Source organism: Lepisosteus oculatus, chromosome 24, assembly GCF_040954835.1.
Source record: "Lepisosteus oculatus isolate fLepOcu1 chromosome 24, fLepOcu1.hap2, whole genome shotgun sequence".
NCBI lineage: Eukaryota > Metazoa > Chordata > Actinopteri > Semionotiformes > Lepisosteidae > Lepisosteus > Lepisosteus oculatus.
The window spans coordinates 11,810,964-11,955,142 of NC_090719.1; the positions used below are offsets into that span (position 1 = coordinate 11,810,964).

General features: G+C 39.3%; 2 protein-coding genes across 7 annotated transcripts; both read right to left on the bottom strand.

The window, feature by feature from the left end:
* Nucleotides 1-14,568: 14,568 nt before the first annotated feature.
* Nucleotides 14,569-35,263, bottom strand: LOC107079872 (uncharacterized). Of its 5 annotated transcripts, none has more exons than XM_015367080.2 (10): nt 35,127-35,263; nt 32,832-33,018; nt 32,544-32,594; nt 31,761-31,844; nt 29,076-29,147; nt 20,408-20,557; nt 19,741-19,854; nt 19,053-19,121; nt 18,338-18,400; nt 14,569-15,746 (listed from the first exon to the last, which is right to left on the bottom strand). In XM_015367080.2, exons 2-9 carry the CDS (start codon nt 32,842-32,844, stop codon nt 18,339-18,341), a joined length of 615 nt encoding a protein of 204 aa, XP_015222566.2. In that variant the 5' UTR covers nt 32,845-33,018; nt 35,127-35,263; the 3' UTR covers nt 14,569-15,746; nt 18,338. The 5 variants fall into 5 exon arrangements, with proteins under 5 accessions (XP_015222566.2, XP_015222565.2, XP_015222574.2 ...); XM_015367079.2 differs by having other exon boundaries at nt 32,832-33,021; XM_015367088.2 differs by having other exon boundaries at nt 19,741-19,851; nt 32,832-33,021; nt 35,127-35,261.
* A 1,523-nt stretch (nt 35,264-36,786) lies between these two features.
* znf618 (zinc finger protein 618) lies at nt 36,787-102,469 on the bottom strand. 2 transcript variants are annotated; one of them, XM_015367161.2, is made up of 13 exons: nt 101,906-102,469; nt 67,105-67,357; nt 65,906-65,983; nt 64,444-64,500; nt 63,025-63,114; nt 59,419-59,499; nt 57,973-58,062; nt 54,009-54,101; nt 52,970-53,047; nt 50,165-50,209; nt 48,482-48,559; nt 47,810-47,917; nt 36,787-46,882 (listed from the first exon to the last, which is right to left on the bottom strand). In XM_015367161.2, the coding sequence occupies exons 2-13, from the start codon at nt 67,334-67,336 to the stop codon at nt 45,384-45,386; spliced, it is 2,529 nt and encodes an 842-aa protein (XP_015222647.1). In that variant the 5' UTR covers nt 67,337-67,357; nt 101,906-102,469; the 3' UTR covers nt 36,787-45,383. The 2 variants fall into 2 exon arrangements, with proteins under 2 accessions (XP_015222647.1, XP_015222648.1); XM_015367162.2 differs by lacking the exon at nt 54,009-54,101.
* Between the last annotated feature and the right edge of the window lie 41,710 nt (nt 102,470-144,179).

Genomic DNA, 144,179 nt, shown 5'->3' on the forward strand with positions numbered 1-144,179 from the left:
TCTTGATAGCCAATGATTTTGTACAGAAAAACTGGAATTAAGGCGCCAGTAAACAGCCATCCAAAATATGTGGGTGAGATCAGACAAAGTAAGATTTCACAGGATGTCAGATCACCACAGAGACTGCCTGAAAAAATAAGCAGATAAAGTCCTCTTTTTGGCGTCTTGCATCTTTGTTCTGTTTCTGCCTCTGTGACCCTAGGTCAACCCTGTTTTTTCAAATCACAGCCTGAAAGTGCTTAGCCAAACCACATGATAGCAGGTCATAACCCGGGTAGGGTCCAATCCAGGTAGGATGAGAATCACACCAATGTGAAAAGAGTTTACCAGGGTCCTTAAGGACTTGCTGTCTAATGTGAGGTAGAAAATATTTTTTAAAAAGTTAGCAAGATTATTGTGGCAGAACACAGCAATAATTGCAAATCAAAACAGTCTTGCCACACAGGGTGACCTAACAGAATTGTCAAATAAGAAAATACTTTCAGCCTTAAGAACGTGATGTTCGTGTGTTTCAGAAGCAGCAGACTTGCTCGTTTTCAGGTTTTTCACTGCTCTAAAATGTGAAAGGTCAAACTGTAGATTACACATGTGGAAGTGGTTATGCTAAAAAAAATGTATGTGTAGCGAAAATCCAATTTTACTAATGTTTTAGGGCTTATTTTGTCAAATACATATTTTTTTCTGAAAAATGATGACAAAAAGAAATCCACACAGGCTGGGTCCAGCAAAATAGGAAAGGCCTGCAAAGCAATTGTAACATAGAGGTTCACTTTTAGTTCATTTAACCAGATCCTGCAATTATCTACCTTTTCCACGCGTTTCCTAGATTTCACATATTCTGATACAGTTCAAACACCCTTGCTCATAAAGAAAGCTTTATAACCCTTAGCTTATAACCTCTCCTCTCAGGTAACAAAATCTCTAAAACAACTTGCTTCAAAAACAAGTTACCCAATGGTGAACTCTAAGGGAAACAGTGCAGTGTTTGTTTTTTTGGAAAAACAGGAGTGTAACATATGCGCGGGGGAACCAAAGACACAAAAATATACACAAATTAATAATAAACCAACCTTGGAAACTTCTTTACTGCCGTGACCTAGCTCCTACGACAAGAACAAACGGGGAAAATTAACTTTTTTTTTTCCCAGTCTTGCAAATAAAAACCTGAAAAGGACTGTGCTAATGTATCCAGTAAAATAAATAAAATGCAACATTTACTCAAACAAAATTTTCACTATGATGATGAGTTGGAAATGATATCAAACTGCTTAAATTCCCCGTCTTTCAGAATGTGATAATTCTGGTAAACAGATGAATGAGAGTGATATCATGGGGAAGTATAGGAATGAAAGCAAATATTTTGCTTAAACTTAAATTCACCACCTTAGGTGTCAGTCTGCAGCTGCCTCCTTTAAAATTCAATACAGTATAGAAACAAATTCAGAGAAAATACAACTCCAAACAGATGGAAAAGAAGGCAGGCCCTCCTACTGTTTTTTATCCCTTTTTTATCCAACAGCTGCCCCTTGGAAAAAGATATTGAACCTCAAGGCCTGTAGGAGTGCACATGGGTGCCATTTTGCATTTCATTCACTGATCTACAACACACATTCAGACATCCAAAAAGTCACACTAGTCGCCATACTGCTGCAATCTGTGAATGCCAAACCTACTAAAGTATCTGATCGTGCTCTAACTGCCACACACTGCAGAGGTGGGGAATCTTGGTCACAATCAGATTCGCAACATCACAGAATTTAGTCTGCACTCCTACTGAGCCACCTGGACCAGAAATAAAGGACACATATATAAAATCCTGGCATTCATAACATATTCGGCCATAACCAATGTCCAGCAGTGGTATTTGTTTCTCAAATTGGTCAGTTTGTGATTCACAGAGGATAGCTTCTGTTGTCTGGGTGCTACAGTAAATACAGTATCACTAACATCAGTAATGACCAAAACTGCTGCTCTTCCCATAGTTACTGTATGTCACTGCAGCCTCTGCACCAACCTGCTGATATGTGACAAATATTTATCCAGTATTTAACAAACAGGAGTCTGCTCTTCTCGTTCACCAGCTCACATTATTCCATTAACATAGCACAACAACACTCTGCTGCTCATGGACGATGCCAAGTCTAAACCATGAAAGCCAGCTGCCTAGTTAAAACAAACTATCCCTTTTTTTTGTCTCTTTAAGCTAAATTCAGTACTGTAATACCATGGTGCCAGTTTGTCTACCACAACCTACGGCTTGGATATGTGAAAGTGGATCATAAAAACAGTATTAAGTTAAAATAAATATTTGTTGTTGAAGACACACACAAGTTGCCGCGTCTTATTCCAATTAATTTTATTTTTGCACATTACACTGAATTTCAAAGGTTTATTGCATTTGAAAAGTTAGCAACAATGCTAAATACTGTGCCACTGTTCTGACCTTTGGGTTACTTTGGGTTAGTTAATACGTTAATAATCTCTGCAAGTCTGAAGCTGTCTATGCCCTAATAAGACCTAGAAAACCTGCTAGGCCTTGGCCCTACAGCCCACGGTTAGATGTAGATGTACTGTACTTCTATATCAAATGACAGGAAAAGACAGTCAGTGAAGATAAGCAGCTCAGGTTAGAATCACAAAATATTACTCACGTTCACCATAGCGGAAATTCTTCCAAATTCTGGATAATAACTGAAGGCTATCTTGCGCCACTTTCAGAAAAATCTGTTCGTTCTACATTTTAAAACAACAATTTTAAAACCTCTTCACACTGTGTATGTCTTGGTCATCTTTTTTTAACTTCTCTGATCTACAGAACTGCATACAGTGAAACTGTTGTAATCCACACAATATGTTGGGTGATACACAATGTTTCAAAACATTTTCAAAAAAACAAAAGTCAGGAAAAGTCTTGGATCTGATCATGTCAGTGGGCAGGTACTGAGGTCTACTCAGTACTATATTTCATTACGTTTTCTGAATCAGCAAAAAGTAACCATAATTTGGAAACAGGCAACAGTCAAACCAGTTGCAAAACACAAAATACTAAATGATTACCGACCAGAGCTATTGACCTCTTTAGGCATGAAATCACTTGAGAAAAACGTTAAAAGGCATGTTCTCCACCAGGTAGAGCACCTACTGTATCCCAGGAAATGCACCTACAGGGCTAAAAGAGGAGTCAAAGATACTATCCTCACATTACTGAATCTTTTATATTCACATCTAGAAGTTCCCAAGACACACATCAGGCTTTTATTTATAGGTTTCTCATCAGCTTTTAGCATCACTCAACCACACTTGCTAGTGGAGAGATTTTTACCAATGCTAATCTAGGCTTTAATATTATAGGTGGGGCATTTGACTTCTTGACCAACAGATCACAAAGTGTGAAGGCAAAGGGTCTTATATCAGAGCAGCTTTGTTCTTCTGTTGAGTCTTCTAAGAGCTGTGTACTGTTCTCCATCCTATACATTCTTCATACAGGTAGCTGTAGAAGCCCTTTTGATGACAGACACATTATTAAGTTTTCTGACTACTCTAACACGGCCAGGCTCCTCCAAGACAAAGACACAGATCATGGGCCTGTAGTGGATTATTTTGTTGATTGGCGTAAGAACGTCTTCCTTCAACTTAATCTGTCAAAAACCAAAGGCATTTTCATTGATTACACAAAGCAACCACTAGCTGTAACACCAACAGTCATCGAGGAGCAAGAAATGTTACGGATACCCTGGCACTATTGCAGCTTACAAACTAACCTTACACGAAAACACACATGCCAATAGAAGAGCCAATAGTGATTGTTCTTCCTAAGAATGCTCTGTTTTTTTAACGTGTGGACTAACATAATGACTTTATACCACAGAACCTTTATTTAATCTGTCATGCACTGCGGTAGCCTGGTTTGGTAACCTTAATACCAGCAATAAAAACAGACTGAGCAGGATTGTGAAGGTAGCCAGCAAAATTATTGGTGCACAACAGCTACAGCTTTCAGACATCTACGTCAAACAAATAGTGTGGAAGGCCAATATAATCACTGACTGTCATGACCACCCCTCGCAGAGTAAAACTGAGCTCCTTCCATCTGGGCATCAATGTAAACTGCCTAGATGCAAATGCAACAGAACTAAGTTGGAGTATCTTTTTTTTCCCCATGCTTATTTTAGACAACTGTCTGTATATTTGACTTTTTAATATATTTAATTCCTTGTCATACATGCATGTCTCTTATTTGTTAATGGGTTCATTTTTATGAAATGAATTGTGTATTGAGTTTTGTCTTTTACCTGCCTAGAATGCAAATTTTCCATAACAGACAATAAAAGTAAGATTGAGTAACAAAGAACTTTAGGCACTAAGAGAACACAATATCTCTGAATCTAGAATGTCACAGGCCAGAACAGACACCTTATAATTTGACAGATTTCTCTGTAATGGACAGCAGCACTTAATAAAACTGCATTTGCACATTTACAAATCATTCAAAACAACACAGGCTACAAAAACATGACTGAAACTGACAGGTACAGAATATATTCCTTCATAGGGCAGACATTTGACAAGGTCTTATAAACCGAATGCAATGCAAACAACCTGTTGCATCCCAGTATAATGGAGCCATCAGTCATTTAAAAGGGTTAAGAGCAGTGGATATCTTTAGCCGTGAGACATGTCAGCTGCAAAGATTTTCCACAATCGGAGCCAGTGCCATAAAACAATTAAAATCTCCTGAAGAAGGACATGATTAACTGAATAAAAAATGAAGATTGATGGCAGGAGAGGTTACATTTCTAACAGCTTGATTAAATCAAATGCCTTGGTTTGCAAAATTTTCCGAGGTCTCCGTTTGCTAAACCAAACCTTTGACCGAACAACTCTTTTGGTAATCAAAACTATGGCAAATTCATTCCAACACTGAAACATCTAAGTTACTTTAAAGGTTCTTTAAACTGACCTTAAGGCTGTCACTTTTTAGAAAATGAAAACAGCTCATTGAAGTAAGCTATTAAGGTTAAATAAAGTAATTTCCACTTTCCAGTAAGAGTAAATGTCAGACGACCTTGGTATTATAAGGACTACAAACCTACTCCTTGAGAGCACTACTCTGGTATTTTCTTTAGTGTTGAGTCAACTCTAAGATTTCCAACCTTGGTCCAGGGCATTTAAACAGTGGGTGTGTTTGTTCCTCCTGCATAGTCAATTAAACAATTTGAGCCAATAACAGACCTAACAGTAGGTTTAATCTGAACCTTTGATTATCAGTTCCTAAACATGTCAGAGATTACCTTTTAACTATTACAGTATGTTTACTGTAAGAAGAAACTTACATCTCCAGCCTATGATAGAAAAAAGATTGAAACCAAGCTTGTTGCTTCAACTAAGGTTTTATTTAAGTAAAGACCTCAGCTACAATGAAAACCAGGAGGTGTATGTGTGTCCAGAAGCAGGATTGGGAAGACCTGCGCTAACTCTTCTTAAGAATGTTGTTTGCTTAACTGAGCAATCCAATCACTTATTTTACATTTACATGTGCAACCAATCTGAAGAAACAGGTCTTTTAAAGTGACCTGGAAAATTCTTTAGACTGGGGCTCTGCAGAAACCAGGACTGGAAATCAATGACATAGAAAATCATGAACTGCATGTTTATCCAAAGCTACTTCCAGGGGGTCACATCACTTGACAGTGAACAGGACTCTGTAGTCAGAATTGGCAAGGCGCAGCAAGGGTACAGATGGGATTAGCCAGTCAAAGATCCTTAAACTTCAGCAACTCACCTCTGGCAACTCGCTAACATCTGCAAGCTTGCAGTAATGTCAGAGACTTATCCAGTCAGGTGTCGTGGAGCTTGAGGCATAGATTTAGGTCTAGATATCAAATTCTCTCAAGTAACTGCTGTTAAAGTCAAATCTAAGATCAATTAAAGTGCTAGGCTTGAGCTGAGCCATCATGAAATATCTGAGCACTTGAAAATTTTTAAAACCTTCTTGTTTTACTGATTGGTGTCCCTCCATTAAGTACTGTGTCTGAGTTCAGTGATGAGGAAGTTTCAATACAATGTGTCCCGTGGCTCTTCCATTGTTGCAATTAAATCTGTACAGTATGTTCTCTTTAGAAACGTCAATTAAACAATTGAATTAAAAGGTCAATTTCACAACCAAAGGTCAATTAGTATATGTTCTTAAAATGGTATGTTTTACACAAGCCAAGGCCAAATCTACCTGTACATATACACACATAAAGATTTGTCCTAAGAACATTAAGCCGCATTTATCAATTAAAATTTAAAACATCAGCACAAAGTAAACAAAAGCAAGAAGTAAACAAGAGATTTTTATTTTCTTAAAAATCTTTCATTGCCCTGAGAGTCAAAGGAGTTTTCTTCGCAAGTTCTTTCTAAATAAGTTGAGAATTACCAATTATCTAAACAAGCAGTTCTTAACATTTTCTGAGCTGTTTTCAAGAAAGTACTCTAAGAAAACCCAGTTTAAACACACAAAGTATTTTAGCTCTTCAGCATCAGCGTGCACTATCTGATATTCTCGGACAGATGATTTTGTTTCAATGTTTTTGCTGCTGAGCCTTGAGAAATCGAAAGCCGGCCACTGTTGGCTTCTCCTCAGTATCCAACACAGATTGTATTGATTTAAGTTATGTTATGCACAGCAAATACATAAGTTGTCTACAGATCTTCAGATCAAGATCCAAAATTCCTGAGCTTATGATACAGTACATGTTACAGATAGAAATAAGAACAGTTCCAAACGGGAACAGGCCATTGAACTCATGCAGTTTATTTGCTTGTAGTAGCTAACTAATCTCGATCTCATCCAGCCATTTCAGGGAAGCTGCCAGGAACCACGGCAGTGTCACTTCTTCCATACTCCTACCACCCTTTGTGTAAATAAGTGCATCCTGTATTAGTTTGAAAGCATTTGTGAAGTGGCTCTGTGACAACACAGAACAATCCCCGTGAGTCGGATTCCAATTTCGTTGTCAAACGTCTTTCTGTCTTTGGCTGTTTGTCCAAAGAGAAAAAAAAAACCTGGCACTGCCTCCTATTTTCACATATGCTACTTTGTTAAAACAAAGGGCAATAATTTCACCCCCATTAAAGATTAGCGATAAAACATTTAAAAGCAGGCTACTTCATACTGCTGATCTCCAGCCAGGAGTTGTTCCACTTCTCAGGACACGAATTAGAGTTGTATGGGGCACAGAAAGAAAAATCATTCAGTGAACTTCAGTGCCACCTTCTGGAAAAAAGCTATTAATGAGAAATCTGCAGCTAAGTGTATATCTCGATACAGTTAAGACTTGTTTATTAAAAGGTGGACTGTTCAAGACCTCTGGTACAGTATTTGGTTCATACTATGACTTATGTTGTCTTTTCAGAATCATAAATAAGAATATGCTAATTTTTACATAAAATACTGGCATGTCAGTGCCTATGAGTGTGGCCTTGTACTCATTTTGATCGGGTCTTATTTTTGTATGAAAGGGGATTTATTTATCATATAAAATGGAGGCATTTATGGATAGATTTCCTATAGAATTTTAAATTATTGCAGCTGTGTTGACACAAGATTTCTGTAAACTGAAAATGAAAAGTAAAGTGTAAAGCAAGCGTTATTAGAAGGCCCACATATGAACAATTTAGAACAACTCAGAAGTAAAACATTGATGTTTTATTTTGATCTATTATTATGAATCATGTACAATATAAACATGTAAAATCAAGACCAATAATTCATTTTTTCATACAAACAGTTCTAGTCTCATTGTGTACAATGGAGTAACTTTCAAAAGCAGTCTTTAATATATTTTCTTTAATTATAATTCACTTTATCTTTACCAGTTGTGCCATCCAAAAGGCCCCACTCATAGCTCAGTGCATTCTGAATTTTAAAAGAAATTCTTCTACCTGTGAGATGATATGCCATTTAAGGGTGGCACATTTTAAATGTTGAAGATTTTAAATACAGATAGTACATACAGTCCTGTAGTAATCCATATATCTAGAGAATTATTCTAAAGTCTGTTGGACAGGTTAGATACATTTCCTTTGTATATGTGATGCATAAGGACTCAGAAACTGTATTTGAAGAACCAGATTTTTGTAGGATCTCTGTAAACATATGATGAATCACAAGAATGTCAGCACTTTGAAACAGCCGTCTACTCTCCATTCAACCAAAGAGGTACAGTATGAACTGTGACAAACGATCATCTGTTAACAAGAGAGTTCCAGAAACAGCTGCTTGAAAAAAAATGGCTTGGAACCACCACTGTTGTTGTGTGGTTTACAATTTTTAAAATGTAGATGAAAATAAATCTGGAGTGATTGAAAGGCTGCCTTTACAGTTCAAGTTGAATTATACTTAAACACCAACTTACAGCACATCAGAAGGATGCAAGCTATTCTTGTGCTATTTCAATGTTTCGGTAAAACCAATAATAAAGCTCTTATACTTTCTTACAGGGGATAAACACTCAACATAAAACTAAAAATAAAATAGTTGCTTTCCCATAAATGTTTAACTGCATTTCTATTTTTTGTTTCTAAATTATGCACCTTATACATGGGTTGTTAAGTGTTTTGAAAAAGGTCAGCAAAGGAACTATCAGCCAACTCACAACTGGCAGCCCACTGAAGCTCACCAGGTGTGTGCCCAGTCAATACCTGGATGGGAGACCTCCTGGGAAAAACTAAGGTTGCTGCTGGAAGAGGTGTTAGTGGGGCCAGCAGGGGGCACGCAGCCTGCGGTCCATGTGGGTCCTAATGCCCCAGTATAGTGATGGGGACACTATAATGTAAACAGGCACCGTCCTTCATATGAGACGTAAAACCGAGGTTTGGAGTCTCTGTGGTCATTAAAAATCCCAGGGCATTTCACAAAAAGAGCAGGGGTGTAACCTCGGCGTGCTGGCCAAATTTCTCAGCCCACTGAAGCTCAGCAGGTGTATGCCCAGTCAATACCTGGATGGGAGACCTCCTGGGAAAAACCAGCGTTGCTGCTGAAAGAGGTATTAGAGGGACCAGTAATGAACACTCACCCTGCGGTCCGTGTGGGTCCTAATGCCCCAGTATATTAACGGGGACACTATACTGTCAAATGGTGCCGTCATCTGGACGTGTCGTAAAACGTAAAACATGTCTGCGGTCATGAAAAATCCCAGATTGTTTCTTGGAAAGAGTAGGGCATCCTGGCCAAAACTCCCATTGGCCTTTACCCCATCGATGAACTGGTTTAATCACTGTTCTGCTCCCCACTGACAGCTGGTGTGTGGGGAGCATTCAGGCGCACTATGGCTGCTTTTGCATCATCCAGGTGGGGCTGCACACTGGTGGAGGTGGAGGGGTCCCCATTACCTGTAAAGCGCTTTGAGTGGAGTGTCCAGAAAAGCTCTATATAAGTGTAAGAAATTATTATTAATTCTTTTTAACCATTTAATCCAAATTGAAAACCGTATGGACTCTTTCATTCATAACCTTGTGACCAGTCCAAGCAAAGGCCATTCTTTCAAATAAATTAAATTCATACTGGCTTTCACAGTGCTGGCTGATGTCTGAACATATTTTGATGAACTATTGTGCTCAAAAGCTTCCAGAGCTACCAACAGGTGTGTTATGATGACCAAACTGTTTCATGTGAAGAGGATATTTTTCTAGTTACTTAGGTCCAAGATGGATAGGGTCAGTTACTAAACATTTGGCTCCAAGGTAAATAAATATGTGGTAAAGGGCTCCAGAATGAAATCTCACAAAATTAACCACACAGACCCCAATTTTAACGCAGACTTGCAATACCACCCTGAATAACACTAACACCTGTTTTTCCTCAGCAGCAAAAATCCAGCAAATCTGGCCTTGAGATTCATGATTAAGAGCCTTAAGAAAATATATTGCTTGCTGTTTCTTTCATATGCACCTGGTTACTTATTAGGAAGTAAACCGAATATGGGGTCACCTAGAGACAGGATGTCCTAACAAAAACATAGAAAGTCTATTACTTCCTGTTTTAAACCAGGAATTCATCATAACGTGCTTGAAGACACCCAAATCTCTAGCATTTGTTTCTTTGAGAGCCTTTGATCTTGAGCTCACTTTATTGCTATTAAATCTTCCAAGACAGGCTAAGGCTTTGATCTTTCACTTTCTGGCACTGTAGTTTTATTAACAGAGAAAAAGTCTTGCTCCAGTGTAGGTAGGTTAATAGCAAAGGCAGTTGTCCTTACCCTAATAAAGGTTAAAATGAAAATGAGGTAAAAGGAATTAAAGTTTTCTAGGACAAATACTGTATGTACAGTAACAAGAACCTAATGTAGATATTTCTAAACATGATTTCCACTAAGACTGGTTGTTCATAAATGCACATATAGCAAGAGAATCATTCTGTATGAGATGTTTTCCGTTAAATAATATATTTGGCTGATTTTCTGTGTAAAACAAATTTTATTTGTGTCCATTTATTCAGCAGGGTATTTTATTGAAGCAGTCTGAGTGACATATCTTTTTCAAGGGTACAAAAATCAGTGTGTTATGACACTGGTACTCAAACACACCCCACCATATTTGCAACATTACCAGCATGTCACTTTAGTTCTTAGTATTTGAGAGGTTGGTCCTTGTCTTTCTTGATCTCCCAAAGGATCCTAGATCTAATGGTGAGCCCTTCATTCTTGAAAGTTTTTATTCTCTTGGTTCTTGTAACGCAAGTCTCTACAGCTTCCCATAAACTCTTCGCTGTGCATCTTCATTTATCACTAGATTATTTAAATACACTCCATGCTGCCCTGCATCTCCTACTCTTCCATAATCTGTCACTTAGATCAACAGGGACCCAATCTCTCCATGGCAGCCCTTTGCACTATTCACTAAAATTGTCACTTTAACTCAAGGAGACACTAGTGTGCTGAGCATGGTTAAACTCTTAACACTTTTCAGACTTCACTATTTGCTGTTTGCGAGAGTTACCACTCACAAATAAAAACGTTGACCCCCTCACCCTGTCCCAACAGCAGCCAGTTTGATGTTTTCCTTCCTATCACACATTCAAAGACAGCCTGCCTGTCTAACTTCTGATGTTGAAAACAATCAAGGCTCAATCTGCGTCATATAGCCTCTGTTCTCTCTCATGTACTGTACAAGAAGAGCACTGCCTAGCTCCATCATACCCCAACACCTCCTTCCCATTAGTTCAATTGACACTACTGACTCAATGCTTTACAAATGTGACCCCAATCCTCAGAGTATAGCTTTCATCCACCTTCTCCAGTCGAGCTGGACTCTAGACACAGGCTGGTGCCTATTTCTCCTGGAAACTCTCATAAGCCCCACGATTAGAAGAGAAATGTGGCCAATTCCACACAGAGCATATCACACCATGTTCTTCCCATCTTGTGGAATTTCACTCTCTGAGTGCTAATTACTGGTTCAGTCAGGTGGGACAACTCATTTCGATGAGCAGTATGCCATCCAGACATTACTCCACATTTCTGTAGTTAGAAGCTTTATGTAACAGTGCTCTGTGGACTAACTCTTTACACTTCCAAGGAGTGACTTTTTGGGTCCAGTTTCTTGTACAACTGTAAAATCATATATATTATTTAGCACAACATGCAGCCATACTCTGCAATTTATTCTTTATTCATTGCTGATATACTATTTATTGTTCATCGTTAATGCCATACTTCACTCATCCACTATGCTGACGTAATGACAAAATCACCCAACTAAAGTAAGACTGATGAGGCCACACACAAACAAGGGACTATTTAATGTTGCACTGTAAACAAAAACAGTGTATACAGTGTTTTTACGTAAAGTAAATGTAAAAATTGTAAAAATCAATTCAGTTGTATGTTTTTAACACAGCACTATATTTATATTTAAAGATTGTACAGAAATAATATGTGCTCATGCAACACTGTAAATAGATTTTGAGGATACCGTAAAATTTGAACACTACCCTTCCTTACAACAACAAAAAATTAACCTCTCGATTAATTCTTTATTAAGAACGGTGTGCACCCTCATCGATCAGTGCTTTTAGATACAAAGACAGAAGCTGATGATCCAATTCTTGCTTCCTAAACCTCTTGCTCATCTTCACCTCAGTCCAAAAAACCCCACAAAAGTTTAGAAAACCCAACAATAAAACAACATCCAGTGCACTGCTTAACCCCAGCTTTAACAAGCCACACCACTACAACACAAGGCAAACAAATGTCACGATGACATTAACACAAACATTACTTCGTTATAGTAATATAATTCATTCTTTATCAAGGAAGGAACAAATGAACAAAGTACGTAGTAGGATAAGCCATTTGTCTAAGAAAGAGTGAAAAGAAAAAAGAGGTACAAATGACAGACTGACCGATCTTAGTCTCTGACCTTCAGACATTCGCTATTTCTCCCCAGTCATCTTGAAGCACTCAGGTACTTTGTTTGTGATTAAGCTCATGAGTTCATGCAGCTGACCTATACCATTCGGGGAACTGGAATGCCATAGTGATTGCGACCACCCAAATGTTTACAATTTTGGCCAGCCGTGCATATTCTTATAAAATTCACAAGCCACCAATTTACATTTGGCATTCATTTTGCCCACCTATTATAGTATTGTAACAAGAGGTTCAGGTCTTTTTTTTTTTCCTGCTGCGGTCAAACTGTACAGTATATCCCATAGTAAGTGAAGATCGCAGTTTGCCACACCAAGCAGACTAAGCCCCTAAGGTATAAAACTATTCAAAGAGCTCAAATACAGTAAGCTTTCTTTTCCAAAGGATCTGTATCATTCAATTTTTCATCTGCCCTCTTGCTTTGGTGACACTCCAATGAACTATTGCGCTTTTTTGCATTTTCCCTTTCATATTTCTCACCCTGTTGCCTTAGTCATACCTTGCATGCCTTCAGCACTGGGTATTTTCTGGAAGCCGTTAGGGAACAAAATTGAACTCCTTTAGACAGGTCCTTCTTCTCTGGCATTTCAAAAAAGCTATTCAATGCAATTCATTGTTTAACATCCATTTTATCTTTAGGTTCACTAGGCCATTCTGAGGCTTCTGAAAGATGAGACTATTAAGTCAAAATATATTTTAATACTTCCTGTGGTATAATCGTATATATGCACATTTTAAACTATGACTACTGAGATCTATCCATGTCATAGTTTGCGTGGCAATTAAGAAACTGCAGGGAACTCATCGATGAGTACTACGTTGACTGAGCAGGAGTCGTGCACAAATAGCTACAGTAAGACTGTTTTTCTTTGTTTTACCGGTCACAGAAACTCAACACTGTAGTGATGTCTTCCCAAGCCACTTGGAAAATGGACCTGAAGAGGGTCAAGTTAAAATATGAACATTTTTCAGCATCCAATGGGAAACGTTGCAACTTTTAAAAGGCTCCACTCTTGAGTGGGATCTGAAAATAAGGATAAAGAAGGCAGACGGGCTTAATTTTAAAGAAATTATTTGAAAAAGAGCTGTATGAATATCTCAAGCCTAGTATGCTATTGTGGCTCTAGATAAAAGGACCAACAGAAAATGTGCCTTTTGCAATCATATACATTATGAAAAGGTTTTATTTTAACCCACAAGACCATATTACTAATGTGGTTTACCAAACTCCCCTAAAGATAGTGAATATAATCCCCTTTTCAGGAATATTTTGGTAGTACTTCATGAAAAACATACTATTTTATAAGTCTCTTACATCATCTTATAACAAAACACTTGTGTGTTTGTCACGGCAGTGGGGTTGTGCAACACAGACTAGTTTCGCAATGCATTATGCCCAGTTACCAAAGCAGTTTGTTATGCAAGTCTGACTGAACTCTATTATTGCACTTTCAGGGCCTCTAGAAAATGATCACGGCACCTGAACACTACACTCTTAAATAATGCTATTTCACTTAAGATTTAGGTCATGCTTCATGTTCCATCCTGTCTGACCTTGCCAGTGCCTCCTAACACCCCGTTCTACAGCCTTTCAAAAGTGCACAGTCCACTGTATTAGAGAACACAACTCAAAATAGCGAGTGTCTCTGCGGCTAAGGATCTGCGCCTGTGGCTGGAAGGTTGGTGGTTCATATCCCGCGGCTTGCAGAGGAATCCAACTCCGTTGGGCCCCTGAGCAAGGCCCTTAACCCCAACTGCTCCAGGGGCACCGTATAAATGGCTGACCCTGCACTCTGACCCCAAGCTTCTCTCCCTGTGTGTCTCATGGAGAGCAAGCTAGGGTAGGCAAAAACACAAATTCCTAATACAAGAAATGGTATATAGCCAATAAAGTGATCTCTCTCTACAGTCCCACTACCGAGACTGCTTCAGGGAGGCTTTATACTGTATGCTAGTATTTGTCAGTCCAGGGAAATAAACCAGAGGAATCCTATAGTATGGTCCCAGAACCCAACAATAAGTGGGAGCTTTCAAAAATGCTACAAGAAAACAGAAAAGAAACTACAAACTCCATTAAAGCAGAATGTACAGCAGCTAGTACCAAGTACCGAAGTAGTGAAAAAGTCTTCTACCTTCCAGATACTGTAACTCCATATGAGAACAAGTTTTTTTTTTATTGTGCATGAGTAAAAAAAAAGTGAATTCAGTAAATATCAAATACAAATAGATGATTAGGCAATGAAACTTTAATTGAATACAAGCCCCAACACTTACTGTACCTTACTAAAACTATGCTGCGCCCAACAAAAATAAATTTCCTACTCAATTACCAAGTAGTCCAATATATATTGTGTCCATTACGTCCTTAAAATGATATGATTTGTATCAAAAGGCAATGTTCCGAAAACATACTATATAAACAACCTCAAAAGAAAAGAAAAGGCAACATTTATCTAACCTGCGGAACATGACAACTGTGATCCTTGAAATATTTCTTACAAACTGGAAATTTTCTTCCATTTACATGACTAATGCACGAAACAAAACACAGTGAACTTTACCACACACGTCTCTCATGCCACTCCATAGGCTCTGTCCTAGCTCTAGCTAGGCGGAAATGTGATGTGCACACTCAATATCAAACGGATGTCGTCTTCCTCTTCACTCTGCATTTGGAGGAGGTTTTGACTTTTTTCTTCACATCACATAGTTTGGAAGTTGACTTTCGTTATTCAAAATGTGGGTAACAGTTCACATGCAAGTTTCATAAAAAGAAAATTCGTAAAAAGACGGATGGGTGTATTACATAAATCCAATAAAAGCGAGATTATAAAATGCATTTAAAACTGGATCATTTTTGGAATGTAACGTCAGTCTTTCCTGACCATATCAAGTCAGTGATTAAGACTATTTTCATTATACAGTTTTAAATTTTATTTAAACTGGACTGTGAACAATCAAACATGAATTCCTAAATGCTTACATTTGCAATCATTCTCAAAAACACATTTACAGTACTGTATGTCACTATTAAAACCAAACCACCTCTTAAATTTCACCGAGGTACCTCACTGAAACATTACTGAAGCAACATGCTTCACTCTGCCGTTGACAAAAAAGCACAACTGAAGTAAAAATCTTAAAAAGTTCAAATCCAGCACAAGAAGCCTTCATTTCTTATTTATTACACAAGGCAAAGGGGCGTTCTATGTGCTTTACATTAAAAAGCCAAGTGCTTCCGCAAAAGCCAAAATGGATCAAGATGAGGAGGGAGTCCAAATTGTTGACTGACTGACTTGCATTCCCAAGTGACGACTAGTGGTAAAAAAAATACTGTAGGGGGAGAAAAACAAAGCAGACATGAAAATAATAATAATAATTTAAGGAAGGTTATTAACAGTCTGGGTTCATGATGCTTTGGACAGTTGAATCACTAGAACACTGCATGCTTATCTACGACAAAAAAAATTGCTCCTTTTATGTCTGAAATGCTCCACTGAATGTTTTTTTCACAAAACAATGTAATTCAAAAGTTCCACCTTAAGATACAACGCACAAATCAAAGAGTACAAATTTTCAATCAAACGTCTTCCTATTGTTACTGTTTTGGGGGGGATGCTGCCTTCTTTCTCATTTAAGGAAGATCTTCTAAGAACCCACTCTGGTTCACGACACGGCCGGCAGGAATCTGGAGAGGCAGGAGTCTGGAGAGGGGGTGAAACTAATGAAACCTACTTTTCAGGTCTTCATCCAGGCTTGGAAGAGCACTTTCGTGCAAATAACGGACAACAGTTCATATTATCGTATAGGTCGGATGGCCCAACATGATGATGTCCCATTATGAAAACTGTATTCTCACATACCGTAAGTCCTCACAATAAATGCAGCTCAAATGATCGCAGCCCGAGGTTCTATTTATATACATATATTAACACATAAGTATTAATATTTATTTATAGCTAAATAACTTTTCATCATGGGTCAAGTAATCAATGAAGTGTCAAGCCTGGATTCCCATATGTTTTCCCTGTGAAAATCGGAGCAAGAATCATTTCAGTTCAAGAAGTCTATTTTGCATGTATACGACGCGTGCCTTCCACTCCTATCACATGCCCCCTGTAGCCAATGCAGCCATCTGCACTGGCAGTGTGTGTAATGTGTCAGCACTGTAGCAATGTGGAAGGCTCCGCATGAAGTGGAGCATCAGCATACATCGTCCTGCGGTGCAGATATTGGCCAGCAGCTAATATCACCCTGTAGCTCACAACTGGCAACCCACTGAACCTCAGCAGGTATGAGCCTGGTCAGTACCTGGATGGGAGACCTCCTGGGAAAAACTAAGGCTGCTGCTGGAAGAGGTGTTAGTGGGGCCAGTAGGTGGAGCTCACCTTGTGGTCTCTGTGGGTCCTAATGTCCCAGTATAGTGACGGGGACCTACACTGTAAAAAGGTGCCGTCCTTCGGATGAGATAAAACTGAGGTCCCGGCTCTCTGTGGTCATTAAAAATCCCAGAAAGTTTCTTGAAAAGAGTAGGTGTGTTACCCATTGGCCTTTACCAATCATGGCCTCCTAATAATCCCCATCTATGAACTGGCTTCATCACTCAGTTCACCTCCCCACTGAGAACTGGTGTGTGGTGAGTGTAATGGCGCACTCTGGCTGCTGCTGTATCATCCAGGTGGGGCTGCACATTGGTGGTGGTGGAGGGGAGTCCCCATTACCTGTGAAGCGCTTTCAGTGGAGTGTCCAGAAAAGCACTATATAAGTGAAAGGAATTATTATTTTTTATTAAACCATTTCATGAGCCACGTTCCAACGACTCACTAACTGCCTACAGAGGTGCTGGAGAGATTAACAGCCACTGGACTCCACGTGCTTTCATTCAGCATCCTGCGGTGAAGTGGGTGACCAGGTGATGAGGTTATGGGTCAAGTCACTGTATGTTCAAGAATCATTTCACAGATGAAACACTTGCTTATTGTTGAAGTGGAGAAATACAATAAGCCCCATGACCCCCAGCCACCCTTCATACAGCAGAATCACAAACAAAATCTGCTCCGAATACTCTTGATGGTCTTCGTCAAGAGTAAGAGGCCCTAAATCAGCAGATCTTACATCAAGAGCTGGAATCTAAGAGGGATTCTTACAAGCGAGCACAGACAGAAGCTTTGAGTCTATGGCATAAACTTTGCTCGCAAAAAAAAGCAGGCGTCAGTATTTACCCTGCTTATTCTTACTCTGGAAGATGAGCGCGTATTAGTAACTTAAGTCTGCATTAAGACATCTGATGACCAAAAGACCTCCATTTGCTAGATAGGTGCAGAAGACACTAAGTTACCACCAACATCGACTCTGCGAAGAATCACTATCAACAGTCTACTCCCCCCCAAATTGTTCTCTGTCCTGTTCTGACTGCATGGCAATTTCATTATACTGAACAGTACATAGTTATAAATGGCATACCTCAGAACACATAAGCGTATATAAAACATGAAATTAATTGTCTGTTATTAGCTATCTGCTGAACCTGTGACACTACTGTGGTTAGTCTGTTTCTTTATTTTAAAGAGTACCACATTAACATTAACAGACTTTGTCTACACTTCCAAAGAGCGGACTGTTGTTGTAGATTAGTTTTTGATGGATATTGTTTAAAGGAATGGACAGAGGTGTGAACAAATGTGGCCCTTGTATTTTCTGTAAATGCCATTATGACAAATACAACTTGTCTCTGTGCAATGCTATGGCAACTACTGTGGAACATCTTAAGAAACCTTTAAGCAAGGCATTATCCAATCTCTATTGCTGTGTTCTTATTTAATTTGAGATGTGGAAGCCACCTTACAGATCCACTTATTTCATTGGCCAATATACATTACACAATGTATTTTGTCTAATGGATTTTCAGCCAGCGGATGCAATACCTTAGAGCTCTTTGTCTCCTGTGCTTTCAGAACACAGATCTGCCAGCTCTTTCTCTTCTGCTTCTGTAATATAGGAAGAGAACAAACATTTCAGATGGGGTTTAAAAGAATAAACCCCAACAATGCTCACATTTTCACCACAACTGTTGTTCTCCCACCCCAGCAATGCTAGGAGCACTGAGACATGTTAAAACTACAACTAAGAACATAAGTGAAGCCATTACTATGTGTATGGGGCTTCAAAAGGATTCTCAAAACTACTGTGAGTGTGACTCCCTGTCATTAACTTGTCACTACTGTTTCTAAATTACACTTCCAACACTCACAATATTGCAGCAGTTACATTGACTACAGAATGTGCTTTTTAGCCTTCAGCAATTCAGCTGAAAATAGAGTTGAGAGTTATAAAGATTGTGCCGCATACATTATAAACATCAGGAGCTTGTACAGCTCTCAGCAATAATGCTAATAACTAATCTTAGATATACTCTACTTGAAGGAGTTTTATTGCCATAAACCACAGCAGTGCAAAATATAAATACACTCATACATTGCTTGTTATATACTGTAGTGTTCTGGCTTAGATTACTTTGTAACAGACCTCTGGCTAACTTTCTATGTATAATTTGGTCTCCATTTTTCATTAACACTGCATATTTGTATTTGATAGGGCAGGGATTTTTGGGTATTCATTGGTGAAATATTCTTTACATACCTAACATCCGCAAGAACTCCGCCTGGGATATGGCTAGAGACCATACTTTCGTTATCTTAATCATGCCATCTGAAAAGAGACAACCTGTCACTATTTAGGTAGACTGTTAATACAGATAGGTTAAGGGATTTAGAAAGAAATAAAATACATGTGTATCCAAGCAATGCCCCAGTACAAAGTATGTTCTAGGACAGTGGTTTTCACCCTGTGTTGTGGATACCGTGCTTATACAGGTCTGTGCACAATGGTAAATGGCTCTAGTTATGAAATTGTGTTTTTCCCATCCATACCAAACAACTCTCTCTTTTCCACAGCCATATTCCCCTTCTACCAAAAGCTGTCACAACTTCTCATTTAATCATCAATTTAAATAATGTAGACAGCATAATCTTTCAAAATGGTTAATGACGGATTAAACCCATTTGCAATGACATAAGGAACCCACCCCAACACTTGTATGCAAGTTATTTGTGGTTTGAAATGATGCTTCGGATACAAAAGGTTAAAAACTACTCTGCTAGGATACGGCAAACTTTTTTGTTGACTTGTGAATCTTGAACAAAATGTTGAGGTTTGGAATGAGGAAAAGCTTACAAAAGCTCAGTAAGAAAGGAAAGTGCAAAAGGAAAAGGAAAAAAAAAAGCCACTCAAGAGTCTTCCAAAATTCGGAAACGCAGTTCTCACTCACCAGACTCGATGGGCTCAGGGTTCTCATCACCATCAGTGTAAGAGGTATAAACTAGGCTGTTGCTACAACTTGCAGCTGCTTCAATCTCCACCTCTTTCATCTGTACATTTTCTGCTGAGGATGTTTTAATGTTAGTGATGCAGCATTCTGTATGCGGTTTTTAACAGTGTGAGGAATTTAACAAGTACCCCTTGAAAGACCTTACAACACATTTTATAATATTATAAGATATTTTTTTTTACATCGGATGGATCGAACGTTAATGGTAACAGGTCCCTGTAAGACTTTTCAAACCCCTCTTTGCCCAGTAACTATCCCTAGTGCAATAAATTGGAGGAGCGGCCAATACAGGGCTAAGCACAGCTTACTTTGAATTAGGAGTCAAAAGGAAAACAGGAATTCAAAAACGGATGTACCTTCGATTGGGAACCTTTGTTACCAAGTACAAACTGCAAGCGAAACGTTTTTAGAGTAACTGCTTGTATAAAATGGAATATGAGAATCTCTCCTGAACAAATTGTTAATTACATTATCACACTAGACTTCCAAACAGCCAGTACAAAAGATTCAATAATGAAAACGATGTTGATGAAAATGTACTTTTTACCCCAGAGATCCCAAAGTGCTTTCCATTCAGGGTGGGCTTTTATTTTAGACCAACACCCACCTGTGTGATGTGTGATGGCAAGGCCAGATGTGGGCATTTCAGATGATCCACTGGCACGTTCGTGATAATTAATCTTGCTGGGCTTGACGGTGTTTCTATATTCTTTCTTGCTTTCTCTGGACAGCTTAGCACACGGCTGGCTCTTGAGACCTTGGACAGGAAATAAACAGAAAAGGGATATTTCTAGTAAAATTAAAGCAACAAAAAGGAGGAGATGAGGTCATGAGGAGACACGCGAGGTAGCATCCACAGGTCTAGTGCTTTGCCTTAAGGCAGTCTTTTTTCTGCAGGGTATACTAATTAAAGCAAAAATGAAATTGTAATAGTCTTTCGATTTCTTGTATCCTCCATGCAGGCTTGTTTGATATTGTGGGCACTACTATTCTTTATTAAAATCTACCGGAATGAGAAAAAAACAAACAAACAGGGAAACATTCATGGGGCTCACGAGCAGCTCAATCAGTAATGGTGCTTGCTTGGAGAGAGGATTGAAACCTGCAGTCTGGACAATATCTGCCATATACAGTAAAAGACAACACAACACAGCAAATAGATGAAGTTTCTAGAATCTAACAAGAGGTTCTCCACCTCCAAACTGCATGTGTACTCTGCATGGTTGACTGAAATTATTTTTTTCATTGAAAGCTTTAACAAAGACAGTCCGTTGTGCTGCGTATCTGCCATGTCAAGGCTTGGTAGGCATTTAATTCCTCAAATGTGTCATTTATTTCATAGACTTACTTCATGACTCTCAACTCACTATTATAGTTAAAGACCGTTCTCAGGTGCTGATGAGAGAGAGCCTAATTTCTTAAACTTGTAGATCCTTCAGTGATGTTTTCAGCTCTTTTAACATCGCCATATTCTCATTTTCCAAATTTATTACAGCTCCAGTGTCAACTCCACTGATTCCAGAGCTTAAGAGTGGATAATGACTGAACTACAGCTTAGGTGCCCCAAAGGTCACCTAGTCAAGAAAAAGCTCCAGACTCCAGAGGTGAGGTAATGCACCTACCTCGCATGCCAGAAGTCAAAACCATGGAGCAGACTGCTGTCCTTCCTGTATTACATGTCTAAATTGTCTACATGACTTAGCATCCAGCCTAACCTTGCCTCCTCACCACACTGTATGTCAATATCACAGTCTCCAGCAGCTTTGTTGCCTCCACCCCTGTTATAAAAAACAGCTGGGGCTCAAAGGAACCAGCTGGGTTTATTTAACCCAGGTCGGCACCCCACCTGCTAAATAGTTCTACGTGGGGGTAAACATAAACCCATAAAAGGCAGCAAAAACAGCTGCATCAAGCAATTTAAATTACTTCTTACGTGTTCTGGGACTCAAAGAGTGTGTACATTTCCTAACACTTCTCTCAGTTCAGGTTTGCAAGACGCAGCTTATAACACGAAAGCCTCCCTCATACCGTAGGTAAAGAAAACTACAGATTTTAATGGCAATTTGGTACAAACACCCTGAAGTCCAAATCTTTCTTAGCTTGATTATTCACTAATGTTGTCGGTGTTTTAGGGCTTGATTTGGATTAGCCCACTTTCTTTACGATTCAGGCACACTCTGCTGATGCCCCCCTAAAAACAAATCTTAAATGTACCATCTTTGCAATGCATACTGTTTGCATCACAATGAGAACCAGTAGGAAGACGAAGCAGAAGAAGAAGAATTGCTGGACACTCCAATCTAAGCACTTTACAGGTAATGGGGACTCCCCTCCACCACCATGGCGAGATGCGACGGCAGCCAGAGTGCACCAGTACTCTCCCCACACACCAGCTCTCAGCGGGGAGGAGAACAGAGTGATGAAAGCAGTTCATACTGTAGATGGGGATTATTAGGAGGCCATGATTGGTAAAGGCCAATGGGAAATTTGGCTAGGATGCCGGAGTGACACCCCTACTCTTTTTGAGAAACGTCCTGGGATTCAGGATTTTATTTTACACCCCTATTCTTTTCGAAAAACACACAAGGATTTTTAATGACCACAGAGAGTCAGGACCTCAGTTTTATCTCATCCGAAGGACTTCACCTGTTTACAGTGTAGGTCCCCGTCACTATACTGGGACATGAGGACCCGCAGAGACCACAAAGTGAGCTCCACCTACTGGCCCCACTAACACCTCTTCCAGCAGCATTCTTAGTTTTTCCCAGGAGGTCTCCCATCCAGGTATTGACCAGGCTCATACCTGGTGAGCTTCAGTGGGTTGTCAGTTGTGAGTTACAGGGTGATATGGCTGCTGGTCAAATAATAATGGAATTTTACTACCATTCCATACTACCCAAAGCCTTAAACTACTGTACCTGTTGCCAACAAATAGTTCTAAACAAATGCCTATAGATGATTTCTGATGCATATTACCTTCAATATGATGGGTAAGAGCATCAATAAGCCAGCTGGTTTCGGCCTGACAAAAAACAAAAACAATTTGTCCAAGAAATATTTAACAAAACACAAACTCCATTGCCATGACCCCTCACATCGGCTTCAGAAAGGGATGCCCTAAACATGTTTCTTAATTAAAGCAGTGGAAAGGCGTGCGCACCTGCAAAATGTGCCTTTTTACAGGATATCTGAACGTTTTTGCCAGAAAACAAAAATCAACAAGCACTTGAGAAATCTCTCCCTAACCCAAAACAATCTGTAACTTCCTAATGGGAGAAATCTGTTGAACTGTCAGAATATGATCCATGAGTACAGAACTGGAAAAGAGTGTGTGTGAGCAAGCTCCTTCAAGTGCAATGTCCATATCTGTTGCGCTCTCAAGACCAGCGGTCATGACGGTTCTCCATGTAGTCTGTGGGCTGATGCACAGAATGAAAGTTGGAACAGAAAAAAAACAGTTTATACCTTTTGTTTCACACATGAATAGTATTTTACTTTCACTATTTAATGCAAAAATTAGTTAAGGTAAAAATCAAGTAAATGTATAACCCTGGTTAAATTTTCAAATAAGACTTTGTTTTTACCATCTGGATTAAGCCATTCCAGCTCAGCTGCTGCACTGTTAGAGCAAAGCCAGTTAGTAAACATGCTGTAGGTGAGTGCAGTGTGGTTCACATGGCCTCTAGAGAGTTAAACATACACTCAAAACCCCTCAGCTGGGCCTTTATGAGTGAGAGCACACACCAGCAATATGCTCCATTCAACAACTGAAGAATGTCTTCTATCCATTTTCTGACTGCTTCATCCCATCCAGGGTCAAGGGGGAACTAGAGTCTGATCTTAGCAAGCTGCAGGTGCAAGGGAGGATACACCCTGGATGGGACGCCAGTCCACTGCAGGGTAGACAAACACAGACACTTACATCAGGGCTAATTTTGACATAAGCCAATTAAACTACCCTGTACGTCTTCAGACTAAGCAAGAAAATCGTAGCACCTGGTGGAAACCCACACACACATGGGGAGAAAATACACGCAGTTTGCACCCTAGGTTTGGAATTGAACCCAGGGCCCAATTAACCACTGTGCCACTATGCTGTCCCACCAAATAACTTTTTTTCATTCTCAAACAGTTAGCCGCATCCTGAAGGTCATTTCCACATTTACAAACTGTACCTCTAACACACCAGACGTTATATTTCTAACTTATGTGGGAACAATTCAGGTATATGCCAAGTAAGTCCTACCCTTTCACATAATTTTCTAACAGCAGGCACAATGGAGAGGCTCCACTTTGTTCTAGTAAAGAATAAAACATTGTTTTATTTAAAAACAATGTTAATGTTTCCTGCACTGGGGTAAAAAAAACATTTAAGGTACTCAGCTTTTATAGTGAGTGGGACTGCATCATTATAAAATAGCAGTTAATTTTGAACAGTGTGATGGTTTTGTACTGTAAGTCTCGGTTTTGAAATTGAGCATAAGTGTTCTAAATTTCTTTTTCTACTGAGGTCGTTTAATACGGATGGAGAGGGGTCTTTAGGTGCGTCTGCTCATTCCTGACGCTAATCAAGAACCACTCTCCTTGGTTTAAGTTAATGTTATGTCTGTGGGAAGAACCTCCTATTTATGTGTCATTTCACTATTACATTAACATGCTGTACACTTTTCTGCAAAGCATCCTGCATGCATAATGGGGACCAGTTAATGCATGTATATTTCAGCCTTCAATAACGTGTTACGGTTACTGGCAATATAGAAACATAATGGAAGGGCAGACTGGATATGATGTGGACATGATTTCTATCTGCTCAATTAACCAGTTGAGGGAGCACTCCCTTTGAAACACCATGTAGTTGACTGTGAACACCCAGATCTGTTCCCCGTTTCCTGCATACCTCCTCGACTGATACATTCTTTTTTCATTTTTAATTTCACATTTTTGAAACTGACTAACACCTCCCAGGATATTCTAGTTTGAACCTCTTTAGAGGAAAACAACAAGCAGAAGCTAATATGGCTCATTGGCTGAAATCCAGTACTGCGACACAAGATATACAATCTAAAAGCTGGCAAGGTACAAAACAGAGGTGACAATACAAATAAAGCTATTAGTGAACTACAAGGTGAATAATTGAACACGTTTCTTATATTGAAGCTGAAGTTCAGTTCACTGCTTTCTTAATTACAGACATAAGCATAGCAAAAAAAAATGTTTAGTTAAATTAAAGCACAAAACAATTATCTAATTCAAAGCTATAACAACAACCAAAAAACGAGAATGAAACAGAAGAAAGTACAACACTAAGCTATGGTGTGCGTACCTTGATCTTGGAAACTCGAGTTTTATAACTCTTTTGGTCAAATAAAAGACAGACGGGTATCAAATTGTGAAGTTTTCAAATTGCACCTACAAGGCCTTCATGACAAATTGGGATAATATTTGCCAGCACTAAGCAGGGGCTACAAATAAATTAGTAATCCATCTGCAAACCAGGCCCTCACCGATCAGATCAGTACGTGCATCAAAAGAGAATAATGGGCCGCTGAATTTCAGTAAGAACAGAGACTCACGGACTGTGGGCAGTGCGGTGGCTCTGTGGCTAAGGACTGCGGTTAGAAGGTTGCCGGTTTCAATCCCACGGCCAGCAGAGACATCCTACTCTGTTGGGGCCCTGGGCCCTTAACCCCAACTCCTCCAGGGGCGCCGTATAAATGGCTGACCCTGCGCTCTGACCCCAGGCTTCTCTCCCTGTCTGTGTGTCTCACGGAGAGCAAGCTGGGGTCTGCCAAAAGACAAATTCCTAATACGAGAAATTGTATATGGCCAATAAAGTGATCTAATCTTGTCCTTTGCTCACTGACAGCTCTGAGGTTCCTACTGGCCTTTCCAACAACATACACACTTTCCCAATGAGAGAAACTGGCTGGATGTGGAGCACAATCTGAGACACAGTAGCTAGACATCCTTTCACTGGTCTCTCAGCAAAAGCAGCACAATTCTTTATTGGGAAAATGGCTGGAGCAGTTTTGGACTTATATGAAAGCGAGATAAAATCTGTCACTCCTAAAAAGAGTACAGGCTCATAATTTTAACTTTTGATGGAGAAACAAGTGATATCCGCATGAAACTATAAGAGCACAAAAAGTACTCTTCAAAAGCAAACCCAAACCAGAAAATTTTAAAGATACAAATGATTTGCATTCAAATTCAATTAAAATGTAAGGACCCCGAGATACCAAAGTGTAACATGATGTTAGTGACGCACTAACAGCTTTATACACCCATTCCCTGACTTACGGTTGAGTGTTGAAGAGATAATTAATTACCTTTTAACAAATCTATAAATGCTGCACTGTGTATTTCATTACCCTATGCTGTACAGTTTGGTACTTAATGTACAGTGAACAATTAAATCCCGTGGGCACTTTCCTGACAGGATGACAATACGGGTTACTCACTTTTCTAGAGAGAAAAGCAGGAGATGTAGACGTTGCCATCCACGCATGACAACAAAACAAGACTGAAGTGTAAAATAAAGCTCTGGTGTTTGCTGCTGGTAAACACATTACATTAAATCCCTGCTTTTCATCCATGGAAGAAACTCACTACTTTCTCTTTACCTAAGTAAACTTTCTGTAATTCGAAAACCTCATTATGGGACCTACAGTATGCCCATAATGTCTCCCATAACCTAGAGAGAGGGTTACACAGAAGTGCTGAAACACTAGAGTTTCTTCAGACAGGTTCCCCTGTATCCAGGAAGGCACCTGGAGTGAAAACAACTGAAGATTCAAGGCTGACCAGAGTGCTGTTCGGAATTTAAAGGAAGCAAATGAACAAGTAGTTAACCCAGTTTCACTTGACAGTTCTGATACTGAGCACTACAACAAGAGTGTGGAATCTAATTCATTTTAAAGTATAACATTTTTAAAAAAATATGAATTTTCCAAGTTTAATGGAAAAATGTCACCACTACTAAAACACTACGTATCCCTATCAAATGAACAAAAACATAACTCTGCATAGTGTCATTGTGGTAAGAATTGTTTTAGCATCAGTGTGGCCCCTGCTGGCTCACCACTACTTCTCCTGTTGACCTCTGAAATTTGGGCAGACACTGATTCCTCCTGTGTGCTCCTTTTGGAACATCCTAAAGACAGAGAAATCAGCTCTGTAGTGGATAAACTTAAAAGCTTGGGTTTCCTGTAAGTGACTGAATGACAGGATGACGCATATCTATCATTTAACAGAAATACTGTCTTCAGCGCTATTCAGCGTATTTGGAGGAGAACTGACTGTGAAATCTTCAAAATTCTGTTTATGTCATTATGAACTAACAACAGGCCTGTTCAGAAGTACACAGGTTTCAGTTATTGAACTTGACAAGGTTAAAGAAACTACACATGCAGGAATGAAGATGACAACAAAATTCAATCATTAAGAAAAAAAAATAACACCAAGAGCAAAACTGCCCTGGATGAAATATTTATAGCTTTTAAGTTTCATGTGTGTGCCTTTTGGGATATCTATTCTGGTGAGGATACTACACAATCAGGCAGTTAACATCTCTGCCTGATACTGAAGCTCATGCCACAGACCCCCTTTAATTTTTTGCCTCCCCCCTGCTCTTTATTGGCGAGTTTTCCTTTTCTGTGGGGTCTAGGATGTCAACAGAAAGTAATAAACTAGGCCTATTCCCCATTTCCTTTCCAAGCAACAGTCCTCTACTATTTATGGATTTCAGTTACAGGCTTGTTACAGGCCATTACTGTTTGGAACAGGGATATGAAAGTTGGGTGAGGCCATTTCCTGGAATAATGTTTAGGATAATACAAATTCGGCCTCAAAAAAGAAAAACATTTCCTCGACAGTGAATCTGACCCCTTTTAGACGTAATATTATGAAGACACTTTCATGCCCCCTGTTTGAACTCTCTCCAAGGGGCACTGTGGGCACATAGTTACTCTTTTTGAGTGTGTCCAGAGGTTATGGAAACAGTTTGACAATATTCACGTTTAGTACTCTTGCCAGAAAATGACTCACAAGGGCCTCTAACAGGGGCAGAAACAGGTCTGGCTGGCAGGTCTCATTGTAGCTAAAGATGGTGTTACTTGGTTTCAAGGCTGGGTCCTGACCTGTTCCGATAGCAAGCAGATGGAACCTTTGACTGCTAGAATCCATGGTGCCAGCAAGGAGGACAGTCAGAGGCCTGTAGTGCTGCTGAGGTCAGTGCTTTGTTGGAGGCAGCTCCGTTGTATTTGACAGTACTAGCAGCCATATCATCCGGCAACTCACAACTGGCAGCCCACCGAAGCTACACAGGTGTGAGCCTGGTCAGTACCTGGATGGGAGACCTCCTGGGAAAAACTAAGGTTGCTGCTGGAAGAGGTGACGGGGACACTATACTGTAAAAAGGCGCTACCTTCAGATGAGACGTAAAACCGAGGTCCTGACTCTATGGTCATTAAACTGTTCACTCTGTTCTCCTCCCCACTGAGATCTGATGTGTGGTGAGAGTTCTGGCACACTATGGCTGCCGTCGCATCATCCAGGTGGGGCTGCAAACTGGTGGTGGGCGAGGGGATCCCCATGACCTGTAAAGCACTTTGAGTGGAGTGTCCAGAAAATATCGCTATATAAGTGTAAGGAATTATTATTTTTATTTTAGGTAACCAGAGGTAAGAAACTGGAGAGCAGTACCACAGAGAGGGGATGATGTGGAATGGGGGAATATATCTTCTGTGTGCAAAATATAAATTTAGACAATTGTACAGTATGTGGAGTCTGTTGCCAAACAAGACCTAATGTTTTGTTTTTTTCTAGGCTTGTGTTCGATTTGTTCGGAGCCAATAAGACCAAAAGAAAAAACTTTCACAACCTGAATTATATATTGGCTTGTAAAGGAACCAAATTTTTTTCATTTCATGCTGCAGCAACAATATAATTTCATAATTATGAAAGATTACATCAAGATGTGGCAGCCACAAAACTCGATGGAGGATTTTTTTTCTACTTTGAGCTACAAAAGTGGAATTGCATAAAACTTGACCCGATTCTATAAAATTTAACTTCTGCCCTAGTTTATCCATATTATGACCTAGTTACCGGTTAGTGTCACTGAGTCAAAGCCTCACCATACTTTGGGTTTGTGATACTGTTATGTTTGCAGGTGTGAATTTACTGCCTTTAGAACACCACTGCATTCTTCTGGTTTAGATTAGGTGAAAAAATATCCTAAGGACCTTTACTTATAAACAGAGAAAAAGTCTCACCTCGCTTTCCACTTTTCACCACTGGAATTCTGGCAGGTGTTGACTGTGCTCCTGGCTTGTCTGATGCGCTTCCTAAAGACAAACACGTTAATTGTCTACAGCATGAATAAGAATGTGGGATACAGAAAAAAGTTTCAAATATACATTTCCATGCTGTCCTCATCTGTGCCACCAAGTTCTCAACAGCAGCCTCAAGTATTTAGAGCAGAATGGGTTGGGAAGACATTGAATCGGGAACAATATTAACAACCTGTTTAAACCCATGAAGACTTCTCTAAGTCCACCACTAAATACACCAACACTAAAAAAAAAATGCAAATGCTGTAAAAAAAAATAATCCTTTTGAATAAGTTACCTTTGGATCTTTAAGGTTTACATGGATGCTGGTGGGTGAAGATCTATTTAATATTTGGTTTTCTCAAGTTGTGTTCTAGAACTTCAGCATGGTAGGAATTCTATACCTTAGTGCCTGCTTTGAAAACCCTCTAGGTACCACAATAGATTCCAGATTATTTTAAAAAATAAATATTAATGTTTAAGCACACAATGAACATAACGTGATTAGCAGTAGACTCCTAGTCTCTAGGCCTTGAGACTAGAGCAACCTTTATTAAGTACCACACATACTGTAGACACAAACAGCAAAAAGGTGTTTTCACACTGTAAACATCAAATGTGCTTCACACGACACCCATCCCATTGCTGTACTAAACATGATTTGTAATACACGGAGTAATATTCGTTATATTTACAGTAGTGTTATCACACTGCATTGGACAGATCTGGTCAATACATGGATAGGAGATCTCCAGGGAAAACCAGGTTGTGGTTGTAAATGGTTTTGGTGGACACAGTTCAGATGTTACCACTGGGGGGAAGAGTTGGCATGCAATCTGGGTTATTATTAGAATATTTACAATAATAATTGCTGTACAATAGGCCTGAGGGAAGGCCAGAAAGAGATTGTTTTCCTCCTATAGGCACTACCTGCCAATAGGTGGCACTGTAGTCCAAACGAAATCTTCACTATGAGGACGGAACATGGTGCATAACTCAGAAAAGCAAGAAAATTCAATTCCCAGATAAAACACCAAAGGGCAAATGGAAATTTCAATGTAATGTGATAAGTATATATACTGCAATGCAATAAACATTAGCACCCCAGGCACAAACACTGCATAGATACTACTGTAGCACTGCATATACAGGAGTCTACTTACAAAAATGACTACATTTTGTACAAAATTAAGATAAAAAACTGCCCAGTAATTAAAGCTTTGGCATTTCATTCAGAATAAAAGTGCACTGTCCTCCTCTGTCATTCAAAAATGCTATTAAAAAAACAGCATTTTAAGCAATTAGCTTATTTGCGGCACAATCCGGTCATCACATAGTGCTGGGCTTCCTCTGCGCCCATACTGTTTTAATGCACACCATACACATCAATGCTTCATTTAGGAAAAAACACTGGTACAGAAAAAAGCTTTTTATTAAACCTTTGATTCGAAACAGGACTCCGATGTGGAAACAGATGTGGCTTAGTGCGTCTGTGCAAGTGTACAGTATGTACATTCAGATGTTCTGAAAGATATACATGTAAATGAAAGTATCTTTGTATTGCTCTCATGGAAGTTTCCGTACAAAAGTACACTGGCTGGGCACCAAGCCTGCTGTGCTCACGGGACTATCCAGAGCAGTGCTGGGGATGTTTAGTGGCAGAATTACCTGAAAGAACTGTGACTGTGGTGCCTGTTTTCTGCACAATACTGTGCTTCTAAAATATATCAAGTAGTTCTTACAATGTGACCAGAACACCATGCAGATACGAAAGGTTCAAAGCTTGTTCCAAGCTCGAAGATCAAGATCTAACCCTTTCAGGTCCTGTAAAAAAAACAAACATTAAAACAATCCTTTTTTAGAGGGCCGGCAATCACAAGCACCAAGATCAATTTGAAGAATATATGCGTGAAGGCATACAGTATTTTGCCACTCTCCTGTATTAATCTCCCATCCATTTCAAACCACTTCATCCAATTCAGCAATGCGAGGGAGACAGAGCCTATACCAGCAAGCAACAAGTGCAGAGCAGGGCACATAGTGTTTATTCAATCTATTTTACTGCTTCAAGTGTGATCCTATCCCACTTGAACAAAACCTGAGAAGGAAAAGGTCTGACCTAATTTAAAAGGGAAGACTGTCTTAGTATGGGACAAGCAACATGCTTTGGACTGAGTCTGCTTACAGCACATCTGCAGAGACAAAGAACAAAGGCAAACTTTGATGTAGGCGTGAAGCTGCTTTTGTCTTCACTGGTGCAAATGGATGAGAAAGGACAGCTTTGCTCTCTCTAATCTCTCCGCAATTAGAATGAGCAAACATAAAGCAGAAAGCGGCACAATTAATCAAACAACATATAATTGACTACTTAATTCTTTTCTTTCTTCATCATCGCAAACAATAAACGTGTTATTTTGTGAATAGAAAAGTAGAACGTAAACTTGGATTAAACCGAAAACTGGGTCCACAGACTATGACAAATACCAGCAATGCCACTTCAATAATGACTTCCTGTTTGTTACAATGCAATGACAATGCAACCAGCAAATATTGGATTTATATACAGGTGTCTCACGTTTTGACGGAATTCAGACCACGTAAAAAAGTGAAAGTGGGAAAAAACAGAACCTCTTATTTTATGCTCTTCTTGGTGCTTCACGTAACTTCTGAGATACTTGTAAGATTTTCCACAGATGTCACAGGTGAACGTAGCTGAAACAGACAATAAAGCAGTTTGTTTGAACAGCTACCATGACTTATATTTTTAAACGTTTGATTTAAGCAGATATATCAGTTGCCAGATTCTCTTCATTTATATTATTTCATTACAAATCCTTTTTTTCCTCAACCATGGAGACCTACAGTATTCATATAACCAGAATGTTTTCTGGAGCAAATGGATTGAGATACCTTTCTCAACGGTAGAATAAAAGCACAACATTCAGAATTTGGGCCCATTTCCCTCTGGTCTACAGACAAAAGCCCTATACACTACTTCACACCACTGCCTCTCCTAGTCTCCCAGAAACAATTGTGTATGAAAGCACTCTCAGTGATCAGTTTTGCTTCATTAATTGATTTACTTATGCAAAATATCTTAAAAGTCCACAAACACTATCAATAAACAACACCTTAAACAGGATTTGTATAATCTTTTATGGTTGTAGTTAAATTTCATAGCATAAAAGTGTCACCACATTAACTTGCCAACCTACAATTAGGAAAAAAAACAATCATATATGAATTTTTTTCAGAAACACCAGTTATACGGTATACTGTAGCATTTGATGGCAGAACCATAAGCATGCATTCAAATTCCTGTTTCTACTGTACATCACTGAGCCCTTAGAATTCTCTTTGTAGTTAAAAAAAAAATGAATTACATTGTAAAAAAGTAAAAAATGGACATACCTTTGCTTTTCGACCCTTTCTTAGGTGTTTCACTCACGGTGCCTGGCTCTTCTGAAAAACACAAGACAGAACAGGAATTAATTTCGGGAACCGCAGAACCAGTAAAACTTACAAACGGTTTTGTCATCTCGCAAGTTCAGCGCCTCTGCACTCAAACCGCTTACTGCTTTCACGTGTGACTTCCTCATAAAACCTTTAGTGTGGCATTTCTCCCTTTTCCAGATCAAGAGTGGGAAGAACGAGACGTATCGTTAACCTGTAAAGCCTCTGTTTGAGAATCCGCATTACCTATGGGGTCCATTCTCCGCCTCCCGAGACACAGTCCGTCCTCCCACAACAAGAAGGGCAGTATGGTCAGGTGGAGAGTAGTGTTGGGGTGCAGGCCTGAGCAGCACACGTCTAGGGAGGGGGTTCACTTCCTTGGGTGCGAGAGAATCTGGTGAGCTCCCATCCAGACTGGACCTGATTCGCCCACCTGCTGCAGAACACAATGTAATATACGCAGGATTCTTGAGAAGAGATCGCTACATTTTACATTTAGTTATCTGTCTGGTGCTTTTATCCAAAGTGACTTGCATTTCAACTCACTTACTTGATTACATGTTATTCATGTTATGTTATTACATGTTACTGTTATTGCTATTGTGTAACTGTCTATTGTCTTATCTTCTGTCCTGTTTATATACTGCACCTGAGTGACTAATGAGAAACACTTTTCATTGTACTTATGCACCTGTGTAAGTTTAATGACGATAAAGTTGAATTTAATTGAAACTCATTTTGGGGGGGGTTGAAGTATCTTTCTCAAGTTTACGACAACAGTCTCTTTAGCTGGGATTTCAACCTAAAACCCTATAGTCACAAATACTGAACTCTAACCACTGAGCTACCGTACATTGCAGTCCTTTACACATCCAGTGAAGACCATAAATATTAAGAGGCTAAAGGGAAATTTGTCATTTTTGCTGTGTACTGATGAAATCTGTATTTCAGATCAAAAGATGAAGAGGCAAAAGCATTAGAACTTTTGTTTTCGAGTTTTATTTTCCATCCATATTTAGCCACAATGTTATTCGTCGTGCTCCATCCTTCATTTGGGACAAATGGCTGACAGGTGTTTCTAATTGCTTAGATGTTCAACGTTGCATTAACTGTGAAAACAGCTGAGAATGTAGAGCCATGGTTCCAACCTTTGGAGTTCACTTTTTTCGTGTCGTTTTAGGGATTATTAGGGAATAATCCTGTTGAAAACTACAATTGCCGTGTAAAGCGCCTTGGAGGAAAAAAAAATCAATATCGTGTTTTAAAGAGATATCACTGCATTGTAGCTTAAAGACGATTGCTTTTCTCAAACGCACCACGAAAAACAAGCTGTATCTATCACTGCTCGACGTGTCTACCTTAACTGCTTCACAATGAAAAAAACAACACTTACACAATGAATGAGTAGGCAACTCCTTTATAGCAGCAAGGGTGAATTTTCACAACGATTCCGCTACGTTGTGAAACGACACAGTTGTGATTATTGTACTACTACAATGCAAATGCGTGCAAAGTAACGGTTTCTCCTCCTTTCAGATTATACTTTTCTAGGGATACATCTGACTGTTCGAGTTATCATTAACTTAAACTGTAGACTGCTGCTGCAGCTTCACGTTACAAAATAACTTAGAATCGTTATGCTATCTACGGTACTTTGTTGGGGTCGGGTCTAAAACAATCTCTCTCACCTAACCCAGCTGCCTGCAGAAGTAAGAAGTCATCAGGTCTTGTAGTGGCTTTTCCAGCTTGTCGTTTAGCTGCGCTTTTAAACGCTTCTGACCCAGGAATACTCAAGTATTTAAAGGAGTTGCAGAACGTTTTTTTGTCGGGGTTTTTTTTTTTTCAAAATCTGAAAGATGGCACCTAAAGGGTTCCCCAAGACGTACTTTCAAGCTTTGGTTTAGACAGAGCAGTTTGTGTCTTCTGGAGACAAGAGACGGGAGACTTGAGCAACTTCGCGTTTCTAGAACCTTCAGCCAGAGACAACAGCGACCCATTGATGAAGAGTCCCATCGGCAGTGATACGTTATCTCCTTAAGATGCAATCGTCTTCACAGCAGCAAAGCTGTTATCTCGTTAAAACAAACTTTTTAACCATACAGTAAATCACGCATAATGCTGAACCTAAGAGAACATTCATGTACTTGAATTATATTATGGTCCAAAACCCTGAAGCACGTAAAGTCATATGCGAACTTTTAATACGCGAACTCTTACCGCTGTTGCACTCGCATTTCACTGAAAAACGGACATTACATCTGTGAGGTGAGCATGCAATATTATCATAGTATTTGCTACCGCTGCCCGGAGAGATGAAATTATCTTTATTTAATATGTTTGAAACGCTATGCACTAGCTGGGTCCAGGCTTGCCCTCAAAACACACGCGTCAAACAAATGAGCACACCTTCATGAGCGCTGTATGGCGTGCAACGTAAACTTGCTGTCCGACGCAGGTAAGCTGATTATTTATACAAAAGGTATAACATAGTACAACGATATTACATAAAACAAAAACAACCGGGGATGAATACAATCTTACCCGTTACGGCCGCGAACCTGCAACACGCGAAAAGTCGCACCGGACGCTCACGGTCACTACGCGTCAGCACAGCTGTGCGCGAAAGAGCGCAGGCGCAGTGGACCGAATGGCACCCACCTGCAGGACGGCCTGAGCTTTGGAAATGAAAAATCGTCCACCGGGAATATTTCTTTACACCTTTTTCCTGAAGAACTGAGACAAGGGTTTCAGTAGTTTCCCTGCCCTGTGAATGAAACTTGCTCATCGGCCTCTTGAAATAAAAGCATTAAAGGTTTCTTAATGGTAGTTCCTTTAGGACATTTCAAGCGACGGGGGATGCCAATACATGTGTTGGTGAACTTCTACTGCTGCACCATCGAGAGCATCCTCACCAATGGGATCACGGTGTGGTACGGCAACACCTCTTCGCGAGAAAGAAAGGCACTGCAGAGAATGGTCAATATGGCCCAGAAGATCATCAGGTGCGGTCTCAACGAGATTAAACAGCTCTATGAGGACCGCTGCCGTGGTAGAATTCTGGCCATCAAAGAGGACAGTCACCACCCCGGGCATGAGCTCTTCACCCCACTGCCCTCAGGCAAGAGATATAAGAGCATACGGATACTTACCACTAGATTCTTCAATAGCTTCTATCCACAAGCAGTGAGACTGGCGAACACATTAAGCCATCCTCCTCGGACCACACCTACACCATCACCATCTACCTCTTTATGATTTCTTATCTATTGCACATCTCCAGTCATTGTTTACACGTCTGTATTGTTTACATTCAAACTGTCTACATGTTTACTTGCACATTGTCTATTGTTTGTTTGTATATTGTCTTGATGCACTGTTTGCACTTTGTCTTGTTTTTTACACTTGTTTTACAATTGAGAGACTTTCTGTAAGTAAGAATTCCATTGTACCAGTACCGGTTACATATGGCAATAAAGTTCAAGTTCAAGTTCGACATCTGCAACACAACAATCTGGGTTTTCACATCTGCAACAAGTGGAAACACAGACGTACCAAGAATAACCATCATGTAGGAGTTCGATATGTAAGGGATTCTTTTTCATTCCACACAAGGTGTCTCTTATATACTGTAGGAGATACAGAACAAGGCTTGACCTTATTTTTTTATTTTTAGGTGTTACAGTGGTTGGCGTTGCTGCCTCATATCATTGGGGCCCTGGGTTCAGTTTCTGAGGTGCTGTCTGTGTGGAGTTTGTTCTCTCCATGTTTGTGTGGGTTTCCTCCAGCTGCTCCAGAATTCTCCCACAGTCCAAAGATACTACACTTGATCTTAGCCAAAAGGCAGAGAAGCGTCCCACAGTCCTAAGATATACTGGTAGGTTCATTTCAGGGAAAATAGCCCCCTGTATCTATGCACATGTCTGTGTGTGCCCTGTGATGGACTGGTGTCAGAATGGGCATTGAAGACTAGTGCTGAATATCTACAGCTATGTATGGCAGGTGTAGGGGTGTTCTTGGGATTATCACACTCCAGTGAATCTACTCTGTGCAAGGGGACTATAAGTGTGCTTTGATGGACAGGTCCTTCCACATTATTTACATACTCGTCTACAAAACAGAAAGCAATGAGAAAAAACATGGGGCATCGTTACTTCCTTGACACAAGGTAAAGGACAAAACACAAAGCATAAAGACAAAGCAGTCATTGTTCAGCTAGTTTATTAACACAGCACATACTACATTAGATAATATTTCTTTAATACGTCGTACAGCGCTGTGAACTCCAAACATTCAGAAACATGAATCGAATGCTATCGTCAGCAATTTATAAAAATAGTGTCGCTAAAAAAGTATAAATTAAAACTACTAATCATTAAGAAATATTAAATACATAAAACTTATGAGGAATAAGAAAAATATCTGTCAGGACCAGTAGAAAATACGGCCCTAGAAAGTGTATAGTTTGTTGCTAGATGAAGACTTTCTAAAGGTATTCAGAGATTGCTTTGTATTGTCTAAGTCTAACACAAAAGGAGGCAAAAGAAACATGGAGCAATATTAGTAAGTCATAAATAAAATGGATGCAAACAGGAATATACACTTTTTCCAAATAGGAAAGACTTATGAAAACTGTAACTGAGATGGCAACAGGAGATTAAGATCTTGATTCACTACATATATACAAAGTATTACACTGTTTAACACACAGACCTCCCCTGACACACACCCAAACAAAAACAAAAAAATAAAACCAACAAAATAACTATTTGGCTTGTTTTTAGCTATATTAAATTGTGTCTTCTACAAAGAACTTAAAGCCACAGGAAATTTAAAACTTTTATTTCCATTTCATATATGATGCTCTATAACAGTGTCTACCTTGCACTTATTTTTAAATCTAAACTTTTAAAATCATTTTAAAAAGAGGTACAGTACAGAACAAGACTGCTCAGAGAAATCAAGTCTTCCTGATTTCGACAACAGTAGCTCCCTCTGGTGGAGTAAAACAGCAGTTCAGTTTCTATGTACATGCCACAGCCTTCTTACCCATCCAAGGAAAAATAAAAAAGATCCTAACAGTGTAGTCTTAATGTTCAGCTTCAATTGTAAGATAAACTGCATGCATCTTTATACAAGCACTAGCAATTTTAAATGTCTGCTACCAGACTGAAAATAGCAGCTCCAAAAGCTTTGCCTAGACTATGCTTCAAAGTGGTTATTGTTATCAGCATCTTTCTTCACAGCTGCCAAGGCTACATCTGAAGAATGAACACAGCAGGTAGAGGGAATGATTAATTGTACTTGGCTTCAATGAGATCCTGAGCTCTTACAGTAAAATGGCACAGCCTTCGGTTTGAATAAACACCCATACCTTAAAGGAGAGTACACCAACACAGATAGGCAAATAAATTAAAAATAATAAGGTATATTGAGTTTGAAATTGATTTCAAATGAATCCTGTACAAAACAGATCATTGCTTAAATATTTTTGCACTTGTGTGATAAAAACATCCTTCTGCACACCAGTATCATGCTTCTAAAGCAGCACATCAGCTTCCAGATGGTATTGGTTATTGAGGTGTAAAAGCACCACCGACAGTCACTGTAGAAAAGTGATAAGAAACTGTGGAGAACCAAAGACTAAGTGTGAAACAAATACAGGACAAACAGAATATAATAGTTTCTGAAGGCCTAAATAGAAGCTGATACTGACACAAATACATAGTCTTTCCAAAATGGTGTGGCAAATGCACATTAAAGAACACACATGGGTCAAGACTGGGAAGAACACCTTTCCATTCTGAGAAATCTGCCCTACCCTGGCAAAATATAGGTGAGGTTAATGCAGAGCAGTATTCAAATACTGGAAAAGACCAGCATGAGGAATTTTTTGGACCACAGGAATGAGGAAGACTCCAGAGTACTAGGTTAATCAGGATAGTCTGCAGGGAGTGCACAACAATAGCCTGCACAAGTTCATTGAGGTTTATTGTGCACAATGTTCAGCCCAAAGAAGTGTTCTGTCACCACAATCAATAGCCATTCTTTCCTAATTCATATCAATCCTGTCCTGTGTATAAACACACGCTTTGTGCTATGCCAGTTGGGAATGTAGTTTGGTTTCTAATACAAAACTTGTCAGAACTTGCCAAAAGCCAAAACTTGTCTGAGACTTAAGTGAAAAGCAATAATAGTTTGCACTTGGAAGCAGGACCACATGACTAACATGACCAGAATGTACTGGGTTCACCAGTGTAGTTTGAGACACTTCAGGATCTTAAAATTGCCCTTAAATTAAAAGAAACGAATTTTTAAAACCAGCATTACACTGTTTTCCAAGACTAATATTAACTAGTTTATGCCCATTAAATTAAATTTAAATTGAGCACTACCCCTGCCATCAATCAGACTGAACAGCTGAGAGGTGTTTTTGTTCACAAGGACAAATGGGATTCTTAACAAAAATCTAAGTATGTTATTATAATGTTCAAAATACTAAATTGCAATATATTTAGAATGTGACTGGGAAAACAATGCAAAATAATCTTCAGGAAATGGTTAAGTACTAAACTACTATTTCACTTAGATGGACACTAAGAAAGAAATCAGAAACATGTCTCAGGCAGTGGAAGGACAAAGCTCTGAATTAAACAGTGTCAGTGCAGAAAAGGCAAAGGTGTTTTGGTTACTAGAGGCACCCAGGATTAATAAATCATCAGGGCTCAATGGTACGGTATCAATTGCACTCAAGGAATCGAAATGTTAACAAGAAGTCATTAACAGAAGTCTGGAAACAACCTGCTAAAACAGGGTAGGATCCAAGGACTGAAGAATTGCTCATGTACTACCCATTCATTAGAAGGGTGACAGAACTAAACCAAGTAATTATACACCCATAATACAGGCCAATTATAGATTTTTATGACATAAAGAGTCATGGTAATTATTAGAACTAAATCAGACAATCACTTATTCAGAAATCAGATACTCAAGCATAGTCAGCATGGATTTAGAAACGGTCTTGCATAACCATCGTGTTTGAGATCCTTGAACAAGGAACTAGAGTAACAGATATACACTACATAGAGCATCTGATCTGGTATATTTAGTTTTTCGAATGCTTTTGTTCATAGTTCACCATAACAGATGATTTCCGTGTGTTCAGATTGAATGACAGAAAGTACAGAAAAGGAGTAAATGCTCATATCTGGGTGACGGAATCAGTGGGACCACTCCTCTTCAAAACTCATACCAACGATCTGGATTGTTCTGCAAGCTGGTAGATGCCACCACAGTAGCAGGGTTTGAAAAATAAGATGAGATTCAGAAATATTTAGATCCAATTAAGGACTGGGCAAACAGCTGGTTGTTGATTTTAACTGCAGGGTTTTACATACAAGTAGAACAAACAAATTGTAAACACAAAATGGGAAGCTGGAGAGGCTACTTATGATAAAGGCTTAGGTGTTTATGCTGAAACATCATTTGCATCTTCATGACAATGTGGAAAGAATTAAAAGATAATGTTAGAACACATAGTTAAGGTCCTATGATTTAAAGGGTTGTTATGTTAAAGTAGGATAATGCCCTAACAAGGCCTCATGTAGAACATTGTGTACAATTTTGGTCATTATGTTGCAGAATATATAAGTCTCCTCAGAATCAATCCAGAGAAGAGAAACCAGATCCATTCTGAGGTTTAAGGGAATGTCCTACACTGAGCACGGAACATTGCAAGGTTTTAAGAAACTTATTCAAAATGCTCAAGGGCACTGACAAAATGAACACAGCATACTTCTTCAAGACAAACTGTGAAACACAAACCCTAGGACAATAAGTGGAGACTAAATGGAAGTGCATTTAAAACAGAAAGCAGGCACTTCTTTATACAAATGGTTATAAAAGTGTGGAACGTGCTATCTAAACATGCTGCTGAAGCCAATATCCTGGCTTCTTTCCAGAAACAGCTGAATGGAACCTTGGATCAATTAGCAATATCAAATGGGTTTGATTGGTCAAAGGAACACTTCACCTGTGTAACGTTTCTCATTTTATCATAAACATCAGTATATAGTATTTATGAACGTTTTTCATATTTTTCTGCAGTAGAGAATATGGCAAAGGTGTAATGCTTAATTGAAAAGTAATTATACTTTAGGCAATTAAAAAACACTCATCCAGTCTCAAAGTGTTCCAGTGAAGCAGGAGTCACTTGGAAACTCCAGATTTCTGAAGCTGTAAGCAGTATTGAACATAGTAATGCAAATCACAATCACATATTTGTGCAGAAGTAGCAGTGTTCTTTAACTTTTAACTGCTAAAAAAATAGTGAAGTGAAGTTTAGTCTTACAGATATTTCCTCATATTACCATTCTTAGGAAAATGTCTATTCCTGCTTCCAGAGAAACTCGGTGCTTTAAAGAAAGAACAACATGGCTCAAACCACACATCTAGCTCAGTGTAAATTCAGTTATATTCTGTATCTGCTACTCAAAAACAATCACAACCAAAAAGATATCCTTGAGTATAAACTCTCTTTTTGCTCAATCTGCAGTTGAAAACATGCAAAATGATAACAGGTCTCTGGCTACAACCTTAAATAAATTATTAGTTTAAAATAAAATAAATTAAGGTGGATGCTTGTCAACTTTGTATACACGACGAGTGAATGCTACAACAAAGGCTACACTTACCCTTTAAGAATCCCCTTTTAATAAGTTTATCACCACCTCTTTTGGAACAAAACAGTTTGAGGAGCTACAGCAGCACAGACCGAATCATCAGCAGTACAGAATTCTCTATCCATTTACCATTTAATTATAATTATACCATTTAAGTATCTAAGTGCAGTTAAAGGATACACCCTCTTCATTTTCTAGGAAGTCTGCTCTGCAAAATGAAACTATCATTTGGTATCAACCAAACTTGTTCTACAGAAGAAGCAAATAACAGAGATGTGCACATGATCCCACACAAAGGCATGAAGAAACATACCCACATAGAATGGGCCTTCCTTTCAGCAATCTGACAAATTAGTGAAAAAAACTCCAGTGAGTATAGAATGTAAGATTAAAGATATCTGCACAAAAAATGGAAACACCAATTGTAAAGTCAGTTAATAAGGGGTTTGGCCACCACATGCAGACAGTGTGGCAACGATTCTACCAGTGTCTTGAATTCTACAGAATTCCAGGATCGCGGCACATCAACAAGAGATGTTCCAGAATATCCTATTAATCTAATTAATCTGGTGACCGGAAAGGTCTTGGTATGTGGATTACGCCAGTCAAACCTCTTGGTGACCACATGTTTCCTATGGATGTTGACATTGCCATCCTGGAGGATACCCTGCGGGAAGGCAAGAAATGAGGCAACAAAGGGTGAACTCGGTACCAGTAAGTAGTGATTCACATTGACTTTGCCTTCTGAAGGAATGAGTGCACCCAAACAATGCCAGGACAATGCAACCCACACCATTACAGACCCACCAGAACCCTTCCATTGGAGCCGAGCACAGAGGGCCAAAGTTTGTTGTCCGTTTGTCAAGAACATGATGAAGGGGGATTTATCATAACACTTCTTCACTACTCAGTAGTCCACGGGCTGTGTGCTTTGTACCATTGGGACTCACAAATGTGCCCCGCTGGTGTGATAGGCATTTTGTGCCACGGAACTGTGGTATCCCTTTGTGGAGTTGTCAGATGGACATTGTTGTTGAAGCTTGCCGCCTGCTGCATCCCCGGCCTGAAGTTTGCACCCAGTTAAGGAGCTGCTCATCCGTTTTGCATTGCATTTAGAACTAATGCACAGATGTCACAGTCCTGGACAGTGTGCTTCCTTCCAAAGTTGCCCTTTGCTGATGACGCTTTTCCCTTGGAGATCCATGCCGACATCACCTCAGACACTATTGTTCATGAAACATCAGCAATCCGAGATTTCCTGGTTCCTAAAATCTCCTACCAAATATACCCCAACTATCAGCCTCTTTACTGAGATGTCCTCTTGCAACCACAATTATTGACAAGCAAGTTAGCTCAGTATTTTTATACATGACCCTTTGCATACTGGGCTGTTATCTGCTTAAGTAACACATGGGTGACACCTACTGGCTGCCCTTGTTTTCAATATACTTAGTTTTCTTCATTTATCTAGGTGTTTCCATTTTTTGTCAACTGCAGTATCTGTACATCATGGTGATGGCCATCTTATGTTCAATGAAGGTCCAGATGGTTCCTCCTAGATTTCGGCTGTAGAGTGTTTTTTTTTTTTGCCTTCAACCTAGAATCTTAAAGCTGTCACTACTCCTGACATTGAGCAGGAGCTACAGTATATTCACAGCTCTGTCATGTCTGTTTCGCCAGTCAACGAGGTTAGAATGTACTAGGCAGTGTAACTGAGGTCATGCTGAAATTATTCTGAAAGTATTTGCCTCCTACTATAAAAATAAGCACTTTGTTTATTGTACAATTTTTTAATAACAGCTATAAAATAAAAAACATCTCTGGTGGCTACTGTACCTGCTGTACAGTATGTGTGTTAATTAAGACTAACAAGAAAACGTTTTTTTTTTACGTTGTATTGTAATGTATTTTGCAATTAATTACTTGGGAGCTAAAAAAAATCTGTACAGCGTCATTTCTTCATATCCAATTAAAAAAAAAAGAAAATTACTGTGTTAAATATACCAACAGTCTTAAGGTCAAACACAGAAATCTCTCCTTAGCAGCAGGCTTGGATATGAGTACTGAAGCAACAGGGAAGAGGGGAGAGACCTCTTAAAATTGTGGAAGAATAAACAATAGTGGCTCTGGAGTCAATGTGGAAAAGGGGAGAAACACGGGAAAAGTTGGGATAAATGAAAAAAAGTTTAGTACAATAAAACAAAACTACATGAAGCAAGGAATACTAGGAACGCAGTTAAAAACTTGCTTGCTCTAACCCTTGCTCTAAAGGAAATCAACATGCAACATTCTCTAGCAATGTATATTTCTTGTTCAATGTTAAATATACAGTACAGTATATCTGCAGGGTGACTTCATTTCTGCTTCAGTAAAATCCACTCCAGAGGACGTCAGTGAAAAAGCTTCAAGGTGCAAATCTAGCAAAAGTCAACATTTACAGAAAAGAGACGCAACATAAATATTGTCTTGTTCACTTACACAGTGAGCTAAACAGTTCAAAAGTCTCAGCTAAAATTAATTATGAATTAATTATTATTATTATTATGTCTAATCACAACTGAAGAGATACAAAGGATGACATTCTGTTTTTCCCAATTTTTTTCAACTAATGTCAGGGGAACTGCTCAATCAAGGAAGACTTTAAATCTTTAGAAGTACAAAATAAGTAAAAGTAGTTCAGGTGGGTAGCTGCGTCAGCATGTGTAGGCTGCAAAGGTGTATTCCATGCTGAAAAGAGAAGAAAGAAAACACAAAGTTTTCACACAGGCTCCACAGCCGAAACGTTGTTTTCCTTCTTCTCCATTCATCATGGAATACACCTATTACTTGTTCCCTCATAAGTAAAAGTAGCCTGTCCTAAATTTAGAAGCGGGATACACAGTTTGAAAATGCAGTCATTTTAAAAATAAAGATTTGGAACTCTAAAATCCTAACTTGTCAAATAGCTTGTTCATGGGTGACTCTGACAAAAAAAAGAGCTATTTAAACAGAAAGAAAGCACAATGGCACACAAGTATACGACCCCATCTTGAGAAGACGAAAAGGATAAAACATTCTTCTGAAAACAGACCCTCTTTTGAAGACAGGTGCTGTCAGGGCCCATAGAGAAACCACACATGTTTTGGCTCTATACAGTAGCAAAAAATTATAGGACATGAGATCCTGTAACAAGGTATTCTCATACTGGGCTTCTGAGCACTGGGCAGGTTTTAGGGCATGGAGTGTAGTCACATTTGAGGAGCACGTGTCTCCTACAGTACTTTCCATATATTGCCTGCTTGTCATTTTCATTTGGGCATTCTCCTGACAGAACATCTTAGAAATGCAGGTACATCAGGAGAGCTGTATAAAGGAAGAACAATCAACTCTATAACAAGAGTCAGCATTTACAGAAAAGTGTATTTCCAAGTAGAAACTATTCCCATTAAGTTTTCTTAAAACAAAAAGCTCATAAAATGCACTAGATATCTGAAGAGCTAAAAGATTGGAATAAGAGCAAAAGAGCCCCTCTATTGTTGATAAGGTGAATTTTACACTGTTGGGCAAAAGACAAAGCCCACGACAAAGATGAATTCACTGGAAGTGACTGGAAATGCAGAATTATATCAAGGAATTTCAAAGCCATTTGACCATAAATCAATAACAGAAACTAAAAAAAAATAACATTAAAGACATTCTGGAGATGAGCAGTGAAGTGCTTCCTAGTGTTTTAAGTTTTGGTCTTAATACTAAATTAACATTTTAAAGCTTAAAAACAATTCTAGTCTCCTCAATCGGCTTGAAGAAAAGGAAAAAGAAGGCAACCATAAAATTGACTTGTACTGCACTGAAACAAATCAGGTCCAGCCATACACAACTTTGCAACTTACAATACGATCAGAACAAGAATTCTGGTACATTACCAGACAGCAGCTTGGACTTTACCGAGTGAGACTGCATTTAATTATGCGACATCCAAATAAAAATAAACAAGTTGAACAAGTTGAACTTCCAGGTGTGGGGCCCTTGTTCCTTTATTGTGGGGTTTTCTGTGTCCCTGGCCTCCTATCGGTTTAGCACCTTGCTTTGTATTAAAAAAAAAGGATTTTGGATCTCTGATTTCCAATGCATCTCGATTTCAAGGCATGTTAGACTTTAAAAAGAGAAGTTTATTCATTTCTTCTGGGGTCACCTGTCTTCTCTTCTTCAGAGAAAGCGTTTGCTCACACATGCTAATGGATTCACTCCTGGCTCCCACCGCAGGCACCGAGAGGAGCCACAGAGCCAGCCTGGCCAGTTTGGGATACTTCTCGGTGACGGAGGACCAGTACTGGAAGAGATCCGGAGTGGCATGGAACAGGGGCTCAGCCAGATACTGGTAGACTTCATTCTTCACCTGCTGTTCGTCGCCTCCCTGAGCTTTGACATTATTGCTCGCAAGCCGGGCTTTCTTCCCCACTGGTGCCTCGGAGTCGCCTTCCTCCCCCGCTGCGTCCCGGATCTCCGCCATGATCTCGCACACTTTGCCGATGATCTCCTCGTGCTGGTACGAGGGAACGGGCCTCAGTTTCAGCTGCGGGTCCAGGATCATGGCCACCTTGTGGGCCCGCTCCACTTTGAAGTTCTCCTTGAGGGCTTCCAGGAAGAAGTGGCAGAGCTTGCTCACAGCGCTGACGTCGTTGGCCTTGGTGGTGAAGAGCTTCTCCAGGCGCACGTAGGTGGGCAGCACCAGCTGCAGAGTGGGCTTCTTCTCGCAGCTCAGCTCCACGACTGCCTGTTTGATGGGAGTCAGGATGGCCGCCAGGTTGCTCAGCAGGTGCTTGTTCAAGCTCTGGAGGGGGGCCGTCTTTCTGGCCCTGCTGTAGAACTCGCAGATCTGCTCGTAGCGCTCGTTCACCAGCAGCAGCGACTCAGTGAGGGAGTCCCAGCAGGGAGGCAACAGCACCTCCTGCAGAGAGCCAAAGGTCTCTCGGGAGAAGCCGGCAGAACCCGCCATGTCCTTGCAGGTGATCAACAGATCTGCAACTTCGTGCAGTCCCCGGGCCTGCAGGCTCCTCTTATTGAGCACGCTCTGGACCACCGCGTTCAGGGAGCAGGCCACGCAACGCAGGCACATGCCGGCCTTGGAGAACGGCGTGGAGGCCACTCTAGAGTCCGTCACGTAGATGGTCCGAATCTCCGACATGACGAACTCCGACAGGACGTTCTGCACCCAGTGGTGGACCTGATCCCCGCCTTCCCTCAAGTCTACCTCCTTGACGCCCAGCACGTAGCGCCTCATGCGGGTGCCCTCCACCTGGTAGGCCGTCAGCACGTAACAGGAGTCGGCCCCCACGCTCTGAGAGTGGCACGTCACTCCGATGCCCAGGCAGGAGTTGGAGCCGAGGGCGCAGGTCACCTTCACCTTCACCTGGTTGTACATGCGGGGCAGCTGCTTCAGGGCCAGGGTGTTCATGTCTCCCAGGACGTCGCGCACGGAGAAGGCCCCGTGCCGCGCCCCCGTGTCCACCAGGGTCTGCGCCAGCTTCATGAAGTCCTTCCCGTTCAGGATGCTGAGCGCCCCGAGGTCGGCGTACATCACTTTCAGGAGTCTCTCTGCAACCTGCTGCCTCTCCTTCTCAGGTAAGACGCTGTTGGCTGCGCCGGAGAGAAAAGAGAAGGGAATGAGTGGCGGCAAGAAGAACTGACCAGGCAAGCTGAAGAAAACGGTCTGGAAATGGAGGGTAGACCCCGAGACAAAAAGTGTTATTCAAGAGACCTTGGTGCCCAACAATGTTTTTTACTTTTGAGAAGAACATAAGATTTCTTAAAAATGAGAAGGCGGCACTGAAAAGGGAGTGATCTAAGTTTAAATGAAAAAAAAAACATTCAGTGTATAATGTGTTCAAGAAGAGCAAGATGCCCCCCTTCCAAGTGTAGTGGTGGGCTTTTTATGGTTGGAGATTTGGAAAGAGTAGTATTCCCAGCATCTTCACTCTACTGTACCTGTCCTTGCTGGTGTGCTGTGGAGTAGGCTAGTCCTACAACGGCACCCAGCCACACTTGTCCCACCTGTCAGTCAGGCTGGTTCCTGCAGAAAACGGATTCGGACAGGAAGCGTGCTACACATGAGGATAATCACTTCCTCCCGTGTGTTCTGGGGAAGCAGGCCATTTAAGGTCTGACTGAGCAGTGCTCCTTTTTCCTTGATCAGATGTTACTACTGAGCCTTGCAAGTTCCGAGTTCCGTTTCCCCGACTCCTTGCTTGCTCTTTGGGTGGTTTCTCTACCCTGCAGTGCTTTTGACCATCACCTCTTGGATCTTCCTGTGCTACACACTTTTATATATCACCTGTGCTAGGAACTTTTGTGCTTTGTCCCGACCTTGGCTTGTGGATTTCTGTTCTGTGCTTTTTTGCGTAGACTTTGGACCCTTGCCTACTAAGACCATGATCCTGGACTGCTTGTTTTTTCGCTCACCTTGCTGCCCGAGTTCATTTACAACCCTCGGATCGCTGTTTTACAGAACCTTAAAGAGAGGTACATTACGAACTCCGCTCCCAAGGCCAAATACGCGGTACTTACAATTCGTGGTGTGATTTCTCTGAGCTGGGGGTTTCCAAAGCTTTTCCTGAGCTGCTGGGGCAGGAGAGGATTTGGGCTGTTCCACTTTGATGCGATTTTCATTGTCCGCTGCCATCATAAAACAAGAGCAAAGCACAGAAATGTGGTGAATGAGCCATGATAGACTGGATGCCCTCCACACAAACAGTACCGCACAGCCTCAAAATAACACTGTTCAGCTGAGATGCTAGTCTTCCCTGACATTCTTGTGCACCAGCACTGTACAACTACAAACAAAACCTCTTTTCACACTATTGGCAAGTCTGATATTCTCACGCTTTCAAATAGACTAAGCTTCATCTAACTTCGTTACCTATTATTACACGTACTTGTCTTACTATGGTGGAGGCCCACCTAGCCTGACTGGTATTTAGAAGTTAATGGATCAAAGGATCTCCTCCAGCCATTTCTTGAAAGAATCCAAGGTTTTGGCTTCAACAACATGGCTGGGTATCTTGTTCCATACGGACTAAAATACCCATTTGCCCCGAGCGCTTCCCAGCCACCGTAGAGCCAATCACAGCCCACCACCGTTCCACAGCCCGTGAAAGTGGCGAGGTCATTCTTATGATCAATCCAGAATTTCTTATCACCTCTTGCTGATCATTATTCGTCTTACTCCACAGCACTCACCTGCATGGGACTGCATGTGCTCCAGCAGGTTGTTGTAAAACTGAAACTGAATGCCACAGGCTCCGCACGTGTACGGTTCTGAAACACAGCACAGAGATCCGCTCAGTCTAAGGCAGAAAGCCAAGCTCTGTCCACACTGGACTTGACGCAATGAGCGGTCACAGGCAGGGATGTGACAAAGTGAAGCCGTACTATAGATCGGCACCCCCGGCACGGGCAACGCCAATCTGACGCACAGACAGAAGTAGAGCTGGTTCTGTTTTGGTTAATACCAGGGGAAAGAGCTATTTCAGCAGCCATCATTACAAAACCAAAGAACAAGGAAGGCATGATGGGAGATTAATTCAAAGAAGTGACTATAAACGAAATTTGTACACAAATTGTAATAAACAAAGTGCAAGCTTTTGTTCATACAGAGTCCAAGAAGTTATTACAGTGAACGCATAATACTTAGAAATCTTGCATAAAATTAGTAGCTATTATTTGCACTGCTTTAGATTTTATATGCTTCAAGAGCTGACACTTTGTTTTGTTTTTGCATTGCATCTTTTTCGCCCTGGTAGGAATAGCAGACTGATGGTTTCGCCCTGTAAAGAACCTCAATACAAAACTGCGTTCTGGGGCACAGATCGCAGAAGGCTGATCCAGCCTTTCCTGCTCTTATTTCTGAATCCCCAATTGTTTCCCACGCTACCCAGGTGTGCACATGAACTCAGCTCATTATGAGAACACCTCTTTGACTGAAAACAGAATTAGGGTGGCACATTTTATACCATTTTACAGGCTGCGAGCCCCACAAAGTCAACAGAAGAGTATGCATTGACTGAGGGAGAAGGGGGAATTCATGATTTCACAGACAACTCTTAGGGGTCACAAGCTCAGTGAACCCCATTAACGATAATCCAAGAGCTCAGCACATACTCCAAATGGGCTAACTCCTTAAAAGGTTGAGACACTCAGAAGCTCCCTAATCGGCCATGTTGTGAAGGCTGCTACATGTTCTGTAATTGTTGCATACAAACTGTAGACCCATGTGCAGTTTAATCACAGGAAGCAAATATTAAGACTGCATCACTGTTGTTATCCAAAAAGCTCTCTTTATAAAAAAAAATAATTTCTGAGAACTGCCTCTTGTCATTAAAGGATTCCTGTTAGAAATATGGTGACTGTCTACCAAAAATTGCATCTCTCAATTTTTTTAACAAGCTCAGCAATATTTTCAATCCTTCTGTCAACTTTCACAGTCATAGAGACCTACAAACTGCAGCCATACTGGTTTCACAATGCAAACATTTCAGGCGTACCCCGGCAGATCGCAAAACTACATAACATATAGTGAAAGACTATCAGAAGACCTGGCAGGTACTTGGCATCAATATGTGCAAGCATTAAGGTAGTAGGGAAAGCTACCTTGAAGATTTGACCAGTCAGAGATCTCCGAGATAAAGAAAACGGGCATCTCTGAACTGAACATAAAGTTCTTTAACTGTCCCCACAGATCACAACGTTTTTGCAGAAGTCTGCACCTTGGTGATCTGTCAGTGTCCTGGCCAGCAAATGCACACTGACCTTTGAGATCCCCTTTCTCTCATGAAGAATAAACAGCACACTTTGTTCAGAGACTGGTCACCATGGAAGACAAGAACAGAAACAAGTTATTTTTTTATTAAGTAACCTACTTACTTTGTAGGAGTGGAAAAGGGCTGGAGACCACAGGACTTGTCCCACCTGTGGGAGATAAGATTCATTTACCGTATAGGAAATGGCAGGCCGAATGAGGATTCCCATATACTAAACAAATGGAAATCTGTTCAGTCATTTCAAGAGCTGGTTAGAAAACTCCTCGTTTAGTCTCCATCAATGTTACTGTTCCACCTGACAGCTAGACCATTCCTTTGCAGTGTACAAAAGCAGTGTTGTGTGCAAGCAGTGTTAGTAGCAGGGAAGAATCTTCCTCAGAGGACTGCAAAACACTCAGAACTGAGGATTCTTATTCTATACAGATCGCCGGCTCATTATTTTAAGCATCGTTGCAGGGGTATGTACAAATTTTCAAAGAAGTTTAAACATTATAACATTTTGACCTTCTCAACAGAAACAAACAAGGGCCTGAATACAAATGGAGTCCTGTCTTCTTTTTCCTTCTTCTGCCTTTTAGAAATATCACTATTCGTAGGACATGAATGACAAAAGTGGGTATAGCTCTTGTAATATTTAAGCTAAGTAATATTTAATATGTCCCAGAATAGTTACGAATCACAACCTACTGAGCACATTTCCAACACCAAATTTTAACTAACTACCCTACTTACTAAAAGCATAGACTATAACACTATCTGGAGCTCAACTGAAAATGTCCCCAATGTCTTATGTGGTCTGCTTTTCAAGTTAATTCAGTCCCTAATTAGAGACACTTTTAATATCTTATGAATAACACAAAATGAATGGCAAAATAGTACTTGTTTAAAACTAATAAACACAAACACACATTAGCATATTTTCCTCCATTCCCGCTATTAAATTCCAAAAGACATGGAAACAACTGCACATCGAGACAGGTGTCTAGAATAGTTGAATCCATAACTGTCATATCTGTGATTCTCCGCATTTTCAATCCCATTTTATTTCATGACAGGAAAATGGAGTTTTGTTTTGCTTGTGCTGAGAGTATAGAAACGTCACATGAAAATCAAATTAAAAACACAATGTAAGCCATCTAAACAATTTTCTCTACTGTTCTATTCTGAGAAACCTGTCCAGGATAACTCGGATATGTGGAGGTAAAGTAAGATTTAATTCCATAAAGGTAATGAATTCTGCATGTTTATACAAGAGTGTGTTTATATTAGAAATAATACAAGTGACAGCAAAGAAATCCTATTGTAATGAAGCTGTCAAATATGAAATGAGAGAGACTGAACAGTAACTTGAGTAAGACATCCCATTTCTGCCAAGATTAAGAGTTTATCTTTTGTCCCCCAATTTGGGAGGTAAAACAAAATAATTGGAAGTCATGGGCTGAGATTTCAGTTCCAAACTGATGTGTCTTGGAAAATGTCAAAATTGGTTGGAATTTAAACATCCAGACATGCTTAACGAAAAACAACCCCCTACAAACACTATAGACCACAGATGTTTTGGATTTCTCCCCTGAAACAAAAGACAAGTACAGCAAATTCAATACAAAACTGACTTTAGAAACAACTGTACTGTAAACCCCTCACATTCTGAGTCTTGTGGTTCTGCATTTATCCTGACATTGCATTTCTTTCCCCGTAATTCTGGATTTGATTTCTCTCCTGATAGCAAAGCAACACACTGCCACAACCCTTGCCAGACCAGAGACTAGGAGGATGAATATTAAATCCCTGTTCTGTTAGTTCTGCTTCATCGCCTGGTTAACTTCATTACTGGGATACTGCCGAGCTGAGGCTCAGTTCAACCTCAGAAATAGCCACTCCTTGGGGTCTCAAGCCCCCTGCTCTAGGGCCTCTGGCCTCTGTCTTCAGGAAAAGGCAACATCATTTTATCGATTACTTTCACAAAGCCATTCTCACAGGTATGGAGTTGGTACCAATTGGAAAAGTAAATATTATAGTTGGGAGACTTGAGTAATTTCAATCTGTTACACGGCACCCTTTGGTCACAGTTGTTTATAGTCGTCCAATTTCTTGATCTGTATCCCTTGTTTGTTGCGGAGATATAAAGTTGACTATTGAAGCTCTAAAATGGAATTTAACAGTGCGGAACAGTGCTTATGAAACTGGACAAGAGGTCTGTAGAATATACATACTATATCTCAAAATATATCTCAGCAAGGTACATCCCTCCCCAATTCCCCTGGTAAAACTCTACTTTGGGGGAAAAAAGCATTGTCTAAGAGCAACAAAATGTCCAGTACCACAATAGGCATTAATGGAGAGCTGTTGTTTACAACAACGTAGAACTGCAAAACTGGCCGTTTTAAATTCCACATCCTGAAAATGACCTTTTGTGTATAAAAAAACATTTTATTTTCAAGATTTGGAAAAATTTGTGGAAACAGAAACTGCGCGCATTACCTACCCCTAAGCCTTTTCCCCGAAAGCCTGGTCAATGAAGGAACAGAATTCCTAGGAAGCCTATATTTTCAAACGAAACAATTCCAAAAAAACAGCGATACTAGACGTGTGGCTGCCACTTGCCTTTTCAACTATTCATCAGTTACCAAAACATTCTCCTCCCGCACAAGTTTCGCATTTATTTTTTTCCACAGAGAGTTTCTATTTGTTTTACGAATAAATAAAAGCAACACTGCGAGGAGAGCCGAGGTGGAAACTCCATGTCTGTCAGACATTTATGCGTTTTGGGCCTTTGTTGTGGTGCAAACTCCTGTTTGCAACACCGCCCTCCATCACATCATTGAACATTCCCCGAGTAGCCATTGTAATAAGACAAGGCCGGACCACCCAGGCAGGAGAGCAGTGGGCCGCACATGAAGTCACTCACCACTTGAATTGTGTGAGCTGTTGGTCTCCTCCACGTTGTTTTGCACTTTGCCTTCCATTTTTCGGCAAAAAGCACTTTCTGTAAAACAGGACGGAAAGACACGATTTAGAATCCCAACAGGAGCTCTGCGGGATCCGGAGAGCTACTGTACACACTCTGCTGGTTTTCATTTCAGCCTGGACCTCACTTAAATCCTAATATTTTAATTACTGGAAGAATAATAACCGACAACTCCAGAGTGACTGCAGCTCTCCAGGACCAGGGTTCCTCTCCAGGAGACCACTGTTGTAGGACCAGTAGGAACAGTGCTAAGTGACACATTACAGCTTTGTTCAAAGACTAATGGTAACAATGGGTACATATAATCACGCAGTAGTTCTCATCCCCAGTAAAATACATTCTTCTTGGTGAAACTTTCATTCCATAGAGATGGTGACCTACTTAAACGGTGCCAGACTTAAAATAGAACTGCATGGCAGTTGGTGGCACAAAGCAGTGGAGGGAGAGTGTGTGAACAGAGAAAGGACTTCAGAGCGCTGGCCCAGTGCTCTCAATTACAGCACCACGGCAACTTGAGGAGTCACGGTGAAATCAGCACTGTTGCAGACCAAAGCCCACCGGGCGTCCTGCGTTGAAGAGGAAGAACACACAACTGGGCAAAGGGGGGAAAAAATAATAAGAACATAACACTGTGCAAGTGCAGTTCAGTATGTAGAGGGACACTATGCCATCTGTGTCTAACAGCAACTGCCATGAGTAACACTCAGACGGAAAGCATAGACTAATGCTACAAAAGCAGGAAAAGACATTTTAAACACGGGAGAGAGCCCGATTTAAAACCCTGTTATTTACTTCTAGATCTGCAAATGCCCCTACTCATTAACATGTTTATTATTAACCCTCGGGCCATAGGATGCAGTGTGTTTGCAGTTGTGGCGAAAAGGTCGCCTTGAAAGCTATTTCTTGGCACCACCCACTCCAGTCAGCCTCACAGGGCTGTGCTTCTGTGGGCCATGAACCAGACCCCATTGTTCTTTACCTATTTGGTTGTGTTCTGTTTTTGGTGTGCCAAGCTTGATGCTGCCTGCTGGATGTTGTTGTGAACGAGGTGCTCGCATCTCAAGGGACCAACCTGCATAAATAACTTTGTCAATAAAGAATAATAATAATTCCTTACACTTATATAGCGCTTTTCTGGACACTCCACCAAAAAAGTGCTTTATGGGTAATGGGGAAATCCCACTAGTCCCACCAATGTGCAGCCCCAGCTTTATGATGTGACGGCAGCCAGAGTGCGCCAGTGAGCTCACCACACATCAGCTATCAGTGGGGAGGAGAACAGAAGGATGAAGCCAGTTCAGAGATCCGGATCATTAGGAGGCCATGATTGGTAAAAGCCAGTGGGAGATCTGGCCAGGAAGCCAGGGTTACACCCCTATTCTTTTCGAGAAACACCCTGGAATTTTTCATGACCACAGAGAGTCAGGATCTCGGTTTTATGTCTCATCCGAAGGACGACACCATTTTCTGTGACAGTGTCCTTGTCACTATACTGGGGCATAAGGACCCACACAGACCACAGGGTTAGCGCCCCCTACTGGTCCCTCTAATACCTCTTCCAGCAGCAACCTTAGTTTTTCCCAGGAGGTCTCCCATCCAGGTACTGACAAGGCTCACACCTGCTGAGCCTCAGTGGGATGTCAGTTGCAGGGTGCTGGCGAAGAAAGAAAGTGCCATTTCCCTGCTGAACTGCTGTTTACTGCAGTGAACAAGCACCCTGTGTCATTACTGTGTCACCTCATCACTCAGCATCAGAGCAAGAGGGAGGACCGACAGAACCTTTTTTTCAGTCGATCCCCCCCCTTAAACCGTCAAATCGCCTCAAAGGAAGGAGAATCTATTATTATGATGTTAATCCTTGTCTTTACCTCTATTTTCAATCTACATGTTGTTTGCAGTATCAGTGACTGATATTTGGAAAAAGCGTCTACCACAATCTGAAAACAAAGCCCAAACACATTCAATAGACGAACAGCTTTGATTAATCGGATATGTCTTTGTTGACCCATATTTGTTATATAGGAGCCAACTATGGACTTCTGTTACATAATAAAAGGGAAATAATAGGGTAGAATCCTTGAGGGTAGAATCCGGCAGTCACTGTTTAAACCCCAAAATACAGGTGACAAAATGATCACCCCAACACAGGGGTAGGCTTTCAAGCAGACCACGGTTTTCTAAACTAGGCACCCCTTTAATCTCTTTGTCTGTGAAATCTACAATCTGCTTTATCACCTAAAGAACACAAAATCCAAAGAAAATAAATTCTAAGATTCCTTTCCCTGCAACTCTGAAAGGAGGCAATCAAGGCAGATATTGCAAAAGTACTTGAAGCTAATGACCACATTCCTGCCTTCTATCCAACGCCCACATGTGATGGCACATTGTCTATGCAGGGAAATGTGAAATGAAGCATCTCTTTAACAACACCTTCAAATTGAATGCAATTTAATTCTGACTACTAAATCTTTTATGCAGGACTGCATTACCAGTTATAGAATAAGAAGGCCTTTCAATAACAGCTATTAAATCCATGAACATTCCAAAGGATTGTGGGTCTCACCGAGTCAGAGATTGAGTAAATCAATCAAAAGTCAAGTGGACTTTTGGAACTTGTTGAAAGCCCGCGTACACAATTGAATTCAAAAAGTATGTACAGGGCCGCTTTAAATTTGTTGAATCATTTGCATTAAATGAAGCTGTGAAAGATTCCTTTTTTTCCATTTGTGGATTCTTTACACGCAGCTCAAAAAATGTCTACCATTGGGTTTTTTAAAAGAAAATGACCATTATATCAATGTATTCATAATAAATATGGGTAAAGAAAAGGTTGTATTCATCTAAACATTATGAATAGTTAAATTAACAAAGATAGCTTGCAAATTCTTCTCAGAAAATGGAAAATCCATGTCCCTTTTCAAAACCTGTTCAGTATCTCCTTCGCTAGGTCAGTTGCATTCTGTAAGGACACAGTCAGACTGGAACTCAGGGGAAACTAAAAAGACAGGGTGATTTTCAGTCTTCGGCTATGTGTAAATAAACACTGTCTACAAGATCTTTCAGATACACATCCACATGGATTCATGGTGATGGATTTAGAGCTTGTCCCACTTTCTCAGGACTGGGTTCTGATCGGTAGCCAGCATAGACTTTTCCACTGATTGAGCACACTTCCATCATCACCTGAAGCCATGTGAAATTTAGACTATATATAGCATTTCTACATGCAATTTATACTCTGATGATCATTTTTACCCCAGGTAACACATTTCATTTACAGAGCATGGCACCATTTTGCATAACAGCTGTTGTGTTGGCTTTCCAGGACGACAGCCCTTAAAGACATGATTTTTCAGTGCCTTTCCAGCTACATAAACAAACACTACGCACATAACTTAATACATATTGCTACACTTCTAAACACTCAAAATGGTCAGATGAACTATATAAAAAAAATCACCACTGTAAGATTTCAGCCATCCTATAAACCATTTTATTTACAACAGCACACAGGGTTTACACTGTGGTTACGTGCTACAACCTGTTGATCCTAATTCCTCAAGTGTAACATTGTAACAAGCTGTGTAACAAACACAAGTGTGCATACACACAGGGTTACTCCAGCTGAAATGTTCAAACTTCCAGGCTTTGCCACCAGGGGGCATCACTTGTTCTGTGAAATGTCAGCTCTGCACAAAACAGCATCCAAGATAATGAAGGCTTTATCAGAAGTAAAGTCAAGAAAAAATATTAATGTATTTTGCATTTCTTATTATTATATATGCTAGTGTTGTTTCAATCGTTAGGCATTGTTAATTAGATGTTTTAAATGTTGGTTTCTGTCTTCCCTTCGGAGGGTGTTTAATGGCTTAGGTTACTGAAGGATTTGACTCCACATGCCTGAGAATTGCTGTGAAGCACCTCAATTCTAAGGTGTTTTCTGATAAGTGCTAATTGCTAAAATCCTTTGTCTACCACTCTTAATCAGTCACGCTGCTGGTCATGACTGTACTGTCCTGCATCACAACATTTAGGATCCAGTTATTTTCTGCATCAATCTGATTAAAATGGTTGAAAACTAGCCCCTCACCTACAGTATATCATGCTGTGATCTGAGTCAACCACAGCTGTGTGCTGAACCTCTGCATTCCACAGCCCTACTTACCTGGTCCCTCTTACATCACACAAGAAACAGAAAAGTTCATTTTGATATCACATCATCTGCAATTCTTAAACTCCTCCTCTACACACTTGTATTTAATATCCCTTATTGGGATGTTAAGTGATCCATAACCACAAGTTCAAGGAACACTGGCCATCTGGTATGAAAACATTCCGCTCACCTGGCTACCCATCAGATTTCTAATCACGTTCCAGACCCTTCTCCCAACATGTTACTCAGTCCACCTCCTACTCCCTGCTGGGAATTGGTCTATATGTAGCAAGTCAGCTTTGCTGACTCTGGCCTGCAAGTAACTCCTGCGTTCCAAAAGAATTACAACTGACGGATGTCTTTTGACGTGTTACACTTGGTTGAAGTCTCTGCAATATTGCTGCCAGAAACACATTATTTTTAATGAAACAAAAAGACATCTCTGCTCTCTGGTCTTGACAATTTTTATTTCCCTCAACCACTGTGATGTGTGTTCCCCTTAAAGGTCTGGTCAGTGCTGATGTTTTCTCTTACCAGTAACTGTAATCTGATTTTATTTTTAGGTTCATGGGAACTCATACACCTCTTCCAACTGGTTGAATTTAAAAATGGTTTGTAATGATTTATTTAATTGTTTATTAAGGTTCGTGTGAGCTTTAATACTGGTGAATTAAGTTCTACAGTATGTAACTTAAATCACTTGTATTTTTATTGTGCTCTTCTGGAACTGAATTCCACGTGCGGATCTTGAAAGCAAATGTTTTGTTAGACTTCAGTGAAAGCCACCTACTGATAGGTGCGTGCAGAGCTACATGTTCCTGGTAAGGATTGAAGTACTTGTACTGTTTTCCACAGAATTCGCAAACGTAATTCCCCGTTTCTGTGAAGAGAAGGAAAACAAAAACGAACTCTTAGTATAATGACTACATAAACTGTATACGAAAAACTACAAGAGAATGATCTGAGAATGTTAACACTTCCCACTTGTTTGGCACAGTCAGGTTTGCAGCTAAAATGTTAAAGCACAAACTTAAATGTCTTATAGAACAAGCTGAAATTTAACTGAGAACCCAAAAGAGATGGCTAACTGAGAGATGAGATGTGTTGCCTACTATTATAATTATTCCATGCGGATAGAGCTCATTCTGCAGTCCTGTTGTAACAGATATAATTAAGCTGTCCTCTGTGCTCCTGAGACCATACAGCACTTCATACTATATTTTCAACTGATTGAGGGACTGTATTAAAAAAAACAGATGGAGATTCCTGAGCCCATCCACTCTGGCATTTAGGGGTTGCAAGCTCTTGTACAATTTATACAGAAGAAACTAAAACACACACATTGTATTTGACTTAAAAGTCTTCTTTCCCTTCACAGTTATTCAAGGAAACAAGTCTGAAATATCCGAGCTGGCACCAGGCTCTGGATAAAAGCAGAAAAAAACCTAAAATGGATCAAGCTGCAATGCAAAAGGCGCTTTGCATGTTTCTCTTCACAAGACGCGCTATTGTGAAGCGTCCTTAGTATAGACCAGGTCTGTGTACAGAACAAGCAGATCACCTCAGAGTGCTCTGTTTTTAGACTGGGTCACGTGTGCAGACCCTTCTCACAGATAGCCTGTACAGAGCCTCAAGTCATGACCACTCATGTTCTAACCCCTCCAGAAGATAGACGACAACCAGAGCTTTCTTCTCCAGTGCCGATAACTTTGTGCTTTCTTAAGCTGCAGTCGTGCTGACAGAGATCCTTTGTTATATCCCCTGCTTCTTGCAGAAGTACAAAAACATGTACGGACATGAAGAGGAAGAAAACTGAAAATACACACGGCTAAGGCCTTGATCTCACTCTATAACTGTAGGGAAGGTTGCAGCTTCCCCATTGCCTGTACTGTGAAATTGCCAATTAGTTATTTCTCCTCCGGCTGCACTACATAATCCGAAACACAAATCACTCATTGTATGAAACGACTGAATTGTCATACAGCCTTGATCATGTAAATAGCTGGATGAGATCCTTGATTCAATAAGCGACAAAAGCAATCAAATGGGCTAAATGATCTTTGCTCCTTTTTACCCTTTTAAACGTTCTAGTATTGATCAAATCTGACTAGATCTTTTGATAAAATCAGATTAGTGTCACAGTTAAACTATTTGCTTCAGATGTTCTACAGTGCTCCTCACCCAGTAACCACCTCTTCAATACCGCACTGAATAGCAGACAGCAGAGGGCTCTTACTTGGTCCTATTTTTTGGAAAGGTTCCGCCTGCTCCTCCTCTTTTAGGTCGTCCACTGGGATAACGTTCTGGTCATAGGGATCTGCAGAGACAGGGCAGTGACAGTCACAACACATGGCAGATTGCAAATCGAAATGGCAGTCACACACCCTGTCGAGACACTATGCAATGTGAAAACTCAAAAACCCATTTCTTCTAGAGGTTCAAAGTTTATAAATGACACCACTAAACATGTCTAGAGCATTAACCACTGTTAATGGCGGTTGTTTGATGTCTTTGGATATTCACTTGAGAATTTTTTTTATCTCAAAAGGCAAGTTAAAAAGCTCAAAGTTCTTCAATGAGTTCCTCTCATGTCCTTACTGTGGAACAGGAACAGGGGCTGGGCATTTGGCATAACTGTGTCAGGCTCTCTCTCGAAACAGGCCAGTGTGCATGTGTCACTTGAGCCCTGCGATGTCCGTAAACGCAGTACAGTACGTGGCTTGAATGCTGGTACTCGTATTCATGGTTATCCATCTTCTTTAAAATGTTACGTGCAGTAAATTGTCCGAGTGCTGCTGGTGAGCACCTGTGGCCATGCGGTTGTGCTGCGAGGAGCTTAGCACAAATCAGCCACTGTAAATTTCACAAAATATCCAACATGCGCCGTTTGTATAAAAAACAGACAGGACACGCTTCATAAAAAACTGTTATTGATGCTTTCCCACATGCCCGGCAGACAAGACTGTATGTTCTGGCACTCTGGCAAAATGGTGTTACCACTTCTGTCTCACATAAGATGATCTTTAATGGCTGCTGCGTATTAATTTCTTCCTATTATTATTCACACTTCAGGTATAAACATTTTTGCATTAGACATGTAAAGGTTTGAACTACATGCCAGGACATGTTAGACTTTCTGGAAATTTCTACCTAGCGTACGTGAAAGCATCCAAAATCAATTTTTCTTCTTATATGCATGTTTTAGTGTAACCCAAGATGAAAGAGATAGGGAACTGATCAAATCAGCCAAGATGCTTCTTACAGTACATGTAAAGGTCTTTTACAGAGTGTATTTTCTGCTTGGCAAAGGTATACTTCATCTCAGTCCAGCTACGCATGTTCTACAGTGCGGGTATAGACAGTTGCATTTCAAACGACAAAAAAACTAAAATGTGCACAGTAACTTGTAAAACCTCCAATTTACAAGCAATTGATGAAATCTTCAACTATGTGCAATGCCATATTCTATGATTCAGAATGAGGTAACAAAACTTCCAGTCACGTGATGCAGCCCTTTTGACGTTGTAAACAAACAGGCTTGTGAACACATCACTTTCAACGCCACAGGAATATTGCTCTCGACCGCCAAGATAGTTTTGTTGACAAATGGAACTTGTGAACTGCTTGCAGATCACATTAGAAACTTTCTGCAGTGAAATATCTGCTGCACAACCTGTACTTATTCGCTCGTGCATCGCACGACATCAGTCATTACAGTGACTAGTGAGCAGGAAGGGCCGCATCACGTCACAATTCTCGCAAACTCGTGCTTTCTCCCATGGCGAGACCAGGGCTTTGCGACTTTATGGCGATGTTCAGTACTTTCACAAAGTTCAGGATTTTGTGCTTAATTCGAATGTTGTCATTTTTTCTGTACCGTCAAAGAACTGTACTGTTACCAAAATTTAATTACCAGTCAGAGAAATCTGGACTTGCAGTTCCTTTTTAACGTTCTTATGATGCATGCCACCAGAGACAGAGGGCAAGACTTTACCATGGTATTCTCAGCTTGCAACAATGCCCCAGTGACATGATGAAACCACACTCATGGAGAGCGCAGGCTCATGTGGGACTCCTATAACACTGGGACCATGGAGCTCAGCGTTTACCCAGCTCCATCACACACATTTCAGAGACAGCGTGCGTGGTCTTCATTGGCCTCTTGCTTTTACACGCGTCTTAACAGTGAGCCCTTGTAAAAGCAAGAGGGCAGTGAGCTGATTAACTGTTTAAGCTGATTAACACTTGACAAATCCAATTTGAGCTGGTGAAATAAAAACAAATTGAGGATTCCACATTTAAAAATAAAACCCATGATTGACTGTTCCGTTATGTCAAATTTTCATTATATGAATCATTATGCAACAAAATGTGGTTAAACACTTGGTTTAGTCTGCTTTTGTTTCCGTAATTATGTGAAGAAATATTCAAAAGCTTACAGAGATTTACAGATTTTTTCAATTTGAAATGTTTTCACAGTTGTAAAATCACATTCTTTATTTCTCCATTTTCTTTGAATAAATGGTGCAAGTTACATTTGGGTGGATAAACATTTGATTTTTCACATGAAGTGTTTTTGTTGGCAGACGTATTATTCTTAAACTTCCGGGTATGGGAAAGTCAACAAATCTATCGCTGATGAGGAATTACAGCTTTCAAGTAACAACAATTTATTAAATTAAAAAGCTATAAATCTTTGAACACCAAAACTTCAGGACACCCTCATTTCTGTTTTACTGCCTTAAGTAATGTGATTGAACGCAATCTATATAATTACTCTTTTGGCTTGTTTTCTCCAGCCTTTAACCTGAAAAAGCTTATGCCATCGTAGAGAATCCTTAATGACTAAACTGTTGAGGCCTATGAATTGGGATCAGTAACTTCATTTCAGTAAACCCCGAGCTGGCAGACCTTTAGAATGTAAAGGCAGCGATTTCCCTCACTCAAGACTGTTCTGTGTTTACGATAAGGTGCAGATTTGGTAGAACATCTAGAGACTGCAATAGTTTCTGAAGGGTAAGGTGCTGATGCCAAGATATAAAAGGAACTTTTACGGGGTAAAACAATTCCCTGAACAGATGTGCAATATTAATTTCTCTGTAATCAACTGGATGAAAACTCTCAGGCAGACAGAGCTATCGCTTCCCCCAGTTGAGTCAAGTGGTGATCTGTGCAGGAACCAGACTATTCCATTTACTGATGCGCATTTTACTCGTCTTACAAGATGCTCATCTTGTAAAGACCTTATGTCACAGCCAAAGAGTGTTTTGGCATCTCCTTTTATCACAAAGGATTTGTCTCCCGCCAATGAGGATTCTGCACACTGTAAGCTTATCCTGTTAGTACCAAACAAGGGACAGTATGAATTATACACTGTGAAGCAAGCATATCAACACCAAAGAGAAAGAAAACAACATGAACATCTAAACCATACTGTGAAATAATTCTACTGCTTACCAATATTAACATTGTGTCCTTTCTTTTAAAATGCACCCTGCACTTGCAAATGAATTGAAAAAACCTGGACCAAGGTGCTTAGAATGTCTCGCAAAACGTTCTCTTCCTACGAATCCCACAGAGCAAAAGATAAAGTTCAAGTTGGGAGCTGTCAGCATGCAAAGGCTGCAAAGGAACGGGTAAAGGTTTATTCCATGTTGAAAGGGAAGGAAAGGAGACACAACGTTTCGGTTGTGGGGCCTTCTTCAGGTGACACCTCAGCGAGGCACCACAGCCAAAATGTTGTGATTCTTTTCTTTTCCTTTCAGCATGGAATATACCTTTACCTGTTCCTTTACAGCAAAAGATAAAGCTATATAATTACTGAGGGGAGATAAAATGTTACCATCCACAGCATGCAGGTCCCGATGCTCCTGAAAGCAGCTGTAGTATTTATACTTCTTTCCACAGATGTCACAGGCATACCGGAAATTACCTGGAAAGACAAAAGAACAGCACAGTCAAGCGTATTTCTATCTTTTACTTTCGGTTTCGAATTTAGTGTCTCTCAGGTTTACTATACTTTTCTCCGCCTCTTTCAAAAGGAAAGTCTGCTTAGGGTTGCTAACACACAATTATGACTTATAAACCCAAGCAAAGCAAACTACAAATGGAAGAAATATGGCTCATTTCAGAAGTTCAATTTGCAGAACGCAAATCATTTTAGGGAAGCCACAAAAGAAAGTGTGTTAGATTCAATATAGGCCCTGTAGTTTTGAGCCCTTCAAAACCGGTAATTATTATTTTGTACAGAAAGTCACACATGCTAAAAGAAAATCCCAAAACTTGTTCAGTCTTGCCATGTTTTACAGTGTTGCATTCTAATTAGTATTTCACACATCTTATGAATGAGCGATTAAAGCATTAACAGCAACAAAAAAAAGACTGTGACAGGGGGAAGTAGATGACTTTTCAGGCTTTAGAGAACTTAAGTTTCACTCAACAAGAAAAGGCTGTTAACACACACAAGGCAAGACTTCTAAGCTTCAGCGATGCTCTTAATCCTCAATGTTAGCGTTCAATTGGATAAACTACCTCAGGCACTTACTGAGGATTCCTTTTCAATGTCTCCAGATGCTATGAGCAGCATCCTTCAACTCAAAGGGTGAAAATTTAACTTAAAGGGTGAATTTAATGTGAAGACAAACTGCATCTCCGTCTTTCGGATGAGACGTTAAACCGAGGTCCTGACTCTCAGTGGTCATTAAAGATCCCCGGACATTTCTCGATAAGAGTAGGGAGTTACCCCGGTGCCCGTGCCAAATTTCCCTCCTCTGCTTTTATTGTGGCCTCCAAATTGTCCCCATATATGATTGGCTTGCACTGGCCCTGCGATGGACTGGCGTCCTGTCCAGGGTGTACCCTGCGTTGTGCTCATTCCTTGCTGGATAGGCTCCAGGTCCCGCGACACCGGTATAAAGTATAAAGTGGTTTGGTAAATGACATGACAAATTGCTTCTCAGAAAATATTGGGCCATAGTACTGATATGCCATTAGGGTGATGTCCTTCTGCACTGCAAGGAGAGACAAGTCAGTAGGTGGCAATATACCTTATTTTGTTTCAGTCTGTCCTCTGTCCCTGGGAGTTAAAGACTGCATATCTGCCTTTAGGTGTACAGATTAATACAGTGGAAGTTTAACAATAAGTAAATCACTGGTAAACACTGGTAGGAAAGTAAGACAACACATGGTACAATATAATTATTGATGGAATAGCAATGGATATATGAGTACTTTTGAGGGAGATTTAAAGTCACAATCTTACTGTTCAGACCCTGCGAACCTCCCTCCCCAGATCCTGTTTCTGTCTCTGCCGAAAGAGCTGAGGGTCAGGAAAAGAAAGAGAAAAGAGAAAACGTTGTGTTTGAGACTCCACCGGGTACCGGTATACAGTATGTGCGTGGACAACATGAAATGATGAAATAAAAAGCACATAAGAAAATACAGAATGAAGGAAAGACCATTCTGACTGTCTGTGCCCATGACCTTTTGCCGATAAGATAAACTTTTATTGTGCCCTAAAGGCAAACTTTTCACATACACACAAAGCTTCTGCACATCTAAATGCATTGCCAAACATTAAACATCACATCTATTACACATGCATATCTCATTACAAGATAGTCATAACATATTCCAATATATAGTTTATTACAGCATATTCAGTTTATACTTACACTATTGGATTTACCTTTGCCATTTATTTGTACTTATTGCTTTAAAAGATCATTACAATTACAATTCATAATGCAACTACAGCTTGATAAAAGAGGAGCATTATTTTCTTTCCCAACTCCCAACACTATTCATCTTTATAAAATACAAATGCTACTGAACTCTGGAGCAAACAACTGTATAGCCTCACCTAAAAGCACTCAGGAAAGGAACTTAGAGAACAGGTAGCTGTCAGAAGACTTGTCTGGGAATTAAAGTGCTGAAAGAATTTTAGAAAGAACTACCGGATAAAATTAGAATATTGCTATACATACATTTTCTATTACTTGATAAGCGGTACTAATTGCTTGATACTACTGTGGAATGTACTACACACATTTTAAGCACTACAAAATTGAATGCCACCTTTTCAGGTACATGTGCTTTATTTTGGAGAAGATGCCTTGCACAAAATCAGTTATCCCAGTAAGAATTTGGGCTTGCTGTGTGTCTGTTTCTGGTGGTCAAACAATTTAAAACATTTCAATAAAGAAAATGTGGTGTCTACTTCTAAGAACCTTCATTCAGGCCATTGATCTTCTTGATGTCTGTACTAAGAGGATGGGTTTCAGACTAGATGATGGATCCCCAGTATGTGCACTTTCATCTGGGGGTGTCAATTGTTTAAAGCTGCTCTAAAGTTTCATGCACCGTATCTGAATGAGGACGGTTCTAAAACTCACTGACTGGTACAAGGTATGACATCAGTTACAAATCCCATTCAACTTTTGAAGTGCTTAATGCACCTTTAAAAATAGGCCCCATATAGAAAAGTTATAGAAATTAGGCTGTTATAACAAACATTTGCTGGAGCAAAATCCAGTGACCCCTTAGGGCCAAGACTGAGAACCACTGCTCACGACAGGGTGATACCAAGCAGGGCCACCAGAGACTCTCCTGTGCAGGACGTGGAAGACGTAGTTCTGGCCAGTTTTAAACCCACCCTACCCAGGCAGAAAGCTGCACACTGTGGCCTTTACTAAGATCTAATAGAGAAGCTGGGCAGTGCTTACCTCGGTGAGCCCGAACATGTGTCTGAAAGCAGTTGTAATACTTGTACTTTTTTCCACATATTCCACAGACATAGGACCCTGTGAGGAGAGGATAACGCTTTAGACCACAGGAATTATGCCGCAACTATCAATTGAATTCCTCCAAATCACAGAGCTCAGGTAAAACATTTGAGGGCCTGTCAAATGTTGGGATGACAAAAGTGAAAAGAAAATTCAACACCACAGTTACATACACAATTGAAAACTTGCAGTAAAACGTTCAACGACCCCAGCACAGCTTACCTCGTGATATAAAAGGGTCAAGAAGAAGAATGGCATTTGGATTTTTACCCTTTGTTTCTCAGAACAATAAGCAACGTCATGCCAAAGCCTCTTGGGAATTTAAGAGTTACGTTTTGATAATCAACTAACAAGATTTCAGCACAATATATCAGGTACGCTACTTTAAAACCTTTGGGTGACTGCCCTGCTACATCCAGCACAGAATTACAGCAGCAACCACATATGCTGCATAGATATTCATGGCTTTGAATCTGCTTCTTTCTTGTAGTTCTGATCTTTGAGCCTCTCGCACCATCGCTTTCTGTTTCTTTGTGTCGCTTCGCACTTTTTAACTGCAGCTCTCCCCAGGAATAACCTGCTCATGCTGCCAGTTATATTATTTGGAGGTAAATTAAAGATCTGGACTGAGGCTGCCAAGCATTATAAAAATTGAAGATTAAAACAAAAATCTCACACGAATCTCTTCCGTAATATGAAACAGCTTTCTGTGGACTTCAGCATTTTGGCCAAAGTTACACTCAGTAAAATTAAAATCAGCTTTATTAGATTTCTCCTTAGTTTAGCATTATGATATTGAACTCTGGGGTGGCACGGTGGCGCAGTGGTTGGCATTGCTGGGGTGCTGTCTGCATGGCGTTTGTATGTTCTCCTTGTGTCTGTGGGTCTCCTCCAGGTGCTCCAGTTTCCTGCCAGAGTCCAAAACACTGTAGATTAACAGGCTTCTGAGAAAACTGGTCCTGGGGTGAGAGCGTGCGCGCGTGGGTCTGTGTGCGCCCGAGTGTGCTCTTGGCGTCCTGTCCAGGGTGTACCCCGCCTTGTGCCCATTTCTCGCTGGGACAGCCTCCAGCTTTCCTGCAAGCCTGACCTGGAAGAAGCGTTAAGAAAATGGATGGGGTGGCTAGTTAGAGCTCTCTTACCAAGAGTCTGGGAGTTTCGGGAACCGCCAATGACGACGCAGATCTCAGCAGGGAGGTGGCCGTCGCTGTCCTTGCCGTTGTTCTGGGTCTCTTTGGTATCGTCTGGCCAGGGAACCTCTTGCGGGTCGGAGTCCTGACCCCGCTCCGGCTTGACAGGCTGGGGTGAGGACATGGCGGCCTTGGAGACTGGAGGGGCAGCCTCCCCCGCCTTCTGGGCCTCCTGGCTACTCATTCGCACAGCTCTGCCCTCGGCCTGTGGGAGCACAGAGGAGTGTTTCATCACTGGACACAAAACCTTCGGCTCTTGCACCGCCATTCTTTAAGCGTTTCTATGGCCTTAGACCCCGTTTGCTGTATTTTATTCGGTGAATGGGCATTATTTGAACAGCGAGCAAAAAACAATGAACTTTCAGACAACAACAAAAAGAAAACTAAAACCTTCATGCCTGCCCCCCCCGAGACCAACCCCCCTTGCTAGCTATTCCCAAAACCCAGCCTATCCCAGATGACAAGTCTTAGGAGCCCCATGAAACCAGATCAGCAACTAGAAGATGGTGGGGAGACCAGCGAGGCTTTCCCATCAATGCTTTTTCATTATACAGTGTTTTGGCTTGATCAATGGCAAAACATGCCCATTAGATACATTTTTAGTCCTTACTGTAACAGAAATAAATGTAAAAAAGTTGAAGGAGGGGGGTGAATACTTTTGATAGCCACTGGTACTTAGATACATAAGTTCGCACGTCTGCGAGATTAGGATATAACCTTATTTGTTGTTTGCAGTAATTTTTTTAATGCATTATGGATCACAACTTAAATGTTTTTTTTATAATATCAAGCAGAAAAACCTATCACATGTTCAAATGCATTTTTAAATAAGAATATACTATTATTCTATATTTTATTCAAATATACTGTAAAGGTTTTGATTTATATTTATATGCTGTACAGCACTAACACTTCGATCTGCCACCCTTACAATCCTAATCATTCGGAGAAGTCTGCAATTAAAAATCACTGGGGAAAAAAAACCCAAAACACGTCATTTGTATTTTTGACAGCTGTCAGTGCCTCAGGCTTCATTAGCTGTAGAGGAAAAAAAGAAAAAAAGAAAATAAAAGAATTTGGCTTGATCACTTTGTTTTTCTTCTATTTGTAATACCTTCAATTACGGTAACGACTGCACCTCAGCGCTTCCTCAGTAAGGGGTTAGTATACGACAAAGAGCTACAAAAACTAAATGTCTTTAAGTTGGAAAAAAAATTACAGTATGTCTAATGAGTCCAATCAGCTCATTAAGGATTACCAGGACGGCCAGACTTATTATAGTATACTTGTCTGTTCACTACCTCTATTCCCTTAGGACTGAACCAGAATAAGGAATTCCCATTTTATGTCACTGGTGCACAAGATTACAGAATGAGAAATGCTCCCTGAGCTCGCAGAAATTTTGAAAAGTGTGCTACGGTTGAATTTCAGCTAATGATTTGGGTTATACAAACCTTAACCAGTACACAATCCCATTAGGTAAAGTAACCTAGTTCAGCTAAACTTGAAAAGCTAGACATTGGATTCCTTCTCAGTGTGGGGGACAAATGCAATAAAATTGGCTATCCCCCAATTTAACAAACAAATCTGATCATGAAGAAATAATCACACTAACATTACAGGTACGATTGCTGAGAATTAAATTGTATTTATATATTGAATGAAGAAAACAGAAAAAAACACAGTAATTATCTTTTGAGACTTTTGGGTTCTGGACTTTTAAGTCCTGGACTTTTAAGTCAATCATTTTATATAATATACTGTACATGAAACCCCCAATTTTTCATATGTATTCTTGATTTGTTAAGTGACGGATGTAATGCTAATTGTACAGGTATAATTCGGTTGCCCATATTAGAGTTATCTTTCTGGCTGCAATTTTTTAAAAGTCAAATTTTAATTGATTACATAAGTGGTGTAAGTAATGACTGCAGCACTAATATGCAGTAATGCCACACAGAACGCCGACAGAAACATACATTAAAATAAATGAAAGACTGCATTTCATATCAGACTTGTGATCTTCTAATTAGAAAGGCTTGTAGCCCCAAGCCACCAGGAAAAATAAAAGTGAAAAAACCTGAAAACCACTTTAAAAGCAACAAAGAGTGATAAGGTTCAGCAAAAAAGTGTGGGAATCTTCCTAGCTATATGTTACAAAGCCTGTTTGTTGGTTGTTGTTTTTTTTGCTGAGGGTGTACAGTAACTGAATAAATATTAAAACACATGACAATGTAAATAATGGAGAAAGTGAACAGCTGTTGTTTTATTGAAAAGGAATACCATTAGAAGCGAATACAGCATAAGGAGCCAGTTGTTAAATTATTAAAAGCGGCTTGTTGCACTCTGTCCATAGAAAGTAAGAGCCAATGCAAAACCAGACAAAATTGAAGAGGGAACTTTTCATGCCTCAGTGCAGGATGGGCGTCAGAATGTTGCTGTGCATGTGTACTAATAATAGGAACACACTACAAAGAACTACACAGACCGTTTCACAAAAAAAAGATTGTTTTCCAGATTAATTTCTACAGTTGCGTGGGAAACTACCGCTTCACATGAAAACAAATTCTGAAAGTTCAATTTAAAAAAATAAACTCAAATATAGTTAACTGTGACCTAAAACACAAGACTGCACACGTTTTTCAGACCCAGCCTAATTCCGAATAAGGTTGGGAACCGATTGCATGGAATGCAATGCCATTTTCAGACTTTCAATCTAAGTTACTGAGCAATTAATACGAAAATAAATATATCCTCTTCAGAAATCCAGATTTAATGACAGAAAATGTATGTTTAAACAGGTCCTGGTCTTATACAACATGTTAAATGCAACTGTCAACATGCAGTACACATTTGCACCTATGTTCATTTCAATATGTACAACTGTGTAATTAATAACATCACTTTATTAACCCTTTACAATTTCTTGCATTAGGAATTATCTTTTCGCATACCCCAGCTTGCTCTCCATGAGACACACAGACAGGGAGAGAAGCCTAGGGTCAGAGCGCAGGGTCTGCCATGGTACGGCGCCCCTGGAGCAGTTGGGGTTAAGGGCCTTGCTCAGGGGCCCAACGGAGTAGGATTCCTCTGCCGGCTGCGGGATTTGAACCAGCAACCTTCTAGCCACAGGTGCAGATCCTTAGCACTGCACACAAAAATAATAAAATGTATTTATCACCATTAGCGTAAAATGTGCGTTTGCTAAATCGGCATAATTTTTGTACATTTGTGGGTTTTGCATGTTTGAGCAGAACAAAATCAGGATGCTGTAATGTTATCTCTCAGCTGTCATCAAGCTGCAATCTAGGCTCTTACCCCCTTTAAAAATGAAAAAAAAAACAACTCAAACTTGATGGATATCCCTCAAGGACAAGATCGCAATGCTCCACTTAAACCACAGAGGGTGTGGAGTCTGTAATAATCATACAATGCTGTCAAGTAATTTTATTTCACAATTTCACCTTCAGAGTACAAGGGGAGCAGAGAGAGTGACACACTATTAACAGGCTTTATGATAAATAGTCATGTTAAAGTTGGAGCTTGGATCGGGCTCAACTGACTTAATAGAACTGGAAAGTTAACACCAGCAGCTGTGTTAACTTGACAACAGCTGGAAAGTTTAGCTATGGAAAATAAGCAGATATTTTAGGAATCCAATTCCCTATCCCTGCAAATTCTTCCTGACAAACATCAGAATCTCCTTCAGAGGGATATAGTGGGGGGTGTTCTTTTTACCTTTACTTTTTAGAAGCATAGAAATTACAGTGCCAGAAAGTACCTTATAAAGATTATTTCTTTTGAAAAAAGTATTGTTTAGAATTGAATTGTTATTGTAATAATTCTTGCAACTGGTTACCCTTGTCTACAGTCTGCCCAGTGGGAGTTCATATTTTGTTGTGGTAACCATAATTTAACACCAATTTTCTTCTATGAAATAATATTTAAAGTTAAACCTCATTTGCCAATGACCTCAGTATAGAGAGACATGTCTTATCTTTCTTCATAAGCTCTGTTCCATTTGTACACAAAGTTGGTGCTCATTAAGTTCCATGGGCTTTTACCTTTGAGCAAATGAAAAACAGATTGAACATTTGACTGTTCAAAATAAAAAACAAAAATAAATCTACACAAAACTGTATTAGGTCACTACATGAAAACCATATGTACCAATATGTCTCCATAATGACATACTGCCATTCTTATAAATCTACTTGACAGTAGGTTCAGAGTGAATCAAGTTCTAGAGGTGCCATCTTGTTTTGAGACCACCACTCACATTGTGAGTCTATCCATGAGGCGACACTATATTTTTTAGTGCACTATTCCAGGCACAAGTTGCTGCATTTGATCATTTCACAACTTATAAACCAAATCACTAATAGATTCTTTGCTTTGGAAAACAAAAGGTACAAAAAGTACCAAATGATTTCAAGAACTGAAATTTCCCCCCGGATTCAGACAGGCGCGCTGTAGTTTCATGTCCCAGAGGGAAAGAAATGGCTGCAGTAAAAATCAGAAAAGGCCGCCGAGTAGGATTTTCAATTAAGGTGGGTTATAAAGTCTTCTAATTAGCTAGAAGTGCTTCCTTTTGTCACTGCGCAAGCCAAGACACACACACACACAAAAAAAAACCTCTTCCTACCCATCAGCAGAACAGCACATAATCATGCAATTATGGTTAACTTGTTAGGTCAAACAATGGCGTTCTGCAGCTTAGTTATGGAGATTTACTCGGTAATTATTAGGGCAGTTCACACATCTCCTTGCCTCAGAGAGCAGGGATTTTCTTTTCGCTCCTTCAGCCAGACAGCTCCTCCTTTTCATCCAGCCTACGTGGTGGACGGCTTGCACTCCTCCCTGAACCCCGAATTCTAAGGAACTGGCCCTGGACTTGGCAGTGAGGCTGCCACACAAGCACAGCAGACGCTACCCTTCGCAGAAACTGGCAACTTCTTTCCGATGCCTCTGTCTCTCAAGAGGGGCCACCAGCCTCCAGAATAGCCGGGCAGCTGCCAAGTGAGCACTGATCCTTTAGTATAACACTCTATTTTGCATGATATTGAAGTTAATGAATTTAGATTTTGCTGCCACTACACATCTTATGCATTTTCCATCACCTTGTTAATAAGACATCCTAATTTCAACTTCCAGAATTCTCTGCCACCTATTACACTGAAATTGTTCAACAGCTAATTCGCCGAAGGATTTGCGGGCATACACATTTTATCATACTCAATGCACGTGTTCGCTTCATTTCAGAAGGAAACCCTTCGCATTCTCCAAATTAACCCACAGCTAGGTGCCTCCTCTATCGGCTTTGTCTGAGCTATAGCTGGGGTCAACCCAGACTTGCAACTTCCCGGTTGCAGCCACAATCCCACCAAACATCACGCGGGTCACACCTGCAGGACTGCTCCTGTTCACGTCGATGTTCTTTTTCACCAAAGCCAGATTCCCCAACAGAGAAAGAGGCCTAGAGCAACGCACAGGAATATTACAGCCATTGGGAAAACGTGAAGCGTTTTAAAATTGAAAGTATAAATCTTCTCCATGGGGAATGACTGAGAAATAGCTTCTATCAACAACCGCTCATTTTCGTTATGTGCAACAAATCCCTGCGTGACAGTACACAACACTGGCCGACAATTCACCATCTGATCAAATTCCTTCAAGAGAAGAAAAAAATGGAACTGAAGAAGTAGGCCACATACACCATTTGATCATCAGACATTATATAGGTCATCATCCAGGTGGGGCTGCACATGGTGGAGGGGATTCCCCATTACCTGTAAAGCGCTTTGAGTGGAGTGTCCAGAAAAGCGCTATATAAGTGTAAGCAATTATTATTCTAGGTACTCAAAAATTCAGAAGCACATTTATAAATACTTTTGACTCAATGTCAAAATCTATCTATGCATTACTTAAAAATATGGCTCAAAAAGAAAACTGCCTTTTGAAATGCTGCTGGACAATTCATTTTCTTGGCTGTTGAATCCTGGAATTTATTATATTTATTTAAGATTTGGCACTGGAGCAAACACCTTTTTTGTCTGTAAACGTCCAGCAGAGTCCTGCTTAGAAGTATTTGTGCGGCGTGTGAGAGCACTGCACAGCGCCTATTTCACACATCTCCTTCGGACTTCCGACTCCACATTTTATTCATTCACTTCAACATTTGCCAAAAACAGATTTTAAGGTGTAGTATTTAAATTATGTGTAAATATTTAAACATATGGAAATATTTATCTTTAGTGTTAGTTCAATTTCCAGTTTGTAGCAAGGTAAACAGGCCTAGTGTTTCTGTCAATGTTTTGGGACTCAAACTACAAAGGCAAAAAAAATACTAAGCAATCAAATTACTTTTAGTACTGTACCTTAAATATTGTGTCATCAAGCTGCAGAGAGCATATGTCATTGTCCAAGTGACTCTGAAACATGTTGATTTCAGTACCATCGCACTCCAGTAAATGGCCTGGTTCAAATCTAGATCTATTTATTGATACACATATCTAATGTCCAAAGAAATTATGCTAGATACCTTAAACCTCATTAGATGGAAACACAATTTTAAAAACTTTAATATGGTTCAAAAGGCCAGTTTTTCAGCCAGAGATCCCGAAACTAGTCTCAACCTTAACCTCCAGATTCATGAAAGACAATCATCCGCAAAGGACAGCCAATTAAGCCCCATGATGTTATACAGAAAACATTGTTGCTTACCAATAAGGATCTTCCCTAATTTTGGTTAAAAACCCTGTAGTGCAGTTGTTAATGAGGAATTATTCTAAAAAATCTCTATGTAAAACATAATCATCATCATACTTGCCTACACTGAAATAAAACAAGTTCTCTGCAGGAAACACAACAGGGGTATCATTACGATATTAACGATATTAATACATCCAGCTCAGTAGTTAATATTTTATACAAGTTCATGGAGCTTATTTGAGCCCTTTTAATATCAACACAATGCATAACCTGTCAGCACTTCCAAAGAAGATAGCTACAAATTCTACAATAATCCATCACAACTTTTCAAAACCATACAGCCTATTTATAAAAGAGATGTTTAAGTTACAGCAGGACTAAAGAACTCAGGAAAAAAATTAAACACAAACAAATGAATTCTTTGTTAAACATAAGCTCAGTACTAAACATCTTTCATTTTATCTTCTCCGCCTTTCTGTTGTCCTCTCCACAAAGAATGACAATTCCAGTTCAAAACATACAAAGGGAAATTAGATTTTTTTTTTTACTGATGGACTCTAAAATTGCAACATTTATTACTTTTAGTTGCACCATTTATTATATTGTCTTTTAGTACTGTATAACCTTAAGGTTAGAAATCATGTGCTACAAGTCCCTATTTCATGCGTGTTGCAATGCAGTCTTGTTCCGTTTATCTTTCACACCACACTGTCTTAAATTCCTCGACAAAACACAAAGGAAGACGAACAGTTCAACAGGCACCCTCATTTTCCGATGCTGATCCAAAAATCCAGAAAAATCAAGCTGATTTCCCTGACTTTACCAGAGTGAAGGCTTGGTTCGTATTTACTCAAAAAGAGTATTTAGGAGATTCATGCAAAAATAATCAATTATTTCCTGTGTTCTTCTGTGATCATTAAAATACGCATTTAAAGGCACCCACACCACACAGACGCATTTAAATTTTAAATTACAATAAATTCATGTTAGAAGAAAAATAACTATTAGGAGACAGGAGGACATATTCTAGAATATACTGTAGGAACTGCATCAAAGGAAAACTCATTTAAAAAAATCTACAAAACATCACTCATAATAAGTGCAATAGTTTCAAATATGCTAATACATAGCAGGGATAACAGCGTACACCTAGGCAGGAAGAAAAATCTGTTTTTTAAATTAATTTTATCAAAGAAGTCAAGTGTAGGCAATGCTCAGCTTTCAGGGGTGGATTTCACAACAGCTCAACCGGTCTTGGAACAGAAGTCAGTTTCTAACCACACTATCAGAGTTAACAATCTTACAGGGTGGTCTATTCATCGAGCAAAAAGGCTATAATTAGATTTTTTTGATCAACACAACTGCAATTAAAATTTGCTGAAAGGAATCGCTTTTAATTTGTTGCACTTGATTAAAATGGATTATATCAGTCCTGAACTAAATAACTACAGAACATCATGATGAATTCTCCCTAGGATTTGAGTGTAAAACCTATGTATTCATAAACACGGGTTAAATCTAGCAAGTGGCTAAAGTATGTAGATTGTATTAAAATAGAGTGTTTTATGGAACACTTGAATTTTTAAAAGCTCAACTCGTTATTTGCACTTTTTAAGTGCGCATTTTATTTATTATAAGACAGGTATACACACCTACTGTACCGAAATTTAATGCGTCAATTTTATTTAATCTCATGTTGCCCAGCACTGCAGACAAGATCAGAGATTAAAATCGAATCCTTCGGTTCTATTATGAAACATAATTGTGCTTTCACACGGAACACTTGGATATATTCTAAGAGTGCATTAGGAAGATGAGATCAGATAAAAAGATCTAGGCCCCAAAACATACAACAATACTTTCTGTACAGTGATCTTTTCCCTTATTATGTAAAAGCAGTCCTCTTGCATGCTGCTCTTGAAAGAAATGACTATACATGTACTGTAGGCACATTTACAGCTCTTTCCCCAATCAGGATCAAACCCTCCAGAATACTCGATCCTGTTGCATTGACAGGCCACTTGAAACAGATGCCCCAAGAGCACGCCCAGCCAGTGAGTCAAAGTCTCAGGGGAATACTTACGACTGAAAACTACATGAAAGAGGAATGCTATTTTTTTCAGCAAACTAGCCAAATACGTACAGTACATGTGCATTTAAAACACTTGTCCTCTGATGCTGCAGTCTGAATTTTTTTATTTTTTTTTGCTGCTGACCAAAACATCAAATTGACAGCTCTAGGTGATCCTGGGAGTGTTTTCAGTGCTGGGATCACATGCATCAGTACCATTTGATCCCAATTAGTACCACCTCTCAAGGAGCAAATCTTGATCCAATCCAGTAGTGTTTATACTACTATTTTTGAATAGGATTAAATGCCATCGATGCCTTTAATCCTGATTACAAATGGCAGTATAACTGAGCCTAATAGCAGAAGATAGAAGATAGAAGATAGAAGATAAAATGTGCACCCATTAAGATTCACCACTGTTTATTAATTTCCACATCATTGCAAATCTGTTTCTACTATAATACTTCTCAAGTTTACCATTGCAACTTGCAAGAACTTTGAATGGCTCGAAGGACTTCTCTAATCTTATTCTTAAAATAATTTCGTAAAACAAACTAGAGGATCAGCTGGTTGCCGAGTTGGGTTATACATCTACAAGCTTTTGGAAACGTAACCTGGTTTGACTGTTCCAGCTCAGTCTGCCTAAACCATCAGCTAGAAAACAGGTCCCAGGAAGAACTGTCTGCCAGCCGCATTCAAAGAGAGCATGTTTGGCCCTGTTTGGCCCACTGCTTGTTTAAAGGCAAAACATAAAATCCTATGTGGAAATCAAAAGGAGAAAACATCTGCCCACACAACACAAACGCCCTCCAGGATTTGTAACCGATAACTATAACCTCCTAACCTTTAACCACTAATAACCTTAACCTTAACATAACCCTAAGCTGCAGGAGCCTAATCTTTCCCCACTGATCCTGTTTGGCCAGTGACACTCATTTGAACCCAGACCTGTGCTGCCTGTGACACAGCAGCAATCAGGTCCTGTTACTGGCAGGAAACTGCATCACCCAACACAGTTGGATACAGCTCTCACATGAGAGCTACACCTCTGTATTATCTATAGGGCAAGACTGGAACTTAACCATAAGGGAAGAGCTAACCCTTCTCCACATATGCCTGTGGGCTGGTCTTTCCAAGGCTCTCTAGCTGGGTATTTTCCTTGGAAGAACCATGCTTCTCCCTTCAACCGCGTGACCTAACCAAACCTACCTACCCTCACAGCTGGTCACCTTTGATCAACAGACTCTATCAGCTTCTATCAACTAACCAGAGATTGACGTAACCAGCGACTCGTCTCTATGCAGGCCCCTCTGTGTTGTGTGCTCTGCTGCTCCCATATATACAAATATATCCACTTCACCTGTGAGCAGACATTTGCATCAATCTCTCTCTAAACAAACCTTAAAGCACACCCCTATAAATGTAATATCATTCTCCTTGTGCCCCAACCAACCAACCAAAAGCTCCTCCAACAACATCTGTCCTGTCCTTTTCCAAAATTATGCTGAAGCTTACATCACACTTCCCCCTTTCGCTTAACGATGGACTAATGTCATATTAATACCTCAACATTAACAGATTTCATCTCTTCACACTTGTCTCCCAAACCTCTTTTTGGCTTGGACACTCTTTATCACCTGCGGTGCTCATCGTCACCTGCTCTTGTCTTATAACCCTGCACATTGTTCTCTCTCTCCCTCTCACCTGAAGATTGAACAGACAACTTCCTCTCTACTTTTCAGTGTAAAATTAACCTCCTTTGGAGTGAGCATACCGATGCAATTCCCCACTCCAATCTCATAAATGCAATACTTTATTTTATTCGCATCTTAATAATAACTGTGGCATAGATGTATTTCCAGTCCATCATGGCTACTTAAATGCTAATTTACTGGCACTGTTTAAAATTAAGCATTAAAGTAGGTCTGAATTTGTACACGGAGGAATGTTCTCCCTAAAGCAGGTTTCCTCCATGGCATTTTAAAGTTATCCTTGGTGAGGGGGCAAATTTATGTGTGTAATAAATGAACTGCAGTGCAGTTACTGCATAAGACTGTTCAGAAACCTCCCTTTACACCACCAAAGTGATTCATGTGATACTACAAGCCCCCATAGTACTTATTTACTTTAACTGCACTGCTTTGCCTGTGAAAAACAAACGACACTATGTGACTATATAAGAAAACAAATACCCCAGATAAGGATTCTTAACTTTAGGGAAAAAAAGTCCAGCTTTTATCTTGGTGAAAGCACAGAGGAAAAACTGTAAAGACTAAAAGAAAGTGGATTACAACATTTTGTATTAAAATGCAATGTGGCATGCTACACAATAACCAATGATAAAACAAAATTGTCCTAGTGAACTATTTGTTAAAAATAAACTCTGCAAAGACACTATTCCTAACATACTGCTCTCTGTGAGTGCTGGCCTGATAACATGATGGTGGTGGCAAAATATCTTTGGACTGGAAATACAGCTTAACCACATATACAGGACACCAAAGGAAAAAGACTACAAAATCTTGGTCTGATTTTTTTCAAATTAATCCCACTTTACCTGTGCAGATATTCTGGGACTGAAGCACTTTTGGGATGTTCATGGAGTTTAGAAGTTTAACCTTTTGGTTAAGACATTAATTCAAAGGTTGTTGTTTTTTTTTAACCTGTTTAAGACATTAATTCAAAGGTTGTTGTTTTTTTTTAACTGCTACAAAACGTCCCGGCTGCTACAATTCCCTGCTAAACACCTGTCGAATACGGTAATTTTTATTCTGCAAACTACGGAACCGCTCAAAAAGCTGACGAAAACCATCAGAAGGTGCTGAAAAAAAAAACGAAGCAAGACTGCACTCGTGTCATGAAGCTCAGTGGCAGGAGAAACAGACTGAAAGTGGATTGATGGATGATATTAATTTACAGGAACAGAGAGAACAGGACACTGATCACACAAGAGTGGCCAATAAAGACACAGCGACAAAAATCAATCTGGCAGAGACCCCTGGACACACGAGTTGTACATCATGTCTGCTATAGACACATCCCTTATGTTTAATGTGTTTTCACTAAGGCTGCTACTTACTGGAAGTGCTAATGTGCTACAACTACAATTCAGTGTTTGCCAATGACATTATAATTATTTACTTTAATTTCTGAAGAGAATACATGCCTTAATTTGTCCACATTTGACTATTATTGTGTGGCAGAAAACAAGTGGCACTTCATAAGTTTAATGTTGAGCCTAACTGCAGATTTTGTTGAATGTTAGCTGTTGGAATAATTTAGGCCCAAACAAGTAGAAAAAAAAAATAAAGCCATTTAGTGCCAAGACATTAATACATATCAAACAAAAAAATCATGTAAATTGTGCACTGTTGCTCATGGCAACAGAAATTCTGATTTAGCAATACAACACAAAATAATGAATATACGTTCCCTCGAGAATCAAGAGACAGTTTTTTCTCTTCCTTTCCATGGCAACCGACAAACAGGGGACCATAGAACGAATTAATATTTCATATTCACCAGAAATGTCACAAGGATATAAGCAGACTGCGTGACCAGTGGAAAATGATTGCAGTATTTGATGCAAACATTTAAATACATATAAAAATGCTTAGACCTACAGTACATTTATATGTCATTTCCAGCCAACTGTATACATAGTCCAGAAACAGAACGAAGACAATTTTTCATACTGAATACTAATGTAATGGAAATATCGGTCTTACGGAACCCAGTACAATAGAAATTCCCACTCTGTAGCGCTACCGCCCAAACCGAAGAGTAAGTTAGAAGTATTACTTGGGTCTAGCCACTTGCTGTTCCAATAATGCTTTTAAAAGGATAGTTCTCAATGTCATACATAGAACAGTAGATGAACACTGCAGTGCTGAAGCAAACTCAAGCAATAAATTCCATTCAATGATGGTTTATGGGTTTACAGCTGCAGTTTTCACTCTGACGTTACTGAAGGCCAGGTGACACAAGTCAAATTACAGTACCTGTTTGAACACGTCAAGGAGAAACAAAAGTGATACAGGCAAGGCCCATCTCACCTAGAGATGTCTGAAATAAGAAATTTTATCTCTAGCTTCTTGGGGTATGAGAATATACAGGTAATGTTGCCCTAAAAATCTATGGCTATCAAGTGATCAGCTACTAGAGCACTTTTATCTCAAGGGCCTATCTTATGGTGTGACTAATTACACCCTTCTTCTTCATCATTGTGATAGCATGGCTACTCTGAACTTTTAATCTTGGTCTGCATTAAACCTAGAGGCCAGGCAGTGGACTCCTTTGGACTAAGCAATCGTAGCTTCTTGGGAAATAAATTGAGAGCCCAGATAGATTACAAACCAGGAACTCCTCAGGATTCTAAACCCTGGAACTACACACCACACCTGTTTTTCACTTGCTGAAAATCTAACACCTTCCCTTTAAACTAGTGGGCTGCCCTGACACCAGCATTAAACAGTTCACTGCACAGACTAAGCCAATTCCCAATAAGCAAGAACACCATCACATTCCGTAGAACTGGTTAATGAATAAGGGCTTTGCTTTTTTCACAGCCTGAATTTAAAAATTCAGCTTCACATTTACTGAATTAAGGAATACCCTTGAACTACTAATTTCAGGGAAGGTTGTGGGTTCAAATCCCAAGTGAGACGTTGCTATTGTGCCCATGAGTGAGGCCCTTAACCCAAGTTGTTCTATTAAAATACATGGGATTACATCAACAACCAAATCAACCATTGTAAAAAAATATTTCGTTTATTATTTGTACAAGAGTTACAAATTGACATTGCACGGTAAATGTACCCATATACACAAATGCTCCTTTCAACCATAACTGGTAATCACATCAACATGTGGACATTGCAAGTCAATCAGGATTTGTTAACAAACCTTTCCGGACACAAATAGGTTCCACTATCACATAAAGGACATCACTGGTCACAAATTCGGCGATATCGTTGAAACGGCTCAAATGCAATGACACATTTTACAACTCCTTGAACAGCTGTTGAGTAATTAACAATGCAAGTTTGTGTTCAGATATTTCTTCACTTGATAGCCCCATAAAACAAGGAAAATGTGCAAAACATATTGATCTTTACAGTCTATGGGCAAAACTGAAGTGCATTATCAGCTCTTACAAGTTCTGCTTGTGCAGATCAGCAGTTTCATGGAAATATTCCTGTCTCAGATGGCTTGCAGATAGGATAGTCCCCCTCCCCCAAATCAGTACGTGCTTATTAAGGAATTTATATTGTATAGTGTTTCCTGTGCAAGATTAAAAGACACCATAATAGCAGACTGCTAGACCCTCTTTTTTGACAGTTTGTCACAGCTGTAAATCTGAGACTTGTTTTTTCAATTTTTCCACATGTTGAATGTTGGTCAACTATCACTTTTCAGTACTGGCCCAAAGATATATAACAGGCTATGATCATTAAATTATATTAATCAATACAGCACACTAGGGGATACTGCTGTCACTCATAAAATTAATTTTGATGTAGTAAGGACAACCATTTTTTGTAGTTTTTTCTTAGATGCATCTGTTGATTCGATAGGTGTAACTGATCTTGATGGTTAGGGGAGTACTTCTTAATGACTTGTGTTTCAAATTGATTTTTGCCAAATTTCCCAGATCAATTACCTGATTTTATTTTGCCAATTCAAAACGGTTCTTCATTTAAATTTTCCCAGATATTTGATTTTAAGAAAGGCCATCCAGGTATAAGCTGTTGCATCCCAGCACTGAATCGCATGGAGTTCTCGAAAGCAAAGTTCCCTCCAGACAATTAGGAACCAGCCAGATTAAATTGTGTTAAAATGGCATCATAGTAGCTCACATAAGGAAAAACTAAGTGATGCTACTTAAAGTGGATCTGAATAAAACCATACTGGGAGGAACAGTAAAACATGGGAAGGGAGTGCAAATCTGAATACAGTAGGGTCTGGTCATTGACGAGAGTTCAGTACAGAATAAATGGCTAATTCACATATTTCCAAGTCTGCCCCAAACCATCACATACAGTCTATAGTACATATGGTTAAAAGACAGAAGTATCAACAAAAGACAGAAGAACCTTCCTTGATAATTAAAATATGAAGGCATTGTCTTTACCTTAAAGAAAATAACATTGATCAACTAAAACAAACAACAGTAACCACAATTCCAGTAATCAGCTAAAATAAACAACATGAATCCCTCTTCTGCATCCAGTGGATGCCTGCACTTTCTTTCTCTGCCTCTGTAAACAGTATGGTCCAATCTGATGAAAAGGGAAATAAAACTGGGCGGTGAGCCGGACAGTCCCAGCACTGCCAGTCTTCAGCCTGCCATTCCCCACACCGCTGACACAGAACCAGAAGCGCTCGTTACAGTACGAAAACAAGACCGCGCGGATATGCAGATGCTGGTTATGGGTCCTGGCAAGCAGTCGGGGGGAGGGGGGTCACTAGATTCATCTCCCAATCCCAGTCTGTGGTGCAGTTCATCTGAAACTTGCACAGAACAACCTTCAGCTCGGTTTCATCCCACTCAGGGCTCTTTCCATCTAAGATTCCATCAGGCAGAAGGACGACTAAGCGGATTTGGGAATTTTAAATTGGCAGATGCCGGAACCCCAATGTATATCCATTAAAATGTTCAGAATTTTTCAAAAAGAGTCGACAGAAGGGCAAAGAGGATGCATCCTGCCTGGAGAGCTACGGCCTTGAAGCCTGTTCCTGTACTGAAAAGAGTCAAAGAACATGTCACAAACCTTCCCATTTAAAATGAGTTGAAAACTTTACGAAGATGTGGAGTCTGGCTAATCCCCTGATGCACTGGACAGCCCGGTTCTCTTTTTTACCAAAAATTAGCATTGTTTTGTGTGGATGCTACAGCAGCCCAATTACTGACACCATGCTCAAGTAAATGCAATATTAGAAATACACCAGGATGTACCAGCAATTACTTTTCTATAATATGGTGACCAAAACCGTACACACTAGTGTCTTACACAATTAACACAACATTCCTTGATTTATATTTTAAGCTTATAACCTTTTAACCTAACACTCCCCACATTGTCTAGATGTAAATGAAGTACACGAGTCAACATAAACACCAAAGTCTTTCACATCAGTAGCTTCTTCTAGCACAATGTATCCCATTTTGTAATTATAGTTTTTGTTTTTGCTACCTGCATGCAAACCCTGCTGTTATCTATATTAAAAATCATCTGCCAGCGTTTCCGAGCCTTGAATTCTATATAAGTCTTTCAGAGTTTTGTCTGCTGCTTCTGCGCTTGATTATTAACTATATCAAAATGCAGGTCATTGATACAGTCTAAATTAGTAAGAGTAATTGTCTTACCATGATACATCATTAATTCACCACAATTTGAGCATTTACTCCTTATCTGCACTCTGTTTTTTTATTAACTTACCTCAATCTAAAGTCACATGTTTACTTGAAGGCTGTAGTCTGTAATTTAAGAATGCTTTATGTTGAACTTTATCAAAAGCCTTTGGAAAAATCTGAAAAAAGTGTGCTCTGGATGTACCCATTTCTGATGTTGCTTGCTCAGAGAACAAATAACACATGGGTTATGCAAGATGTCTAAATACATGCTGAGTAATCCCTAGTATCTGATTTCCGAATAGCTGATCCTCTTATTTAGTCCTAATATTTGTTTCCAATAAAATTACATGTAATAGAAATATATAACTATTCTATATTATGGTCTATAATTTGCTCACCCATTTGAAAGGGTACTACAAAAACAGTTTCCTTAAACTGATAAACTATCAGGCCCTGGTGATTATGCTTCTAATACGCAAAACATTTCCTGCATCTTCTACATTAATACTATTTAATACCAAACTTGGTCGTTCTGCTACATCAGGTTATGAAGTTTTTATGACGTCTAATCCATCATAAATGGTCTATCATTTCAGTTTCTGTTGCTGTCATTCCTATAGGTTTTTCCCGTCTACAGGGGAAAAGTTGAAGTCTCCCATACTAACTACTACTCCTTTTCCAGTGATGAATTATAATCAACAGCTGTATTAAATGGTCCTAGTATGTATTTTAATGAGCCTAACCCCCAAAATATTGATTATAATAGCTTTAGATTCAGAGTCTGGATGATACGTAATACTTTCCTCCCTCCAGTGCCTGTCTCTCCATAATAGATATAACATAAACATTACAGACAATTGCAACATTGCATTGTTTTTGGTTAGCCATTTTTTGTGATTCCCACTACAATATAACTGCCTGCAACTGAGGTAACTGGTTTCTAGCACTCTAAGTATTTAGTTGTTTGTGAACCAAACATTCCAACCCACTTTTGCATTAAAAAGACAAATCCTGAAAAATTCTAGGATTGGTTTTAAATGTACTCCAAAATGCAGAACGATTAAAGTCAATCAGAAACCAGACAACTTCCAGTTATTATTACTATTTTACCATTCAGATAAGTGGAACCTGGGTTAAAACAGATTTGCAGCTGAGTCATTTGATTTGTCTAACAAGACTCTGCAAAAGTATTAAGGCCCTTTATATGGTGTCATAGTATGTAAAAATACAAAATGATGGATATACCATTTTGATAAATTAATATTTTGTTCAAAACCTGAATGCTCAAACTCAAGACATCTAAGGGTGGGATAAGATATAATTATGTATCGGCAAAAACGAAAGAGAAAAATCTGAAGAATGCTGACTGCATTGAAGTCATGAACACATTTGTTTGGAATCCTTATATCAGCAGGGAAGAAAGCTATAACAAGAAAGTGCCTTCTCACAGATCTACCAACAACAAATGATTGGATTGAATTAATAAAAGAAATAGATATAATGGAAAAAATCACATTTTCACTAAAATTACAAATGAAACAATTTGTCAAATATTGGTCTAGATAGGTTCAGTACATTTAACCTTTAAGGTCAGATTTTGTTAGAGACACAAAATAAAAATTTAATAAGATACATTTATATAGTCTCCTCCCTTTTCATATTCATAAATGTATATATCATTATTCTTTTGAATGTATATAGTTTTGTTAAAAAGTTATATAATTGTAAAAAATAGGGGAACAAACAGGAATTTGTGCCTGTGATGTAAGTCTAAATAATTGGTTGTTCATATGTAAAATGGTTTTGTTCTCTAAAATATTTTTTTTTTTTAAAGAAGTCATGAACACTTTGGCAGCAATTACAGAAGGTAATCGTTGGGGGAAGTCCACCTTTGCGCACTGATTTGGTGCAATTTGTGCTCGGCCGATTTGCTCAAGCTCTCTCAAGATGCTTGGAGATCCCTTACAAATAATTTCCAAGTCTCTCCACAGATTTTCAACAGGATCCTAGTCAGGACTTCGAATGGGTCACGCAAGGACATTCTTTTTTCATATTTTTAACTCACTCCAGTGTGGTTTTAGGTTCATGTGCTTTAGGCCATTTTCCTGCTGAATGTGAATTTATGTCCTAACTTCAAGTCTGATCCATCTATCTTCCCATCAGTCTTGACAAGCTTCCCAGTCCCTGCTAGAATTCCCAGTTAGAATTCTAACTATGCTACGCTGCCATTCTTAACAATAAGAAAGGTATTTAGATTAAATTTTAGTAATTAACCAAATTTCTAATTTGGTCTCATCTGAGCACAAAACATTTTACCTCATTTTTACAGGGATCATTTAGGTACTCTACTGCAAACTCCATATAGTATAAGAGCTTTTTCATTCAGCTAGCTTTGTGGGGTGAGAGGGATATTGATAGAGTATACTGATGGAGTATGCCATTGAACTCTACAGCTGTTTCAAAGTTATTGGCCTCACTGTCCAGCACTGTCTGGGTGGTACTATTATTTAACATGACTCCACTCACAGGGATATTCGGAGACACTGATATTATTTGTACCCTTCTCCTCATCCATGCATTTCAATAACCTTATCCGTGATTTTCTTAAAATTCAGTGCCTGACCCAGAAACCTCACAAAGACGAGGGTTTTTTTATTCTGAATTCAAAAGAACGACCATTACTACACGCAGACAGAGATGACTAACTGTGAGGCTCACTAAGGCAATTCTGTGCTTCTAAATTTATTTAGGTTTGTCACAGCAAAGGGTTTGAATACTTATGAAATTACATTTTATTCCATGAAAACTGCAATGGTCTGAAAATGTTTTGCAAGGTACTGCTATTTACACTACTGGATACTTATCTGGAGATTAAATCCACAGTTAGGCATAAAGACAGAGAGAAGCTATATAAGACAGGATGAATGATGTGGGAATAGAATTGCATGAATTTGTACTACAAGGCTTCAAAGTGTCGCATTTGTGAGATCCCTTACTTTGATACAATTTTTACTATGTTATAGGATAAATTCAATAAAAAAACACATTGCTTTGAGTTTTGAAGAGATACAATAAAAGGGTCTCACAGAACAGTTACAAAGTCTTGCGTTTCACGACTAAATAAAAATTAATTACTTCAAAATTGAAAGCCCAATCAAACACAGCCTCCATGCTGTCCTTCTGCGATCACCACCAAAGTTGTAATGATCTGTTTTACAGCCTAAGAAATACACATAAATCTGAATGTTTACTGCTGTCGATAAAACACAAAGTCTTACTTAAGACACTGGAAAGGCACTGAGATGACTAGGAATGCCCGATTACCAGTTGAGTAAAAATCTCATATTCTAGGAATATTCAATGACCATCTATCACTTCAACAATCCCAGGATTTTTCCTAAATTAGAATCATTACAATCATTTACCTACTGTATATGGTTAAAACTGGAATACATGTCCTTTATCTGTGAAACCATTTGATTAAGATTATAATAATTAATAAAATTGCTTACACTTGTATAGCGCTCTTCTGGACACTCCACTCAAAGCGCTTTACAGGTAATGGGGACTCCCCTCCACCACCACCAATGTGCAGCCCCACCTGGATGATGCGATGGCAGCCATAGTCCACCCGAACACTCACCACACATCAGCTATTAGTAGGGAGAACAGAGTAATTCAGCAGAAGCCAATTCATTGATGGGGATTATTAGGAGGCCATGATTGGTAAGGGCCAATGGGAAATTTGGCCAGGACGCCGGAGTGACACCCCTACTCTTTTTGAGAAACGTCCTGGGATGTTTAATGACCAGAGAGTCAGGACCTTGGTATTAATTCTCATCCGAAACACAGTGCCTTTTTACAGTATAGTGTCCCCATCACTATACTGGGGCATTAGGACCCACACAGACCGAAGGGTGAGCGCCCCCTACTGGTCCCACTAACACCTCTTCCAGCAGCAACCTTAGTTTTTTCCATCCAGGTACTGACCAGGCTCACACCTGCTGAGCTTCAGTGGGTTTACCAGTTAGGAGTTGCAGGGTGATATGGCCATTTAGATGGGCAATACTCTGTACAAAATACAGTATAGATATAAAGTATGAAGTGTCTACCTGAAAATCTATAGGACGTACAAAGCTTTACAGATCAAGGTGGTGGCATACCATCTGCCCAGATTTAACCCAAATTTCCCTAGAAATTAACAAGTAATAGGTTTATTCCATGCGGAAAAAAAGAAAACACAAGGTCTCAGCCGTGGGGCCTTCTTCAGGTGTCTACAAATTAGTCCAGAACTCATTTTGGATTCGAATGAAAAACTCCAACTATAAAAATGATTTTTCTCTAAATGTTATCTAAATTCCGTTACCTAGACAGGTTGAGTCATCCAGATAACTGTATGACTTATGGAGGAACAAACATTCCACAATTCCTGCATCCCAATACAGGAGGCTTAAATTCATCGGAACTGTTCTTAAAAAATAAGACAAGAAAATGGTTAAAAGTAAAATATCCTTTTTTATTAACTAATTGAACTTGTACAAAACAGCACTGACTCAACTCCGATTTTTTTTTTTATCTGCCAAGCTCCGAATTCCATAAAACCTTTTCAATTTATATGTTAATGCTCCAAATTAAAATTTAATAACTACGGATATTGAAAAGCGGGCTTGAATTATACGAAATAAATCCTGCAAGAACGGACTAAAATTAGAAATTCATGGCAGCACGCAGTCTGCAGCTAAGCTGTATGGTGCAAGATTAAATTTTTGATGAAATCAAAATTGCACTGCACTGTGAAGAAGAGGCAGTAAATCGGCCACACTGTGATTTATGGTTTCATTAAACTAAGGGAAAGCCTTTCTTTCACAGCAAAAGCTCTCATAAATTTAACTCCCATTTCAAATTCTTATTTTTAGAAATGCAGCCAAGCTTCTCAGTGAAACTACAAATCAAGAATTTTGAAGAAAAAAAATCCACGCTGAATAAATAGAATTTTTTAAATAAGCTGCTGCTTTTACTTGTGAAATCATTTTTTTTTAATCTATACATAATTCATACCACCACTGAATAGATTTTTCTCTGCCCCAAAGCAGGAAAAAAATAGCTAAAATCTAACCACATTGAAGCCCCTTCTAAACTCTCATTATGAATATCGTCTACTAGAATTATTTTCACAGCACTCGAAATCTGAATGCCACATTTATCCAGGCGAAGTCTTCTGCCAAATAAAAAGGCAGTCTGTAATGAATTTTAAACTTACAATTCCAAGTTGCAACATTGCAAAATGCTAAAATTCTTATTCAATATTTTGCAGGCAGTGTGATGCGCAGCACAAAAGACTTATTGATAATGAAGATGTTCAGGCTTCTTGTTCTGTGTTGCTCCAGCCCGGTACGAAATTCTGAAATTCACAATTTAGGTCTTCCTGTAAGCACTGCCATTTCTCTGTTTTTTTCCCCAGTAGTCCTGTTCAGACATTTCTGCAAAACCTCTGGCAGTGCTGCTAATAACACTTCCGTGCCAATGAACGGTATTTGCAAAATCTACAAACACCCTTCCACAGAGTACTTACAAAACCACACAAAAGGCAGATCTACGATTCCCAGCATTTAAAAACAAAATTCTTATCATAATGCGGATGTATATTTCGCATATAGCTTAACATACTTTTCACTGAACCATGAAATGCCCTCTTACTACTTGTTTTAGATATAAATCTCTTATGTAAAATTAACAATAAGTAGTCAATACACAGATGGATTTGTTCTAATACTTTCAGCTGAGTTCAGCCTCAGAGCAGATGAGTTCTAGATGAAGTACAGTAGGATGGTACACTGTACCTGATTTCATACAGATACCAGCACAGCATTCGGGACTTGAGGACATTTCCTGACCACTTCCCAACACTGTAATTACCAATGCTGGATCCAATACATTCAGTCAAGTTTTTGTTCCTGCTCTGCCTCAACTGCAAACTTTCCACTGGAATTTCCAGGTCCACTGCATGTTAAAGGGGCAGTTCATATCACGAGCACCCTGCTACCATTTCATTTCTCATCACAACATCGCGCTTTTCATGTGGCGGTTTCCTGCTTCAACTCCTTTGTGCTGTTCTTAACATTCATCCTGGTAGTGTCCAGATGATTATTTTAAAAATAATAACCGAGAATAGGACCGAAACGGCAGAAATAACATGTTGCAATTTTAAATGTAAAGAAGCAGGATGTAGTTAACGGGGAGTCCTCTGCAAAAACAGTTGGGTCCTCACATTGTAATCACCAAGGAACAGTGCAGTTCATTTTTTTTTTACATTGTAAGTCGAGTCGTAGGAACTACAGTAAAATCACAAATTTACACGGTACTATTTATTCTATTAAGAAAGTAAAATATTCACAGTAACGTGTAAAACCTCCACTTACACAGACAATATCTGAAATTCCTAGCTATGTGCCACACCATATTCTGTGATTCAGAACGAGGCAACAAATATTCCGGTGAGGTGAGGCGGCCATTTACATTGTAAACAAGCATCATTTCAATCCAACAGAAATATTGCTCTCAACTTCAAGACGGTTTTGCCGACAAATACTACTTACTTGTTAAGTCTGCATGCAGATCACATTGGAACATTAGTCTGCCTTTACTTATTCGCTTGTACATTACGTTGCATTAGTCCAGGGGTTTGCGATCAAATGGAGATTATACAGGTCAACATAATTCACGATCTTATGCTTGATTTGGAACTTCTAAAATTTCGCGATACCGTCAATTAATTTATTTTGTTACCGAAATGTAAGAACCGGTCTGAGAAGTTGGGACTGCAGTTCTTTTTTTAAATACTCAACACATCTATATCCCATATCTCACAAAAAATGTTCTTTATATTTTCCGTCGTCATCACTGCCAATGAATTTCGCTTTCAATTTGCAAAAAAGCTTGCACCATTTAGATCAAAGCTTAACTTGAGCTTTGTATGACTTCGTGTTCCCTCCCAGGAATCATATACAGAAGGCTAGATATTTGTTAATAAAGGAAAACACCTATATGTTCTATTTTCCAATTTTATTGATATATTATTATTATAATTCTAAAGGTGAACTACACAACACAAGTCTTAAGGAAAATCCTTCTTTACAGAACAAAATTGGCCACAACCCATTTTGTAAAAATGGAATTTTACTGTGCCACCAAAAAATAAATTCTGAAAAGACACTACCAGATGAAATGTGAGGAAAAAGGACAGTGTTTCAGTGTCCTCAAGACATTCTCATACCTGGCCAATGAGATTCCAAAGTCCATCTGGATATATTTTAATACTAATGCTTCTTTTAATACTATTCTTTTAATGCTGAATTTAATCTTTTTTATTCCATATTAAATTGGAACCAAATTAAGGCCTCTTAACTGAGCCTGTCTTTTATTTTAATTCTTTCTTCACAGTGTCACTTTTGTGTGATTGGAATACCAGCTACCGATATTTCATATGACAGGCAGTTCATATGTGCACCTGAACCCAATGAAGGAGCTTTTATCTGGGATGGCTGCTATCAAATTGTGCTGACAGATCCTTCTGAACATTTTAACCCAACACGTAACACATTGAATCAATTAAAAAAAATTCTCCTTTCTTCCCATTTAAAAAAAAATACAGATTCTGTTTGTCTCAAATTGGCATTTTATTTAAATTCAGTTAAAGAAATTGTCAATTTGAGTAAGGTACAGAAGACAACAGACGGCATATAAGCAATCCAGACAAGGAGAACTGGTGAATGATTTTCTCTCCTTGCACGTTCTAAAAATCCTTTTTTTTAACTATGTACGTAAAAACATATTTGTGCATACACTTTTATCAATGTTTTGGGAAATTCCCTTGAGACACAGAACAAAATTTACTTTTTAAAAGCAATACAATTACTGTCTGAAACTGTCTTATCATACAATTTCTGCTGGTTTAAAAGTTTGTGATAAATATTTTCATTTAGGAGAAAAAAAATAAACAGATTAAAAAACTTCAATGGTGCATTCATGTTGCTATTAGTCCATGCTAGCACATTAAGCTTCCTTAATTTTTTACGGCTTCTCAAAGCCATGCTGATACGAACTCAGTGTTCTCTCACAATCACATACGAATATTCATTTCCAAGAATTACTTGTTTCAGTCAATCTTATGCTGGCGACTTTGCAGAAAACTTTCTTTCAACACTCTTTGCATAAGATTTCTCTTGGGTTTAAATCTATTGATTGGAAGGGCCAATCAAATGCTACATCTTCTCTTGCAGAGATCTTTCTAAACGTTAAGAAGCCCCTTTCTGCACAAGACGTACATCAACATGTTCAGATTTGCCAAGAGGTCTGTGCTGACATGTTTTAAATGAAACTGAAATGAGAATGTACTGTTTGCTACACCACCTCGAAAGTTTCTTCCCTTCAAATTTTAGCCAAGTTTCTCCACTGGCCTTCTCCAACTGAAGACTTTCGTCAGAAAATAATACCTTAGCTCTGGGACACGCTATTATGAAAATGCTGTCTGGCAACCTCTAACACTGCTTTATCATTAGTTCTTCCACCAGGTCAAGTGTCACACTGTCAAGAGAGGTTGTCGAGCAGTATTATAATGTAGTTTAATAAACAGGGCCGAGTCAGGACCAGAGAAGGAAGAACACAATGCAATTCAGAAAGTGTGGGCACATAAAATCCTATTTTAAACAGCAGCTTCATTTTTGTCGGATACCAGCTCCCTCCCTCCCCACTCACTTTTGAAACAGCTGTTGTGAGAGAAAGAAAAGGAAAAAAAAAACTAAACCTCTCAAAAATTGTAAAACATGCGCACCCCCAAGCTTTTCAGCGCTTAAAAAAAAAATAATTAAAGTCAGCAAAGAAGCCTGGTGGGTCAACTCAAATTTAAGCAATGGAACAAAAAAAAAACGAATTTGCTTCAGTAAAGAAAGTACAATGCAGTCTATGAAAATACAGGTACTTTCCAAACATAATTCTAAAAATGTGTGGCTCAATGGTATTCAAAACATTATTTTACTTGCTTTCTTAGGAAAGTTTTTTTTTTTGGTTGTTGGGAGCTGTATGATGGTCACCCACCTCTGTGTATACATCTTACCAAATGCTAGTAAGAGCAGTGTTTTGCCTCAGTCGCCATGAACCAACCACCCTCCTGGAGTGGGACAGCTGCACCTACATACACACCGGCAAAATCAATGACCTTGGTGGCCAACATGCAGGTCGTGACCCTAGTCAAATTGCTAGTGTGGAAGGGGCTTAAAGAGAAGCAATTTCTCTGAGAGATGCAAGTTAGATTATATATGGATTTATTACACATCACTCACATGAACTTTCCTATTGATTTTAATAATTAGACCTACCAGGCCATTTTTGATTTCACTGGTTTAGCTACGTCTGGTCATTATGCAAGCAGCTAAATCTAGTGCCCCGGCTCTTAATACATTGATCATCATCCTGAGGTGTTGAACGTGCTGAAGTCTTACAATGGATCTGGCTGAAGGGATCCAACTTCAAGTCTCCAGCACTCTGTAGCGCAATTTTCTTCCTGCTGTAAAATCTAGGACAAAATTCTAGCCGGCAATCTCCTTTACAGGCAACTATGGCAGGTTATCTTGCAAATTGGTTAACAGCTTTCAAACACAATTAGTAATCACTGCCGACATCCACATCTTAATAGCTAAACATTGCCATTCAAGTAAATATGGCCTTGCAGCGCAGAAAACTGAACTGTGCAATTTCTACTTGATTTCTTATTAAGATCCTTGTGAAATGTACCTTGGGTATTTGGACAAGAAAAAAACTATATGGGCTATACCTGAGGCATGAACAGCGCAGCCTACCTCTGGCAGTATAGCCTATACATGCCTGAAACAGCACTGGTAGCAAACTGGAGAGTCACACCAGCTGGAATGGCAAATTAAGCTCTCACCATCCACATCTTCGAAAAACGTTTACAGCACACCCTGTAAACTTGATATGTAAAACCGTTTGTTGATGTGATGCCATCATCCACAATAAAAAGCACATTCTTACGTTTTTCAGATCTCAGATCTAAAGCAAAGGTCACTGTATTATGATTCCCCTGCCATCACAAACATTCAAATGTCTAGGCAAGGAATTTACTGCCTATTAAAATTCAGCCAAGATGTAAATGTCAAAATGAAACTGAAGAAAAAACGCTGGAATGCCTCCAAGTCTGACTCAGTTTTAAAAAAATTCTCAAAGTTTTCAACTGTTTAGAAGGGGAAATTGTTTTCTGGGCTCGGAAATTAATCTAAACAACAACATTTCTGAAATGACAGTTGCCTTCCCAGACATTGCTGACTAAGAGTGTTGTTATAGTTTTTTAATCTCCAGTAAATTCTGTGTTGACAGTGGGCTCAGAACATGAAGCCTGAAGATCGCTACGGGGTGTTTATAGGGTTTCTGAAACCCGTTTACTGAGAGAAATTTTTAATGAAAGAAAAACACCAGATTTTCTCAAGCCCCTTTCAAGTTTTTCTGGTTTAAACTTTTTATGCAAGACTTGCATAAATAATAAATAACAAAATAGTTACTGTCCAATTACCACTGGCGTATACAGTTTCCAATATTGTAATACCGTCTGGCTTTGACATTTTTATATATGTTTTAGAACAACCCAGTCAAATCTGAGCCTTGTCACAAACCCTTAAATGTGACTAACTATGTCCAGAGTTCTGTATACAGCCTCAGATATCAGAGACGGACTGCACAAAAACCAAATATATAGTATATCATAGGAGACCAATGGATTTTGAAGTCTCTGTCGAAAAAGGAAAATCCCAGTTGCACATTCTCATATTAGCAAAAATTAATTAAATTCAGCATTTTTGGGGATTTCTAAAAATCAAGCTTTTTTACCTTCAGCCGATGCCAGAAAACGGAAACGGTAATTATGGAAAAACATAGTTAAGTTGTTACAACTGGAGGGAACAGATATTGCGCAAAACAAAAGATGATTTCCTCAAAGTCTTAGTTGCTTGCCTCTGAACTTACTTGGCATGGAAACTGTTTGCCCTTCTGCGGCACACAATATTTCCCAAAGATAAATTCATGCCACCAACTTCAAACCAATCCCTTTTTCCCCTCATACTGTAATGTAGACTATTTTATTTTCTCGCATGAGTAAAATACCAGTAATGGCAGGCCATCATTTCTCCCCCCCACCACACTCAACACCAAAAAAATAAGAGAACAAAAGGTAGCTGAATACTTACGCATACAACAAAACCGTCAAATCAACTGCTAAAAATAACTGAGACGAAAATGCAAACAAGCTCTCAGCCCCATTTGTCAATTTGCATTACTGGAACATGATGAACAACGTGGACCAGAAAACCCTCTCTGCTTTGTTACCCTGCTTCTGTGCTTCTTTCTAAAACTGCAAGATTAGAAAACAGGTTAAATCCCAGGGCACTGTTAAACTACAGTACATTTACCTCACACCATGTCATGTCAGCCTGACTGAATCAGCCATTTCATTTTAAATCTTGAGCTGAAAATCACCGTTAAATTATGCATGCTGGGGAACGAAACAGAAATCCGAGATCCACATGGACTAATTTCTAAGAATCATATCTGTATTTAGCATTAGCGTATTACACTAAAGGCTACGATCTGATGTTTTCCGCAGATTTTATTATCTGGAATTCCATCCCATTTCAGTTCCTGTGTTTGATTTATTATTGATCTCAGATAAATTATTGTGGAATTCCACTGTCCAGTCTCCTTTTCAAAGGCCCTTTCTTAGTTCAAAACAATAAAAACCAAAGATCGGGACTTTAAACTAAAATCAGTTCTTATTTTCCAATGTATGGGAAGGGAATATCGCAAAAAAGAATTTATAGATGCCCGATCACAGTGCTACAGGAAGCAGAACTGTTTAATGACTTTATTCTGTGTTTTTGTGAATGGACAAGAGGTAGTTCATATTCACACCCATAATCCAAAATCCTATTTTCTCAATGCACACCTTAAATTTCAAGGGAACTTCCTTATCACCCTGCAACTCGCAATTGGCACCCCACTGAAGCTAAAGAGGTGTGAGCCTGGTCAGTACCTGGATGGGAAAATCTAAGCCTGCTGCTGGAAAAGGTGTTCGTGGGGCCACTAAGGGGCGCTCACCCTGTGGTCTGTGTGGGTCCTAATGCCCCAGTATAGTGACGGGGACGCTATACTGTAAAAAAGCGCCATCTTTCAGATGAGATGTAAAACCGAGGTCCTGACTCTCTGTGATCATTAGAAATCGCAGGGTGTTTCTCGAAAAGAGTAGGGGTGTTACCCCGGCATCTTGGCCAAATTTCCCATTGGCCCTCACCAATCATGGCCTCCTAATAATCCCCATCTCTGAATGTAGTGTCTGGGGAGCGTACTGGCGCACTATGGCTGCTGTCGCATCATCCAGGTGGGGCTGCACACTGGTGGTGGGGGAGGGGATCCCCATAAACCTGTAAAGGTCTTTGAATGGAGTGTCCGGAACACCGCTATATTAGTGTTAGGGATTATTTATTTATTATTTCCCAATGCTAATTCCCTATTTAAACTTAAAGATACAACAATAATGTTCTGGTGGTCTGCACAACCTCTAAAGATTTTGTAATCTATAGCATTTATTGCAGGATATCTTGACCACCCTCATCCCATCAGACATTCAAATATGACTTCATAATTCTACACTTACATAATATAAAGGAAACTGAGTTACAGAGAGTACACAATTAAAATGTTCAAAAAACGCATACAACTTCCGATTGCTCCAGTCTGGCCCGTTTGGGTCTAGTCAGAGTGAATGAACTTGACTTCAGTGCAAAACCATCTGTCTCTTCAAGTTCCCTCAGTTAGATATTGAATTCCAAGCCACAACCTGCATAGTGATACAACAAACCAACCATGAAAACCAAGAAGCTTTCAAAACAATTTGGGGATAAAGTGGTAAAGAAACCTGATAAATTTCTCAGTTGCTCATTATCCCACTAAGGAAAGGACTACGTGTCATACCACACAGACATTACCTTAAACAGGTTATCATTCCACATTTTTTCCTCAAAAATACATCTTAACAACTGTCGTTACAAAGGTTTTTGTGCCAAAACACTGACAGTTGTTAAGTAAATAATATTTTGGAGTGTACGGTGTTTATATACATTTCTACTGCTTTTTCTCTGTACAGGACCTCTGCGATATTTGGGTTCGCGTTCTTTTTTTTTTTCTACACTGAGCAGAAAAGCAAGAAGGATCAGAAATTCCACTCTAAAGCCAACAAAACATTGGAAAACATTTGCGCCCAATATGGGTGTCAGTCATACACTGACAATATACAACTCCCGGTACAAAGCTGACCTATACTGGACAGTGGCAAGAAAGGAGCCAATACTGAAAAACAGTCCATTTAAATCTTATTAAGGCTTTGTACATGTACATGGTACCATGGAGCAGTGGCAAAATGTCTTGTTGTCTCATAGTAGAGGAAAACTTGCGTGAGTCAGTCAAAAATCTCAAACTGGGCAAAAAATTGACATTTCAACAGGACAGGAAGTTGAAGCATGAGGCCAAAGCAACACTGGAGTGGTCCAACAAGTGGGTGTGGGTGTAAATGTCCTCTAGTGGGCCAGTCAAAGTGCTGACCTCATTCCCCCGTTAAAAGAAAAAATACAGAAAATTTCAAGATTAATGTCTGTCTTCAATCCCGAACTAACTTGAGATCATTTCTGTCAGGAAAAATGGGCAAACACTGAACCAAGTGTGCAACGCTAGTACAGACCCATCAGAAAGATTCCCAGCAGTAATTGTTTCACCAATACTGACTAAGGGAGTTGAATACTAAATTTACAATTACAGATCTCATTTTCTTTTCCATCTTGAGGGTTCCTGCCTGTGTACTACATGAAAATCATTCCAAACAATACCGGGACCATGCGGTTTGAATTAAAAGCATTTAAAAAAACGATCTTTGCCGATCGTTAGTTGTCATATCCATGAAACAGATGCCATAATGAAAGTTTATATTACATTTCTTTACATACTGGTGTGTTCCTTGTTTACACTGTAGGCAAACACTGACATGACCAGTCTCCCGACTGGTTAAATGAATATTGAATGTTTAATCTCAAAGGTTAAATACCCCTATGAAAAACAGTAAGAGTTCCAAACCAAAGAAGACTGAAACTCAATAGTACTAAAAAATATTTCAAGCTTTGCTTTTTACTTTCCAATAACAGGGCTTTCCTGCTTGACCAGAGTATCGCCACCCAGTAAAATAAATACAATGGACAAAGCCTTTATTGTTAAATTTCTCACGTCTCTGGATGATTAATTCCAAGTGTATGGGTGGGAAGGTTGTGTTACACCTCAAGATTTTTTCCCCATTAGCAAGCAGATTTCTACAAAATTTGTAATTCCCCTCCGAGCCAGACGGTTTCTCTAACGGATAAAACCGATAATGGCTAAAAATGATGCAAAGGTTTGGAAATTTCTTCTCTATGTGCTGTCCTAGATATTCGGCTAGGGCAATGGAAGACTGCTGTCAGGTGAGGAAGCATTATTGCTGCCGTGTATGTGAGACATTTTACGTCCTGAGGCTGTATTTTGTTTTTAATTTTATGTTACAGGAGAAATTTGAAAGCTTTTTTACTGTCGTTAACAAAACTTTGCCCAGTCCAGTTCCAACAAAACACACCCAACTGCCTACAGAAGCCTTAAAAATACATTTTAAAATGCTTTAGGTGGCAGCCTAACAGTCTTTCATTTTTAAGCGAATGCAGTCATATGTGCGCAATCTTACATTAGCCTAAATAATAATCTACAAGAACTACTTGATAAGGGCACCCTTCTTTGCCAACAACCAAAAATCTGATGCACCTCAAGTTTCAAAGCATGTAGCTCTCTTCATGGCCTTGAGCGCTGAGGGTATTATTCTGGCCAAATACACTGAGCCTCTCTACTGACAGCAGTTTAAAGTGCTGAAGACACAGAACAGAGTAATTTCAAATCTAAACACAAAGGAAATCATCATCCCCATTTGAGGCTTCCACTCTTTGTCGGGAGGGAAGCCAGACATTACCACTTTACATAAAAGTCCGTCACCTTTCTTTACCTGAAAAGCTCACATAATAATAATAATAATAATAATAATAATAATAATTATTGCTTACACTTATATAGCGCTTTTCTGGACACTCCACTCAAAGCGCTTTACAGGTAATGGGGACTCCCCTCCACCACCACCAATGTGCAGCATCCACCTGGATGATGCGACGGCAGCCATAGTGCGCCAGAACGCTCCCCACACCTCAGCTAATTGTGTGCAGCTAATCACATGCACATTAAACCTAGACATTAACAATAGAATAGCAGTGGAACAGTGCATTCCCTCCAGTTATATCCTCCAATCTCGTGAGCTCATTCCCCAGCATCTTGAAATTAGCTCAAAAACATCCGAAGAAGCTCTGGAATGCAGAGATGGACCGCATACACTGTCAGAAGTCACAGCCATTGAAAACTCAGGACTCGATACACATGGGCCACACTCGATTAAAAACAAAGTAAAAACCTGAACATATTCCTGCAATATCGAACACTTTAGCCCCATTTCACGAAACTCAAGAGATACAGGACACATTTTGCAAGCAATGAACGCGGATGAAGAGGTGAAAAAGAACACTGACTTTAAGCTTTCCACCACATAAGGCAATATGAGTGGGCTGCCTTAAAAACACTGATCCACCTACAGGGGAAAGCCTGGGTCAGACCTGTTCCTTTAATAAACAGACCTTTGAAGTTCGTTATCGAAGCCCTGAGGAACGAACTACTGCTGATCAATTTGTCTTTCCTTCTTCTTTTTTGTTACAGGGGAAGTTGAAGAAAATAAATCTTTCACCGCCATGACAAATTCTAGCAATGACTGCAATCTGATGTGTACTCTTAAAAAGTTGTCAACCAGTCTTTTAAGCACACCAAGCGTCTCTCATTAAATTGTACAGACATTAGGGAAACAACCACAAATGTCCCATTAATTAACCCCGTGAACCAAAACAGACACCATTTCAAATACGTTTAAATCACCACTCTTCATGGGGGGTGGGCGGGGAGGCTACATTCTGCTCCAAGGCTCATCGCACTCGAACCTGGGTCATCTGTGCAGCTGTGTGAGATTAATTTTTGCCCCTCCTACTAAAACACTGCCAACGTTGAAAGTTCAGAACTAAAGAAACAAAAACAACAATCGCGGCTACTCAGAGTCAATATCTGTGGCTTTCAAACTGCGGTGCAGATGAAAAAGTCCATCCACTCATTTTCTAACGGCTTCTACCAATTCAGGGTCGCAGGGGAGCCAAAACCTATCCCAGCAAGCAATGGGTGCAAGGCAGGGTACACCCCGGGTGGGACACCCTGACACTCACAGACAGGGCACACACTGACATACACTCACACTCACTGGGCCAGCTTTCCCAGAAGCCAATTAGCCTACCAACATGCCTTTGAATCGTGGGACAAAACCAGAGCACCCAGAGGAAAACCATGGTAACAAGGGCAGACCCACATAGCAACCCAGGTACAGCAACCACAGAAGGAAATTTTCTTCTGTAATTAGTCACATTTTTTATCGTCTTTGAACAGGACAAGCAATCCCCCAAAAATGCCCGACGGATCTCAAAAACAGCAACCTACCTAGATAGTTAAGAGTCTGCAAAACCGTATCAAAACTACAAACCAGCTCTCAAGTTTTCTACTCTCAAGAAAACTTCAGTCAACAGAACAAAATCGTGCCGTGAACTGCTGGTTTTCTAATTTGGACTGGCCGAGGGGATAAAAATTGCAATGACTTCACTGTACGCCTCTTTAACAGCATTAATTCAAAAGGCTTTCCCCAAACTGAAATAATAAACGCATAAAACAGTAGAATATTTTCAGATTTAACGGTACAGACTTTCTAACAGTACTGCAACAAAGCTAGGTGCCCAGCTAATTACTAGCGATGCAATTAGTGGTCAGTTTTAGAAAAACAATGTTCTTCTTTATTGGTAGAATTCAAAATTAAGCCCATCAATTAGGGCATGTTCTTTCAAGAAACTGTTACATTATTCTTACAGCCCTCCATCTGGTTAAAAAAGCTAGATGGTATGGGTTTTGAATATTCTAAATATTTTAAAATACATTTTTTACGCAAAACTATGTGATGTTTTACATACTTATAGGATTTGTAATCTTTCATTACTGTTTTAAAGGTTATTACCCCCAAAAAACGAAAACTAAATTTTAACAGAAATGTACAACGTTAAGTTCTGTATGCAAATATCTTCTTCACGTCATAAACTACCTGTTCAGAGTTTTTACAATATTTTGAATTTTGTTTTTAATGATATAAATCATAGCCCAGTCCAGATTTATACTAGTTTACAGATTCGTGTTCTTGAGTTATTGAACATTATCCATTCTCAATCGCAAGTTTGGCTTAAAAATGTTTTTCTTACAATGCAAATTAATAAATACATAAGCCTAAATCACATAAACGCAAAAGCGTAATTGCAGTCGTTTTCCGCACCGAAAGGGTTAATGTATTAATCCTGAATTAAATATAAAACATAACCTCACTATTGCCTCTTTGAAATTTGAAATGTTCTCATTAAATTTAAAAAAAGTAAAAGAATCAGAGCAATGCAGAAAGCTACATTTTTGGCCCGAAGTGTTCATCCCTACAAAATTAATATTTGTTTAAATTTGAAAATTACTGTTAAAAATGAATTCGATTTTGTTTTTCAAATCAAACCCCAATTAAGGCCGTTTAAGACACTTGCCGTTCGTCCACCGTCTGAAAAAGCAAAATTAGAAAACTTGTCAAAAAGCTTAAATATTTTTTGCATTACTGTTTTCAAATTGTGTGAGTGAAAAAACAATTCATGAAATTATTTCCAATTTCTTATTTTATCGAATATCTGCCGACAGGTGGCGCCAATTTAATAAAAGAAATTACCTTTTTTACGAAATAAAAACAAACCTCACTATCCTCATAATTTGTTTAAAAAGAAAACCCGTAAGTTTTTAGTGCATCAAAACCAATATGAAGTAATAAGTCCAAACTAAATATAACGTTTGTCGCCATCAAATAGTTGTTAGTTATTTTAAAAGAAATAATAATTGCTTTGGAAAAAAAATGAAACAAAATCTGAATATGGCTGCGTAGCTGTTTTGTTTTCTCGGGCTGCTGTGTGCCCTTCACATTCTGCACACAATATTTGTTGTTGTTTTTTTCCGCATCTTCTAACATCTTTGACAAGTTGCAAAACAAAATTTATTTATTTTTTAAATTAAAAAAAAAAACAGAATTTAAATAATGCCGGCAGACCGGAGTCTCATTCAAAAGTTGATTCCACGCTCGGGGAAAAAAAAAAAATTTAAAACGGGAATTAAAAAAAAAGTCAAATAAAAGATCGACTTTTTAAAAAAAAACGCACAAGCTACAAACGCACGGATACAAATTTAGCAACGAGGCCCTTGCAAATTCATTTTCCCCAATTCTTAAATTTCAACTCCCCCCCCCCAAAAAAAACATGGAAGTACATTAGATGCGCTGAGCTAGTTACCTCCCCAAAGGATGCAGTTGCATGCGGCTACTGTTGTTTTGGATCGCGATCAATCTCGCCGACGGGAACCAGCGAAGAAGAGCGCTTGCTAAGGACACCCGGACCGGGGGGTGATGCCCGCTGGCTGTCCTGGTGCCCAGGCGAGGGTGCGGGAGGGTGCCGGCTGTATCCGGGCGCGCTGGCGGAGGGCGGCTGGGCTGGGCGCCCCGGGCTGGGCGCTGCGCGGCGGCGTGCGGGCGGGCGGCGGCGGCGTGTTGCGGAGGGTCCTGTGCAGACAGTAGTCCGCCATCACACAAGGGCAACTCGCACAGCTCCACCACTATTCAGATCAAATAGCACAAGGCGAGCCAGACAAAAGGCTGAACGACCATAACGTTGCACAGGAGCTGGGAGAGGGAGGAGGAGGAGGAGGGGGGAAGGAAGGAGCCGGGGAAGTATCGCCTACTCATGCATCCCAACGCCGAAAGCGTGTCATTTTCGTGTGGCGTTAACCGGCGGGGAGGCCGTGTTTCTATTCGGTCGAGGAGTTCGACAGCGGAGGTGAAGACCGCGATGGACTTGACGGATAAAACCGGACAGTTTATTTTTTGGGGGGGAAAAATAAAATACAAATAAAACTGCTCGTATCGCGTCAAACGTTATAAAGACAGGTTTCCCGAGGGGGGTCGGCGTCGTCTCACCTGTATCGCCGAGTGGGAGTGTCGAGGAGTTAAGAATAAGCGCCCCTTTCTCTCCTCCCGACCTCCCTCACAACAACAGTTCCTGAATTACACGCGTGTTAAAATTAAGCGTCTTGAACTCCCTCTGTAGTTAAGGATAAAATGTATCTGTTGCGCCTCTTCGCAACACAGTCGATTAAACACCTGTTCCGTGAAGAGCCACGGGGGCTTAACCCTTCGCGATGGCATTTTTATTTATTGGCAAAGAAACCGCATACTTACCAGAACACCTCTTCAAGGAAACGCCTTCACTTAAAACAAATAAACTTGCTTATTCACGCCATGTGAGAAAACAGCTTTGATTATAACTATGACGCTATGTTTGCGAATTGTTTTGAATAGCATGTATTGTTTTGGAGGAGTCTCCAGATACAGTCCCCCTTACCTACATTACCTGCAATACTGACATTCTGTTTTCTTCCCATTATCCTCTACAAGAATTGTGCTGCTGTCAAGCATGGTTGCAGTAAGTTAAATCTAAAGCCATTAATACTATTTTATGGAGTAAACTATTTTCAAACTTTAAAAGGGTTTTTAAACCCCAGAAATCCAACATGTGTCTCTTATTTCCTGCTATAAAATCAGTACTGAGGAGTCAAAGAAAGTGGGTTCAGTTGTGAGCAGCCGATATCCTGCTCTCTGGGGTTCATGCTTGGCGAGTGGCCACGCAGAAAATGAGACGTTTAAACCCTTTTTTCCCCATCTATTACTACACCTTTAGCTGCTGCCTCTGTTCAAGACCACCTGTATTCAAGACCACAGAGCCATAGAAAATGCAGAGAACCAGCGTGCAGCTCAGAGTCGTAGAAACAAATGCAGCCAATTCAATACTGCAACAGGTGGAACAAGGCGAGGTGCTGAGATCGTCGCAACACCGTGATGAATTGAAAAGTGCAGCTTAGGCCAACCAACAGCAGTGCAATTTAATACAGAAATGACAGGGATGACAGGAACACAGGGTTTCCAACTGCTCGAGTCTGAGCTGCTGTGTCTTTCACGAAGCAGTGGGAGGTGGTCAGTCTCCCAGTTGCTGGTGGCACCGATTCCAGACTGTAGGTCTCCGATTCCAGCTGTACGAGATGGATAACAAGCCAACAGAAAGGAGGAAGCAGGAGTTGCTCTTTGAAATCTGGACTCCAAACCTTTTTTAGAAGGGCTTTTATTTAATTGCTTTCCTATTTTATTCCATACCCCCCCATCTGATTTCTCCTCTCACTGTATTTTTTGTTGTTGTTCATAATAATATGTTAATACATATTTTTAAATAAATAAATGTTAATATATAAAATAATAATAATAGGACTGTGTGGGTCTTAATGGCCCCAGTATAGTGATGGATGTGATGTAAAACCGAGGTCCTAACTTTTAGTTAATGTTACTAGGTGGATATATATTACACAAATACAGTATGTATCGCCAAGGTACTGACTTCGAGGGACAGGTTAAAGCCTCAGTTAACTACATCTTTGCCCATCAAGTACCACTTAATCAGGTAACATTGCCTGTGTGTATCTGGTCAGCAACTTCAGTGTGTTGCAGTTACGATTTATAAAGCTATATATATATAGGTTTCTATAATGTCTCTTTTTTAAGAAATATGAAAAAATCTTTTACTAATCCATATCCATCAATTTTAACCAGCTCAACGTTATTATTTAACCCAGGTTTTAGATGTGGACAAAATTTAGCATTAGCATTACTGACGAGCATTATTTACAGGAGATAGATTATGCTCGACATTTGGCTAACCCTGTCCTGCTACAACCCCAGGAGCAACCTCAGAGCCCGGAGTTCAGCTTATTTAAGGAGCAGCCACTGAGAACTGAAATGTTCCGTACACTGGCTGTCCACAGAGCACTGCAAGTACAAAGGCTAATGGCTAATGGCATGTTCACAAGGGTTTCTCTTTGGGTACTCCAGTTTCCAGTCCAAAGACATACTGGTAGGTTAATCGACTTCTGGGATAATTGGCACTAGTGTGTGTGTGTGTGCGCCCTGTGAAATGGGATTAATATCGCTTCCAGGGTGTACACCTGTTGCTTGCCAGGATAGGCTCTGGCTCCCCAGCACCCCTGAACTGGAACAAGCAGTTAGAAAACAGATGGATGGACTTCATTGAGCCTTTCTAGATTATCCAAATCAGTCATACAAAATATTAGGACTGTTTTGTTCCCCGGTATTATTAGTTGAGAAGAAAAAGAGTTTGTTCCAGCAGGAATACATCTCAGAGAATAGAGATTTGACTGGGCCATTGGAAAATCGGCTCTTTCCAGATCAATAACTGCACCTGCAGATAAGGCACTGAAGAACGCCACAGGACACATTATACAAGAGACTCTTTTCTCTGCCATTCTCCCTATTCGCATGTAAATTTCCGAATTTAAGAAAAAATAGCCAAGTACTTCAAAATTGTGTCTACTGTATTTAAATCTAAATCTTTATTTGAATGCTTGTTACGCGAGTCCAGGGAAAGTCATAAGTATCTTCGTAACACTGCCAAATCCTAAAATTGTTGCACATTATTGTGTCACAACAGCACAAACGCGGCAGAGTTGATTTTACTTTAAAGTCTATAGAATGACAAAGATGGACTCAACCATGTGCTGTCCAGTCGCCCAACCCAATACCATGAAGCAGGTTATTTAGAGTTTCTGCACAGAAAGCTAACATATGACTTTAAGTGGCTGGCTTGAGGTCCAGAAGACCCTTATTCTATATGCATCATAGCAAGGTCACAGCTTGTCAATGCATGGGCAAGACACTGCATTCGACCTGGTTCCTGGCATGTCCTGAAATGTCTGTGTTGTTTGTTTGTTGTGCGTCTTTGAATTACTTCAATGGCCCTATCACACCATTATACTTGGAGGTTGCATGTCCTGGTTAATCATACCTTCTTTATACTGGGAGTCTGTGTGTCTTGGCCTATCATCCTCAACGTACTTGTCACGTTCAGAACCAGAAGGAAAGGGTCTCTCCATCCTAGCTCATGTGTCCTTCCAATAGTACCAGATCTGGACACACCTTACTCATTCCTATGGGCGGACTAATTGCAGGACATACTCCGTTGGATCAGAATTGAATAGCAAGTAGTGAAGTACAGTTCAAGAGCAGAGAGGAGACAGAAAAAGACATATCTCCCATCCAGCCAATAATGACAATACATATTTTAGTGGAACAAAAAGCTACAAAAATATGTCTGCGACTACACTCTATTTCAATGAACCATAACAACCAATACCATTCAGAGTAGCAGAATAACTAACGAAGAAAGGGTTGAAAGTGGTTTGTGACTTTATCCATGATAGCGATTTTGTTTTTGCTGCACAGCTCAAAAGCAACAATCGAATCAGTAAAAAAAAGGCTGAAACGACTTACTGTAGAAGCATTGATTTGAATGACTGCAGTCTCATGAAGTTTCCAATGAGCACACCTTAAACTCAACTGAATGGACGAATAAATATATAACAACTTTTCTCTGCAATGAACACAATATGAATGCACACTTTGGGAAATAAGCAGCAGCACTAGCAGCTGTGCAATACCTAGCGAAGTATAACTCAGCAAATATTAGACATACTACATGAACTTTCTTGATTGACTATTTCTCTTCAATAAGACAAAACCTTGTGAATTTAATGAAAATTACATTAAAGGACACTACTTAGATTTGGATAATGCACCGATGAGCTCATGACATGGATCGAGTTCTCTTCTGAGAACTCATCACTTCAGAAACAACCAGCAGTACACCACAAACCTGTGCAGCCACCCTGTCCTTCGAGAACAATATCACTTGGACCCTGAGTTACCCGAACCCTGAGCAGAGTTTGTGGTGATGAGGCAGATACCAAAAATTGCAAGTTGGTTTTAGCTACTGTATATTATACTGTAATTTGTACAGATAGTGGTGTATTATAGTCTTGTAGTCTATAATATAGTATAGGAAAGGGCATACAACCATACAGTAGATGTAAAGTTGAACATAAGAGCTTCAATAATAAGAATAGCTTACACATGTATAGAGCTTTTTCTGGACACTTCACTCACAGTGCTTTACAGGTCATGAGGATCCCCTCCACCACCACCAACATGCAGCCCTACCTGGATGATGCGACAGCAGCCATAGTGCGCCAGAGTGTTCAGCACACATCAGCTATTAGTGGGGAGAAAAACAGAGTGATGAAGCCAATTCATAGATGGGGATTGTAAGGAGGCCATGATTGGTAAGGGCCAATAGGAAATTTGGCCAGGACACCAGGGAGACACCCTTACCCTTTTCGAGAAACGCCCTGGGATTTTTAATGACCACAGAGAGTCAGGACGGTTTTTTCATCTCATCTGATGGACGGCACCTTTTTACAGTATAGTGTTCCTTTCACTATACTGGGGCATTAGGACCCACATAGACTGCAAGGTGAGCCCCCTGCTGGCCCCACTACAATGTTACCCTTGAAGTTCATCACCGGTCTTCATTTTTAAGGGGGTCCCACACAAGTTCCTTTGTCCCAGGCCCTGGGTTCCACACCCTTTCGGAACAACCCTAGCAGCTCCTTTCTTTCACTACACCTCTCTTCACCATCCAGGTCTAGCATCTGGACAATCTTTTTTCCATAGACAAGGTTACCCTCCATCATTCGATCCAGGGTATGGACACCAGCCATCCCTAATCTGTGCTTTGTATTCTGTGGCGTGGAGCCATTTCATCTCTTTCCTTTAATCATACGATACCTTTTGCTTGGTTAGGCACCTGCAGCTAATCCCACAGCCATTTGTCATCCAAGGCCAAATTCTCTCATGAAACACCACAGTGGTATTTAAGTGCAGTGCCCCTTGGTGTTTTGTTGTAATCCTTGTGTTGTCCCTACCGAATCTTCCATCGACTCAACCTGCCACAGCCCATAAAACGCCAACACAGCCTGGACATCTGAAACGAGCTCTCTCGCCATGAACTAAACAGCAGGGCTCATCACTGGCAAATCTAGATTTAAACTGACAGGACGACCAGCCTCTTGGTGCCTCACTTTGCAGAACATACAGTAATAGACATCTGCAGAATGTGGCTTGGTCCTGAAGGCGTACACAGCTGCAAAAATTGAATCCCTTAATTGAGTTGATAATAGGATCATTTTGATCATTTTCGGCTCTTAAACATTGGATGTGGCCTTTTAAATCATTGCATTTCATCTCTCAAATAAAATGTAAACATTCCAACCAAGAAAGCGGCCATTCAGTCAAGGGTTCAGTTTTGAATAGAAGCTCAAATGGAAAGTAACACCTGGAGCTGAGTGGGCCTCCCACCCTGTACTAGAAACTGAGGAAGGACAAGCCTCTGTGTCATCCAGGACAGCAGCCTCAGTTGGGGCCTGAAAATAAATCATCCACCTAATTATGTTTTATACTTTTGCAGATGGCCCAGATTTTACCATCACTGACAATACTCACCCCGAACAACTGAAATCCAGATCTGCCGGCGACGACTCCTGCTGTTCAGTTATTTAATGACCTCGGTTCATTTGTACCCTTTTCGGTTAATCAATCAAACAAATTAATATCCTCGAATCTCTACTTTGAAAGAACTGAGACAACCCACCTTGTCCTCACATTGACCAGAAGCAAAAGAGCCTTACATTGGAGAAACGCTTGCAATTTCCAAGTTGGAAGAAGAATGATAAAACGCATTCAAAAACCGTGCACAGAAGCTGGGCATAACCAATAAAGTTTTTGGCATAAGCTGAAAAAGGAAAAACACAGGTAAAATTATTGATCAGCTCAGTAAAACATCAGCTGACGATCACAAAAAATATCAGCTATCTTAAAATACCTCACAGTGAAATTCTCCACAGAGCAGGGGCAAAGGTGTTAACATTTTTTGTTTGCAGACCTCCAAGACCGCAGAAGCCAAACCAAAAGCACTGGCTCTCTCCATTTATGCTTTTGTTATTGAAGGCATCATATAAACATTTAGAAATGTCTACGATCTTGAAAATCCAACTTTAATGTCATAGATGAGGGTATTCGAGATTTTTATTGGTCAAAATCAGAGATAATTCAAGAATGCAGAGTGTGTCTGATCACTTGCAGACAGCATCTTATTCTGCAATTACATAATACAAGTTGTTTTTGTCGATTCTTGATGCCCAACTCTTTCTAATTCAAGCCGACTCTATCAGAAGTCAATATTGCTGACTAGCTGTTCAGACCTTGTAATCCACGGAAGCTGTAGTTAATGAAAAGAGAAAAAACCAAGGACATTCTTTAGAAGCACCAAGTTAAACCCATCCTGTCAGTTATGTCATTCACCTCTGCCAAAAACTGAGGCAGAGGTGATCCATTTCAAGACCAAAAACAGCCCAAGTGCTTGCAAGTTAGTCTAAAACATTTTAGTATTTTAATTGCACATTTCCTTCAAGTACTTTTAAAACATAACTTGTATTACAGTACAACAAGCAAAAACAATTCTTTGATTCTTAAAATCTAATCAAATTAAAATACATTTTAAAATAAGTAGTCTAAAAGCAGTAAAAAACACATTTCCTTAATTGTAGCCCCGTGAGTCTGAAACAGTGCATATTTATTTGTAATTAGTTAACTTATATTGCCAGGGACTATAACTGTAACTGTTAATAAATACATTTCATTCCTGTAATGAAACTGGAGAGTAAATGTCTCGATTGCTCCTAAGGTGCAACAAGTATTACCATAAAGACGTACAGTATGATGATCCGAATTCGGCAAAGCTACTTTATTGTGACTTTAATAATTACTGTATTTTTTTTCCTGTAATGATTGAATTGGTATGCACCATGGGAGATGTCCCTTACGCCCGTTACAACAAAACCATTTCAGATTTTATGCAGTTAGTACTGCACTTTCTCCACTTAGGTCACACATCAGAGGCTCGTTGAGGTTAGTTGGTCAGCATCCTAGTATAATGTACTGTACAACATCCGTTTGCACAGACAGAAAAAAATACAACTATTTTCAGAAAGAAACTAGAAGTAACAGAACGCAAGAAGAAAAGTGTTTCAGAACTAATTTTGAGGTTCTTCAAACGCGCGTTTTAAACTGTCATTTCGATTTCTAAAGATTCCTCGCTGCGCCCCAGTGCATCGTGTTGGTAAATGAGGAAGTATTAATTATTCGTAATCTTATTGACTACCCACGTCATTAGTTACCAGTTCAGATAAGAGCGGTGACAGAACCTTCCTGCAGTTCACAGAAGAGTAATGCAATGCCACCGGAGCAACGAATTCCTCCGACATATTTACCTCTCTAGAGGAAAAAGATTAGCCGTGCAACTTTATGGTTGGCCAACAAATTCTAGTTTGTAAATTTTAAAACTTCTCGCGACGTTAAAAATGAAAAATTGAAATTGAAAGACGAGAAATTCTGGTTCAATTTCGGATGCGTGGGAGAAATAGGTTTCTCTCACCATGTGCGTTAGGGAATAACCTATCCCCCCCCTCTCTTGCTGCTGCAGAACGAGTTTGAAGACGAGTGTGCAAAGATTTCGTCTTTAGTTCAGTGCAGCGCAGCGCAGCTGAGGCGGTCTGCTCTCCCATCAATGAAATTTGTTTCAATTTGCTGCGGGTCCGCTTAAATCACCCCTCATCTGTTAGAATAGCTGAAGCACTTCTGGGAGCAATTAAAACAAATTATCAATTTAAACGCAGTTAGTATTATCTGAGAGTTTGAGTTTCATTTAATCTTGTTGCAAAGCTGCGAAGCCAGCGGGAGGGCCTCTTGTGATCTTGGGAGACCAGAGCTGGAAATTTCCCTCCGAGATTCTGTCCATCATAGCGCGGACTCCTTTTCTTGATGCGGTTTTAAGGGAAAGAAAAAATAACATCGTGTAATTGTCTTTCCCTCTCATTGAAGGATTTATTTTTTAAATGACGTCTTAATAGATTGCAATACAGTAAATGACCAACCAACAAATGACATTCTGGTACAACTGGGAGGTAGCACTTACTTTTAGGTACTTAAATAATATCCAAACAAAAAATATTACGAAAAGAAACATTTGCAATTTTGCATTGTGAGAACGTTTAAATTAAGGCTTAGTCTGACTGCCGTTACTATAGAAAGATCTGAAGACTAGCCCTACACCCTGGGTTGAGCAGCTGGACATCTGCAGAGAGCAGGAGTCTTAAAAAAATCAATTCAATACTCACTGAATTAAAGGGGAACTACAGACCCAATTTATTAAATCTCAATAACAAAATAATTCACCAACGATATAGAAAATGCGTACAAATGTCAAATTAAGTACAAAATCGTTAACCTTGTGAATGTACTGTAAGTAGTTTTGTTGTCCAAAACCCCTGGCCTCAGAGTGGGTAAGAGTTCTCGCAAGTTGTGACATGATGCGACCCTTCCTGCTCACTAGTCACTGTAATGACTATTGTGATATTATGGTTTGTGACGTGATGCAGCCCTTCCTGCTCACTAGTCACTATTATGAATGCCTGCACAGTTAACAAGTAAGTTCAATTTATCGGCAAAACTGTCTTAAAGTTGAGAGTCTATATCCATTGGATTAAAAAAGATGAATTCACAAGTCTTTATAATGCAGTAGGGTCACTTCAAGTCACTGGAAGTTCTGTTGCCTTGTTCCAAATCGCAGGCATTGAGGGCAATATGGCACTGTGCATAGTTGGAAAACATTTTGTCAATTCTGTGATGTACAGTGTATTGGAGGTTTTACAAGTTGCAATGTACAATTTACCTAAATTGTGGTTAGACATGCGTTCATCAATCTTGAGTCTTTCTAGCCCTGATATATAAAAATAGTATTCCAGTTCCCTTTGATTTACATTTTTAATATAAATATATCAAATGCAAAACGGGTGGTATACTTTTAAACTAAGCTCAGAGATGATACAAACTGATTTGTGGCTTATTTCACATGGGATGAGCAAAATACATGATAATGAAGTGTTAAATACTGATCAAGGGAAGCAGGGATAGCATTGTATAACACACCAATATAACCCAGTTATCATTATTATTAGTAATATTGTAGTTGTTGTTGTAATTACAATTTTATGGTTTTAAGATTTGTTCTCTGAACATACATAACTGTTGAAGAGCATCACATGCATAAGCACAGAGTTGATATTCTATAAGATATATTCTATAAGAGATAGGTGGAGTAAAGTTAAACTCTTGGCTTAGTAGTTATGTCTATAGCAGGAAGACATTTTAATCCTCCTTGGGCTAAACAGTATAATTCTCTTCAACCTCATAAATGTCATGATCTTTCATGCTTTTCATGATTGTACTTATGCAGAAGAACATTACAAATACCTGCCACCCTTTGCATGAAAATTATGTTGGTCTCAAATTCAAAATGCTACAATCCCTGCATTTTCCTTAACGTTCCGGTTGTGTCCTCTGGTTTGTCTTTTACTGTTCAAATGAGTGGACTTGGTTAAGATAAATGTCCCTTGTGGATTTTAAACAGATGAACCAAGTTCCTTGACAGTGTTCTCTGTTTAACACTAAAGAATGTTTTAAGCTAAATATTTTAAGCATTCTTCAAGCCCAGGGTTGTACCTGGTAGCTTTTCATTTGACAAATTGTTTCGGCTAAGTTGTGGCCTATACCTACACCGTAATTCAGTGCAGTTAAATAGAAATAAGTAGTTCAGGTGGGGAGCTGCGTCAGCAAGCGTAGGCTGCAAAGGAACAAGTAATAGGTTTATTCCATGCTGGAAAAAAAGAAAACACAACGTTTCGGCCGTGGAGCCTTCTTCAGGTGTGAGAAGGCTTACGCTTTATAAGTGTTATGCTTAAATAAGTGTAAGTAATTATTATTATTATTATTATTATTATTATTATTATTATTATTATTATTATTAATCTGTAGTTGGAAATCAGGACTGCTCCTGTCCTAATTATATTTCGGCACAGCTGCTCAGACATTACCTGTGACTTCCTAGCTTTTCTGGTCTTGCTGTGATTGTCTATACTGTAGCTGCTCAAGCCTGTTTTCTCTCATGCCTGACTAAGCCACATTTATAGCTTCTAATTTACTGTACATCGTCACCATAGTGGTAATTGGTCGCAGCTTTTGCTATTTTAATTGTAGTATTTAAAGTGTATTATCGCTCCGTCCACATCATATATATTGCCTTGTATTGAAATTTGACTGTTCCTTGCAATTTCTTCTGCCTACAGTATGTAATGTTAGTCACTCATCAGGAAAACAGAGTCAATAATAATTGATTTTTCCCATAGATAACAAGGAATGGCAAAATTATATTCATATTATCAATATTTATTGTGAAACATGATTATATTTCTAAACATTTCAATTTGCTGTGGCAGTAGCACAGGAAGGGGAAATCCAGATTAATCACTGATTAAGATGTGATAAAATACGGGAGACCAGACTTCTTAATCACAAAGTTATCTCAATCAGCATCAGAGGTAGACTTTAGGGACTAGAGTTATCTCTTTCTGAATAGGATCCTTTTGAAAGTGTCCCACAAGTCATTGCAAGTTAATGATGGGAGGGTAACTATTTTCCACCTTCCAAATTGTGAGTGTTCCCTAGTTTCCATTTTGATACCTAGACAGAGCAGTGACACCTTGTGGTTCCTTAAATTCAAGCTCTTGCACTGTTGTACTTGCAGCCTTTTTCCCCAGTACAGTTTTGTTTAGGCAAACTAAAATACTGTAAGCAGAAAAAGTAATGGAACTGACATTTATGGAATTTCAAGGAGGTACTGTAGCTGCGCCAGCCTGCGTAGGCTGCAAAGGGACAAGAAAAGGTTTATCCCCCGCTGAAAAGAGAAGACAGGAAACAACGTTGTGTTCCATTTACAGAATTTTACCATGGTTAATGTACAATGCATTTTTACTTATACTGTGCTGTTCCTGTGCTTTGTACCATTCTTTTTCATACCCAGTGCTTCAACATGCTTCTATCATGACTTTCCTTTGCTTTATTGAGTATCTTTAGTCTTTTTTACCATGGTAGACCACAGTAAACATCTAGAACATACAGATGGCTTTTCAGTCCACCTTGCCTTTTTGGTAGTTTAGCAGCTAACTGAAACAAAAATTAATCCAGCTGTTTCCTAAAGGTGACCAGAATTTGGGTCTCAACTACCTGCCTATGAAGTCTGCTTGAAATACATCTTTAAAGTGTGTGTGTGTGTGTGTGTGTGTGTGTGGGGGGGGGGGGGGGGGGGTCCTACTCTCCATCCTAAATTCATGCTTTTGTCTTTGTTTTGCTAGTGAGTGTGAAATACTCCCATAAAGTTCTAAGGTGAACCTTATCCATAAACCTTACAATCTTCACTTGAATCAAATCTCCCTCAGTCTCCATTGTTCTAGGCTGAAGAGATTTACTCCTCCTTACCCGACTAAGTGCATCTGAATTAGAATGTGTGTAGCTACAGTTTGGCGACCACTTACTTCAAATAACCTCTGAAATTGAATATTTATTTATGGAAATCCCATATATCCCTTTTCAATCCCTTGTCATTGTGAGAGTCATGGAATATTAAAATCATAGTAATTTAATCTGACTTTCTGTGGTAACTTAGTTTTTCAAAATCCAGTTGTATCTGTTGTACATACTGGAAACAAAGGCATGACTGAACATTAAAGTAGCTGGGAGTTTCATCTATCCTGGATACCAATCCCTTTGGGATGAAAAATGCAATATACATGCAAGGAATTATTATTATTAGAGTATTGGTATCATCCATTCCCAGTAAAGGTTGTGACAAAATGCAGTATCCTGGAAGCAGTCCACACTGGACAGGATGCAAGTCTGACACAGGACGCCATACACACGTAAGCACATGGGTTTTTGTTTTTAAACAGTAATTAATATACAGTAGTCATATATTTGGGATGTAAATATAGATGGGAGGACACTTCAGCACTCAGAGAAAATCAATGCAAACTTGCGAAATATACAAATATATACTATGTAATAATATAATATAGGAACAAGTAAAGGTTAATTCCGTGCTGAAAATAGAGGAAAATAAACACCTGAAGAAGGTTCCACAGCCGAAATGTGTTTCTTTTTTACTCTTTTCAGCATGGAATCATCCTTTACTTGTTCCTTTGCAGCCCATGCATGCTGACACAGCTACCTACTTGATAATGTAATATATACCAGATATAGATATGTATTATAATAACATATATAATATATACATATATAATATACTGTATATATACACCAGGCAAGACTTTGAACTCTGCTTTACGTGGTATGAAGAGTGCCTAACAGAAAAAGAGCATATTTGCTCACAATATCTGAAATGGAACTCTGGAAACACTGAAAACATAGTGATACAGATGTGAAAATCATAGTAATTCAGACTGATATAAAGATAAATATCAATCACTGTAGTTACTTTATAAACCTTTCTAAAATACAAGTTATTATTACCCTTGTTTAGAAATCTGTACTATGATCACATATAATCCAAAATATAATTTCCTCTCTCTGTGTATGTCCCAGCACAGCAAAGCTACTGCTGGGTGTCTTGAACTCACCCAGGATATTGAGGTCACTCTGCAGTTTGATGATAGATTTAATCACGTGCCTGGGCTTGGCAATGTAGTGTTTACAGACTTACCGTGGTTTTTTATTGAGTTTTTACTGTGTTTTGTTTTCCACTGATATTTGCCAGTTAGTGTCCAGAAGCATAGCAGTTTATAACCAAGAGGAATAATAATATTGTTTTGCTTAAATATGAATACACTGTGTGTACAGTTTGTATACAGTATACACTAAATGCAAACATAATCAAATGAAAAGGCTGAGGACAGAAGGCAAGAGAGGGAGAAGATATTTTATTAAAATGTAAATAAAAAATGTATATATATATTTTATTCTAAAAGTGTAAAACACATACAATATGGAGTATAAATCCCTTATTGTTCTTACAGTTAGGAATAAAACACAATATTCTTAAATTCATGCATTTGTCTTGCACTGCTAATAGACTGTTTCATGAAAATTATCCATTGTCATTACACTGATTGAGAAGTGGCTCCAATTGTGAAGATACAGATCCAGAGGTTTGGAGAAAACAAGTGAGAAAAATAAACTAAATTAAAGTTTTTCTTATGCAGCCTTCTGTAATGGAAATTACACAGTGAAGAACAGGTGTTGTAGTGTATTTAACTATTTGCAGAATTGCTCCTCACTAGACAGCTGGCCAACCTGATGGCTCTGCGTGTGTTTTGAAAGTCATGTGTATGTCTTGTGAGAATGTTTGAGAACATTTTTGGAGACCCAGTCGAGAATACCGTGTTCCCTCTTGGCAACCTTACTGCAAAAAAAAATATTACTACCTTAGCTACAGTTTAAAGAAGAGAAAAAAAAGATTCATGTACCATGGTGTTGTCATGGATATGTTAAAATAAGTGAAGTGATTGAGGACCGATTTGATCCAAAAGTATAAACTCCTAAAATATTGGATGGATAGGATCAACCCAGAGGCTATTAAACCCTGGCTGTTGATTAGGATGGATCATAGGAAACACGTCTTTACACAAAGAGGAACATGGAAGTTATCATGCAAGTTACTCTTGTTTTTTTGGTTTAAACTGTCCTGCACTTGCTTGACTTCAGTCACTTGTGGTCAAGATGCCCAGTTTTGCCTTCTCCTACTCTGGACTAAATTTAATTACTTTCAAGCACCAACTCCAAACTCACTTTTGCAGACTGCACATGCAGTGCTGTATAGCTGTATAGATACTCTACTGGATGAAGTATCTCTCTGACCTACAAAACTTATAAACTACTGCCAGCATTGCTCTGTTTGACACGTCTCACTACAGACGTTCACAAAATATATTTTATTAAGCTCTTTGTTCTACTGTATGCTCACTATCACGTGTTAAATCTTGCCATTTCTGTGCTGTTTCCTTCAATATTGCAATATTTTCTTAACAACTGAGGTGAATTCTGACATCCTGTATCTAAAATGTGTTTACTCACTAAATAGAGTGTATTATAATATATTTTGTTCAACTATGTTTTCTTTTGCTTGTGCTTGTGTTACTTCTAAACACTGTACTGATACTGAAATTATACATAGGTATAAATTGGCTTCTCTAAACCACAATACATTATACAGTATAACTTCTGTATGTTATTTTGTGAATATTTATATTCAGAATTGTTATATTATACATAATAGAACTGTGATTATTTCTATTCTCGATTTAAATATGCGCAGTATATCTGTTAAACTAATCACAATCACAAACACTGCAGCAAAATTAATAAACAAAACAATTTTCTCACCAAATTCCGGTTATTGCTTACTGTGGTAAGGTTGCATTTAAAAAAATAAAATAAAATGAGTATTCTATCTGTGCAATGAAGAATGCAGTTTTAGCAATGTTTTTGCTAGTCTTGTTTTGTATATTTAATGCTTTAAAATGAAATGGATTCACACATGGTTGTGTGTTGTGGATTTTTTAAAAATCCCTCTTGTGGTGCAATTCTGAAATGACAGTAGAATTCCATTCTGCAATCCAAGAGCTGTCAAATTTACCTCTGCTTTCAGATCACAGGTGCAGGACATGGAGAAACAGTTGTGGAGAAACAGTTCTTCATTATGGTGCTGAGTTTTAAGTTTGCAGTCATTGCATAATTAAAATTATTAAAACATTGCTGACTTGTCTTGTTCTGCATTGTTTTCCTAGAATGTTTATGATACTTTTATTTCTTATATAGATACAAAATCGTTTAAATAAATGCTGTTATTTATATGATGTTTAACATAAAAATGAATCTTTAACTTGATTTGAATGATTCTGCATGATACCCAGAAGATTTGTTTTTTATTATTAATTTGTGTTATGTTGTAACAAATATTACATGTTATTTGAGTGCAGTATCACTCCATGTTGTTTAAATTCCACAGTTCTGAAGTTAATGTAGTGCCCATCCATAAAAGGGTGAAAAACCTGAACCAAAGAATTGTATAAATATGTCTGACGTTTATGACATGAACGGAAAAGGAAACAATTTTAAGAACTAAACTAGATAGTCACCTTCTGCGTACAGAAATTATATTCTCGGAACTCATCTGTAAGTATTTAGAAATGTTAGGTCTTGCCTGACTAACATTTTATAGTTCTTTGATAAAGCAACAACAGCAAAAGGCACACATATGATAGGGTTCCTTAGTCTTGTGATAAAATTCTCCACAAAAGATTAATCCTCAAATTGCAGGCAGAAGGCATTTAGGGAAACCCAAGTGTTTGGATTGAGAATAATTTAGTTAATAGAAAACAAAGGGTACACAGGAGGGGGTTTGTACAGTATAATATAAATTTATAATATGGTTGTGGTAGTTTAGAACAAAGTAACCTGTAATGGTGAAGCAAATACCCTGGTTTCTTTCAAGAAACATGTTCTTGTATCAATTAACTACCAACTACCAAATCGGTTAGGGAGGTAATTAGTCTTCTTTTTGTTTGTAACTGTTTTTTATATTCTTGTGTAGACATCTGTTTCAAGTCATTGAACTTAATGTCTAGAACAAAATCAGAAGTGATTCAAGCTTTCAAATAAACCCCTCTCCATTATAATACTAAGATTTACTGTTTATGATAAGTGCTGTACCTTTCAGGACTGCTTATTACTGAGCGCCACATGACTTCTATTTAGTGATAAGAGAAAATAAACCATACTATGTTTTGTATTTTTGTGTAGGTAGTGTGTTTCTCTGTTCATGCTCCTGTTCTGAATAAAGGGATATATTTATCTCCAGCAGTATGTGTATCAGACATACTTAAACCTTGAGCAAAAGACTATGTTTCCGTGACATCAGTAACACATTATAATATCTGCAGACCCTATTGTAACATTGACACAGTTGCAAACATATACAGATGCATTTGTAGAATTATATCATTCATGATTGTATTACAGTATATTGGAATAATGGGCTTCTGTTATAATACATAATTAAATGTGCACTGTCTATTCTTTTATTTTGATCTGTATGTAGTATGAGTATTGCTTTTCATTTTTGAACAATCAGTTTTCCCTTGCATGACCTTATCTGAATGCTTTATGAAGACTTTAATGAGGATCTAACTTATATTTAGAGTTAGCATATACAAGAGTCTACCTTTCCTATGTTCTCACTTGCTGTAATGAGAGGGAGTAAGCACAATAACCCAGTTTCTGTGCACTTCACAAGTTCTGTCCTATGTGTCATGAAGAGGAAGAGATTTGTTAGGCCAGACAAAGCACACAAGCAATATGGTGGCTCACGATGAAGTATTGAAAAAGCTGTTTTTGAGGTGGATAGCTGAAAGAGCTTTAGAGTATTCAGTGATATGTGACTGTTGGTACTATTATCTCTCACCTAGCAATGATAAATGTTCTGTTGGCTTAGTGAAAATTCATAGTGGCTTACTTCATAGTGAGGCATCAGGCTCATGACTAGAAGGACAATGTTTTGTGATTGCCATTTGTCGCCAGTGCCAATATCTCAGAGCTCTCATAAGCAGCGTTTTGACCTCTACTCCATTAAGAACACCAAAATGCTCCTTAAATCTTCCCATAGTAACACTGCAGCGTCACATAAAATAACTCATGTGGACTGATTCCATTTTAAAGAGAGTCTGACATTCAGATAAACAAAAGAATTTCTTACGTCATGTAAGGGATAATCCCCAGGCAAGAAAGAATGTAATCCTGTCAAAAATATCTTCTGATCAAATACAGATAATACAATAAAAAATATTTTCTTGGTGCTTGACATCCAGCAGATGTCAGTCTTACACTACACTACAATAATATTCTTTACCTATTACAGACATTTCCTAAATTTCATGGATATGTTCTCGGTAGAATTGAGTAAGAAATGGTGTTTAATGGTATTTATTGTTTTCAAATACTATTTGCACTGTTCTTTATTGTTCCATGAACGCCAATTCCTTCAGGTGTTTTGGTTTCCTGCCACAGTCTCAAATCATACTGATAGGTTAATTGGTTTCTGGGAAAATTGGCTCTGGTCTCTGTGTTCCCCATGATGCAGTGGTGTCCTGTGAACTTGTGCCTGTTGCTTGCTGGGATAGGCACTGGCTCTGCTGTGAACCAGAAGAGGAAGACGTGGTTAGAAACTGGATGGATGGAGAAGAGGTTTTGCAGACCATCTAGCTTGTATCATTTGGCTTTGTGCTTTACTTTAGTTGTGACGTGATCAATTTTTGTGTTTCTGCTGAAGAATATAACAATAATATTGGTGGAACTATAAATCATCATTTTTGTGGAGTCCCTACGTCTGACATACTGTACAGTATGTGGCCTGTTTTGCAATAGGTTTGCTGTCCTAATGCTCTGGTATTCCAGTAAATATACCCAGTAGATACTGACACATATGGAAACAATTGTTTTTCAGGTATGCAGAAGGAAACAGAAGTATTTTTTACAGTGGTTTACAAACTTAAATCATTATAGTGAAGAGAAGACATTCTAAAGCTGTAGATAACATCTATAATTTATTGCATACACCTTGAATCATTCATTTAGCTATAATTATGTACTATTTATTTTTCCAAATGTGTGATTGAAATGTTAAGATATATAATGTTAAGATAACATTGACCCTAATAAAACCCCAGTTTGGAATCTCCAAATGTTATTAGTACAGCTTGTCCTTTGACCACGCAACAGCCTGAGATAGATAAAGATAACAGAGAGCTACACAACTTTGAAGACGGATCTCAGAAGGTAAGCAAGGCTCTGCCATGGTGAATCCTGGAAAGACCTCTAAGGAGAATCCTTGCTCTGTGGAGTAGGGTAGTGAAAGACGATGCTGTACAGTAGGAAATGCCATCATCTGAGTGAAACAAAGGTCCTGATTACTTCTTTAAAGATCCCATAGGGCTATTTGTAAGAGCAGAAGTGCTAACCTTTTGTCTTGGGTACATTATACTTCCTCGGGGCATCTAAAACTTCCCCTCAGTTCATTTCCCACTTCTCCACTTAATCTGCTGTGCTGTGATGGATGAAGTGTGTCTCCTACATGTTTTAACCTATCTGGGATCCATGTGGATGAAAGGTGTTCCAAAAAAAAAATGCAAGCAATAAATTACACGTGACTGCATGAGACAGGTGTGCAAAGGCCAGACTCTGCTGTTTTTTTTACCTTGCAATTCAATAACACAGACAACAGAGATCTAGGGCCAAGATGGATACCACCCCCACTGGTAGTATCCACTTCACCAATGAAATTTGAGAATAACCCCATTAGCTCAACCCCACTAAATTCCAGCAGCACTCAGCCAGTTTTATGCATTTCCACTGGGAATTCCTCTGTTACAGAAGTCAAATGGCAGTGCCCAGAAAGAAAACAGAGCAATCTTCAATTTGAATGATTCATTCTTCTTTCTTTTAGCAGATGAACCCTTTTTTGGAGACCCTGACAGAGCTCTTCTAAAAAAGGGTTTCATTTACAGTTGTGGTAATATTCAGTATAAAGTACTGCAAAGACTGAGAAATCTGAGTGAATCAAATAGTATACAAATAACAGATATTTGACAACAGCTATTAAATAAATACTCCTGAGGTGTGCACCCTTAATCTACAGTCATGCAATATGTATTATGAAAGAACATCTCAGTTCCATTTTTATTCAACCAGATTTCTATGGTCACATCCCTGTACCAAATTAAGGAGCATACACAGGTTGTGGAACTTGAAAACAGCTCTGCTGCTGTGACTCCAGAATTTGTTACAGAGCTGCGTGTGCAGATGTGTTTTAAAATATGAAGTGTGTTGATGGGAACAGAAATGAGCTAATCTATCTACAGCTGCAGACTCTCTTGTTTTCATCTTCAGCCTTCCTCTGCAGAACTGCAACTCGCTGTTCTGTGTGTAATAGAAGCCCTTGCAGCATGTCACCTGGGGTTTGGGAAGTGTTTAGGAAGAAATCAGGTTTCAGTGCTCTTATTCCCAAAAGCAGTCAGAGTTCAGAATGTACTTAGCTCTTTTAGGATTCAATTCCAAAGGGCTGCAGTCAAAATATCTTACAGTGACGTAACTGAGACACCAGACGCATGTGGTATATACTGATTCAAGCATTACTTAGGGTTCAAGTGACTGATTCCAGATCACAGGCCCACATGAAGGTCATACTTCTGCTTCAACCAAAGGAACAGCATAAGAGCAATCTTCCTCACCCACATCCTTGTAACCACAATATATTCTGGTTTTCACTCGAGCTGAACTGTTAATGACTTAATTGGATTCCTAATTCAAGTACAAATCTGCTAATTAGACCTTTCAGTTGGTTTCATCCATGCCAATTGTCACAGCCAAGTGCTACAGTCATACGTAGAAGGATTATGGGGCCATGAAACACCACATATTCATGATGGTGCAGTGGTGATGCACTGGTTAGCATGGTAGCCTTGCAGCACTGGAGCTCTGGGTTCAATTCCTGGGGTGCTATCTGCATGTAGTTTGCATATTCTCCCTGTGTTCGGGTGGGTTTCCTTCAGGTGCCCTGCTTTCCTCCCACAGTCTAAAGACATAGTGGTAGGGGCTTCTGGGAAAATGGACATTGGCGTGAGTGTGTGTATGCTTGAGTCTCGGTGTGCCCTGTGCTGGACTAGCATCCCATCCAAAGTGTACCCTGCCTTGCACCCATCGCTTTCTGAGATAGGCCCTAGCTCCTCCACAACACCGTATAGGAAAAAGCATTTAGAAAATGGATATATGGGTCTTTAAGGCATACATATCTATTGCAGTATTACCCAAATAGGGGTCAGTGATTTGGTGAAAGCTTATTCAAACTTATTTCTAGAAATAAACATATTGATTGAAGCAATACCTTTACAGCTGCCAAGATCCAGCTCAGAGTTATTCATCATTTACCTATTTACTGCTCATGTCATGTATTTTCCATTCAAATAAAAATGCTCAAGGTCATATAGTCCAGGCTGCCTGTTTCTTCAACAAATGAAGCTTGTTTAATCTTTGAATGTGCTTTTTTTTTCTCAGACTGTGAGATGTGGATGGAAATGCACAGAACAACGGTTCACACTCTGCTGTCCCATTAACTGGCCTTCATCTTTGAAGTACTATCTTGTCCCACATAATGTTTATTCCTTCTGACATTTTTTTCATTTGCCTGCATATTGTTCAAAGTATAAAGGGCCATTAGAAAAGGAAAACAAACAGCAACATCAAAGAATATCTTTAAACCATGTTTCAAATTCACTTTTAGAAGCCCCTATAGGCTTCTTACTATGGTTATTCCTTTCTGGATTAATCATTGTCTGTTGCTGCTTTGTATGCTTCTAAAAGAATGTGCTCTTGTAGGGAACAGTACTGTATATTGCAATGAACACAAACAAAGGCGCTGAGAAACACTTAATTTACAAAGGACATTTCAGTCCACAAAAATTAGACTTCTACTGCAAACTTTCAAAATTATGAACAGGTGATTTTTTTAAATGTTATCATTGTAAATGCAAGATAATGCATTTCTAATGCAAGATGAATTTTTGGAGCTGCTTTAGGTGAATGTTATTCTGCCAAAATCTAATGGGGGAAAGTAAAAGCAAGCTCCTTACACCCTGTATCCTTCTAAAAGGCAATCGGAAAACAAATAAAGAAAAACGCCTACAGCGTGCTTGACCTTGTCCCAGTTCCACACAGGGAATTGAGCTCTTATTCAGATTTCTGTGCACACATTACTAATGCACCACCACAATTCCTTTGGTGGGACTGTAATAACATGCTTTAAGATGCATCCAGTGCATTTTTACAAACTCATATTTGGTTTGCACATTCTTGCTGTTTTTAACAAGGATCTACAGTATGTGCTTAACCTTTACATTCTATAGAAGGATCTTATTCTATATAAGCATATGCAATTTCCCAATCAGCTTTGTCTTTTATTAAATTGCCATGCACATCATTGTAGTTCCTCTCGATATACTGTACTATTTGAAATTTAGCACTGCGATTTAGCAAGAGACTTGTATAAAACGTTAATCGCTGTCAAAACAAGCAACATCTGCTTTACATGACATTTGAATTTAAATTGACAACAAGCCAGAACACATTAGTCCTAAACAGAGTTCTAATATGAATGAGAATTATAGTGTAATTTAATTTCAACAGGAGGTCTAATTGCAATCTAGCATTCACTTCCAGTAGGTCTCCACATATGTATCCTGATGGTGAAAGAGAAATATTGAACTGTCCGCATTTGGTGTGATCCAGTGTCTACAGTGATTAATGTTATTTACTGGCAGTAATCTTATAACACAGAAAGCTAAGAAGGAATTGTGCACCAGGTTCTTCCAGAGTCATTCATCAGCTTCACTGTAGGTCTGCAAAGAATGTAATTTCATTGAGATGAAAAAACAAACAAACAAAAACTTAGAACCAGAACAGTATGTATCCCAAGACCGCTCTTTGATTTGAATGTTTTTGCTTGTACCAGCATTCGTTCAGCCAAGAAAGCACATTATTGGACACTCACTAGTTAATATCCAGGCAGTTGCATTGACTGAACAAGTGTTAACCAGATATCAATTTCTCATCAGGGGGAACGTAACATTGCAGCAATTGTGTCGATTAGTAATGTTAGCTAAGCACGTTTTTATTGGGAGCCCAATTCAAAAATGCTTCACTGAAATTGATTAATGAGAACTTGCCCTTGATGGCAGCACAGAAAAAAAACGTCTAGGTTAATTAAAATACAATTATTGATTAATGAGGACTGTGGCGTGAATGTTTGCCTCAGCCAATAAATCACAGCAAATTCAAAGTTCACCTCCCACATTCTGTCCTCTAAGGTCTGCACCCAGAAAGGTCCTTCTTATTTATTTTTATTTCATGCACAAAACCCTAGTAACCCAGGATTATATAATTAAGTGCATAGAAATGAAATTAATATAATTTTCAAATTAGATGGTTGATTAATACGATCTCATTTGGAATTCTGTGTTTGCTTTTGATCACATTTAAACCAAGGAGGAGCCTGGGACAATTTCAGAGAAGAGTCAAAAGAGTACTTCCCTGTCCTTCAGGACTAAACCTCTTTAGAGTTAAATTGAGAAGGTTAAAATCTGGTATGCATGTTCAAAATCTTGAAGGTTAAGGAAAGTCAATCCAGTTGACTATCTCAGACTTAATAGACATCATCTAGATTATCTCAGAATAGGACAAAGCAAACAAGAATTAAAAGGAAGTGTATTTAGAACTATAACTATGGTGCATTCTCTTACACAAAGGGTTGTGGGAGTATGTTGCCAAAACATGTTGGTGATATTGATTCCTTGTGTTCCTGATATGGCTGGCAGAGACTGTAGGCTCATGTGTGCATAAAGAGAAGAGGTGAATGGCATAGGTGATTTCGGAAACCGAAAAAGGTCACTGTCAAGCAGTGAAATTTTGACACTGGGTTGAACAGTTGTACAGTGTACTTTGCATTGCTGATCCACTATTGCATTGTTTCTGATCTCATTTAGCCATTTGAGAGCAATAACATCTCAGTCTAAGCACAAACAAAAAGAATGCAAGAAGAGCGAAAGGAAATTGCATAAGTCATAAACCATTCCTTTAAATCCCTCTAGGGATCTTGTTACAAAAAGCCTGGCTGGCAGTTCTATGTTTGAAGGTCTTTGTGATAAAGCAGGCCATGAACTATTTGTCACGGTCCACGAGAGACTTCTGGCTCCCTCTACCACATGTTAATAAGGTTTATTGTATTTCCCCAGAGGAGGGGGTAGTTGTGGACTCCCAGAGGTTTCCTGACAGTTAAATAAGGTTTTTCCTCCCCCCTGTGCCGTGCAGCTTATTCTACGTGTGGTACTCTCCTGGTCGACATCCTACCCCTAGAGGGTCCTCCACTTCATTCCTGTTCCTAGTTCCGTGTGATTATTCATGTCCTTCCAGTGTGGCTCGTTTTCTTTTCCTATTTAGTCCCTGTGTCTCTAGTGTTCCTGGCTCAGCATTAGGGTACGGATGTCACGAGGCCCGCCTAGCACCAGGTCACCCCACGTCCATGTCCTGAGGGCATAGGCCTCATCCCCGATATCAACTTGGAGGTTGTACGGTATGTGACCCCATGCTCATGTCGATTTCCTCTGGGTGCTCTGCTTTCCTCGCACAGTCTAAAGATAAGCTGGCAGGTTAATTGGCTGCTGGGAAAATGGGACCTGGTGTGAGTGTGTGTGCGTGTTTGTGTCTGTGTGTGCCCTGCTATGGACATCCAGGGTGTATTCTGCCTTGCACCTGTTGCTTGTTGGGATAGGTGCCAGCTCCCCCGTGACCCTGTACTTGATAAAGTGGTAAGGATGGATGGGAAGATATGGATAATGCCAGTTAGCCAATTTAAACAACAGCAGGTAAAAATGTGATACTTTTAAGCTGTGCAATAGGTGTATAGTATAACTAACAAATCACAGGAACAAAAGTAAAGACTGTAAGGTGAGCATTATAATGCAAATTCTGTACATTTTGTAAGGGAACAGATTTTTATTAACCTACCTGAATCCCAAATATAAAGGCATTGTCATGATCGTAAACCCTCCTCTTAAGGGCATTCCGGCTCTTTCACTTTGTAGTTCATTATGTGCACCTGCCTCCTATCCAGCTCCTCTTTACTTAAGCCAGACGCTCTTACTATTCTGGGCTCAGTATTGGAAGATGGACGCCCGGAAGCCCACCTACCAGCGGGTCCAGGAGAGACCCGACGGCGGAGGCTTCATCATGGCGTCCTGACCATCTGAGACCGGGGCTCAGAGCGCCTGGCCTCGTTAACCCGTTTTTGTTTCCCATCCCTGCACCGGATCCCACTCCGGTTTTTAAACCTTGTCTTGTCTTTGTCTTGGATGGATCACCCGGCTCTGGACTCTTGGACGTTGCCCTGGATTTTCCCTTCAGATTCTCTTGGACTAGTTCGTCCTGGCCAAGCCCCCCCCCCCCCCCGAGCACGACTGCACACTCGTCACGCCCCCCTGTTTGTCAACCTGCCCTGTTCCTCGTCGTCTCCTCCCCTTGTCCATTTCCACTTACTTCCGGAATATACCGTCTGCACAGGCTGCTGACCAACGCCTCGTTACAGGCATCTGTGACACCACCTGGTGTGTGAAGATGGCACAATAAAATGTACAGATGAACTTTTTCCACCTCATTTATTCACAAGGGTTTACGTTTATAGCTTGACGGGACACAGATAGTCCAGAATCATGGACTGTTTTTATGAAACCAACACGTCATGAAACTTTTTTTTTCACAACTCAGTTACCCAGTAAAAACACTCTGAAATGTTCTGGAAAGCTAACTCTCAATGTTTCTCTGGATTCTTCGTATTGTGTTAATTTATTATATAGAGGCATGTGTATACAGACTTTTCAAACTTCCTTGGAGTTCTTATGAAGTACAACTTCTGAGCTCAAAATAGCATACTGAAACCTTTATTTCTCCTTGAAAATAAGCTTTTAATCTCCAGTGCCTCAGCTGTGCCAATGTCAAGTCGGCCTTGCTGAAGGCATCAGAGCTACAGATAACAATTCTGAAATATCACTCACTCCAAAATGTTTCCAGGGAAATGCAGAGCAGGTGGGCAAAACATAAGGCATGAAACTTCTCTTTACTGTAGTAAAAGCATCTTTGGATGATATGATAAAGTGGATATTCAATATGTTATGTTCCTACATTTGAAAACCAGGCATTTCCCATGCATCATGTATTTGAATATTGATTGATGGTGGTGTGCTATCTTTATCTGAAAGACAGACTGCAGCAGATTGTTTGCTTTTTCTAAACTGCCAGGGTTATTGTCAGGCACAAAATTAGCAACAAACACCAAAAGGAGTGAAAAAGATAATGATCATGTTTTTCAGTCTTGGAATCGTTTTGCTACAGTTTTGTCCCACTGATGTTAATCAGTTAATTAATTTGTGTCTCTGCAGTGTCCCTGTGTCATACTGCCTTGTGCTCTAAACGTTGGGGATAGGTCACAGTTTGCCATAACACTTGCCAGGAATTGAACAACCCCAGGCACCCTAGTCAGCATGTCTTTGGGAGGTGGGAGGAACCTGGAGCACCATGAGAAACACAGCCATGAAGAACATGCAAACTCCACACAGAAAGTGCCCCCATTCTGCAATCAAACATAAAACACACAAACTGAGACAACAGTGCTAAACACCAGGCCAGTGTGCCTTCTTTGGAAACAAGAGCATTACACCAAATTATTTAGGTTCAACTTCAGCCGACAAGAAATGGCCAAGCAAGCAGATGTGTGGTTCATGCAAAACATCATTCATTCCTGACAAGGTGGGAGTTAATTAAACAAGAAACTTCATTTTACATACAAAGGTCTGAATTTTTGTTATGCACAAAACTGAGAGAAACCGATGGAAAAAACGTCTGTTTTAAAATCCTATTCTTAGGAAACAAAAATGCTTGTCATAATACTTCAGTAGCCAAAGTGGAACGTTGGATTGTGCACGCATGATTACAGAGGCTCTCTGGAGCCAACTTGGCCAGCATTTCAGGAGGACAATAAGAAGTTAAGGCTGAGTGCCCAGGAATAAAACCCAAAATAGACTCTTTGCTAAATGAAAATCCTGAGCTTGGCGACCAAAACAACAGTTGAAACCATGCGAAGCAACTTTTGGATAAAAAATCCCATGAAATGAGCATGGTTCTTTATCCATGGTATTATTGTGAGAAAATAAGGGGAGAGTTTTAATTTCTTCCCAAGCAAGGAGCTGCAGAGTTGTAGTAGAGCTGCAGGCACCTTTTTGAACTTTAGAATTATTACTCTGCATTTGAGAGGTTATCTAGCTGTCCCACGTTATTTAAAACACGTAAAACACAACTCTGATGTCTAACTCACGATATGCCTTCTGAACACCATATGCAATACTGATGTAAGAATGATCTTGTTTCAGTCATTTGTATTCTACATATTTGTGCAGAAGCAGATATACTGTATGGACAGAGACTGATGTATTTACACATGTGTGTGCTTGTGCACTCTTAACTAATAAAAGTGCAGAACCAAAAAAATGAAATGGTGTTGTCACCTGCTTGTATCACTTTAAGACTTGCTCCTTTGAAGTGGATAATAACACATTTTGCAGCCTACTGCCAGTGTCTCTTAGTGGACATGAATAGGCCTGCTAGTGTTGATATTTCCTGTCTTTGTCATCTAATTATCTGATAATGAATTCCTCTGTTTCACCTGGTAAGCCTGCATATTCTGAAAGAACCAAACCTGAGTCTTCAGAATCCACCAAGCCATTGACAACCTAATACATAAATAAATTAATAAACGAACTGAAAATGAACAGTGAAACATGAACCACAGGACATAACTAAGGACAGGTGCATTCAAATTGGGAACAAGAGACACATTTCTTGTCTGGACTGACAGAAAGGTAGCAGTTTGGAGGCTAGTGTTATTTGAGTTATGCCTATAATGACCATTTCAATTACAATCTACCTGTCTTGTGCTGGTCTGTGGGATCACGAGACTCTGAGGGATTTGAGAGCCAGTCTGGGGAGAGGGGCCCTAGCGTCTTTAAAATCTCCTTGCTGACACAGTCAGCTCCAGTGCCTGCTAATCGTCACTGCTGTGACATTTACACAGAGGATTGGGGGAGTGGTGAACAAACTAGTCAGTCATATTGTCAAGGTGAATGCCTGGGCCTCTTTCAAGAAATAGATACATCTGTAAGATTGAATAGGTACTAAAAAGCCAAATGAGTCTGAAGGAGTCACTGTCCTCCTATTGTGTTTAACCGTTAAAACTCAGATACTGTATGTTCTCTGGTCTCAAGCAATTAAACAAGCTTGCTGCAAGTTATAAATATCAGTTAAGAACTCTAACTAAGAGTCTAATTAGTACTGTATATCTACTGTAATTAAATTACCTGAACCATTGTATGAACACAAAATGCAATTTTATTCATGCTTTTTGATTTTTTCCCTCCTTTTTGTACTCTGTGGCTCCCTGTTGTGGTTTCTTTGGTCCTATTAGCTACGCTGACTGTTCTGCACAAACAACAGCATCAGAAACTGTTTCTCACAGCCAAGAGATAAGAAACGAAGCAGCAAAGTGCGTCAGCACAACAAGAGGGGTTAAGTGCAGCTGTTTTTAATGCCTTAATGCGGGATGTTGCGCAATGCGGTACTGTTTGCGATTCAATTCCATGAATAAAGAATTCTTTGTTTATGAACAGTGGATGAACCTGGATTGATCCTCTAAGATAAACATAACTTTGAATTCAGCTTTAATTAATTTCACATAAGTATGTTCGGGTGCATCAAGCAGTTCATTTACATTCTGAAGCTTATCTCTTGCTGTCTCAGTGTGTGTAATTCAGTCTTGATTTACATAATTTCAGTTCCTGAGGTCTTGCACTACAATCTAACACCCGAATTGAAAGAAATGCCTATTTCATCTCAGAAGTCATGCTGTGTGATGTTAAATTTGCACCAACAAAATGCATGGACAGTATGGACAGTAAGCACTGAAAATATAGTTCTTGATAAAAAGCTTATTTTTTGACACATGCAATATGAACACACAGGAATTCGTTCACACTTGTTTTGCTACTCAAGTGCTATTTGGAGCCTTTTTCTGTGATACCTGGAATTATGAAAGGCAGTTTTATTTTTTCCCTTCATGGAAATGGGTCATTTAAACAAAATGGCACAAACAGGACACCACTCACAGGATTAATTGTGAGGCAAACCAGGCCTGTCATTCAGAGCATAACATAGCATAAACAGGGAGATTATGTAAGCCTGGTGGCTGTACAGTATATGGTGTCGATAGCTTTTCTAGTACAGAAAGAGGCTGCTCAATGTTTTATGTAGCACAGACAGTAGTAGGCCATAACATAAACAACTGCTGGGAAACAATGATGTAAAATTTCCCCCGACTGCTAGTTTGGCTGATATTTGGGGATCTTGACTGTCTATTTTCATCCTGCCTCGTTTGTTTTTGTAATATACCTGTCTGGTTTAGAACTTGCTTCCACGGTTTTTAACTTTCTCAAAAGCCTCCAGTACTCCAGTACCCTCCCTATGGTACATTGGCTAAGGTCAGAACCTCTTAGGAGGTAAAATGCTACATAAAGCTCAGAAAGCTTTTGACACCATTGAAGGTATTCTTCACAAAAACATGCAGGGAGATACATAAGTACTGTTCCTTTTGTCTTGATAATCGTGTTAAATACTAATTCCATTTTAATTATGGCAGGACTGCTTAATTACTCTTTCTACAGAACCAAAACCCTGCCATTATCAAGGCATAATATATATATATAATAAAGTATAAGAACATCATTCTATAGGTTTACTGTAATCTGTTTTTATATTGATTTATTCTTGCTTCAGTTTACTTGCATATTTTGTCCCAAAATATTAGTAACAGTACCTGCCAGTATATAACACCAAAGGTGAGCTTACAGGTTGCTTGTAAAGTTAGCTGGCATTTTCGAGCAACTGTAGAAATCTCCATAGGTCTGTGAATTCTGGTACACATACGGTACAAATAAGACAGCAGAAAAAACACTCCCCATGTCTCCATATCAAGGAGATTTCAAGGAGACAAAGATTTTATTGATTCATGGTGCACAGGCTTCCTGAAGCATCTAAGCCTCCTTCACAACCAACCTGTACACTGTTCTGATCCTTTTAAAAAAGCATTAAGGATGAGATGCTCGAAGCTGTCAAAGATCTTAAATGGAAGGTTTGCTTTGATTTTTCTATCTTCATTTTTGTTCCAGTTGGAAGCTGGGATTCTTCTGTATTCCACTGGTAATTTACAGAATAACTTTCTGTTTAATAGCTTAACTGAAAGCAAAGTAATGTTTTCAAAATAAACACACATAGGAAAATTACATTTAAGGTTTTTTAATTGGAACTCAGGATAATGTCCTTTAAAATCAGTGTTTTTCCCAAAACAATATTGTGAAAATACTTACTTGTCATTTATAAAAGTTATAACTTGAACCGACCATAGCATTAACTGGTGGTAACTCTCCAGTCTCGCAGGTAATAAGTACGTTGAGAAACATTTTCAAAAATGAGCTGTGCTTGCAACTCTTTCTCTGTTTTCAGAAATCTAAAGTAGTACATTCCATAAACAGGGCTACAAATGATATAAAATCATTCTGCTCATCTGGTTGCAATGAGCATAAATTATGTGATTGTTTGGTTGCTACCAGTATTAGCTTATAGAAAGCTGCATCCACCATTTCTTGAAAAAGACCTGTTAAAAATCTTGTTAACACTCGGTGTTTCCATTATGTCAATTTAGAACAATGATTCTCAGTCCTAGTCTTGGTGAACCTCTGCCTTTATTAACTTGCCCTTCTCTTGCAGGCACAGTGATTTTAGTTGTAGCAGTACGACTACGGCTACTGCTACAACTACTACTGCTGCTAATAATAATAATCCTAACATTTATATAGAGCTTTTCTGGACTCTCCTCCACCACCACCTACTGTATGTTCAGTCCCACCTGGATTATGTGACAGCAGCCATACTGTACCAGTACTCTCCCCACACACAAGCTATCAGTGGGGAGGAGAGCAGAGTGATGAAGCCAGTTCATAGATGGGGCTTATTAGGAGGCCATGATTGGTAAAGGCCAATGGGAAATTTGGCCAGGATGCCAGGGTTACACCCCTACTCTTTTTGAGAAATGCCCACAGAGAGTCAGGACATCAGTTTAACATCTCATCTGAAGGATGGCGCCTTTTTAGATGGAGATTTTAGGTGTGTTTTTAATTTTTCTCTAGAGCTCTTTAAACTCTTCATGGGAATTAAAATTGCTATTATGTGCCAGTTCCCAAATTTTAGACATGGCCTCATTCCAGGGGAATTTCACCAATTAGACTTGAGCAAAAGGAGTAAACACTAGTTTTTGGTACATTATCACTCTCATCTGAATCTGTTCATCATGAATTGATCGCTTAGTTTTATTTAGTCAGACAGATTGGAACGAATCCCTAATTAGCAAAACTAGATGATATTGAGAAGAATTCTGTTTACAAAAGCTGAAGCAAATACAGTTGAGTATATTTTTAAATATGGACTAGCAAGAACAATAGATCATTTTAATGCATGAATGAACACTGGAGATTAAGGGCTAAGATCCTAGTTGGAATGAAATTCCAGCATACTCAGTGTTACCTGGGTTAAGAACCACTGATTTAGAGCGAGTCTGAGGTCCTTGAATTGCTGTAAGCTGTTTTATCCTATGTATCCTACTACTACTAATAATAATATCTAGCAAGCCCTTTTTTCCCAAGCAACTTAAAAGTTTAGGGAATACTGCCACACAGTCTCTTGTAATGTAACCTTGTTTTAAGGTCTCATTTGAACAATGGAGCACAAAGAAGCTAAGCAACACTCAGAATAATGAGTACTGTAAGTGGAAAAGCCAGGTGTTGCATTAGAAACCAGCTGGTAACAAGTGCTTCACCTTAACCACTGAGCCACATAACTTCCTCTGCCTATAAAGATAATACTGAAGAATTCACAGAATGAACCTTATGCCTAAAACCGATAAGGGATCAAAGAAGAAAAATGTCTGGAACATGGCTGATTCAACTACTGTCTGATGAGCTTGTAATTAAACATCAAATAAATTCCATGTAAACAGAAGGTTTAAGTACTGACCCTCAACAGGTTCTAGAAAAAAGTGTTCCAAGAACATTTATTGTATTGCGAAGGGTTCATGCTTCATTCTGAACTTCCTGTAAAAACACAAGAGGAGGCAATTTGGCCCATATTGAGTTTGGACTCAATGCGAAGCACTTCAGGTATCGTTGGTTCAGTGCCGAAAGGGGAGACGAAGACGCGGTCGTGGACAAAAGCTAGGAGGTCAAAAGCCTGGAAGGTTCCAAGAGCGATAGGCACAAGACGGGAGGCAAAGTCGTAGTCGAGGACGGGTGCTTGGGTCACAAGCCCGGAAGGTTCCAGAGCTTGAAGGTACCAAATCAGGAGGCGAAGTCGTAGTCGAAGAAGAGCGATGGGTCGATATACTGGGAGAGTAGTAATCATCAAAGAAGGGCTGGGAACGTACAAATACGGAGCTCAGGGAGGAGACCTCAATCGTGAGCAAGGAAAAGAAAACAAGTGAGGGTTTAAGTAGTGCTGCGTAAATTGGTGCTTGGGCGTTTAGGGAGAGTAGCGCTCATGGAAATGTAGGAGCGCTTGCATGCCTGCGTGCGATTCGTGACACGTATGTTGTAATCTGTTTGGTAGTTAGTAGAATTAGACTTAGTTAGTAGAGTTAGTAGTAATTAATCCGAGGATCTCATCCAGCTACAAAAAAAGGCAGGGTATTGGCTTCAACATCACAGTTGAGAAGCGTGTCCCACATTCCAGCTTCTTGGGTAAAGAAAGAAAGACGTCCCTCATGTTCTAACCTTTGAATGTGCAGTACTTCCATGTAGTTTCCTCTTGTGAATTCGCAGAATATTTGACACGAAGACACTGCGAGCTTTTAAAAGGTCAGGAATTAGGAAAAATAAAAGCTTTGCAAGGGACATTTTTGTACTTGTATGCTTTTTCAATGGCTCAAAATGGGCAAATACCATTCTTTTTCCTGTTTTGAAGATGTGCCCAGTGGGCCTGTTGTTCTTTCTCAACAGTTTGTGCATCCATCATATCAATTACATTCTCACATTTTCCCCAACTCATACTTGTGACTAAGGAAGCAAATATCCTTCCATCCTTATCTAACTGCTTCCTCTCAATGAGGGACAGAGTGGTCACAGGCCAGTGGGAGAAGCTTGGAAGGCAATCCAACCACCTCAACTGACTCTTTTCGATCCAGAGTGCAGAACATTTAAGAGGCCAGATTAGGCAATACTTTGCAAAAGATACTTCCATCTATCCGTTTTCTAACTGCTTTATCCAATACAGCGTCGTGGGGGAGCTGGAGCCTATCCCAGCAGGCAACGGACACAAAGCAGGATACACCCTGGATGGGACGCCAGTCCATTGCAGGGCACAAACAGACATACACTCATATCAGATCCAATTTTTGAAGACGTTAATTAACCTACCAGCGTGTCTTTGGACTGTGGGAGGGAACCCATGTGAACACAGGGAGAACATATAACATTCCACTCAGATAGCACCCCAGGACTAGAATTGAACACAGGGCTCCAGCGATGCAAGGGAGTAATGCTAACTTCTGCGCCACCATAGTTACATCCTCAAAAGGCTCACATAAGAAACAATAGGAGTAAGTCTGAATATATGTGCCTCAGTTTCAATGTGAACGAGCAAAGTGCTGACTCTACAACAAATGAGTAAGAGGAGAAATTTGGCTACACGTGACTAGAGGGAAAATAAGCACCATTTTCGTTTCTAAATAAAACAACGTTCATAAATCCAAGAACCTCTAACAATGGACTTTTCCCCAGTTTTAGAGGTTATGCCATGATTTAAAATGACAGTTGTAACAAAGAAAGGAGGGTCATGTTACAGTTGTATTGCTTGGATTATTTAGTAAAAATACCTTTGTGTTTAAACAAACGAAAAACATTTTTCTCTCACTTTTTTCTTTCGGTCATACTCTGTTTCCTGTATCTACGACAAGCATTGACATTGTAATGTCTTGATTTTCAATGCAGAATACAGAATGAAACAGAGTCATCTTAAAAGACATAACATCTAATAGATAATATGCAAGTAGTGGTGTACTACAGAAATCAGTTTTAGGTCCTTTGCTCTCCCTGATATATATTTCCAATTATAATCTGATATACTAAGCAAACCATTTAAAGTAAACAGAAACAGCACCAAGGGAATTACAAAAAGGTTTTGATAAATTAATGGATTTTGGATATATTCTTGCAAATATGAATTTGCAAAATGCACTGCCAGGTGCAAGATCTTCAGACACACATTTCTGAAGGATAATTACTGTATCTGCTGCAGAAAGCTGTGCTTGGATTTCTTTATGTTCTTATGAGAGGAAGCTATACAAACACAAACGGAATGATTGGGTATAGTGCATTGATTGCATTGTGCGTGTTACAATGCGTAGTTCAGGACCCTATGCAGACGGTATAATCCGGAAGTATGTGGAAAGAAAGTGAGTTCAGTTTTTGTCAGTAAAATGCAGACTAAACTACATCTCTTCACTCTGAACAAAGGAGATTGAGAGGAGAGTTGAATACTGGATCCTACTCAGTGAAACGATGACATGGGGTCACAATGAGAAATGGAAAGAGAATTTATTTAGGTTGGAGAATAGGAAACACTTATTTTCACAAAGAGATGTGGGAATCTGAAATAGGATTCCCCGCCAGCTGGTTGAGACCCAGATTATTGGCTCCTTCGAAAAGTGGCTGGGTGAAACTTCAGTTTGGCTTCATGTCTTTTGCAGCATTTCTTATGATGTCAGGAAAAGCTAGTTAGAAACATAAAACACAGTCAAACTGCAATTTATATTTTTATTGGAAAAATAAAAGGAAATGAAAAAAGTCAACAATTTTTCTGGAGGTTGTATTTCATATCTTAAAACAAGAAAGAAGAGATTGATGTTAATGTCTGACAAAATGGACACAAACTCAGAATCACTCCTACAGTACTGTCCTCCTAAAGTATCATTAACACTTGGGAGTTCAGGCTCGGATGTCGTCTGCTCAAGCCTGCCCTTCAAAGTATTTATTTTTGAAGATGTAACCTTTGGCAATAAGATTAATTGATAATACATCTTCCCCATCCCATTATAGACCAGAAACCATAATGTTTATAAATTCATCAAGTTCCAGCTGTGCCAGATGTTCCTGTTTACTCAGATTGCCTCTCAGGTGCCTCTGGGCAGGTCCTGGAGCTGTTTTACAGGCAGAGAATGAGGTTAACAAAGAATAAATTAAGAATGAAACAGCTGGGAGGCCCTGGTAGACTATTTGTGTACCTTTTTTAGTGTACGAAGTCAGACTGCTTTGGTTTTCCAGCCAGCTTGTTTCTATTGTTTCCATTTGATATTGTTATGGCAACCAAGGCCAAATAACTTATGATCCTATGCGGAGTGATAGAGAGGGTCGAGACAATAGGCAAATAGGTATCCAAAGCCGAATCGTAAGACAGGGTCGAGGTCCAGAAACGAGAAACGGGGTCAGGATCTGAAAGAGTCTTCAGAGAAATCCAATCCAGATCGTAAAGCAAAGTCGTGGTCAAGGAACGAGCAGTGGGTGGTCTAAGTCCAAAAGAGACGATCAGTGAAGCCAGTAGAAAACGCAAGACAGAAGCTCTAGACAAGAAACTAATACCGAGCATTGAGCAATGCATACTGAGGGTTTAAGTATTGCCTGTACTGGATAGGAGTTGATGAGGAACCGCAGTGGCTGATAGTTAACTCTTGCGATGGTGATTGTTGTTAATAGCTGTCCGCTGAAGCCAATTAAAATAAAAATACTCAGAGGACCGGTGGTTTTAACAGATATGACATCCATCCACCCATTTTCTTCCTCTGTGAATTCCCCAGGAATTGAACCCAGAGCCCCAGATTCCTCCACTGTACATCTGAATAGTAGCTACTTTAATCTATGGCTTCTCAGTATTTCTTCAGTGCATAAAAACTAAGCAGCAGAAACCGTTTCTTTCAGTATACGTCAATGTGATGCAAGTCTGCATTTGGGCTGTTACTGTATGTGCAGCAATAAATAAACACTTCATTATGATTTGTTTTCTGTTTGATTTTATAATACCTCCAATAGCTCTAAACCCACTCAGATTGTTGGCAGAGACAAACATGCACTCTTGTTTAGACATAGATGTTGTCTAGTGTTTTCGTAAACACTCAGGGAAATGAAACAATACATCTTCCTTCAAGCCACTGGTAGACTTGTTTCCTTTATGCCAAGAACTGTACCCTCTGGTTAAAATCAATTCACAAAAGGTTCTTATTTGAGAAGATGCACCTAATGCAGTAATAAGCCTGTGGGCGAGGTGACCCTTATTGCATTAAAGTCCTTTGCAAATGGGGAGCAGTCAGTCATCTGAAATAAATCTTTATGTAATTGTGAAAACAGCTTGGTATGAAGATGTAGACAGCCTATACCCATATACAGCTGCAGCTCATGGTTCACAATAGGCAGCTGCAAATTATTGAAAGTAATTTGGTTATTTGGCAACAGTATGTTTTCAGATCAGGGGATCACAAGTAGGCAGTGATGAGTTGGGTAAGACAAACACAGTTAATTAGAACATTCACACCCTTTGAGGCGCTCTAATTTCAAGCTCCGATTTTTAGCTTTGAACAAACCTGTCTTTTTTCAAAACATTCCATTTCTGCAACACCTGGGGAACCCGTTGTCTTGAGAATGAACTGGCTTTGAGAAACTGCCAGGAACTTCAACACATCTTCAAAGCACAGCCCTTCGACCTTAGTTAGCTGAGCCAACATCTAACTTTGTTTTTGTGGTTGCTGTTTTCTGAAGAAAGGAAAATGAATGCGAAATTCTATAAGATTTTTTAATGGACATTCCCATTCTGATTTGATTAGAAGCACCACTAAAATAGTGACATATTAGCTGAACTTGTCCTTTAGCACAACTAACAAAGGCTAGAAACCTACCATGGCAAAATACAAACATTCAGTATACAGTATACCTCGATCCCAACAGAAGGAATGGAAAAAACAACATTTTCATTGTGAACAGAGTTTAAATGTAGCTTTAATATGTAGCTTGTGAAGGCCACAGTCTGAATTTCTTCTCAAAACCACTCAAAAACCGCTGCAAAACTACTGTATGGTGTGGTCAATATTACAAAATGTTACAAACTGTGTTTTCAATGAAATGACCTTGTAAACGACCCTGTAAATGTCCATTTCCAGCACAGCAAAACATCTGCCCGTTTTCATGGAGTTTGTAATAAAAGTTAGGGAGGGATGACAGCAGCCAATTTAAATTCCCCTCAGCTGTCCCAAATCACAATCATTCCTGACGTTTTTTCTTTTAAAAAAATGTAAATACCATACAGAAGCCTTTTCTCTTTAGAGTTCGTCTTCTGCATCCTTCCTCCATCCCATGTTTATCTTGGCAGTTTCCTGATTCACTCCCCACTCTGCACAGTGGACCTTTCCTATGCCAAAAATATGAGAGACTCCCCAGTAGAACAGGTTTTCTTGCAACTTTTGATCTGACTCAGATTGGGAATACAATGACTGAAGGCTACAATATACAATATTGTACATACAATATAAGCAGCCAAAAGTCTCAGAAAAAAGTTGCAGATAGGAGCAGATTATCACTTATCCTAAAATTCCCTTGGGACCACAAATCCAGCACTGAGCGTGAAAAATGTCTAAGTAGTGTGGGAATGCTAACCCTAACCCTAGCTGATGATTCAAAAAAGCCATCCTGCATTTTGTCTCTGAAGACCTCCAATCACCAGATTTGAAAATATTTTTCAAACCAAAAAATATGAGCCCAAAACAATTCAAACCATTGTAAAAAATGTAAAAATGGTATTGAAATAAGTGTCCATTTCTGTCACGATCGTTACTCCTCCTCTTAAGGGTGCTCCAGCCCTTCCTCGTTCTGTCCCATTCCCCACACCTGTTTCTTATTCCAGCCCCTCTTTAGTTCCACCTTTAAAGCCAGACGCAGGCGTTTCCCCGGCGCTTCTCATTGAATCCCGTTTTGTGAGAGCCCGGGATCCTGCTCCGTTATGGTTTTAGTTTCCTGTTCCTGATTCCTTGTCCCGCCGGTCCCAACCCGGTTCTGGTTTTTAATTACTTTGAATGGATTCCCTGGTCTTGGGCTCTGCCTCCCATTTTGGATTTCCCTGTTGGATTTATGCTGGATTGTTTGCCGGGACTCACTTCCCCTGGACACCTGCTCACCTCGGACACGCCCCCCTGTCTCCTGACCCACTCCTGCATGATATTTTTCCCTATTGTTTCTTCACCTTCTGGATCGTGTCGTCCGCATAGGGCCCGGAAAGAACTGTTCCTGACATTTCTGGCCAGTTTAGAGTGTGGGTTACAAGAACTATCAACTATTGACCCCACTTATTTATGTAGTTATATATGAAATGACAAAAGGAAAAGTTTTTCCCTGGTAGAACCCTTTTTCTTTTGATCTGACTCATTTTTGGAATATAATGACTGATCATTACAATATACAATATAAACAGCCAAAAGTCTCAGAAAAAAAATGCAGATCCAGTATATACAGTATCAAATAAAGAACTTTTACAACACACATCATATAACATTGAATCTTAAGTAGGAACTGATTATATCAAAATATTTTAATAGAAGGAGCCTTTTCAGAGGCTGACAGTTTGGACTCACTATCATATCTGATTCCATGAAAGGATTTCTAGTGATTTCTGTAAAGAGCTACTCTAAAGCAGTATTGCAGTGATGGAATTTTATACAAAAAATAGGGAATTAAATAATATCCCCAGTGCATAATTGTGCATGATTGTGCTGATGAAGCAGAAAGAAAATACATACGTGCACACTGTAGTTTTGTTCTCATCTTAGTATCTGCAAATTTAATAAGGTAATACGCACAGCATACCCAGTGCTGACCTAAATACAAAAGCCTGCAGTCTGTCATACCTGAAATGGCAGAATCTATTACACCATGAAAAAAATTCTATTCAATTATTTGAATAAAAAAACATGACTCCAATTTTTTGGAAAAAAAACCCCAACTATTTACGTTTGTGCCTTTGCATTGCAACGTTTTTAGCACCTTAAAGCATTTCACAAATGCAGTTGAACAGAGCTTCCAAAGGTTTAGTAATGTTGAAAGTGGAACCAACTGTTTAAGTCAATATCATGCTAGAACAAGCCTGTGGATGAACTAAAGCTAACATGTTTTCGTGGCCCATCTGACTATAATTCCATTATTATTAGCGCTTGCCAGACACAGACAAGGCAATCTCTTCGGCAGCTACATTGTGATCTAATTGGGCAGGACTAATGCTCAATTTACCTTTGGATTACAATAACTTTTCTTGACCCTTCACTATATAAAAATGAGTTCTTTGCAAATTAGTGTATGTAGTGGGAGCCAGTGGATATCTGGTAGCAGCAAGAAGAAAATATTCTGTAGTATCCTGTAACACATGTCCTGAGAAAAAAATAAGACAAACAGGGGAGTAGGAAATGGCAGATTTGATTAACAGTTGTTCCAGTTATTCCTTTGTCTATTGTGTCTGCAGGACTGGAATTAAAACATGGAATAAATATTTATTTGTGGGACTTAAATATGGTATGTGTTAAACAGTAATGCCATTATGTAAAACTGCTTACACGTACTTAATCAAATCAGTTCGTGTATTAAACAAATAGATTATCCATTTGTGGAGCTGCACTTTTCTTCAAATAATCTGACAGAAAACAGCCAGTATGATTCCATTTTTTTCCTTATCAACCTTTGTCTCAACAAAGAACAGACAGGAGCAAGCCACGGACAGACTATAACCTTTGAAAACATAAAAAAGATTACATAAATTAGTATGCGATTATTTTATTGACCTCACTGTTCCTGTTTTGAGGGTATGGGCTACAGTTTGTACATCATTTAATTCTGGTGTTTAGGGAACACAAGAGTAAACTATGCAGAAGTGCATTTAAATTAGAGAACACTATTTTTACACAATGGGATGTGGAAATATAGAACAAGCTACAGTATCTAGCCTTGTTGCTAAAGCTCATACCCTTGCTTCTTTCAAGAAATTTAGCTTGGCTGAAATTTAGCTACTAAACACCAAATAGGCTTCCTCTTTGGTTTTGTTTGGTGAGGAATCCAGTTTCTCAGCATGTACCAAACTGTACCGAACTAGATGATATGAAGACCTGTTACATTATTTTTCTTTAAAATCATAATACTAATACGACGACATGGAAAAGAAAGTTAGAATTTTTATTCATTATTCAATTCAATTCTGTAGCCAGCACTTTCTCTCTTGGTACTTCAGAAATTAACATCAGAAAAGAGCACAAAAAAACCCAACTAAAAATCAGTAAACAGTGCAAAGAGCAGAGAAAATGAGTCGCTCAATTGTGCCTTAAAATGCACATCGAAATTGCTCTATGGTATTTATTGTATTTTAAAAATGTTTCATGCTTAGCGTTTTTAAGGACCAAAATCCGTTTTCGCTTGAATGAATTTGCTGCAAGCTTTTAATGGCTGTCAGGCCGATTAAAGACTTAAGAAGTCTGTGGCTTTACATTTTCATGTGTTTTTCTTCGTACCACTGCAATTAAAGTATTAGTAACGATGACACATTGCAGAAGATTCATTAATTGAAATAGTACCCCCTAACTTGTATTTCTGAGTCAGCTTTTATTATGAGATTAGGTTTTGACTGAAAAACCTGACTGTGACGTACCAATAACATTGAATGCAAAGTTTAATTTCTTGCTGGCTTTATCAACCATCAGATGATAACACCCTTTTATCCCTTTTCCAATTCATTGGGTGATATTTTGACTGTGAAGGACTTTACTCCTGTTTTTATTTTTTATTTTTGTTTCCTTGACTTAATCCAAGCATAAAGACAGGTGCCTAATTCATAAAACACCCTCAAAATCAAAACAAGCCACCCTTTGGTGCCAGACTGCATTGATGATCTCTTGAAAAACGTCTTGCACTTTGGCTGGGCTTGAGATTGCAGCAGAGAAATAAACTCTGTACGATACATTTAAAAATCACACCGCCCTCACTTTCTGCTGTCTGCTTTCTGTCTCTAATTTAATCACACTCCATATACTGTAGTGTTATATCTGCATCCAAGCTGGTTTACAGACGTTCAAAGCATTTTAATTCTTCAAGTACTCATTTTTTATTTATAGTATTTTCTTCTGAAAGTTAAATGTGCAATGAATCAAAACAGATTCGGAGATCACACAAGTTCCGATGGGTTTTACTCTTTGAAATCAAATGAGAAATTTATTTCTTCCCGAATTATTTGTACTATACATTAAGGTGGTGTAATGAATGTTGCAGGAGGGAGATGAATCTGACACTCCATACTGTATTTCACCATAAAAGACTAATGAGCGTACTCAAAATGTTCATTTTAAGTAAAAAAACACTATTAAAATAACATGAATGGACATTACGAAAATATACATTATGTTGTCAAAAATAACTTTTAAATTATGCGTACAGACAAAAAGAGGAAGGCAACGGTCTATACAAGGCACAGTTGTAGTTTAAAGTTTCAAGTAGTTTTTAAACTTTTTTTAGTTTTACAAGTAGCTTCTGATTAATGATTAACAAGCGCTTTGCCATTTTATAGTTACCAGTGAATAATTTTGTTTCAGTAATAGATTTGCAAAGGGTCTATAAATGAAGTCTTACCCGATGAGTTATTTTATGAGAATGTGGTTGGAAAATATGGACTTTACTCAGCAGTGAGCGATAAAAGGTAAGGAAGAAAATATTTTATCACTACTTCTGCGATTGAAAGTAATATAAAACATCTGGTGTTCGAGCTATTTCTGCAGTTTGAGAAACACAGAGCTGAAAGGAATTGTTTTTGTATTTCTAGCTGCCAAGTCCTTAATGTCTGTTCATTAACCCCTGCCCTTCCATAAGGGGTGAAATTGTGCTCCTTATCTCTAGTTTAATTCAAATCATCCTCTTTCTGCAGATGATAATTCAGCAAGGAGAACGTGCGGCACAATCTAACAAAATGAAATATGGACGTAATGATACCAGAGCGGTTTCAAATGGTGGGAAACTGATGATCTCATGAAACATTTACAATCATCTTCAACAAGATGGCGGGACACCTTGTTCCAGACACCCACCACCTTTTGTACAAACAAATGCCTGCTGTTCTCAATCCTAAACAAGCACAGCATACCATTTTCATTTCATTTGTGTGCCTAGGTCCATTTTTCACTGCCGATCCTAAAGTTGTACATTGGATGAACTCTATTAATCCTTTTCAGAGGTATCAATAATAGATTATTATCTAGATTCCACTCTCACTAGTCAGAATGTTGGGAATATTCAGAAATTAAGAGAATACAGTATCTCAATGGCAGGCCATGTGCAGTTGGAAAAAGGAACCTGAAATGCGCTGCTTTCACCTTCCCTGGCTAGAACAACCTTCAGATCTGAAACCTGTTCCAAACCGGGGGGGGGTTGAGCATTTCAATTTCGCCCACGACTTGCATCACAACCTGAACCGAAGGTGATCTTGGGAAGAGAATGGATATGACTGGGCTGCAAGTCATTTGGAAGGCCCAGCACATTGGAAGGGGGCTTCTAATATTTTTGCTAGAGAGCATAAATGAAAAACATATATGGAATTAAAATCCAAGTTGTGGAGAGTAAATTCATATAACATGGCATCTACTTGAACCCGGGCAGATAAATGATATTTTGGGCTTACAGTGAACCTACCCTGTGCTTAGATTTGCCTAAAAAAAGCAAATGATCCATTCACATATTTTGGGTTGCTGCATACTAGGCAAATAGGAAACCCAGATCATACGTAGATGTGAATTCTTGGATGGTGACCATTACTCAGATACAGTAACTAACAGATACAAT

Excerpts from the sequence above, each read along its gene's own strand:
- znf618 (XM_015367161.2), bottom strand. The coding sequence starts at position 67,336 with ATGAGTAGCCAGGAGGCCCAGAAGGCGGGGGAGGCTGCCCCTCCAGTC. Across the intron at positions 48,560-50,164 it reads CCCTTTTCCACTCCTACAAA|AACCGTACACGTGCGGAGCC; the intron begins GTAAGTAGGTTA and ends GCTGTGTTTCAG. Across the intron at positions 47,918-48,481 it reads GCACATGCAGTCCCATGCAG|CGGACAATGAAAATCGCATC; the intron begins GTGAGTGCTGTG and ends TTATGATGGCAG.
- LOC107079872 (XM_015367080.2), bottom strand. Across the intron at positions 29,148-31,760 it reads AGAAGAGCATAAAATAAGAG|GAAGCGCATCAGACAAGCCA; the intron begins GTTCTGTTTTTT and ends GTTTGTCTTTAG. Across the intron at positions 19,122-19,740 it reads CCCTGAGCCCATCGAGTCTG|ATGGCATGATTAAGATAACG; the intron begins GTGAGTGAGAAC and ends GTCTCTTTTCAG.